The sequence below is a fragment of the Falco biarmicus genome, chromosome 2 (assembly GCF_023638135.1).
Source record: "Falco biarmicus isolate bFalBia1 chromosome 2, bFalBia1.pri, whole genome shotgun sequence".
Lineage (NCBI taxonomy): Eukaryota > Metazoa > Chordata > Aves > Falconiformes > Falconidae > Falco > Falco biarmicus.
The window spans coordinates 22,807,953-22,946,226 of NC_079289.1; the positions used below are offsets into that span (position 1 = coordinate 22,807,953).

Sequence of the window (138,274 nt, forward strand, 5' to 3'; positions counted from 1 at the left end):
CTGAAGGAGATTTTTGTATATACTGGACATAAGGAAGAAATTTTATATGATGAGGGCGGTGAGGCCCTGGCACAGGTTGCCCAGAGCAGCTGTGGCTGCCCCATCCCTGGCAGTGCTCAAGGCCAGGCTGGATGGGGCTGTGAGCAGCCTGGTCTGGTGGGAGGTGTCCCTGCCCATGGCCTGTCATGGAGTAGGTGATCTTCAAAGATCCCTTCTAATCCAAACCATTCCATGATTCTATGAACTTTCACTTGCATTTTCAGCCCAGGACCTGAGTGGATGCTATCCTGAACATTACAGATTGCACAAAAAAATACTGATATTGCTGAAGAGGGCTTTTCCTCACAGCTGTTCCAGTGCTGATGGCACTGACATACTGTCTTAGCTGGGAGCTAGAAAGCTGCCATGGTAGACACAGGACAGGGAAGGCAGCAAGCCCAGGGCACTTCAGTGCTTGGATCCCAGGTTCCTGTGACTCAGCCAACAGCATTAGGAATGGAAAAAACATGTTTAAGGACCTTTCTGTGAAATGTGTGACTCCTGGCTTCATTATTCTAATTGGAAAACTGTTAATTGAAATAAATAATACTGCTACTCTATTTATAGCTGCACTAATGCCATCCCAGCAGGCAGGTCAGGATCTCATGTGAGCTGATGGGAGGAAAGGGAGGCAGACAGGAGCACGTTGCTTTTCAGGTGGAGCAGGCACTGCTTCTTAGCAAGAGCCTTACGGCGAGAGGCTTCATGCTGACAGGGAGCTGGCAAAAGCTCTGGCTTGCCAGTGCCCCCACCCTCTCTGAAAGTCAGGGCATGAACGTTTTCCCACCCCTCTGGCATCCTGCAGGTCTTGACCCTTGGCCCTCCAGTAGATTTCTGTAGCAAGAGTTATCAGCCCACTCTTGCTGTGCTGTCCTATAATCCCCACGTGGAGATGGTAATGTCAGAGGGTTTCATAAAAGCCTTCACACTTACCTCCAGATTTTGAAGAAGCAAATACCCTGTTCTCTGAGACAGTCTCTCCAAAGTCATCCCCCTAGAGAGGTGGGGGATGCTGAGGTGGGCTGCAGAGAGCTAGCGTGAATACTGTCCTCCCACTGCTGTGCAATCAATCCTCTGGTTGAGATGTAGCAGGATATTCCACTTCTGTTGTCCCACTTTAAGGTGCTTCTCCTCTTTCCCATTGCTGTTTTTCCCAAGTAGAAGAGCTCCCAGGGCCTCTCCAGCCTCCCAAAAGCAAGAGCCTTTCTTGGAGGAGACACAAGTGGGGTGACTCAGGGAACGCCCAGAGACTGCTTGGACTGAGCTGACAGGCCCTAGTGTCTACATGTTGTTTCTACACGTTATTCTGCAGTCCCCACCAAAAATAACCACAGAGGCCCACAAGTACCTGTAGCCATCAGCTCTCATGGCACCCACACCAGCAGAGCCAGCTTCTCCTTCCCTTCACACCCCCCTTCCAAGCAGCCACACACAGAGGAGCACTCCTTCACCCTTCACATGCTGTAGCGTGTCAGAACAAGAAGAGCAGAGAACAGAGGACAACCTTGAAGCACTCTCTGAATCAGATGAACACTTTGCTCCATAGGGATCTCACATGACAACTGATTTCAGGGGCTTGCAGACCTACAGAGAAAAGGCTGTGTGTGATGTACCGGGGCTCTGATTCTTCAGCACACCAGGAGCTCCTGACCTTTGCTGAAGGCAGCAGGCGGTACAGGTAACAGGTACAGATTTGGAAATCAGATCTTTTACCATTCGACTGTATCTAAAGGGAAGTTGGCCTATATCTGAGGACAGCAGGCAGAAGAGGGACAAATGAAGTTACATTTGTACTCAATCTGACCTACTAAACAAAACAGCCCAATGTGAGCATTGCAATGTAATAACTTTGCCTGCTACAGATTTGGATTTTGAAAAAAAGGTTTTGAAAACCTTCCTGTTGGTCTTGCTGAATCTTTTACTTGTCTAAATAAATGCGCTGCTTTAGCTAACCTAGCCTTTGGGGAAATTCTGGCTGACACTCTGGAAGGGCATGTTACCTATGCCCTGTCTGCCAGGGGACGTGAACACTTCCATTCAGATGAGAGCCTGGCTACTGAGCCATGGGCAGCTGGGGCTCTGCAGAGCTGTAGGGAGATGCCTAACAGATGCCCACCCATGGCCAGCCCCAGCCTACCCAGCATCGAGCTCTTCAGGGCTCCCACGGCTGCAGGCAGCACCTTCTGCTATCCCCTGCAGGCAATCATCACCACGTCTGGGCACCTCGCGCTCTTTCATTACATCTCTCACATAATACATTTGAAACAAAGACGCTTTATGCGAGGTGGGAATAATTCACAGAAAGATCTTGTGAGTGAGGCACTGGCAGTGCAGCCCTTCAGCATCTGTCCTTATCTCTCTTTCCCCACTGGAACAAAATACAATCCACGGTAGCATAGACAGAGCAGACAAAAGATGCTCAGACCCAAAGTCCTGCCCTCCAAGCAGGGACATGCATCGAGCAAGCCAGCAGAAAATGCTGCAGAGAGCAAGTGACCCAAACCTGCCACCTCTTTTCCAGACTCCTGTCTCCAGCCTGCAAGGCGATGCCCATGGCCATGCCTGGCTTGGTGCTCACACTGAGGCGTGGCCAGGGGATGGGAGGCCAGCTGAGCATGTGGCCCCAGCACCCCTCCTGCTGAACCGGGGCATGGTGCAACAAATAACCCAGCTCACAGCTGGAAACCAAGAAAGGGGAAATATCATACCCAGCTGGTGGTGTCCTCTCAGCCATAGGCACAGGGATCCTGTTCCTGGTCTCTTTATATAGTTTATATGTTAAAGATCTGGGTAGAAACAAATCTGGAAGAAAGGCAATGGTTATCTTTAATACTGCTCCCTGCAAAAAAAAACCCTGGCAAGGCTGTGGGGCATGGGGTAGGAGCACTTTGAGGTGGAGTTCCTCTTCACGCCTATCCCCAGGGACTTGTCATGTCATTCCAAATCAAGCATATCTCTGCTCAAGTTTCAGTATCACTGTTAGAACTGCTTGCAAGCAGCTTTTAGCATTTTCAGTACAACCTGATTCTCACAGAGGCCTTAACTACCGCAGGAAAACATGGCTGGCAGCTGCTATGTGTTCCACACTGCCCGTGATACCCACATACCCACTGCTCATCATAGCCCAGAGGCCTTTTTTTGCTTTCTTTCTAGTAGTTCTACCTTGAATGACAGAATCATCTGTCTTTATATTCTAGCAATTTTTAAAACATCAATCAATTAACTAAGGGACTGGTTAACCACATGGACCTGAGCTATCATGATGCTAGCATGCCTGTCTACTAGGGAGACCATGATATTGTTGCCTGGAGAACTTCTCCTCCTCTCCCTGGCACTTCCCTGCAGTCATTTATTTTCTGGAATTTTTTGGCAGAAGAGCAGGTTACATTTTCCAGAGTTAAAGAAGTGGGGGCAGTCCATTTTGCTAACAACACCACTCAATCCTCAGCTGCTTGGGGAGGGATGCAGAGCCCTGGTCCCCAGCCTCTGCTGCACCGAGCCCCCTCCTCCCCACCGATAGCAGCGCACCCACAGACCGCTTGTCTTTCCCTTGCCTTTAGTCAGACATACTTGAGGGCTGACACAGGCCTGTCCCCAAGCTGGCCGGTGTAAACCATGCTGGAACCTCTGACACAGCGGGTGAGGATTTATGACTGGAAGTCCAAGTCACTGCCTACTCCAGACAAGCAAACTGTGGCAGAGTAGGTGAATAATTCATACTAAGTGGAAAGCTATTCATGGGCGCAGCCACAAACCCCTCTCCATGGATTTATCATCAGCTCTAAAAATAAGTCACTGCCTACTCAAGTTCTTTCTGCCTTTGATGATAGCTAAAGTATCTGGGGGACTTAGATACATACGTCTAGTCTCAAAGCAGGAAGCGCAATTTAAGCGTTTAGGGGAGCACCTAAAGAAATGCAAACAGTCGGCAGGTTCAGATGGCTGCTCAGCACAGCCGGGTGGGAAGTGGAGCCGGCTCTGGGCTTTGTGCAGAGTCACAGCACAAGGCAGGTGGGCTGGTCCCAGCCAAGGTACCGCACTTGCCTGTGAGTGCTGGCCTTAATTCCAACAACATCCACACAGAAGGCTCAGGGGTCAAGTCAACTGCAAACTCCTGGAGTATTTGCTTATACCAAGAGTATGCCCTAGTTTAGGATGTTCCTAAGACAGCTACACCCAGCCAAGCATTGCAAGGCAGATTGACCAGAACTAAGGCCCTAGCACTGGTATCAGGGTTAATATTTTCATATCATACCTGGAATCAAAACATCCTGCCATTATTTAACCCTGCCCCACCTCTGACCAGCCCCCCCTGTGCAGAGGTTTGAGGCTCCCTGATGGAAGTTTCTCAGAAAAGACACGGCATAAATGCAGTGAAGGACTATAAATAATCAGCAAAAATGAGCACTGATTTTTGATAGAACTTTGGAGGAAGAACTTTTTTTAATGAAAAATAAAAGCTGTGATGGAAATAAAATGAGATTCAGCCTAAAAAAATGCATAGTCCCCTCTGTACAGAGGAAGTGCTGTAATAAAAACCTGAACTGTTTGAAGAGCTTGGGAAGGGGGTGATGTTAAGCAGACATCCCTGAGGTTTGGGGCAAAGTCACTGACACTTGGCAGGGAGCTGGTTTTTCCATCTTCAGCTCTCAGAGGTGGTTTTCACTCCTCAACACCTCAAGAAAAATGAAAATTATGAAAACTTTAAAATAAACAGATAGTGGCAAAAGTATTTTGGGTCTTCTCCTTTACCTGTTCACCAGCAAACACGAAGCATGGAGAAACTTGATAACCTTTGAGACTCCTGTGCCTTGCCCAGGTTTGGTTCAAAAGTTGCTGGAGAAACAGCATGGAGGGAAGACCGCGGGTGAGGCAAAAAAATCAGGGAAAGCTTTTCCACTGGACAGTCTCTCAGGTGAGGAAAGCCACCCCGCAGAGAGGAGTCATTGCTGGGCACAGAGGGGGAGGAGAGGAACCCATGTAGCAGCAGCTGGCACCCCAACATGTCACCAGGGGCTGAGACCCCAAACCCTGGGCCTCTCAGAAGCAAAAGTAGCCCAAGTGCTTGGCTTGCCAAACTCTCAGGTCCAGCACCTCCTGCCAACCTCTCTGACATTGCTCATGTGGATTTTGTTCTTGCTTCCATTGTAAATGTCAGAGGAAGAGATAAACACCTTTATGTCTGGTTTCCCAGCCTTCAAAGCTTTGAGAAATGTACTTCTCCCCCAGGACATGGCTGGCAGCAGCAGGGAAGAGAGAAGGGGGGTCCTGAGCTCCCAGTAGCACACCAGGGAGCCACACACCAGGATGCTGAACAGCCACAGCCCCCTTAGACCTCCCAGTTAATCCAACCTGTTACCAAGAACAACAATGCCAACCATCAGAGTTTCCATCATTTAGAGATTCTTGATCCATTGGGGATCAAGGATGAATCCTGTCCCTATTGTTCATGGTTAGGTCTCCCCCAGGCTGGGACACTCAACTAGCTGGGCAGGCTGTCACTCCAGGCCCCTGGGGAGCTGCTGGCTGGCAGGAAGGGTCAGAGGACGAGAAGCCTCCTGAGCATCCCTGGTGCCTCAGAGACAGACCTCATGTGCTGGATGGCTTCAGTATTCATCCCTGCACAGCCTGGTATTTGGTGTGTGTACTTTCCCTTTGGAAACACAGAAGATGAGTGTGATCTAGAAAAAAGGAAATGCTAAACAGAAGCAGCTGCTTTCCCTTCCTTCAAGGTCTCAGCAATAAATATGGACTGTCTGCACCCTTTGCATTATGGCTTGTTAAAACCACAGCGTTCAGGTTTCCTCTTGAGCTGGAAGACAGGGATGGTGAGCAGAATGAAGCCCCCACAAGCCAAGGGGAAATGGTCAGTGTCCTGCTAGACCACTTAGACACACACAAGTCTATGGGGTTGGGTAGGATCCACCCAAGGGTGCTGAGGGAGCTGGTGGATGTGCTCACAGAGCCACTCTCCATCATCAATCAGCAGCCCCAGGTAACCAGGTAGGTCCCAGTTGACTGGAAATTAGCAAATGTGATGCCCACTTACAAGAAATGCAGGAAGGAGGATCCGGGGAACTACAGGCCTCTCAGCCTGACCTCAGTGCTGGGGAAGGTTATAGAGCAGATTATCTTCAATGCCATCATGTGGCATTACATGGACAACCAGGTGATCGGGCTCAGCCAACATGGATTTATGAAAGGCAGGTCCTGCTTGATGAACTTTACCTCCTTCTGTGACAAGGTAAGCCACTTAGTCAATGAAGGAAAGGCTGTGGCTGTTGTCTACCCAGACTTTAGCTAAGGCTTTGACTCCATCTCCCACAGCATTCTCCTGGAGAAATGGGCTGCTCATGGCTTGGATGGGCGTACTCTCCACCGGGTAAAACTGTCTGGATGGCCAAGCCCAGAGCATTGTGGTGGAGTTATATCCAGTTGGCAGCCGGTCACAAGTGGCATTCCCCATGACCTGGTGTTGGGATCAGTTCTGTTTAATATCTTTATCACTGATCTGGACGAGGGGATCGAGTGCACCCTCAGTGAGTTTGCAGATGACACCAAGCTGGGTGGGAGTGTTGGTCTGCTGGAGGGCAGGAGGCTCTGCAGAGGGGTCTGGGCAGGCTGGGCCGATGGGCCGAGGCCAGTGGTGTGAGGTTCAACCAGGCTCAGTGCCGGGCCCTGCCCGTGGGTCACACCAGCCCCAGGCAGCGCTACAGGCTGGGGCAGGGGGCTGGGAACTGCCCGGTGGGAAAGGGCCTGGGGGTGCTGGCTGACAGCCGGCTGGGCATGAGCCCCCAGTGTGCCCAGGTGGCCAAGGGGCCAGCAGCGTCCTGGCTGGTGTCAGAAACAGTGTGGCCAGCAGGGCCAGGGCAGTGACCGCCCCCTGTACCGGGCACTGGTGAGGCCGCACCTCGAACCCTGGGTTCAGTGTCGGGCCCCTCGCTGCAGGAGGGACGTCGAGGGGCTGGAGCGTGTCCAGGGAAGGGCAGCGGGGCTGGGGAAGGGGCTGGGGCACAAGTCTGATGAGGAGCAGCTGAGGGAGCTGGGGGTGTTCAGCCTGGAGAGGAGGAGGCTGAGGGGAGACCTTATCGCTCTCCGCAGCTGCCTGAAGGGAGGGGGTAGGCAGGTGGGCTCGGTCTCTTCTCCCAGGTAAAAAGGGACAGGACAAGAGGAAACAGCCTCAAGTTGTGCCACAGGCAGTTTTGATCGGATATCAGGAAAAATACCTCAATGGAAAGGGTTGTCAAGCATTGGAACAGGCTGCCCAGGGAGGTGGTTGAGGCACCATCCCTGGAAGTATTTAAAAGACGTGTAGAGGTGGTGCTTAAGGATATGGATTGGGAGTGACTTGGCAGTGCTGGGTTAATGGTTGGACTCAATACTCTTAAAGGTCTTTTCCAACTTAAATGATTCCATAAAGTATAAACGTGAATCCCCAAATAACATCCACTTCACAGGAAATTTTAAAATTAAAAATTGGTGTGTGGAGGCTTTCTGACTGGAAGGAAATTTCCATCATTTGGGTATTTGTTTTCAGCTGGGATAGAGAGGAAACAAAATCCAAATATCAAAATTAAGCTGGTAATATCCATTTTGACCAGCACAACCAAAGCAAACCAAAACACTGATAAAGGTTGGAGCAACGTCTAACATCTTCATCCTGCCTACAAATTAGAAACTGTGATGTGCTTGTCCCTGCTTGAATTAATACCAGGTAATTAGCACATCCCTACAGTAATGCTGTACAGGCACCAGCTGGAGGGATAAATTACAGCTCAGGAGCTGATTTCCCAAACAAGCCATGGCAGGCACACAGCACAGGCTGGGGCTGGAGCCCAGCCAAGCGAGGAAGCGGCGCTACTGCCATCGGCTGTGGGGAAATAAGTGCAATTTTCAGTAACTGTTTATAAAAAAAATAGCAATGTATTTTCATGTTTCAGTGTAATTGGAATGACTCCTCTTGACTTTGCCAGAGACTGTTCTTAGATGTGTGACAGCTTAAAGTGAATGGGTTTTGCTATAACTTTAGGTGGTTATAACCGAATGTCACTTTATTTATTCATCAAGGGGGATTTGTCAGGGGAGGAATACCACATTTTGAATTATCACTGAAGGGAGAGGTGCTGATGACTGTGCTCAGGCTTTTAGTACCTAATTAGCAGCATGCTGGAACTGCACCTCCTTTCATTACTCCTGATTGCAGCCTCATGCCTTTTTGTAAAGAATTAGTGCAATGTTTATAAAACCCTTCCTCAAGAGTTTCTTTCTGAGATCTTTTGTGTCGCTGCCAAGATGTTCACCTCTCTGGTGGGGGAAAAGAGCTGGTATTTTGACAAGGAAAAGGGAGGTGGGGGCTGCTGGGGAGACTGCCCCCCAGGTCAGTGGTTCGCCATCCCAGGAAGCACCGTAGCAGTGGTCTGGAGAAGCAACTGCTGCCTAAGGCAGGAACAGCAGCACCCCATGAGCAACCTCTGTTCAGCAAACGGCTGGGAAAACATCTCCCTTCATCGAGAAACAGTGGGTTGGACTGAAGTGTTGTTTAGATGGATCAGAAGCACAAAGGCATGACTTTTCGGGGGTCCATCCTGTATCTGCTCATTGCTTGTCAACAACAGAAATTCTCGGCGCTGGTTGCACTCCCCTCGGTAGGCAGAAAGCAGTCCTCTGGCAAGCTCCGTTTGTTATTGCGGCAGAGGTGAGACAGATCTGCTGTTAAACCCAGACGCGGTAAGACAGCTGTATACAGAAAAGCTGTCGTAACACACTGTGGTTTATTGCAGCTTTTCCTTCTGGCCTTACCTGGCATTTGCTGGGTTTCACAGGTGATGCTGTCTGGGCAAGCCACCCTACCCTGATACTGGGGGACACAGCAGGGTGGCTGGACTGCTGTGTCCCACCGCTGCCTCCCCGGGACCCTCCCCAATGCCCCCGGCCTCCACTGCTATGGTTTAATCACAGCAGCAGGAAACCCCAATGTGCCCACTATGCAGGACAGAACATTACAACGGGAATGCATTACATGGAGCCAAGAATGAGGAATCCCATGACAGATGAAAATCATCACCACCACCACCACAGGAGGAAAAAACCCTAAAGGAATTGGAAATAATACTGAAATCATTTAATCACAAAATAAAAAATGTAGTTTCCATCACAGCCACAGGGTATACAAGTATAAACCTGACCTCAACAGTAATTAATGCCTTCTATTTGAGTGTCTAATACCCTCCATAGATAATGATTGCTATGATTGACCTTCCACAGCATACAGGGCCCCAGCTCCACTGTAAACAGACTCATGCTGTATATGTCCCCCCTACAACTTCAGGATAATAGAGCAACTCACTAGGAGATATAAATGGATATGAGCAGCGCAAATTTAAAATTAGAAAATGAGAAAAATTATGCTGTTATTAGAAGCAGACATAGCACATCAGATGATTTTACAGGTGAGTTTCAAGGATAATTTTGCTTAGGAAGGAGATAATGAAGTGAAGTCATCTTGCCAATGCTTTCAGTTTGCAAATTACTAAATTTTAAGCACAGCACCCATACTACGCATAAATGGAGATGAAGGAAAAGGTATTGTGACTTTGTTCAGGAAAACTAAGCTGACACAGCTGTTCAAGCCAGAGTATAGATACAGATGAGGAGCAGGCCACTGACAGGTAGGAAGTATTGAAACTAAAGCTTGTAGCTTTTGTATAGCACAACAAAAACACTGTACAGGGAAGAGGGTTTCCAGGCTGAAAACAGACTAAGTGCTAATGTCCCCTCTGGCAGGCAGCACTGCTCAGGCCCTGGCGAAGGGTAACCCCGTGTTACATGGACTACCCTGCGTCTGTGAATCTGCAGCTGTCAAAGGTGGAACTCACGAGTCACAAGCCAAATGCTGGAGTTGGGGGTTAGACTTGAATCTGCAGCAGAAACATCCTGCTGCTGAGCCTGGGCAGAGAGAGGCCAAGTACTGCTGGCCTGAATGCAAGGGGAACAAGTCTCAGATCAACCCCACGGGAGGAGGGAGAGAGAGCAAAAGGAGAGCAGGACTGGAGTTGGTGGGATGAGTTGTGCTGCGAGTTGAGGCTGAGGAAGACAGAGAGAGGAACAGAGAGCAGAATCATGTGGGTGCCAACACCTGCCCTAAGGTACAGGAAGATTTTGGAGATGGAGAGCAGGTCATACAAAAAATGAGACTCACATGCATAGAGAAATTTGGGACAGAGTCAGGGAGAGCGAGGTCAAGGCAAACAAGAGGAAGGAGAGACTAGTCAGATGGGAAAGGAGGAAACTAGTGGTTCAGATTGACCATATAGGAGGTCACATGAGAAGTGTGAAGGCCACAGGAGAGAAAGGTCTTGAGTTCCAACAAGTAGCCTAGTTTAGAAACGCCAGCAAGAGGCACCCTAAATGAAGAGTCATGTGCCACTTAGGGATGTCCCACAGGAGCAGCTGGATGAAATTTATAGCTTTGTGATATACAAAAGGTCATGTTAAGTAATAATAGTTCTTTGGTTTTAAAACATGGAAAATGGAAGCCAGGCTATTCTCTGTGGTACATGGTGGGAGGATGAGAGAGAATCATCATAAATTGGAGAAAGAGAAGTTCAGACTCACAAGGAGAAACTTCCACAGCAAGGACAGTCAAGCAGTGGCGCAGGTTGCCCAGAGAGACTAAAATCTCTGCCTTGGGCATTTTCAAGACCCAGGTGGAGAAAGCCCTCAGCAACCTGGTTTGACCACAGGCAATGTCTGAACACAGCTTTTGGAAGGGAATAGTTCCTGCTCTTTCACTAACGCACTGTTTAATTCTCCAGAGTCAAAAGCAAACAAGAGGATAGCATGGGAAAGTAATTAAAAAAACTTGCCATGGGCAGACACGAGACAACAGAGGGTTAAATGGGTAACAATCTCCTCCAGCCTGGGGAGCCAGAAGCTCACTCCAAGATCACCTGTTTTCTCCAAAAATTCTCTGAGAAGCCTACTTGCTATCTCATATGACTCATTTCCTTTCATACCAAACTGTTCAGAAGACAACCACCCTATCTCTTGCTCTCTGAGCTCAAATGCCAAAACCCAAAGTTTCCAGTCCTTCTAGATACTGATAAATTATCAGCACAAAAATACACCTCTGCTTCTTCCTGTTGCCTTTCATTAAAATCCAGAAAGCTACAAACCAACCCTAGAGAGTATTATCAGGTTTGCAAAGACAAGCATGCAAAGGGCAGAAATGGGAGGAAGGCAACCTTAACCCAGCCTCCTAGTGCATACGCAGCAACACCCAAATCCTTAGGCTGAAGCCACTGTAGCTTGTAGGGAACTTCAACAATCACAGCAGCCTCGAGATATTTATGTTGTCTTCAGCCCTGATGACTACTCCATATCTCAGTGGGCTAAAGGCTCCACCAGATGCGGTCTCCTGCCACTGAAGGTTCACATAGCAAAGTTACACTTGGGTCCTAAAAACTGGGCTCCCCATAAACCTGTCTGATGAGCTGGCAGGCAAGCAACTGGATTGTTCTCTTCGCTCAGCAGCTGTTTCACCACAAACTGGTGAATTACATTCCCACAAAATGTTTCAGTTTTCACAAATCATTTATTTCTAACAAAATCATCTTTGCTGCAAAATTCCCACCTGGTTGTAGTTTTGAAGACACAATTGCACAAATACAATAGGGGCTGACCCTCTCCAGAAAGTGCCGTACCCCATTAGTGGATTTTACCCTGACCCTTGATGGTTTGGTGATTGTTCTGTCAACCCTAATCAGCAAGAGAAGGATGAGATTTGAGAAAGTCAAGGCGCATTCCGTTGGCACTCTGAAGACCAGGAGCAGCGCAATGGATCTGAGCCAGCATCTTACTGGATATTACTGAGGCAGCACCTCACTGAGCACAGGGCTCTGAGCACCAGGGTGTTTGTTATGTTTACTGTGATGAGTGCTGCTTGGTAGGTGGCCCACTGCATGCTCAAGCTGGAACTCCTTCAAAGCTCCCTCCTGCAATCCCATTGTTTGCCCAAGCAAATTGCTGGATTTCATTTTTGACATGTGAAGAAAAACATGTTTCAACAGAACTAGTTTCCCTTTTCTCACAAAGCTGCCCTTGCAGCCCTGCTTTTAAAAGTGTGTGTCACCAACACAAATGCAATTACATTTCCTCACAACGGCACTCTACAACGAAAAATCCCTAATACACCATTACTCATCAGTGAAATTCCCGATGACAATCAAGTAATTAGCACATACTGTATGTGGCCTTGCCTTGGGAGGACTGGTTTAACGAGTGTTTGAATTCTGTGGCAGAATGTAACGTTCCCCCTCCCCAAGGCAGCCAGAGCTGTGCCTGAAGCCCAGGTAAGAGGGCATCCCAGTCGGAATACTCGCTCGCTTCAGTCGGCATCACTTGGGAACCGCTGAAGGTTAATCCTAGGGTGAACCTTCAATTGCCTTTTCACGAAATCATGATTTTGGATAAATCTGTTCCACAGCCATAGGGTTTCAGTTTGCCTTGTTCTTCAGATAATCCAGTTTGTATGACACGGAGTACGTGCCTTATGTACGGTGGCGCTATTCTTCTTTGCATGCCAGTTCTCATCCAGCAACGAGAACAGCAGATTTAGGTTTTATTCTCAGGGCTCTTTGAAAAAAGCACAAGAGAGGCATTAGGGAAAGGCCAATATTTACACCTGGCAACCAAAGCATGATTTACAAACCCCCAAAACCAAACCCTTCAGTCAGCTGGCTGTTCCGCAGCTCAGAATTGCACTTCCATTCATCAACATCGTCGTCAATGTTTATTTCAGTATTTTATGAAAGACACACACAGTTTCACAGAATTACATGTATATATTTATATAACTTCGTAATTTAGTTTATTACATGTCATAGAAGGGGGCTTTTCTTCTCAAATAGCATGTATACTTATCAAAACCAAAAAACCTAAGGTCAACTATAAGAAAACAGAATAAGCACATTTCTAGAAGTATTATTAATTCAGTTTTGAAGATTTAAAATTCTATATGTAATAAGAGAGCTATTAGTGAACTGTGAATGAACTAATCATAATTTTGTCTGGCTGCATTCTTCAACTCAGTTTTAGTTTGAAACTCATTCATTAGAATTTATAAAAGCATCCAAATTTATTGTGAATGTTTTCTGCAGCCCCAAACAGCATCTGAAGGAGACTAGATTAAAGTCTGGTGAAAGATTTGTACAATTAACCGAGTATAATAAAGTTATGAGCAAAGACTGCTTTCAAAAGACTATTTAAAGACGACAGAACTTCTCTCTCACACCCAGTATGTGAAAAGCTCTTGCTGTCGATGTTAGTATTTTTGTATGAATAGCATTAATCATCCATAAACATAAATCTGTGCTCACACAGGTTTGAATATGCTATGCTGCTATGCCAAACTTAAGAACATTCCTAATGCTTTGACCATTTCTATTACTAGCTCCAGTGATTTGAAGAAAATTAGCATTTAATAATGCAAAAAATTCTTTTCAATTATATGGAACTGTAGATCTTCATCACCATCCATGAGACGAGTTCTTTGCCTTATGTGAAGCTACTGAAAACTTGTATTCATGTCAGGCCAAAACTGTCAAGCCTGTGTAAAAAGTTAGGCTTCCAACTCTGTATTATAATCTACATTATAACGACCTTTACAAAGATACTGAGATTATGTAGCTCCTTTTTATTTCAGGGGACTTCTACTGTTAACACTGAAAAAAATATTCAGAAGACAAGCAGAATTTTAAATCACGTTGAGATTATTGGCTTCAAGCACTGGCATTTCAAAAGTTTTTGTTTTTAAATTCATAGCCTGTTTTCCAGTATAAGTAGCAGTTTGAAAACATCCATATTTAGATACTGCAGTTTAAGCATTTGCATGTCTACACTCAGCTTACATTTGCACGAATATGTCAAAATGTTTTTTAATTCCTTCTCATGCTTTAGGAGAAACATTCAAGAACTGACAGATTTGTGGAAAAAACCCTCAAGTTGGCCATTAGCAAGAGTCAGTGATTTACATATAATTCTCTAGACATCCACAGCAGAGCAATCTGCCAAATAAATGGAATGCTAATGTGACAGCTGACTTCTAATCTCCACATCTTCCTTACTATAATTAAAAAAATAACAGCAACAATGGGAAACCAGCATTGATACAAGGAGACTTAGAATTTTAATTCACCCAACTTAAGAATCTATAAAAAGTATTCCAGTAAATTATTAATCACAAAGCATCAAACCAATTTTCAATTCAATACAGTCTCAAAATTCATGTAGACCTTGCTTACAGAATGGGAAAAATGCTTCATTACTTTTCATTTCACCAGAAAAGGTAAGTCAGCTGCAATGAATCAGCATCTCTAAGACAATGCTCGAGGACAGATGTTGCTTTTTGAGGGTCCATATGCTCTGACGAAACACTTGAAAGGTTTGTTCTCTCAGATACTCAAGACAACAAACTTTCAGCCCTCCTTCCTTCTGTAGGAATTACTATGGCTTTTGCACTACACTATCCGTGATCCTTATGAACAAAGGTATTTAAAATACATAAATCCTATTAAATTTAATGATTAATTGGAATTTTGTAATCTTCCTGCATGCTGGCACCTACAACCTTACCCAGCCCTTGAGCAAACTAAACAGAAAAGGCAGTGCTGCTCTTCATACTTGGGTAAATAGCCACAAAACATCAGGAAATTCTTTCTATCCATGCCCTGCCAGCAATGGAAATTGGAGTCAGACCGTGGTTTAATAAGATAATCTTCATGAACAGATGCTAAATGCCCCTCAGTTAGAAATCACGAAACAAAGCAAGTTAGAACAAGGATGACTTAATATAAAAACCACCAAGGATACACATTAAGTCCTATAAGCTACTGTACCTACCTATTGCACACAAGTGGAAGAGCAGGCAACTAGCCTGTGTAGCCTTCTACCCAGTCTTAACCTCTAATTTTGCAAGGAATGTTTTGTAAGAAAGGATATTTATGTGCACTTCATGTAGGTGGCTGCAACGCCAGACTACAGCGGAGTAAGTGGCAGGCAGGCCAGAGGCCTCCGGCGAAGATTCGTGGCAGCTCTTTGAAACACACAGATTTTTTTGAAGGGACACACTGAAGCAGGACTGGATTATTAAGGATTCTGGAGAAGGGCATTCAGAATCCCCATAAAGCAAAGATTTCTCTTTTTCTGCAACACGTCAGCTGTGTTTTCACATTACTCCTTCTCTATTGCCAAAACTGAAGTTGGTATTATTTGTGCACTTAAAGACAAATATCCATGTGCTGTAACTGTTACCAGGGGTACATTCTCTATGGAAGTCTTCCACTGAATGAACAGCTGTGTCTTCTGATGTATGCAGATGCACCTGACATACAACATAAACACCAGGAGATGCCACTTTTTGGGCATGCAGGCTCATAGTGCAAGCTGGTATCTGTATAACACAGACTGCCCCATCAGCCTGCACAAATAGCTTGGGTTGTTTTTTTTCCCTTTGTTCCTCCAGCCTGGTAAGATGGCCAAAGATTTCAAGGCTCTGGGGCTATTTTTCATCTCGCACTAATCCTTATGGATAAACTTGCAGTATGCTATTATTTTAAAAAGTTTCCAAATTTGGCCAAAAGCAGTGTTTCACTGTTTTATGTTCTTGTAACAATTACTATTACTCACTGAAGCACAAAATTATGATCTATTTTTTTAAATGCCCATGTTACTTTAAAAACATTTTTTCCCCCAAAACATCTATTATCTTGCACACAATTCCATAATGAAGACAGACAAAAGACAGCTTAGGAACAAAGTCACTTTTGTCTCATTTCTCCTCTGGTGAATTATGAATTTTTCTATACACTATATAGAAAAAGAGAGGCTAACCGGTATTGCAATATATGTGTGGAACATACTTCTTGATCTCAACCTGTAGTTCCTCCCCCTAATATTCTGCAATTAAGAAAAACTTACTAGAATTTTATTTAAAAAAGAGTGAGTGAATACATAGCCTATATATATATATATCAAAATTCTATCATCAGAATGGTCTCCATTTCATCAAAAAAAGGGAATGAAAAGGTGCAGGGGCCAATCTTGCAGCCTTGCACATACCCAGCAAGTACAGCCCTGCTGAATGCAGTTTTTCTCGATATTTACTGAAGGTTGCTGGTGGCTGCTCTGCAAAATCTGGTACCTGCTAGAATACATTAGGATTAGCAAACACAGCAATAACTCCTTGAAATCTAGCTGCCAGCAGGTCTTAACATCACCTGCTGCTCACTCCAATAGATCTGTGTGTAGTACCGCCATGGCTCCACACTGAACTCAAGCCAACTCAAAAATAATCTGAAGGGTTATCTTCTAAAGAACCAGATGCTTACTCTTTCAAATACGTTTCTGGTTCTGCAACAATGCTAGGGAGAAACACTGAATTGCCCTTCAGGGTCTCCTTAAAACAGGAAGAAAGGGGTACAACAAGCTTGTATTTGTTCAATCCCATGACTCCAAAAACATATTTTTGATACTGAAGAGTACTGTCACCAGAGAGGCATGAGGATCAGAAGACAATGAGCTCCAGATATTTTCAGTGCAAAAATCTTTAACATTGATCCCATCTTTGAAATACAACTCAGTAATTTAGCAAAGATTGCCTGTAGCTGCGTATCAGCAGTCTTCCTTGACATGAAAGATGCAGAAAGACGACTGACGTGACATAACATTAGGATAATCAGCTTCTAGAAACACAAATAAATGTGCACGCATGAAAGTATGTGACTGGCTGAATGTCGTTAGCACATCTCATGAGAGCTGATTAAAGCAGCCGTTACAGTAAGGCAACATTTAGTGAAACAGAGTTGAAATAACACAATGATCACAGCTCAAAGCAATTGATGTAGATGAACTTGCGTTACAATGTGATGACATTCAAATTCTGAACAGTCCATACTTGACAGTAGCGAGACTTTTAAGCATCCAAGGATATTGAATCACTTAATAATATGGCATGCTAATAAAATATTTAGGGATACTTTTTTTTTCTAAGATCAGTAACAGAAAATACAAGAATTAATCCTAGTGAATAGCTGAAAATGCTTTGAAGATCAGACTATAAAAAGATTATATTCCATTTGATTCCCATATATGCATAAATTGTTTCTGAAGGAGCAGTCATTGGTACAATCATATCAACCTAACAAATCTGTGTGCAGATGGAAATTTCAAATATAAGCTTAATTAAATACACACACAAAGGCATGACTCTTTAATAAGCAACAAAAGCCTGGAAGAGCAGGATGGTTTCAGCACTCTCTAAATTCTCCAAACACCAGCAATCTGCATTAAATGTATTATTTTATCTTCTTGGGAAATGCTGCTTTTGTATCTAGTGTGTTAGTAAATGATTGTAAAGCAACTTCTCCCTATTCTCTGACAGATCCTGCTGTGTTTTCTCTCCTGAATTACATAACCTATGCAGATCAAGGACACGACTGATGATCCTTCTGTAATTAAAGCTCCCTAATGCTGCCAACATGAGTTCTATACAAAGAGCTAGGTAGAAAGTACCTTGCTCTTTTCTGAGCCCTTACTCTTACACAGGCAGCAATCACAAGCCATTAGAGAGAAAGAAAGAACAGAATTTATTTCTAGTTTGGGGAAGAAACTGGAAGATATTACTCAGTTCACTTTGAAACTGCTGATGTCTGCAAACAATCCTCCTTATATATCCAACGCATTCTTACACAAGGTCCCCCAAAAGGATTCATCAACCATAACAGCAGATTTTTAGGTTAGCCTAAAAATTAACTCATATATATATATATATATAGCAAGAGGCAGACAATTTTGCAGACATGTTTGAATACAGACCAAAGAAAGTTTATTTCTGCCTCACCACACTCTTATCAATAAAACTGGAAACAACAGATTTCTGAGATCTCTGTATTTCAAAGACGAAGCTGGTGTTTGTTTGCATGGTAGTAGACTTGCATAGTTCATTTATAACAATCGCTAGGAAAGCTGCTGAATACAGATTATGTAGAATATTAATTTCAGTAACAATTGTGTACTTGCAGGCTCGCATGTAAAGAGACTAATGCATTATACATCCCACGTTGCACTGTGAGAGGTTAGAGGACTCTGAAGCCTCACAAGACAGAAACCATAAAATGTGCATACTGCATTATCAAGAGGGAACACGATGACTCAATTTCTAAAGACACAAACTTAAGATCAACCCAGACAAATGTGGGGGGAAAAGTGGACAGCTTACACTGTAAAGCCACCGTCTGAAAGCAAACAAACCGTATCTGGATTATTTAAACTTCTAGAAAAAAGTCACAAAAGTATCTGCAATGTAACACTGCAGCCCACAGATTATTAACATGTACTGAAATGAAATTTTCTCCTCTTACAGATAAAGGTAACCGTAGAGATACATGTACTACTGGTTTAATCTATGAACACTGTTTCAAATAAGTGCCTTCAGGCAACTTAAAACAAAACCACCACCACCCCACCCCTACCCCAAATCACAAAACCCCCCAAACAAACCTCAAAATGAAAACAAACCAATCAACCACCACCCAACCCTTCTTGGCATCTTCAGTTGTTGATGCATTTCCAACACTTTTAGGAAGTCCCCACTCTCAGTCTTTCAGCCCAAGCTGAATTCTGTTATTGAACAAAGTCAGCAGTAAACAGAAAAAAAGATGCCTCCTCTTCATGTGATAAACAGACAAAGTTTTGTGAGAGAATACATCCCCGTTCTTTTATAACCCATATTGTGGAGGCACAGTGTGCTAAGGGGTAAATACTAATTTTGAAATGAACAGTTATGAAGAAAGTTATGAGGATCTGTTTATGGTATTAACTGTACACAGTTAAGGTCTTTCTGGCAAGGGCAACTGGAGATTTCTGGAGAAAAAGGAAAGAAGAAACAAAGCTAAGTAAATTCTGGTAATTGAAGACTGAAGACTTCACATTTCAAAATTTTAGTTACAAGCATGAGCTCAATAATAAGACTGTATACAATCATCTCAAACCTACAGCTGAGAGACGAGACCAAATAGCACAAGGTTAAGTTCCTTTGATTTTAATAAGGGAATTATGAAAGTAACTAGAGGCCTGATACTTCAGGTTTTAAACTTCACAAACATCACCACAAAAAAGCAACCAAGCAATACAGACTTTTGTCCGTATATGATCGAAATAGTGCATATGCAATAGTGCTTGTAGAAAGACCAAGACAGAGACACAGGGAACAAGCCAGGATGTCCTGTCTGGCTTCAAGCTGCCGCTCCAGAAGGATGCGGATCTTCTGTGGATCTCGTGTTATACCCATGTTGAAGGGTATGGCAGAAGATCTGAAGTGGCATCAAATCCCTACATGCTAACATCTGAACATCACCCAGTGAGGTGCAATCTGATTGATGACTACCTTCTGAAAACACAATTTGATTTAACCATTCACACAAATACCTGAACACCTAAAAATCACTATCTCCACGCAATGAAAGGCTAAGGATGTGATTGTCACAACTACAAATATGGCAGGGTATGGCCTGTTTGTAAAACTGTTAAGTCCCTATATTCATTCATTACAAACGGTAGCATATACTGCAAGTGAAGAAGGACTTGATGCCAAATCATACATGGATATTGTAACCAGCTGCATCTTTTTCTTTTGATGCTGGACTCTCATTCTTTGGTCAGTCTCTCTCATATGTTACAGCTGTAGTCCTATTTTTCTTTATTTTTCTTTCCTTCCATTCTCCCTCCCATAAGGTAGCAATCCCAGAAATCCCTGAGGTAACTCAGATGCGTATTTTATAGCAAGGTACATATTTTTTTTGAGGAAAAGGAAGTCAAGAAAGAACAGTATTTCAAAACACTCCCTTCTCTACCTCAGAAACCAACAACTTAAAAACTAATTCTAGAGAAGTACATGACCAAAACCATGGCTGCCACCAAACTACAACGCATCTAGTAAGATATATAATGCAGTGTAGTTAAAACACTCTTCTCCCTCCAGGGTTCAGGGCAGTTAACACAGAAAATTCAAGATACTTTTTAGGTATCACTAAACACGGAAAAGCACAAAGGCAACTCACTGGCCATTTGGGCTCCACAAAGGATACAGTACTTACCTTTAGAGAACATACTTTATTTAATAGAAGTCTTTTGCTCCAATATACAAAATAAGGGACTGTAGTCCCAATTAACATTTACATAGTTACACAGCAAATAATTTCCACCATTTACAACAACTGACAACTTTCCCACAATCCCCACTGTATTACAGCCAAGAAAAGACCCCATAATGTTTTACATACCAATCAGTTATATTTTGTACTTCCCTGCCTCTTTTTATTTTTTTTTTAAGTTGCAGTTTCTGATATCAGTTTAATTAAGAACTACAATTATTTCAGCTGCACTAAAAGAGAAATGAAATATATAATTAGGAATACCATCTCAAAAACCCTATACAAAATAAAAGTCAGTATCTTATAAAAATACATAGCAGGAGTTAAACCAGTGAAACAACAAAAATGTTTTAGATTTTGTTAGGGTATAAAATACTTAGCAATTAGCCACAGCTTTTAAGTATGCCCCCAAAAAAAATTCCAAAATTTTCAATTAGCAAAAAGAGTACTGTGACAGTTCTTTTACAATACTGTACCTTTAGTATGCAAAGGACTTCATCCTTCAAAAATGCACCATCATCCACCTGATTAGCCCCTTAACCCTTTTCCCACTGAAAGCTGATAAAAGGTTTTAAAATTATTTGAATCCTTTAAGAAAAATCCAATCATATTTTCGGCACCTCCCACATTATTTAAGCTTTACTTTACAATGCTGGTAGTTTAATCATTATACATATTTTCTATAAAAGAATTCTAGCCAAACCAAGGTGTTAGAAACTTTGCATTTTACAAAAGCAATTTGTTACAGCATGACAGTTGCTAAATAGCCCAATTTATTTAGTGACCCTGTTAAAGATCTGTTTAACTGAGTGAATAGGTGAAGTCATTTCCTGAGCTAAAAGATACAGGTAAGTAAATAGTCAGTTGTAGCAGCAGACAGGAGACATTCTTTTTAAAAGTTTTAACAGTAATGGAAAAATCACTAGCTGAAGAGGGAGTGACAAGGACATCCAAGACCTCATTGCCATAATCTGGAATGCACATCCCATGACCTTCCAGAACTTACATTCAGCTACTGTCAGACAACGTACTGATAAGTGGAAGAATGTCAAATCACAATAGTTCACATTTCTTACAGATCAGGTGTTTTGTCAAGATTTAATTCTTAATGCTATTTCATAAACCTAAAGCAAGGTAAACTGCCTAGTTTCAGAAATTTTCACTCTACAAGACTTCAGTACTATTACTTTTAAAGGAATATGGTATCTTCAGTTTCATGAAATTCCAAACCTATTTCTTCTTAGTACTCAGACTTCATTTATACTTCAGACCTGGAGTGGTTTTTGAGATGGTCACCCACGCCACTGGGAACAGGAATGAATCCATTTTTAGGAGAGGGAATAATATTCAGCAAACGGTTTACTTTGATTCAAATTGTTCTAATTTCCGTAGTGTATGAACCATTAACAACTTAAAGAACTCTAAAACCCAGTATACCACCACTGCACCATCATTTTCTTATGATATGCATTCTTAAAGTCTTCTATGTAATAGTTTGATCACTTTTTTCACCCATGAATGGAAAAAGGATATTCTAATTTAATTAAGTACCTCACTTAGATACCAGTTCCTCAAGAAGGAAATCTCTCTTCTGTGTTATTAATTTTTTACAGATATTGTAGGCTTTGTTTTTAGAATTTATATTGGTTCTTCTTTAACATTTAAACATAATTAGTTTTAATTCAAACTAGTATATAAAATTTCCAATACTTGTTAGAATAAAGGACAATACACAAGATCCTAAGTTACAATAATTTATAAATAAAAATAAAACTATTACAAACCAAATCTTTCCCCATACGGAGATTAAAAGCCATAATCTTGACTGATTGTTCCCGATCATACATTATAAATAACGTAAGCTTCCTCAGAGAAGCAAAACATACTTGCCTCCCTGACATCAGTTATATCTTCAGTTAACTATTACCATCAAGAAGGCAATTGTGTTGGGCCCAGATAGATCTTCCTTCCATGTTAACCCTCCTAACCTCATTCTTTCAAACTTCAGCACAGGAAACTAAGATCACAAACAGTCCTTTACCTTTTATACACAATGTCTGTATAACATACAGATTTCTAATGCTCTTATTGCACCAATCTGGCAGTGCAGTTAGAACCTGATTCAAATTCCACTGAAGTCCATGAAAGGTTCTCCAGTGACCTTAATGGGCTTTGAATTAGGATCACAGATAGTATTACCTAATGGAAAGCTCCTGCAAGAGTGGCTGGTATCTCTTTTTGCTTATGGGATGCAGTGGAGATGTGTAGTCAGCATGATACCTGAGCAAATAAAATGAAAATGATACAAAGGTTTTAAGAATCCCAAACTCTTCGCTTAGTCGTGTGCAAACTGTGCTACTGCCCCTGGAGCTCCCTGCTTTCCTTTTTTTCAGTGCTTGCTCCACTCCAAGATAGAGAAGATGCGAGACGTAAAAATCTCTCTTCACTACAGTTCCGCCTCAATCCCGAGACTGATAGAAGAGGATGTAACCAGACTCAGAGTTCTTTGAGATATCTGATGTCAACCCGTAGAATTCTTCAATAGCTTGTGCATCAATTTTCTGTATGTAAAAAACCCAAAAATCTAAAGTAAGAATATCTTGTGTAACATATACATGACAATTAAATTCCACTCTAAAAACTACCCTCAAACAAAAGTAACTTTCACATATTACATAAAGCAAAAAAATCCAAATAATTCTTCAATTTACTATGTTTTGGTTTCTCCTCTGCCATCACCCACACAGAGAGTAGTAGCTCTATATATTTTTTATATAATTTTTTAGGTATTAAGTGAACCTACTGCGAGTGTGAACTTATGTGCCCTGCTTGTGCAAATTTCACACAGAGAAGTTTTAAAGACAACAATAACCCACGGAGACTTTATATCAGTACGAACAATGTAACTTCAAACTATCGTTTCTAACTCTAAGTTGCATAAGCTGACCACATCCAGAGAAGAAAAAGAAAGAGAATGAAGGCTAACTTTTTCTGTGTTTGTCACACATTTGCTTGTGATCCTCTCAGCTTAGAAAGCCTCCTATAACCAAGATTTCAGGGGAAAGAAACAAAAACTCTGTTGAGAAGGTGAAAAGAGTATTGTCTAATTTTCATTGTTATTTTTGGCTACAAAAGAAACTGAAAGCAAGCTCTTTTGCCACATTTTAAATCAAAGGCAATTAAGCTACAAACAACAAAAAGGTGGAAAGATAATTTTTCCTTTACTTAGGCAGATTTTATTTAATCTCAGTCCCATTATTTGGAATGAAACCTCTCTCAGGAAGGAGCCAGCCATTCCAAATTGAAGATCCATAGGCCTACACGTTAACGAGATGGTTTAGATTTAGGAATAAAAGGATTCTTTCCTTCCTCTTTAGAAGTGTTAAAAAAACCCGATACACACAACACATTACTGCCAGGTATTACTGCTTTGAAACTGGAAAGATTGTACCTGATGTTTGTGAAATTATGTGAAATCTACTACAGCTTGCTCTCTTTTCCTTGGAGGAAAGTAAACTTTTGACCCTATCAAGACATTTCAATTTACTGTGTATCTTGATTGAGGCAATCCTTTACTTTCCCAACAGCTCCATATATTTCCATGTTTGTAATTTCCTGTGTGAAAAAACATCCATAATGTGGCTTGCAGAGAAGAACCCTTCAATGCCCTTGACTCATCCTGCCAATTAACAATGTAAGTCCAATACTTGTCTCACTCATTTTTCTTCTTTTCAGTTAAGCAGTTCTTGTATATTGTAAGGAACATGTAAACTATTTATTTTATAAATTCAATTAATTCAAAGAAAGTCAAGGAAAGGACTTCAACAGAACAATCATACTTCTGTTCACACGTAAGCATAGACAAGGGGAAAAAGAAAGGAGATGACAGAACAAGCAAAAAATGCGAGATGATTTACTACAGGGACACCAGCAGTTTCTGATCTTTCAATAAGCAACAAAAGATAACTGATGAAACAGAAAGATGACCAAGTCAAAACTGGTAAAGGGAATTCTGCTGTTCCAAGAAATTAGTTAGAAACATTTTTATTTTTCAGTAAGAATAATTTCTGGAAGTAAGGCTAATATTAGCAAGAACACGACCAGAAGCAAATGGCTCCTGTTTCAGGGATTAACTTTTAAATTTTAGGGTGAAATCTCAAAAATCTGAAGTTTGTCTGTTTTGATATGTTATACCTTAATCTGAAACAATTCAGAATACTTAATAAAACAGACTACTAGACTGACCCACTCCATTAAATCATAAGCTCCTAGAAAATAGGAACAAATTGCCCTCAGAAAAGAACTGCAGTAAAATCAATTTATCTGTATCTTTATTTGCCATGTCTTCTGGCCGCAGGAATGGCTAATTTAACAAAGGTGAAAGACAGTGGCCATAAACAGAGAAGATTCTTTCCAGAAGTATAAAACCAAAATGCAATTCAAAGTATTGTACAGTCAAATTGTATGACACAGCTCTGCACTCACAGTTACTGCTTATTTAGACTGGAGTTGAGCCCTCTTTTCATTAGCATACCAGTCCTTTTACTTTTAAGTATTTATATATACAAAGGGGGTCCATGCACTGTGGTCAATATGAAAAAAAAAGTCCAGGGTTACATAAGGCTTACCTCAACAATATCATCATCAAAAAGCAACCAAAAATCATGACTCTTCACTATTGCAATATAATGTCCTCTGTTAGGGCCACTGTAAAATAAAATCAGAAAAGAACAGAGATAGTACACACATATGTGGAAATCTATGCCATTAATTTTTTTTTCTTGTAGAAAAGCAATACTTAACAGTAATTAAAATGGCTACTACTACAATTTTTGTTTGAATGTTTTTCTTTTTTCCCCCTCCACTTATATCAGCTTCATAATAGCGTCTTACTTATCTCTACATTTAATATTGTGCTAAAAAAAGGATTATAATTTCCAATGAGGAACAAGCAGCACAGGCACTGAAAATATAAATGAAATTTTTAAAAGAGAGAGACAGAGAAGTGAAGTCAAGAAAACATTCTGGTGTTTCATAGGGACAAAACAGATCCCAAACTATTTCTGATCTTCAGCAAGGAAAAGCTGTAGAACTGCTGTTCATCTATACAGTCTCAATCAGGAATCTATTTGGTCCACTGTGAATAAAAATGGAATTAAATTGACAATTTAGAAGTCTCAAGAATCCTCACAGCAATGAGAAGGGCTCCCAATTAAACTAAACCTGTTATAATGCACAGATCTTCAGTTTATGGCAGATGAGAAATTTCTCCACAATGACGACACAAAAAAACCCCCCCAACTTTAAAAACGTTGTATTTCTCAACAGATTTCAAGTAAGGAAATAACACACTTTCTGAAATAGCTGAACCTTAAAACCAAAAGCAGACAACTAGTTAAAGCAGTTCTGGAGGTGCCTTAACCAGCTAACAGCACTAGTACAATCTTTCTGTCTAGACCAGGGAAGGAAGGTTGCCACCTGCAAGGGACAGATCTGTGTACCACCCACATAACTCAATGAAAGCAGGGTTCCTCTCCTGCCGTGGCTCTCAGAGTGGTAAGTTCCCAAGGCTACAGCTTGAGTGAGGCTTATTTTCCAACCTGCCCAACTTGAGATCTAGTCATTAACTCTAATGCAATCCTAGGTCTATCTGGGGAAGAACGGGTGCGTGGGTGGGACAAAAGGCAAGTAAATGGCCAACTACAGGGCAGGTCTGCCATTTGGAGGGACATCAGAAAGCTGGAAGAAAAGGCTGATAAGAACCTCATGAAGTTTGAGTACAAAGGCAAAGTCTTGTGCCAGACTAACTCCACCCAACTGCACCAGCTGCAAACCAGCTGGCTGGGTGGCCCCAGCAGGTCCACCAGATCAGCTGTCAGCTAGCAGAGCATCATTTTGGTGACAGGGCTGGGAGCATGCTGGACCGGACTGTAAGAGGAAAGCCAGCAGTAAAGTGATAATCCCTGCCACTGTGCGTTCTGGGATCCATAACTGGACACGGGATTCCAGACATGACCTTGCCAGCTTAAGGGAGAGACTGATAAACTGGAGGAAGCCCAGTGGCAGGTCACTACATTTGTCAGAGGGCTACAGCACCAGATGGACGAAGAGAGGCTGAGGGAGCTGGCTTTATTCAGCCTGGAGAAGACTGAACAAGGAATCCCACTGCTGTCTTCCACTACCCAAAAAGAAGAGTTATAAAGAAATCAAAGCCATGCTATTCTCAGAAACGCACAGTGAAAGGACAAGAGGCAGTGGTCACGAAATTCTAACTGGATATAGGAAAAAAAAAATATCAATGTGAGAATGCTGATGGACTGGAACAAATTGCCCAAAGAGGCAGTGAAATCAGCATTCCTAGCCATGAAACCGAGCCTAGTACAACCTAATCTAATGTCCAAGTTAGCCCTGCCTTGAACTTCAAGTAGCTGACCTCACAAGGAAAATTATTCTGTGATTCCAGGTATTAAATCACCGTTTTCAACTTCTATCTACTCAATAAGCAGTTTGAGGAGCAGCCCTGATTTTAAGACCTGAAGCCACAAAAACACTTGCTGAATACAGCAAAATCAAACAAATCTAACAGTCATGTTTTGAAAACAAGGAAATGAAGTAATCAACAAAACTCATAATATATGTATATATTTCAGAAAACGTTGCTCAAGCCATAAAAAGAAACACCTTAAAGGAAATTCTTTATAGAGGAATCTGTTCTATAATGCTTTCATTCCTAAGGAACTTTTTTTAAAGTTTGTTTAAAAATACTCATTAAATCTTATTAGAATTGTATGATATTGCGTGTTCTGTCATTTTTTTTAAATATAGTTCATACAAAGATCTGTGATGTGAAATATACTGTAATCGCTCTTCACAATGAACTGTCACAGCAACAAAGCCTTGTGGTCTGTCAGGATTGGTAGCATCTCCCCACAACGCATTCTTTCCTAAGAAACTTTTAAGAGGTCTTTCATGCTATTAGAGTAATGTGATACTGAGTGCATTGCTTTGTTTTTTAAACATAGTTACACAAAAAAATCTGTTGTGTAAAATAAGAGTTATTACCTTCCACAATGAACTACCACAGCAACAAGGTCATACATTCTGTCAGGATTGGTGGCATCTCCTGAGGTGTTAAATAAACGAAGCTCTAAAGGAAAAACTACTCTATAAGAGAGTTTTGTGTATCGATGCAGCTGATCCATGTATTTAAATCTCTTCAAATGGAGAGCTAGAATCATTGGCAGCTTTTTTACTTTCATCCTGGGGGGGGAAAAGAAAACAAACCACAAACCCAACAGTATTTCCAACATCCATCCAAAACATTCAGTTGATACCAACAGATGGGAAACCTGTCTTATTGAAGTCTTTAAAATTTTTTGCAAGCATTAAAAGATCCGACAGTCAGCTGTTTAAAAAATATATCCTGCATAGCTAAACTAAAAGTGGGTTTTAACAATTGAGAGAACTGTGAATGTATTTAAAATAGAAAGCTATAATACATAATATGAACAGCCATTATGAACCCACATAATAGTTTAGACATAATGACTGCATAGCACAGAATTCAATTTTTAAACATACCTACCCATAAGCTTTCCTGAGGTCCCAAAAGCAAAATCTAGATCCCACTTGGTGTACAGTGGACATATTGCAACAAAGTTGTTCCAGGGATCCTGTTTCAGCTGAATTTCTCAGTAAAACCAGCCAAGCCAAACAAGCTTTTTAAAATAAGCTGTTACACCACTTTGTTACATATGTGTTACTCCAAGTTTTGGTATCAAGCCATTCCGTTAACATTACCAAGGGATACAAATAGCCCACCTTACCTCATCCTATCAAAACAAGATAATACTGTGCCCTAGCACAGTGACTTTATACAAATGTTGCCAGTGTTATTTTATGGCAGTCAAAGCCAGAAAGTTACAATCTAGTTTTACTAAGCGCTCGCTGGCACCTTTCCCTAGTTTCAGGTACTGAGACCTCACATCAGCACCTACAAATCCTCTCCCAGCCACCCACCGCTGGTCTGGCAGCAGGGAGACTTCCACTCTCCAGGTAATAAATTTGCCCATATGAACAGAGCAACCAAGCCAGAGCACTCTGCTTCTTGGCACAGCTAATTGCGTCAGATCAGCACTCTGCTGAATTTTTCAAACTGCCTTCAGCCCTGAAAGATATCTCAAAAGTTTCAACCATACAGCCCAGGTTTCAGACACGATCTACCAACCACCATGTCTTTGGAAGGTCAGGACATGTTTGTGCAAGACAATCCTTTTTCAAAAGATTGGGGGCTGGGGATAAAATCCTTGAAAATACTCATCTTCCTTCCCTTTTTCTCATTAAACTTTGATGGTAACCTGTAGGAAACCCAGCTAGACTCAAATTTTTTCCGTGGCCTGCAAGGGAGCTAGGAAATGAAAAAAGCAGAAGGGCAGAAAGATGACAGAAGCAACTATTTTTAGTGAGAGTTACATTTTTATTATATTTCTGAGATACGGATACAATTTCTGCTCTTTCTTTTTTCAAAATGAAGTCCTTTTCTTATAATGCAACTGTGTTTGATAATAGGAGCTCTTTCATTGGTGATGAACAGTACCCCACCTTTGCTAGTTGAGTAGACACTACGGCAGATAAGCTCCACGTTGTAGAGATGGAAGAAAATTATGACTAGTGAAACTGAACTTAAGCCCCACATGAAAAGCAAAACAGAAACAATAAAAGCCGTGTTTTGCCAGTATGGCAGTGCCTACAGCACAGGTTTATGTCAACACAGCTTATATTGGTCAGGGATCAATTACCTCCCACACAGAAAAAGAGCTAAGGCAACAGAGAACAACAGGACAGACCTGGCTTCACCACCCTCTAATACACACTGATTAGTAGGCTTAGGCAACGCGTGAAGGCAAATTTTGCAGATGAGATATGCCAAAAGCCATGCGCTGAACCTATGGTAAACCAAATCAGTGGTATAACCAGTAGAGCATGTGAGCGTTCCCATCCCTTCAACCAAATACTTTCTCGGATCATAAATAACACACAGTACACAAAAATCAGAGGTTTTTCAAAGAAGACTACAAGACTTATTAGGCAGACAAGAATTGTTTTTAAACAAAAAGAATTTCAGGATTGCACAGAGCTTCTGATGCTTTTCAGGAGCACTGTCAAGCAGAAGTTTAGCACAACTAAGTGTACATTTTTTAATAGATCTATTTTTTAATTTAGATTTAAATAAATTTAAATAAAAATTATAAAATTTTAAATAAAAAAAAAAACAGAAACTCAGTTAACAAAAAAGTTACAGGCCTCAGTCTGACTGAATCAGGAAAAAAGTGCAATCAAACTGATATATTACCAAGTCACAACAAAGTTTAAAGAGTCACATGAAATCAGTGACTTTTCAACATTGCCCATAATCTTTGGTTAGTCACTGGAAGTTTGGTTTAACTTGTCTTTTTAACTTAGTTTTGGTCTTAAGACAATTCTTTTTCTCATTCGTGAAACAAATAATGATCAAAGGAGTCCCAAAATGCTTTATATGGATTCTCATTACTCATGGAATTAGGCTCATTGAATTCAAGCTAGAGGAATGCCACCAAGTTACTCTCAAGTGGACGAAGAGTGAAAAAACTTAAGGGAAAAAGAACATTCTCCTCCTGCCTCATACACGCACGTACAAGGAAATACAACAGTAATTTCATTAAATACATGGGTTATTTTTTTCCCCCAAGTCTGATATACCTTTTATGTGCTTCCTGCTTACTGCGACATTCTTCACAGTAATATTTGTATTCACTGCACAGAGTTTCTGTATTGCTGAAACCCCTGAATAAAAAAAAAAAAAAGCTATAGATACTAGTTTCTTGTCTGAAATATAAACAGGTACAATATAAACATAATTTTATACTCTTAGGTCTACATAAGCTAGAATTTGCTAAGCCCGTGAGCTTTTAGTTTTGCTTCCTGCTTTCTAGGTAAAAGACAAAAGACAAATCATGAAAATTCAGATTTTTGTGTCCACCTTAAACAATGAGTAATTGAAGTATTCTGCTCCACATCAACTGAAAGGTCTAAGAAGTCTTCATCTTTGCTGCTTATCTGCATGAAAAAAACACAATAGATTATAGTTAAAAGAAGTTATACTAACTTAACTCTGTTCTTCAGTACCATTTTCCTACTGACAGAATGCATCTTGTACCTTATAACAGCTGTTTAAAATTGTTATAAGTGGCCTTTCTGTTTCAGAGATTTGCTAGATCTCTGTTTCTGATTTTGTTCAGGAAGAGGGAAGTATGTATGTGTCTGTGAGGGTATATAACGCCAGCTGTCATTATGCTGTCATTTCAGCTCAACAATATTAATACCAAGTTCCTTCTGCACCTCACTCTTTTCAGAAGAATACAATCACTGGGATTCTTCTTTTTAGTGCTCTCACCTCTGTTCTTCCCCTATGATTCCTTCCAATGGAAAGCTATGTATTTGCATATCATAGTGTCCCTAACAAAACAGCACAAATATTTTGAAGCCTCTTCCTGGCTAGATTCATACTTTCAATGAGCAGCAGATAGCAAATCTGCTGGTAAATGACAGCTTGCAACTTCTTTTGATAGAGGCAGAACAGTGCACAGCCATTCCTTACAAAGTAAAGAAGAAATTCCAAGAAGCAGAGAATACATTCCACCACAAATCCTGAAAAATGGTGATGGACAAAATCCACAGCTGCCCTGAAAATCAACTACATTATTAAAAGGTTTAGGAAACAGCAATCTGCAACTTTAACTTTTGTCTGCTAGTGTTTCTTCTCTGTATCTAAAGATACTCAATGCCACTCATGAGGATGTCCTCTGCCTTTTATGACTCCTAGGTACAAAAGTAAATGCTTTTAGAAAAGATGCCTGGTTGCAGTTTCTTGATTGAAAGCAGGCAGCTACAGGACAACTGATAAAAGTTGACCTTCAAAACATGAGATTTATGTTCCCTTTTCAATTCAGAATAAAAATAAATTTAGAAAGTTGTTCTCTGATTATCAAGAGATGAGAAACACACAGCTCCTAAAGGCAGCATAAATGGAGAATAAAAAGAAAAACATAGGTGGTCAAGACAACTATTTTTGAGAATTAATACCATAGGGCAAACCCCAAAACTAATGAAATTAACTTAAAAGCTTCTGTTAATACCTGTGAGAGGACTAGGCAAGGATTCCTCCCACCCTTCTGTACCTAAATCTTTCCAAGAATAAGTGTAATATACAAAAAAGTCAGCTATGCCAGTATACGTCACATCTCCTATATTATTTAGATACTGAAGCATAACATTTATACTTTTAAAGAGATCACAGAACATATATGGAAAACTTCCAATATATTTTTAGGGTGGGAAAATAAAAGCCACCTGCATCTTCAGTGGGCTGCACGTTTCCTGTCTTCAGGGATGCACTATGGTTTAGTTGTGTGGACTATTCTTCAAAATATCCCACTGCAAACCACTTTTGGAATTACCAAACTTGAGTTCATAACACTAAGAACGCTGGTGGAAATCATCTCACCCTAGGGATTAAGAATGGCTCAGGAAAAAAAAAAAATCAATTCTGGAAAATACTCTGCTGCTGTCTTCAGCTAGGACAGCTGGAATTAAGGGGTCATGTGATCAGTGTTACTCAGTCATGCAATTAGATAATTTTTCCTTTCTTGGTCTAATCAAAGAAAATTCCATGAAACAATAAAGATTTCACAGGCAGCTTTATCCCACGCGAAAGCTCCAAAGGTGGGGAGGAGATGAAGAAAAGGAAAGGATTATGTTGTGCTTGGTTCAAAAGACATTGGTACTGAACCCAAAAGTTCACAAAAGGAATTCTTCCATTCTTAGTGATAAAACTGATAATACTGCCCTAAAGAACCCCCCTCAGGTTAGCCAGTCCACTGTGTACTTAGGATCATCAGGAACCACTAAAGGCTGTACTGAAATAATAGCCAAGTGGATTTTTTCCATCCATGTTGATTATTTAGAAATTGCTGTTCTTCATTTTTAAGATTGGTTTGAACATCAATATTTGAGCAGTACTTTTTTCCCCCAACAAACTCACGCAGTTTTAATTAAAAAAAAAAAAAACAAACAATAAAAATGCCAGCCTCCACGCTAACCAGCCTGACCCTGCCCTTCTGTAGAGGTTCCATTTCAAATAAACATCACTAAGTTCATTAGACTAAAGTCAACAAAGCTATATATTTCAACCATCTATAAACTGAAAAGAAGGTGGACACAGTCAGAAAACCTCATCACTTGCAGAATCAAGCCACCTTGCATTCAAAAAGCCACCTGAGTGCTCCTAACAGGAGCATCTGAATAATAGTGAAGAATTTGGGTGTTTCAGTACTCTGGCTAAAGGGGATAGTATGTTGTTCTCACATCAAGGACGTAGTCTGCACTCAAAACAGCTCAGCTGTGCTCTGATGAGCAATGCCATGCAGGACAGAAAACTCAGAAGGCTAACACTCATGGAATCTGTATTTCTTCTTCAGTTTGGAATTTCACTAGCAATGTGAACCAGCTCACTGACAAAAGAGCTTTTGCAGCTGTAGGCTCCCATGCGTGCTAAGACAGAACCTAATTTTAAATGAAGCTGAAACAGAGGGCATAATTTATCTTGGTTTCCAAAAACAAACAAAAAAAAAAAAAAGAGAGAGAGAAAAACCCAACCAAACAACAGTAGGGTATATTTAATGCTTCTATAATAGTCCTGTAAAAAAGACCACTGAGATTTTCCTTATTGCCTTCTCCAGTCCACAGTAGAATTGACCCAAAGCATTTTATGTCTAGTAGAGGCATTTGAACACAAGAGCAAGACCACCAGCTGGAGAAAAACATTACAATTTCCTATTTTTCTCTGTAGAAGTACTGTCCACATTTAGCTGTTTCAAATTTAATCTTAATGAAGTCAATTACATTATTTTCTGGTTTACTGTTACTCTTTCCTTAAATTGTGAGAGAAACCTGTACAACCAATGAACTTCTAGATAATTGTTATCAATTAGCCACAAAACTACTGCCTCTATCAAGGATGGGGGAAAGCATCACAACAATAAATCACATTAAAAGCATGTAAAGACAACTTATAATCTGTTTTGATACTTATTTGGTTTATAGTGTGGTTTGATCCATGACACAAATCTTTGTTAAAGAATTAATATCTATGTTCCTTATATCCCATATATGCCCATACTTAAACTGAGCATAAAATTTTAGTCAGTTAATCTTTTATCTTAAATACATGGCTAATGTGACATGTGTCCTGGAAAGAAGCTCTTCTCTATAAGGACAAATGAAACTAGAATAAAATCTTGCCATGCTGATTTTAGGAACATTGAGTAGGTTTGGCCAGTTAGAAGATAATCATTCTCACTGAGACCAAAGATATATTATGCTTTACATTTAAGTATGTATTAAATTCCAAATTTTAATTAAAAATATACTAAGGTTATTGTCTTATCATTAAGAAGCACAAATCCATCCACTATTGCTGTCGTCTTCTACATGAGTTATATCAAAGTACTCCTGACATTTCAAGTTATATCTTTAAACACAGAAAGACTCCAAATGCCAACAGCTTGCAATAAACATTAAAACAATCATATATGCTGACTGCATTTGAAAGCAAGGCATTATTCACAGTAATATTACTTATTTAATGTGCCTAAATGTGTTTCTAAGTGCTTATTTTCAGAACACTGTGTTTTAATTAGACACAAGCTGATGTATCGGATAGACAGAAGCTGATAAAATAGTTTGCAGATTATTAGGACCTGGAAAACAAAAGGCCCTAATATACTAAAATCAATGTGTATTAGAAGACTGAATATAAAATTCAGCTCTCCAAGGAGGCATAGGGGCAAACAGACATGGTGTACCTTGTTCAGCAATGGCTAAAAGAAAAACAGAACTGAGCAATATTAGTGGAACTCTCAAGAATTGTGATAGGCCTGATAACTAATAAAATACGCTGTAAAGAGCATGTCAGCATTTTAAAATTGTATTAAGGACTGTACCTAGATCAAAATCCTGACAGCAGTAATTCACTAAGCCATAGTGAGGAAAGATAATGATGTCTGTCATGTTAAGAAACTAAGCTAAACTCATTTTCAAGAAGAAAAAAATATCACTTCAAGAACTAAAAGAGAAGCAATTGACAGTTTCCACAAAATACTTATTAGGGAGGGGAAATCTACCAGGAAAGAACATACCGTAGCTAGACATCAGCACCTAGATTACTCAAAATTCCATGATCTACTGATGCCTGCAGTTTACATACAACATTAGGAAGGTATTTTCTTTAAAATAAAAGACGGAGTATTTCTAGAAAATGGAGAAAATTACATGTGAATTACATAGATTTAATCTGATTAATTCCTCCTTTCCAATGCCATGCTGAAATATGTGCGTTACCTAATTAAGGAAAATAGGTATGAAGAGTTGAACAAAACCCAGTCATTTAGCTTTTTACAATATCTAAGGCATAGACCATGACAGAATTACTGTAATTTTCAAATTGTGCTGCTTTTTCTCTTTCTCAAGCTGGTAAAATCCGGCTGTAAGCTTTTTCTGAAATATATGCTTTCTCTTATTGTAGAGCTATTCTCAAAGAAAATTTTAGTATCATTTACTCAAAGAAGGAGTTTATTTCTTAGGGTCTAGTATTAGAAGAATTCCGGTGGACAGACTTTTAGGAAAGGATTACTTTTTCTGCACACTAAGATGTTCTTTGAGAACCCCAGTCTACGTCTCGATGCCAAGAGCCAACCACAGTACCTTGATTTCAGTGGCTTTAAATTTACAAACTAGAAATTGGTGGTAACTGATTCAGAATACTTATTCAAGGAACATATCACTAAGCATGACATTAAGTTATCAAGACATTAAATTTGAGAAGTCAACATCCCAAAGTAGCAGGCTTCATTGCTCTTAGGAATACATAAATTTAGAATTTTCCAACCCAAATTATGAAGTTGATTATGATCACACTGACAAAAATTCAGTTGGGCGTTTTTCTAATATTGACCAAAAGCCTTTCCCTACATTTCACGCATCAGCTGCTGAAATTTTCTAACTAACAACCACCACCAAAAAAAGCAAATGTTCATAGGAACATTAAAATTTCTAAAGAAAAACTGATCTAGCATGTTAGTTTGTTGAAAGAAATTAATCATGAAACAGAGGTTCTGAAACGTGGAAGAATTAGTTTTATGAAGTATATACAGACTTACAGTTTCACATGTAAGACATCTGGTTTCATTAGTTAATGTTCCCTGAAAGATTTCATGAACCCAGGTTGGGTCTGGTGGGCTGTTATTTTCATTGTCGATGTTGCCATTAGGTAAGCGACCATTTTGTTTCTCTTGTTTTCTTTCCTCTTGCAAGATATCCGCAATTGTATTTAAAAGATAGTTTAAGAACTCATGTGCATCCTGTTGCATGTAATTATCAAAAAGCTCTACAAGATAAAACAACAGAATTTCAATTAATTGGTTAGTGCTATACTACAAAAATGTTTTTAAAAGAAGTCAAATTTCAAAACCAGTCTTTATTTCACATCCTGAATCATTCCTGACAACATCAACTCAAAATGTGTACTTTATAAACTAAGCCAAAAACATAGGGGGGGGAAGGACAGGAGGGCATCAGCTTACGAAAAGCTCTCAGCTGATCAGAATCACAGGAGAAGATCAGGTTTGAGATCATCTAAGGAACCTGAAGGCACACAACTCCATGGGAACTGATGAGATGTATCCACAGGTCCCAAAAGAAGTGGCAGATGAAGTAGCTAAAACACTATCCCTCACATCTGAGAAGTTGTGACAGTCCGCTGAAGTTCCCATGGACTAGAAAAGGGGAAATATAACCCTCAATTTTAAAAAGGGGAAAAAAGACGACCCAGGGAACTACAAACCAGTCAGTCCCACCTTGGTGCCCAGCAAAATTATGGAGCAGGTCCTCCTGGAAACTGTGCTAAGGCACATGGAAAATAAGGAGGTGATTGGTGACAGCCATCACAGCTTCACCAAGGACAAATCATGCCTTGTTGTAGCCGGAGTCCAACTCAGTCAGCCTCACACGGGGCACCAAATGTTGCAGCACAATCAAACTAGTAGGCTGTAAGAAGGCTTTACCATTGGTCAGATTCTACTGTCCCTGCTGTATCTCCTTCAGAGGTCAGACCACACTGCTTCTCCTCTACCCAACCCCCCTTACCTCCCCTCCCCTCCCCTCAGTGCTATTTAACCACTTAGCAGAACGAGCTACAGGTGCACATCATCCATGTCAATCAACCCACTGCCTCTGCTGCAAGGCCACAGCTGCGTATTATCAATGCTAACCAACCCACTGCCTTCAGTCCTCTACAATGCCTGACAAATCTGGTGGCTTTTTAAGACAGATGTACAGCATTGGTGGGTAAGGGAAGAGCAAGTGACATCATCTACTCAGACTTGTGCAAAGCATCTGACAGTGTCTTGCCTGACATCCTTCTCTCTAAATTGAAGAGATGTGGATTTTATGGATGGACCACCCCATGGATAAGGAATTGGCTGGATGGTTGTGCTCAAAGAGTTGCAGCCGACAGCTCGATGTCCGAGTGGAGACCATTGATGATGAGTGGCGCTCCTCAGGGGTCGGCATTGGGACCCGCGCTGTTTAACATCTTTGCTGGCAACACGGACAGTGCGACTGAGCGCACCCTCAGCAACTTTGCCAGCGACACCAAGCTGTGTGGTGCAGCCAACACGCTGGAAGGAAGGGATGCCATCCAGAGTGACCTTGACAGGCCTGAGGGGTGGGCCAGTGTGAACCTCATGAAGTTCAACAAGGCCAGGTGCGAGGTCCTGCACATGGGTCAGGGCGATCCCAATCACCAGTACAGGCTGAGTGGGGAATGGACTGACGGCAGCCCTGAGGAGAAAGGCTTGGGAGTGTTGGTGGACAAGAAGGTCAACATGAGCCATCAATGTGCACTCACAGCCCAGAAAGCCAACCGCACCCTGGGCTGCATCAAAAGCAGCGTGGCCAGCAGGTCGAGCGAGGGGATTCTCCCCCACTGCTCCGCTCTCATGAGACCCAGCTGGAGCACTGTGTTCAGCTCTGGGGCCTCCAACAGAAGACAGACATGGACCTGTTGGAGTGGCTCCAGAGCAGGGCCACGAAGACGCTCAGAGGGCTGGAGCACCTCTCCTGTGAAGACAGGCTGAGAGAGTTGGGGTGGTTCAGCCTGGAGAAGAGAAGGCTCCAGGGACACCTTAGAGCAGCCTTCCAGCACCTAAAGGAGCCTACAGGAAAGCTGGAGAGGGACTTTTTGCAAGGGCATGTAGTGACAGGACAAGGGGGAATGGCTTTAAACTGAAAGAGGGCAGATTTAGGTTAGACATTAGGAAGAAATTCTTCCCTGTGAGGGCGGTGAGGCCCTGGCACAGGTTGCCCAGAGCAGCTGTGGCTGCCCCATCCCTGGCAGTGCTCAAGGCCAGGCTGGATGGGGCTGTGAGCAGCCTGGTCTGGTGGGAGGTGTCCCTGCCCATGGCAGGGGGGTGGGACTAGGTGATCTTTAAGGCCCCTTTGTCTTTCAAGAGCTGAAATATTGTTTCTGGAGATTGGTATATGTGGCACCTTTACAACTGGTGGACTTGTTGGCTAGACAGTAATGGATTCACTATCCTTTCTGCTTCATGTTCTCAGTTTGTCAACATTTCTAAGCATGATAATTTTAGGATTAATTCAGTGGAAGGGGAGTAAGTTTCACTGGCACATACTTGCATTGTATAGCAATGATACAAATTAAATCACGAAGTTGAACTCTTTCTTACAAGTTACTCTTTTTTATGTTTTTTTATGTTTATATGACCAGGAATTGTTACAAGGATATTTACCCGCCAATTTCCAAACCATCCTGTATCACTGGCTAACATTATACAAGTCTTCTAGTGTGCAATTACTTCAATTGATTATAACCTGCAATTTGCTTGCAGTTCAAGAATATACTACAAGACTGGCCTTCAGTGGAGGGATAGCTCCCAGGACTGAAAAGATGAATGAAAAAGATACTGAGTGAAGTTTAAGTTTTGAAGTGCATACAGAGACTAAATGGAAGCTTTACTATTATTCACTTGATGGCATCCAAGACTAAACTTCAAATAGAAAAAAAAAATCCATTCCTGAGTTAAGAGCAAAGTAGAGAAAAATTTATGCTCATTTAGATCACTGGGAGAGGTTAAGTATTTCAATAGGTCAGCCAAGAGTATGAACCAAGTATCATGAACTACACGCTAGTTTTGAGAAGAGTAAGTTCAGCTCTGAATCTAGCCAACTGTAATGTCTTTATTTAATCAGGTAAATCAAGGCAGAACAAGGGCTACAAGTCTCATGAGATAAAACACTTCAGAGGTTCTTCACAGCACTGCATCACAGCCCTCCCAGGGCTATGTGCCCAGTCAGTAAATTAGCGTTAAGTACAACAGAATGAAAGCTACACTTTGTTCATTTTATGATTACGATTTAAGCAAACATAATGGTATCCCTTCGGCTGATTTCAAGCCAGCAGCTGCTTCCCAGCCATCTATGCTTTAAGTTCATTAATACATATATGTTATATTAAGACACTGAAAATAAAGATGGAATAGCAGCACTGCAGCCTGGAATACATTAAGATTATGTTCTCAGTCATCACCGTGATATAGCTGGATAGTGACTGGAACAGAATCTAGATCAGTGTTGCATACCTACCTGATTCTTTAACTAACTCTTTGTTAAAGTTCAAAATTATACACCTTTACAGTAAGCGCTTAATAGCATATATTATGTCCATGTAATCACTGCCTGACAATTTGGCCATTTATTTGCAGAAAAGGTATGTATCACCATTAAGAGAGACCCAAAGGGCCAAGAAGAGCTGAACTTTCACACCTGATTTCTCTAATGAAGATTTTTCAATTGCCTTCTCCCACTTAGAATGTTAGAGTCATGACATATTTAAAGATTAAAAAGAACACTTTCTAGAAAGAACTTTATGGCGCCTGTGGTTTACTTTCTGCTTTCCATTTAAGCCATTCTCCACATTTTTCATAGCTAGTCAACATTCTTGGCATAATGAACTATTTCTGTAAATGCATCAAACATACAAGCATACTTACTCAAGTATACGTAAAGAATTGAATGACAGCCTTCTATTCTGCATAGGTAAGAGACTGTACATTACCTGAAAGCTTTTTTTAACAACAATATTACAACTCACGGTGTGCATTTGCTGGAGGGGTCACTTCAAATTAGGAATGTCATTATGAAATCTTATTTCTTGTTTTTACTACAGAGATGGTCATCACAACATTTAAGCACTTTTTTTTTAGTCTGCATATATAGTCTTGGAGAGATTACAACAGTATGAACATGTCTTGCAGCACTGTTAAAAATGGTATCTCATACTGTTTGTTTAAATCTAGCGGTTATTTTTAGAAAAAATGTATATATTTTTTTAATAATAGTGTATCCAAATTGAGTAGAAGACTGCAAGTTTTCATTTATATTTTAACATTGAATTATTTTCTAAAATAGTTTGACCAACTAGCCCTGCAGGTAAGAAACACAAAACGTTAAAAATGTCTGGAAAGCTTCTGATATTTAGGATATCAATTACACTAAAGAAACAAACAAAAAAACAGCCAAAACACTACTTACTGATTTTAAAATTCATCATTAATCCTTTAAAAAGTAAGTCAAGCTAAGTATTGCATAAATTCTAGATTAATTTAAAAATTTGTGAGGTTTTAAGCTAGATTCTTGCAGGGAAGTCTTAACATCCTTTCCACATACTCAGTTTGGGAGACTGATTCTGCATTCGAAAAGTAATGCTTTTTTAAACACAGAACGAAAGTCTTACAGTGACTTTTGATTATAAAAATACAATTCATAGAGAGGCAATATGAGCCAGCAATTTTATAAGCAGCCACTGACAATACTCTCGAGTTCTACAGGAAGAGAGAGACAAAGATTCTCTCTCAAAACGGATCCAGGGTTACCCTTATTCTAGGGTCACCTCTTCTTTATACTGCAGCACCAAGGACACTTTCCCATGCGTAACAAATATGTAGGTATTCCATTATGTCAGCTTCAAAAATAAATCATAATTGCTATCATTATTACATAACAAAAGACAAAAAATTACCGTTTTCTTTTCGTAATCTTGTTATAAATTTCTTGGGAGGTATTACTCCAACTTTTTTCTTCTGGGTGGCTATACTGTGGAAGAGATCAGCTAAGCATGTAAGGAGATTCTCTTTTTTTCTTGGTTGACTCTTGTATGCTAAGACTTTGTCTCGAAACGGTCGACAAAAATAAAGTGCCTGAAGAACTGAATTGCAGTAGCATGTATTCCCAAACTATAAAATAAGAGAGAGGTCTATTAGATTGCATTGTACTACTTTAGAGGGGTAAAATTAAATCCAAAGTATAAGAGAATGCATAAGCAGGGGCACATTTTCTGCAAGTCATTTTTTCTTGACTTTAAGGTGATAGTAAAGCATATTTCTGTTTCACAAAGGATTAACAAGTACACTCTACATAAATGCAAGAAAAACCCAGGTAAATTTGAACAACACTATATAATCGTCTCACTTGTAAATTTCATTTATTAGCCATATTTTGCATTTACTTACCTCAAAATGTTCAACAAATACTACCAATTTCACAGCTCCCAAAATATGCCCAGGTTAAAATACCCATCTACCACAAGTGAGCCACAGCAGTGAAGAACAGGCACAGCATGACCTTGTACTGTAAAGAAATTCAGCTGTAAATTCAGAGCTTCTCAGACACTTCAGAAATTGGATTCTGCAAATCTTACTAGTTGTGTGATCAAAGTCAGAAATAGCTGCTTTAACCTGTTACTACGTTCTCAGTTCTCATTTTAGGGTGACAGGATTGGCATGCAAGAGTTTTCTTAGAACACCGCAACATGGCTTGTTTAGAATTCAAACCTACAGCAACAGTTGGTAGTTTCAAATCAAGGCTGAAAGGAAAAGAATGCCCAGTTTGGACATGGGGATTCTGAAGGAGGATTGGCATGCCGGATTTTTCTTAAAACAATGCAACATGGCTTGTCTAGGATGCAAAGCTACAGCACAGTTGGTAGCTTCAAATCAAGACTGAAAGGAAAAGAACGCACAATTTGGACATGGGCGTTTTGAAGGAGGCAAGCCACTCAATGGAAAGGGGGCAAGCAGAGTCAGCAAGAAAAGCATCCACAACTCCCCTCATACCAGGATACTCCAGGTGTCCCTCTTCCCCAGACTCGTTTCCAGTTCTTAGGCACTTGAGTCCTGTGATCACTGACACTGTCTCCAGCTCACCCCAACACCTCAAACCTCCCTATCACCAGTGTGAAGGTACCATGAGCTGTTGGTGGATAGAGCCACTCTCACTTTATGCTGCCCTCCTCCAGTGAAATCTATTATCTAACATTGAAAGGGTGAGAAAAATCTTTACAAGGCACTCGGCAAGCAATCCACCCTTTCAGCTGCAGTCACTCAGCCTGTGGATTCAAGCAAATACCTACCACACGCGTTGTGTAAAATGTGAAAATAATGTTCATATTTACATTATATTTAAAGATGATAGTACATATGGGTAGCAAATCCTAAGCATATTGTGATGGGGAGACTGTTACATAGCAATATTTGGAGATATTTTAAGAGCAGGTTCTTTCAACAGAAAAAAAGAACTAAAAGCTTTTACTTCTTGGGAATAAAAGGGAAGTAACTGTTCTTTGCTCTCTCCCAATTGAGACAATGACAAACAAGAGCACCATGCAATTAAATCACTAAACTGAAAAATAAGTTGTTTTCCTTTGTTTTAAATTAATGAAATATGAAGAACTACTTTCTAAATACCTGCCACTCAAAAAATGAGTAAGAAGTCTATTTAAAAAAAAAGATATTAAGAAGTCTTAAGATCTCCATAATAAAAAGTGAGGAAATTAACACCCATTACTTTTATTTATTTAAGCTAGGGAAAATGCTTATATTAGCTTCTTTGTGGTCCAAATCTGCACTCAAGTAGGTCAATGAACTTAAGAGGAAAACCAGGGCTTTTTTCCTTAAAGGAAGAAGATGAAATCACACAGAAGTTTATGTCAAAACATTTAATACTGTAAGCTAACTATTTATGAGTTGATAATTAGAACTAGCCATGAAAAGAGAAGTACATTAAAATGTTAAGAAAGTTCTTAAAATTAAATCAAGTGGGAAAAGTGCTAAAATTTCTACAGCAAATGTCAGAAGATGAAAAGGCAGCAAGTTAGAAGTTTTGCAACATTCCAGTTTTAAAAAGGAACAGTCTGATGATAAATTAATTAGAATGGTAAACATCAGTGAGAGATGACCAAAATATGAAGCAATAGGGAATTCAGAAAGCTGCATAAAATTCAGATTAATTTAATATGCATGTTTGTTAACCTATACGCCAGTGGGCAAGAAATAAAAGCAAGCAGACTTAAGTTCATAAAAGGTCTTCTTCACCCAAATTCAGAAAGACAGTAGGCAACAGAAGACTGAATACAAACTCCTGAAGAAAATTCAGTTCACATTTGTTTTATGTCTAAAACATCAGTCTTCATCCCTTCAAAATTTTAAATAGTTTTAAAATAAAAGCTTCTAATCTTTAAAAAATTATAATCCTACCTGTACTGAACAAGGGGAGAAGGGAGGGAGGTTTCTAGACTGAGAAATAGGGAATTTGTTACAGAAATAAATGCTGGCCTTACCACCACCACTACTGTACTTCCCATCTTTGACTCCAATGCAAAAGCACACCCTTCATTTAGAAAACACCAAAGACCTTGCTTCAGTCCCCCCACCCTCCCACCAGGTACTGAACACCTATACTTCTTTCTACTCCCGCTCCTTGGATGCTCAGCCCTAGGCGCCTGCCTCCTCCCGCGCGGGTGGCACTGCCTCAGCACAGCACCCGTACGGTGCGCCAGCTCTGCACAGCGTAACGCAGCGCTTGGGAAGTCCGCCTCAGGACAATGGTAGAGAACTGTTAAGAAAGACCATCACGGTAAATTTGTATCTTAAACTGCCAGCCTGTATGGGTTACCAAAACTCCTCTGTCTCATTCAGGGGAAGGTAATAGAGGTTATATACAGCAGAGCTATTTTAACCCACGTTCTCAACTGGTTTCTTGCTTGCCTCCTTATTTCTGTGAGGACCATCTTAAGATGCATGTATCTAAGAAAAGTAAAAGACCGCATTTTCTCTTTTTTTTCAGTACATACTGTTCTTTTCTAAATTCTGAGAAATCAGATTATTTCCTTTCACAAAAATACTGCACACTTTGTTTCCCACACACACCCCTTTCTATTTTTTAATTCCTAAGTCAAAGTTACAACACCCAAACCAGTATGAAAATTACAAAAAAAAAAAGAAAAAAAAGAGACACAATCAGGAAAGTTGCAACAAAACCACCACATACTCACTAAGGCTTAGAGCCTTATAGTTTACTCTTCTGATGCAACATACAACTGGAAAGAAACTTGGCTGTTGAACCCCACAGATCTACAAACACAAACAAGAGATCTACAAGAACTTGGATCTACTTGGAACACTGTCTTTGTGCAGCTCTAGGGTTCCTCCCAACTCTGACGCACTGGCAGCACTGACAACCTTTTATTTGTTGCAGTGGGCCATACCAGTAAACAGGATTTCTCCAAACACGCATATCCATTGCAAGAGACTGAATAACCAGAATTTCTTCTCTAGAAGTCTAGGAAACTGCTGAAGAGCTACCAGAGTAGCTCTTACTAGACGACAAACATTCACTACTTCATACTCACTGGATAAAATCATTGATTTAACTTGCAAAGCACATGCATTTGAATAGTTCACATTACTGCACTGTAGAGGGAAAGAATGAATAATGACAGACAGACTTGATGTTCCCGACTGTCCATGAGCATGAGACAACATACTATTAACATTTCCACCCTATCATGTGTCCCAAGCATTTCCTGATTCTGTGATTTAGTGAATGGCATTGTCCTTTCAATGCCTAAGCTGAATTCTGCATTTAAAGCTTTCACTGACAGATTCAAACATCCCATCAAACATCTGGTCTCCCACGTGTGTCCCATAATTGCCCTTTCTTACTTCTCCTTTTACCTCTCAAATTGTTCTTTCAGCACATCCTCTGAATAAAACCTAGATCTTTCCACAAAGCTGGAACGGAGGTAAGACTGTGCTTCTACCTTCTCTTCTTTTACACTACATTTACCACAAACATCTCTGTATCAGAACTGTCATCTTTAAAATCCTGTCCTGCATTCCAGACATCTCAAATGGCTAGCTATCACACAGTTAGAAGAGAGCTATTGATTTCCACATTATCTCCATTTTTTCCATTTACTCTTGACAAAGTTAGGACAAACAAAATCTATAAACAAATTAGAAAAGTTTAGCAGTAAATGTGAATGAACCTCTAAGAAATTCATTTCTTGTGATTGCTATAAAACAATCTGAGAAATCAATGAAGGCAAAAATTGTGAATTCTATCACTTCTCAATCTAATAGTACTCAATTTATTATCTAATTATCTAACGTTTCTTTTAATTATCAGTAGCTGCCATTCTTTCTGAATGACCACTGGCCATAATTTGTTAATGAAGCAACCTTTCCTCTTCCTGATAATTTAAATCCTGTAATAATACACATTCATGGCATATATACTGTGTTAGTAAACACCATCTGTAGAACAGGTGTGAAAGCAGTCCAAGCAACAATGTGGCTGAATTTCCTTAACCAACCACTGTACCTGAAAAACGCAGCACCAGCGTGCCATAGATGTAATGGAAACCCATTACTATTTGTTACACATAAAACTTTCATTGTTTAAAGCTAAAATATGCAACATTCCTATATTGCACAGAAAGTTAAGAGCACTCTGAGGTATCTTAGCTGCCCGCCTCTTATGTGTATGGTTGAGGGCAATGACTTAAAGAAAGATCTCCCCTGAAATTTCCTACTCCCTCTGGACTACAGAAACAGAATTTCTTGATAATTCATTACATATTAGGAAGATTGCCCTTTACTGAACCTTTCCTCAAGTGTACAAAATATGTAAAATTTCAAGATGAGGCATATAATACAACTTTACTGTTAAGTCTTAAATCCTATCTGGACTTGGGCAAGACATTAGGAAGCCAGATTATCTATCAATAGAATAACAGATTTTAGAAAAGACAAGACTAGCATTGATGGAAAGCTTAAGCTCTGCTACCAAACTAACAAGGATTAACAGTTAAACTAGTGTATTTCCTCTTTTCAGAGAAACAACACCTCATTTTGAAGGTATTTCAATTTTCATGAGAAAGGAAAAAAATCACCAATTTAAGTCATGGCATTTGAGATGCAAGTAAATCAGCTTATCAGTAAGAGTGTTCACTGACTGCAGTGTGTACTTGGATTGCAGACTCTCACACCATGTCCCAGTGCTAAGACCCTAGAGGTAGAGACCTATGTTATCATAGCAGGACAGCATTAGAACTCATTTTCATTAAGAAAAGCGAGATGATAGCCCTTGTTAAATCAATTTAGTTTAAACACATACATTCTGAAGCCCCAGTTTAGTATTTCATTTCAGATTAATTCAATTTCTAACAAGACATACTTTTCACTGGTAATGCCAGAAATATAAATTTAAATTATTCCTTAAAACTAATGATTGAATCAAACAATTCAGTATGTTTTTTCCACCACTGCTTTCCCCTTTGGGTTCAGTATTTTTTTTAAATCTTAATACAAACAGCAGATGTGAACACTTCATGTCATCAACAGCCTCTCTCAGATTTTTTCCTTTTACTGTATTTACTCACTTAGATTGGCATATTATGAACTACAAGCTGTATATTTTAAACAGGTTTTTTTAAGACATACATTTTAATAGCAAGAGTGTAATTTTAAAAATACCCTACAATTAGAAAATGAAATAAAGTAGTAAGTACAGAGTCCAATTTAACAGTTATTTCAGTAGTATATTTCAACAAATACACTGAATATTGAAACACATTTCAATAACTGTGTATATTTGATGACTATATCTTTCCGTGTTCTAATTATTCACTCAGTCATTGTTCTGTAATTTAACAAATCCACTTGTGGCATTTCAAAGTAATGAAGTTAGGGACTGAAACTTACATTAACCAAACCAAAATAGTGCTCATTGACTGGAAATTGTTCCGGACCAATCTCTTTCTCCAAAGCTGAGGCATTGGCGCCCTAGAAAAATCAAAAGCAGTAAAAAAAATATTAGCATTGCAACTATGTACAGAGTGAATTTAACTAGTTGAGGGAAAAAAAAAAAAAAGGTGAAGTATTTTGCCAAAGATAAACGACCAAAAACCAACCAACCTACCAAAAAAAAAAAACCAACCCAGAAAAACTGGTCACAACTATATACCTTGCTAACACCAAACCAGCATCATCAGATCTCAAACCACAAAACTTCTGGTTTCCTAAACTTACTTACACTGAAGCTCTCTCAGTCACAAGAGATGAAAACAAAAATAACTAAACAGTTATTGACTAAATACTGAAAACAGATAAAACACCTTCCTGTGTGTACCCTGGGGTGGTGGTATAGAAAGTGGAGTTTGTGACGCAGCTCAACAATCATACATAGCAAATTAACCAAACTTGTTTAGTCAGTCTGTTGCTTAAAGCAAGGAGAAGTTTGTTGGCAGGATATTAGGTGTGAGTGTAGAAAAAAAAAAAATCAGTCCTTTGACCTCTCTGTCGATTTGTACTCTCAGGATGTTTAGGCTGTTCACAAAACCATTTCACACAGGTCTTAAAGGAGACAACAAGTCTTCTGTGCTATAACTTAATGCTTACATACCTATAATAAAGAATCTAACACTCTTCCACCACAAGAAAATGATTTCAGTATAATCCAAGATCCCTTAGAGATATGTTTCCAAATATGTTCTGTTCAAAAAACATCTTCAAGTTAGGTAATTTTAATGTATTTTCATGCAATTGTGCTGTTTTGCTGTTCTGTATTTCTTATTTTCAGAGTGGGCCTTCTTTAATAACAATTGTATTATTAATAAATGCATTAAATTGCCCATGGCAGGGGGGTTGGAACTAGATGATCTTTAAGAGCCCTGCCAACCCAAACCATTCTATGATTCTATGACAATATAGTATTGCAAAGCAAGTGATACAAGGCCAAATGGAGAGCTCCTCTTAAGAAGTGTAATTTTCATACTGTAGAGTACATTCCAGAAAAAGTTAAGAAATGCAGATTGCTCACAGGAAGCAAAAAGACTGGTCTGTTCTGCATACAATGAAAATGTAAAATGTTCAGAGTACTTTGCTAAATACCTTGAACTTTGTAAAATTTAAAGACAACATAGAACAGTTAGTTTTGTTGTGCATTACAAATGCTGCAGCCTTTGCCCAGCAGTATCTGTTGAGTCTGATCCTCAAAAAGCAAGTCAGAGAAGGAAACTTTGTTTACTGTGGTTCCAACCAGTGGCTGTTGACTGAGCTGGTGCAATAAGCACTGGCTTTCAAATGAAACGTGGATTTTTTTTATTTAGAGACAGAAAAAACTCTACTTTGGAAAACTGAGAGAACAAATAAAACCCACTTTCTAATGAGTTCTTACACTGCTTTTAGAGAAAAGCAAATGTATCCAACTCTAAATTCCTTTTGTTGCATACAACATCACTGATATTTATATATCCTCTATCAAACTAATACATGAGCATGAATATTCCAGTCTAAAGTCAGGTCAAAGTGAAGCTAAAATTGTATATAGTATACAGCAAAGAATCTTAAAAACAGATGCAACTCCTTCCCAACAAGTTAGTTCTTTACACTAAAGATGTAGCAAATAGCCCTGGATATTATAACAATAAAATTAATTCAAAATCACTACCTGCATTAAAAACAGCATGCAGGATTTCACAGATTAATTACAGATGGGGGAGGGGGGTACCAATTTAAAATTAGAACTGTATCAAAATGTATAAAATTAAAATGGAACTCTATTATGTGGTATCTGACATGACGTGATTGTGGTACTGCAAAACTTGAGTTAGTGAGAACTTGAGTGGTTACACAATCTAGCTTAGTAGTTCTGAAACTGGAAACACACGGTCAAAGGCCCATGAGGAGGTGACAACTTTAACTCGAATAGAGCAAAAGATACCGTAACTACACTTGAGACAGTACAGCTCTGTTCCACTCACAACACAGCCCAGCTGCTTTTTCATCAGTCATATCCCCTGCAACTATCCAGTATAAGGCCTCTCCTTTACTGGGGACTTGGCTGCAGGGCTTACTACTTTAGAAGCTGTTCTCAAATAGTGATGTTGGTGGTAAGGAAAAAAGGTATAAAACCTCGTTTAAGATTCAAGCACTCCACAACTTCTGAATATTTAGTTTAGCAGCCTTACTGAAATATGTCCACCAGCTCTGGAAAGGTGGATACTTACAAAAAAAAAACCCTAGGAAAAAAAAACCCAACAGAACTGTGGAGGCATTTTTATCCTGTTATTAAAATCTCTACTTCTTTAAAAATAAATTCAAGAGCAGGCTTCTAGGAAATTCTTTTCTCTTTTTAACGCTAGGGTTGAGTAGCTGCTCAGTGTCCTGTCTTTGGAAGGAAGAGTATTACGGTATGAACTTTGATGTTTCTGTTTTGTATGGATGTGAACACTGTATTTTGTTTTCTAGCACAACAAAGATCCTGACTTGGCAATAAGACAGACATGCTATGGATATTCCAGTATTGTTATTGTTTTCTGATTATTCAAGGCTGTTTCATTCAAGGTTTAGACTTCCACATGGTTTCAGAGCACAGCATTACCTATGTTTGAATGCAATTGTTTATGGATGTTTTAAAACAGCAAGGATGTTTTACACCAATATAAAAACCTTCAAGCTACTTAGACTTCCCTCTGCAGCAATCTTTTTTGTCTCTCATACAGGATGTTATTCCTCCCCACAAAGTAAACATTTATATTGTGCACAGCGAGTTGGTTGCAGAGGGAAAACACAGTACGCAGCAGGGGCACGAAAGAGTACCCTAAAATGCAAGTTCACATCTGACTCATAAAAGCTATTTCAAAACCTAACTATCCCTCACTGCAAAACATTTCCATTTGTTATGACAGTACACATTATCAGTCCCAGCTGACTCCTTCATTATACAAATACAGATGCAGATGGGAACACTGTGGCACCACCAACTAGTACGGTATCATATCAGCTTTTGGACAGGAGGACAGCAGAGGTTCAAGGCAGAAGTGGAGTCCACCTCTTTTCCATCAGCCAAGATGGACTTGGGAGATTTCAGCCTGTGATGCACACTGCAGAGTATAGAATTACTTCCTCTGCCACTTAACTGGGATGCGGGAAGACCCCCAGATGAACCCCTCTTTGGGGGGGCTCACTGCACAACCCATACAATAGGTGCTCAGCCCCCACGCAGCAACTCGGTTTTGACATTGTGCAGGGGAAAGGAACACTGTCAGCTTCAGTTAGTACACCCACTACCCTTCTGACTGGAAGCACGCAAGGTCATTACCCAGAAGTGGGAAGGAACAGAGACACAACAGAAGTCCAAAAAAGCCAATATTGCAACAGTACCAGCATTTACCAGTTGTTGCATCACATTAGTATAAAACCTCTACATCCCCAAACACTGCCTTACATTATCCTCCTTCCAGCACAGAGTACTTACACAGGTATACAGAACACGTATTTGTCATAGTTATACAAAGTGGGAAAGTCTGCAACTAAGGTGTATATACAGGAACACAACGTGAAAACAAGATTTGCCTAGCTTTTATTTGTTATAGAAATTGATCCTGGAAACAATGTTAAAGTATCAACTTACAAAGAGTGTTCTCACACACAGTGGAAGTTTGGTGTAAAGCTGAACTACTGTACACTTCACCCTGTGTTTAACTTCAAACTGATAGGAGAGAAATCATGAGTAAACTTAGTTTAACCATGTTCAAATCAGTGCAACATTTACTGCTTATCTCTCCCACCAAGTTAAAGGCTATACTATGGATTTATAAAAATCCCCTTAGATGCTAATTTCTTAATGAAGGGATAAGGATCTGTGTTTACCATGGAAGGCCCTTAATTAAATTTCTCAATTTTAATTTTCAAAAGAGCTTGAGGTTTCTATAAATTAACACATTTAACCTTAACAAAATGAGTGTTATTTCAGTTTATGGAATCAAAGCCCAGAAAACACAGCAGGGAAGTGTAGTATCTTTTAATTAAGTGCAGTTGAATTTTCTTGATTTAAGTTTTACAAATATACTCTCCCAAAGTTCTAAAATAAACTAAAAAAACCCTGATACTGTACATTTCAATAGAAAAGGTAAAAAACCCCACCAACATAAAGTGCAGACATTTGTTTGTTTAGTTTTTCACTTGCTAAAGCAATAATATTGTTAAATGTCATTTCCACTTCTATTATTGCCTTTTCTCACTGCCTTAGAGGTCACACTATCGTGGTGCTACACATTGAACTAGTACTCCTGAGACACACTAACAGCTAACATATGGATAAGCTAACTAAAGCCAATCTGTAAAGCATACTTGGTGCTTATGTTCTGGCACACACACGTTGGGTTTCAGACGGTTTTTGCCAGATTAGCTCTAGGCTGTCTCTGCGACTGAACACCCAGCTGCAGCTGGACCACGTTGTTTGATTTAGTTTCCTCCAAAAGGAATCTAATTTGTGCACTCTAAGACCATCCCAAGATGCAAACCAAAGGATGGTAAACTGGAATTCCTGGCAGAACTTCAGAATTCCACACACCTTACGTTGCCTAAAACACTAATGAAAATGCACCCAGCACTTGTCTAAAGGGCAAAAAAAAGCGCCCCCCTGTATTAAAAATACTGTCTAAAAACAAGGCAGCAAGCAGGCAAACAATTGCAGTTTAAGTGTCCTACCTGGTTATTATTCAGCCTAGGAGGCAGCATTTCTTTTGCAAAGACTTGATTCATAACCAGCCTAACGTGCTCTGAAGATTACACTGGTGCTTTACTGGGGTGGGACAGCGGGGTTGATCTACCCCTTTCTAGAATAAATAGCAGTTCATAACTTGGCAGGTCATCTTTTAAGTAGTTTATCAGCTTTATTGAATTGTAAATTTCCTGAGTAAATCCAAAAATTTCACCTTTAAAAGAAATTTCTTATCTCAAAACTTACATTTGTTGTCAAAATTCTGAAGATCCATTTCTCACAGACATTATACTAGATCCTCTCCTACAATGCCCTCCACCTCCCTCAAGAAGCAAGGAATAATAAAGCTAAAAGGTGACTCACATAACTAAACCCTGTTGCATAGGTATATGTAAGACCAATTTCTTCAAAATGACCTTAGCTATAGGTAAGTGAACAACAACAAAAAAAAACCCAACCCAAAACCCAGAACTTTTACTCTTCCTAAGTGACAGAAAAGCATTACAAGTAAAAGGGAAACTCAGTAACCAGGAATAGCAATGTTTTCCTAAACAAGAATAAAATATTAGAAATGTAAAATTGTAATTCAAAAAAATAAATCTCAGTATAGAGGCATTCATTTACTAGTGCTTTTTTTTTTGCACCATATATTAAAAGACTCTTTCTTGTTTGTGTCACTAGTGAAAGTATACAGATTTTCACAGCATACGCTAATTAATGCACCGTATTAACTAAAAAGACTGATGGAATCTTCTGTTAAAGAAGAATTACATAAAGTTACTCTTTCAGTTATGTTTTATCAGAATATGTGAATTCATACTTTCCTGTGTATTTATCTGAATCTGTATTAACAACAAACAGAATAGCTACATTAAATCAGTTTATATCTGTTGTTTCAACTGCAATCAAAATGGAAATGCAATTATTTTGATACTGTTTCTAGCCCAGGAAGCAGAAATGAAATATGCTGAGTGGGATTCAGTAATCCTCACTGTTCATTTATTTGCAAAAGAACACACGTTAGTAATACACTAACTATGAAATATTTGGGTAGTTTCAGTTCACGTTTTTAAAATATTTACAAATAAGTGTTATTTTCTTAATTAATTCATTTCAGACATAGTCCAGTATATTCTAATCATGTGGAGCTAAGACAAAAGAATTTTTATCAAGTACAAAAAAAACCATCTCTGCCTGGGCAAGGAAAATGATAGCATAGCACAAAATTATCTTCTCTTCACATTTGGTATGTCTACCAAACCCATCCTGCTGAGCCCCATGAAGCATACACAACGTATTTTCCTTCACAGCAATTAAATATAGTCTTACTTCCTTCTGTTTTGAATACTGGATTAAAAGATAAATTACTTTCACACATGAAGATGAGACTTGGAGAATTAGATCTCTGGGCTTGGCTCTTTCATGGAATAGACCTTTAAAACATGACAAGATGTAATGATGCTTCTACAGTTCTACCCCAATTGCTGCCAGACTTGAAATGGACTTTGTTTACTACCCCTAATACAGAATGAAATCATATTGTTTAAAACTATAATACCGCCAATAAGATCAGTTGTATTTATACTGTATAATTCCAGAAAACTCCTGGGGTAATACTGTTTATGATATCAGGTGCCTTTGTTTTAGTTTTCTCTGATCTGATGGATTTTCAATAGCGTTGGTGCAACACGTCTCATAATGATATTTATTAAGTGGGGTCCTAAAAGATAAAAACTATTACCTTCAAAGACTTTCAGTTAAAGGTCGAATTACACTAGCAGACAAGATAGGAAGTCTGTGACGTATTTAAAAGAGAATCTGATGGTGACCTTAGAAATCTTTCACTGCCTAACAAGTGCAGATAGATATAAGCATTATATATTATATGTATGACATTAATCACCCAAAATGTGGTGGGGGGGAAGAACACATTTGCTCAACTGCTTTGTTGATAAACTGTACACTGTGGTATGTTTCATATGCTTTTTTAACCCACATCATTCCCGTCCCATAAAAACAAGTATGCTGCTTTTACAATTTCCCATTTTAATGGAATTATAAAAAGTTTGTGTTTATGAAAAATGGTTAAAATGTTTTCCAGTTCTGGTCTACTTATGTTAATACACCACTCTGGTTCTACACTACCAAAAGATCTAGAGGGTTTTTTTTTTCCCCTCAGTTGCCAGATCAGCTAGACTTTATTGAAATAGACCATTTGCTAAAAGCATTTCACTTTAGCAAACTTCCTAAGCTATCAAAACAAATGTTACCTCCTATACAGGGCTTTTACACACCTCTTTCCTTCAATAAATTTGAAAAAGAAAGAAGTAGACTATACCAATTAATGGACAGACATACTTTCACCACATTTTTAAAGAATCATTCGTAGATGTTTTAATACAAATTAGTTGCTTCAGGAGATTAAAAAGTAAATACAAAGACTATAAAAATGACTAACCTAAATATTCAAGCTTTGTCTAGTAAAAGCTATTCTCACTGACACAGCTAAAAATTTCATCAGCCAGACTAGAGCCCAAGTTTGGATTTCATGGTGTCTTTGTGCTTACAACTTGCAAGGTGAATATATCTATACATACACGTAAAAGGAAAAAGGAACATTTATATAATTTAATTTATCCAACTAAGCAGTATTCCAACTAAATAATTCTCTGTGCTGGTATAAATATTGCTTTAAAGCTACACAACTTCAGAATTTTTTTCTTTGCGTCTCATATTTGAGATTTGTTTTAGATTAAGTCATGTTAATATTTTGATTTAAAACAAATTTGTCTAAATTCATTAGTATACTAAGTAGTGTCACAAACCCAGTATTTTAAAGAGCTAATGTACATACTCCTCTTTTTATTACCCTACTGCAGCATGTTACATCTATAAAAATGATGACGACAAATGCCATGATCATGCTTGAATCTTAGTGTCACGTTTATAATGAAATATTCTCCCGATAAGAGCTCCAACATTCTCCTGATAAGAGCTCCAACAGATGAGTGAACCTCCGTATTGTGGTTCAAGTTCTTACCCCAGCTGTCTAACAGATACTCCAAAATGCAATGCGCTTGCAACAGAATCACCACAACAGAACATGTGCCTGAACACTCCCGTCCACTGATCAAGGTGGACTCAGGTCATGACGCCAGTGTGAAATGCCATGGCTGAGACACAGCACATGTTCCTTCTTGCCAACCCTGCTACCCAAGCACGTCAGACAGCTGGATACAGCAATACCCTAACACTGCTATTTTCTCTGCGTTACATTAGTGCTCTCCTCCTCTGCCTTCCTTTCTATCACCTCCTCATGTTAAAGTTATGTTTTTCCACAACTTTTCTTTCCTTGCTGTAATTCTCAATTCTCACCTCCTCCGGCATGAGTCTTCTGTACACTTTCCTGTGGAATCTGTTAACCTGATCATCAATTAGTGTTTAAGTATTATAATTGGTGCTTCAGAGGAGACAGTGCAATTAGAAGGAACAGGCATGAGTACATCACAGCCATTTCTGGCTGTCGGCTGACTCTGGCAAACATCAATTTACATAAAGGGCAGATTTCACAATCAGGTTTGAAAACCCTGTTGTAAACAAATAATTCCTTAAGCAGTAATGAAGACCATATATCTACACCTAGCTCACAGTTTTACAAAATCTTCCTTTTGCAATTAAGTGTTTTTATAAAGCCTCTCTGCTATGACATCTGAGCGAGGTGCGCTGCAGCCTTCCCTCCGCTGGGCACTTCCAGGGTCTGTTTCCTCCAAGCTGCCTTTTTTCCCCACGTGCTTGTTTGAACTGAAGTACCCCTGAGACTTCTTCATCCTTGTCAAATGTGACTGAAATGAGCAAAAGGGTACTGGTGACGGTACCCTTAGACAGGAGACAGGCAGGAAAAGGACAACAGCCAGCCCTTCAGCGTAACTCCACAAGTCTTTCAAAAACAAAACAAAAATGTGGATTGTATGATATGAAGACTGCTCATGCAGAACACACTGTTAAATCATACAATCAACATCTAGCCTCAAAATACCATTTTTTGTGTCAGTCTGGGGGGTCTGAATCGATGACTGAAGACATTCAGTGACACTGACCCTGTATATAAAATTCTAAACTGGCAGATAAAGAACAGAACACGTAGACAAAACACCTGAAATGTGAAGGAAAGTTTTTCACATCTAATGCTACAACTTCTAGATTAGCATAATTTTTAAATTCCATTAAACTTTTTCAGGTTGTGCTAACATAATCAACCAGTTTCTAGAAGAAACACTGAAAAACAAGTACTACTACCATTACGACTTCCTTCTGTATGTCTGAGATCGACATCTTTGTAGTTTTTAAGCTTCAAAGGTAATGTCTATCTTTCTTGCTTCAGCTGCTCTAAGACTTGACACCTTTCAACTGCTGGCAAGTGTCTGCTGAATTCTAGACAAGAGAAGCAAAAGTCAGAAGTACCAGATTCAATCTCTTGTACGGTGAGTAGGCTGGGGCACATCTTCACTGCAGTTAGCATGGGTTACTTCACCACTGCTTAGCCACGCGTAAAACCCCCATATAATTCAGTCAGGTAAGACTCTGACTGCAGTTTAACACATGGATGAGGGTAAAAGGCCAAGTTCTACTTTTACTGCAAAGACATTAAAAAAAAAAAATCAATCACACTTTTAATCTCATCCACTTTGCAACAGGAACAGTGGCTAAACCACTCAAAGGCAAAGATGTTTGCCACTGCTTTTCCACAGTCTCCAGCCTTATAATTAAGAGTTACTACAGGCCAAGGAACCATGGGAGTGGTGATGTAGAGCAAAATAGTCCAAGGAAGCTCAAAGTGCGTACAATACTAGGAGACAATGCTACACGAAGAGCTCTGCCATCACTGGTATGAACACTGAAGTACAGATCAATTAACTAATGAAGCACACAAAAGAACCAACCCTTTGTAAAAAAAAAAAAAAAAAAAGTGCTCTTTCAAGATCATCTCAAAAGGCATGATGGCTAACAAACTAAAAATACTGGCTATCACTCGTCAATGTACCCACACAACCTGCAAGTACTGTAAAACATAATGTATTTCTGTCTAACATTCAGAGCTTGAACAACAAGGATAAGATACATAAAATGCAAGTCAGTAGAAGCGAAACTTTAATTTGGATACAAAAAAGTAAATCATGAAACACACAACTGCTATGGACGAGCGTCTTCAACACAGTTCCAGACCGCTCTGTTACAGACTGTAAGTGTACGTGCATGTTAGGTTTGTGTAGGCACAAGCTGTCTCTTGACAAAAACTGCCCGTAACTGGTTTTGTACTAACCACACACAAAAAGAGGTATTGTAAGAGGCACTGGGAAAGGCAAGAAAAACTTTTTAAGAATTTTTAGGAAGTTGTCTGGCAGTTTATCAAGCAATGGTTTGACACAAAGAAGAATTGCTAGGAAAAAAAAAAAACCAAAACAGTATTACTCAGCAATTATATTCCTTTTTGGTTTTGCAAATATATGCTTAAACGTTGAGTATATGACTCTTGTCAAAATTAAAAAGATCTGCCTGACCATAACTGCATTGTCCGAAACAACTCCACAGTAAATACCAAGTGCTTCTTTCACAGTATCTTTACTGAAATATTTTTAAGCACAATCTTATATATTAAGTGTGGAAAAAACTTCTACAGCAGGTATCCTATGCTAGCTGTCCCATTATTAAAGCTCATGTACCAGAAAGGCACAGGAAAAACCTTATCCCTGGAGTTTATCCACCTCAGTGCACATGATTATGATTGGACAGATAATACCTAATTGCCATTAGAATTTCAGCCTCATGGATATAGACACTTCAGTTAATCATAAGAAGATTTTTAGTTGAAAAAAATGTTTCAGGATTGACCTAAATATCAATGACATAAAGTCATTTCTAATAAACATACATACAGCATAATCTTAAACGAGCTGCTTGGACAGTCCAGACCTGCAACTTCTATGCTGTCCAGAAACAGAAAAGTGAGGTCCCATACTGGACCTCAATCAAGAGGCCAGCACTGAATTTATGTTGACACAAAGACTAGTGGTCAAGATGTTTGCTAGAATTGCAATAGAACAACATTGTCCTAGCTCAAGGATCAATCACACCGACTCCTCACCAGTATCACCTAAAATCTAACTACTCACAGAATGCAGGCTCCTGAAGTACATATGTCCTGCAACGCTTGGCCATATGAGGATGTCGGTACACAGCTCATGAATTCAAGAAGCCAGCCTCTCCAAGTCCAAAGGAAAAGATGTGATCTCCTGTATGGCAAAAACCAGTCCCTCCGCTGATGAACCATCACCCAAGCAATCTCACCCCATGGGCTGACAGACATGCACTCAAAATTCTCATGGGCCACCTCCGAAATGTCTGTTTGAGATGTTAAAGCATCTTTGCAGCAAGGTTTATGAAAATGATAAATCAGTTTCCAATAATGTAAAATGTAAGCATTTGCCAGTGTTTGGTGTTATGAGCCAGTATCATCCCAATTCAGCACAACAACAAACTAACGGACAGGGTGCATTTTCCCCCTTAAGCATCTCTTCTCTTTCCCTGTGGAAATACATTTGGGAACCAGAATATTCATTTGGCCATGGAATACGTAGAAAAGAGCACTGATGTGAGATCTTCAGCTATGAACCACCGACGCATCTCTTCCCCGACAAGTAGTAACTTCTACTGACCCAGGGTGATCTTCCTGAAATTCCGCGCCGCCCCCCACCACCAGTGACCCCACCGAGCTCCCCACCCCGCTTTAAAAAAAAAAACGGGAGAGCTTTATCACATCGGTGCATCTACTTATAGCTGTCACGTATCGGGACAGAGTAATGGAACAGCAATCGCTGGCGGAATCTCCCGTCGGGACCTGGATCGATGCGAACAAGTCGGACGCGCACGCCCGCGCGTGGCGCGCCCGGCGGAGCGGATCCCGCGGGATGCAAACACCTCCCCGGGTCACCGGGAGAGCACCCGGCCGCCGGCGAGCGACACAGCCACGGCCCCGCCGTCGGTGCACTCCTCGGAGAGCCGGGGGCACTCACAAACCGCACCGGGAGGAGGAGGGCGCTCCCCGAGACGCGACCCCGGGCACAGGGTGCCCGCTGTGAGCGGCCCCGACGGGCGGCAGCGCGCTCCAGCCGCCGGCCCGCAGCGACCCCGCGGCTCCCCCCCCGCTCACCGGGACCCCCCGCCCCCGGCCCAACCAAACCCGCCCGCGCCCGCACCGCGGAAAGCCTCCCAAAGCCGATTAACCCCGCTCCGCTTCCGATCCCCACCCACGGCAGCGCCCCCGCCGCGAGCCAGGGGCGCCTCCCCGCCGCCCCCCGCCGCGGCGCCGCGCACACCCGGCCTCCCCCGCAGCCCGCCCCTCGCACGCCTCCCCAGGGCCCCGGCCCCGCCGCCCGGCAGCCGGCAGAGGGCCGCCCCGGCCCGGCCCCGGCCCCTCGCTCACCATGGTACAGATGGAGGCGATTTTGGAGACTGTCATTAGGATTTCCATCCGCCCAGCGCCATCTTCCGCCCAATCACAGCGCCGAGCCGAGCGGAGCCGGGCTGGGCCGGGCGGGAGCAGGAGGGGAGGGGAGGGGAAGGGAAGGGAAGGCAGGAGACGGGGGCAGCGCCCGCCGCCCCCGCCCGCCGCGGGGCGCCCGCGGCCCCGACGGCCCCGACGGCCCCGACGGCCGGGCGCGCGGCTCACAGCCGGCACCGCAGACGCTCGCTGCCCTCGACCCCGCGCGCGCGGCCAGCACCCCGCGCGCCCGCCCCGGCCGCGCCCGGCCCCGCCTCCCGCCGGGCCCTAGCGCCGCCGGGTCACCGGCCGGCCCCCCCTCCCCCCGCCCCTCAGCCTCGGGGCCGCCTCGCGCCCCGCCCCCCGCCCGGCTCCTCTCCGCGCCTGGCTCCGCCCCCCCGCCCTCTCGCGCGGCGCCGGCGGCCGCCAAACGGGCATGCGCGGCGCGCGGGGGCGGGCCGGGAGCGCGCGCAGGGCCGTTGGAGGGGGCGGGGCTTCTCCCCCTTCCGCCGGGCCGTCGCGCCCCGGGATGGCGGGGGCCGCGCCTGGCCGCTGGGGCAGCCTGGTTTTTTTTTCTTCTCTGCGTGGTCCTAGAGCCGAAATCTGACGGGCGGGGCGCGGGGGGGTGGCGGCTGTTTCTTCAGTGCAAGTGCCGAGCCGCTCCCAGGGGAGGCGCGCCCTCGCGGCCTGGAGCCGGGCGGAGGGTGAGCAGGCCTGGCTCACAGCTAAACAGTAAAAGCAAGTTACAGAACGCAACCAAGAAAACTTTAACCTCCTATCAACTGAATCGCTGTAATGCCAGCCTAGCGTCAGTGTGACTGCTCACGGCGGAGCGGCCGTTGTGCCAAAGCTGTTCCTCGGGGTCCCTCCTGGGAAGTGGGGTGCGTGGAGAGGCGGCCGCCTGTGAATTCCTCTTTTTCTTGCTTTGTCACTGGGTGACCCAACTCCTCGGTTTCTGTGCGCCTGGGATTTGCATGCCCCAGCCTTAGGCATCATGGAAAATAAAGCTGATCTGTACAGTAGCTGTTGGTATCAACTACTTGAGGTGTTTGCTTGGGAATTAGGTGAATCATCCAGATGTGCTTGTGCATCTGCATGTGTATCAGAAATCTGGAGGACTCACTCAGGGTCCTGGTACCTTTTTATTTTTTTAAACAAGCATAAAACCAAAGAGGTTGTCTTTAGAAATTGAAGAGTAGGCAGGGTACAGGTATGTTTGTGCCTGTATCACCTACCTCTGACTACAGATGGTTTTGCCGAGTCTGCGGCACTCAGGGTTTTATTGTTTTTATGCTTGTTTAAAAAAATAAAATTTTTTAAACAAGCAAAAAAAAACTTAACAAGCATAAAGCTAACTTATGTCCCACCTTGTCTTTTCTTCATATATGGGAAACGGCTAGCACATCAAGATGCATTAAGAATAATGTCAATGCACATAAAGCCTTGACCATAAATGCATCCTTTCACTGTAAAAAAGATACTTTAATATCTATAACACTAAATGATGATACTTTCTATGATCTTAAGAAGTAAACATTCTTTAGCAACTAAATTAATAAACATAGTAAATTTGCCTTCAGCTGAAACATAAAGAGCATGACTTTAGAAAGTCTTATAACTGATCCCTATTGCAACCTGAAAAATCCTCAAACAATTTTTTAATGTAATCTCTGTGGTCTTAAAGTGTATATTTCAGAAGTATAGTACTGGAGAAAATGAATGCCTCTTGGATATCTACATTCAGAAAATGTTGCCACAGAAACCATGGGGGAGGACAGCATCGGGGGAATGAGAAAGAACAGAAACAAAAGAAGTGGATTGGCCATTTGTGCACAAAAAAGCAGGAATGGGTATTTGGCTGGCTAGAAGTGTCAAACCTTCAGATATCCAGCAGTTCATCTACTGAAATACAACCGCTGCAAGATACATCTGCAATGCAATTCCTTACAGGATTAATCAGACATGCCACAGAGATACTCCGGTGTAATCCAGAGTGGACAAAGTCTTCAAAAAACAATGTGAGGAAAATATGACAGCATCCTGTCTCCCCAAAGCAAAACCAAAAAGCATTTGCACTATTGCAGAAGCTTATAAGGTTATCTGGGAGACAATTCAGTTTGTAACCAATTAATGTGGCATCAAGTGGAACTGTACAGGCCATAGAAAACTGCAGGAATCTTGAAAAGCACTCAAATGGAAAGACAGAGATTGCCTTGGAACTTTCTTCCTGTCCATAAATTAGAGAAAGAAGGCAAAGGAAACTTGGTGTGAAGCGCTCTTTCAGTCTGTAGTTCCAAAGGAAAAATAGATACTGCGGAGTATTGGACCACATTTCAAAAGGTGTGGGGGGTGTATGGCTATGCTGGCCTGTATCTGACAGATGTGAGCTAATCATGGTGGAGACTAAGCAGAGCAGCTGGGAAGATGCTAAATTAGTAACATATAGAGGGACTGATCTGCCATGTAAACTGAGGTGCTGTGTCATGAGCAAACTGAGCTCATGCTGCATAGAATGAGGGGAAATACAGAAACACTTTCTATACTATTGACCATTAAAATGAGGTACATTATGAGGAAATGAGTAAGAGAATTGGAAATTAACACTTAATTGCCATCATGAAGCCCCTTGGGGTGATTGTAATTGGAATTATTTACAAATTAAGTATGCCAGGTATTTGACCAGCTAAGGAAAAACAGGGTGGGTAGAACAGGATTGTGTGTGTGTTTGTGTACATTTGAGGAGACAGAGCTCTGAAAACACTTACAGCTTGACTGTAATGCATACTTATAGATCAGTATGGTAACTAGCCCTGTCTAAGAAAAGATACTAGTCATATCTTGTATCTCTCTGGGGAGAGACAAGATTCACCTGACAAGGTGCAACAAGAGTGTCTTTGCCAACTGGCCAGCCAACCTGCTGCTGAGAATTTTTACTAGGAACAAGGAAGTCTCTTGATCACAGACCCTGAGTTTTGGGGGAATTTCAGCCTGCCTGATGTCTGCTACAAGCACAGCACATCAGAATGCAAGCAGTCAAGGAGATTTCTGGAAGGTATCAAGGATAACTTCTTGATACTGGCTGGGCCAACGGGGGTGATTCGCAGCTGGATCTGTTTTTCACTAACAAGGAAGAACTGGGGGATATAGTAATCCATGGCTTGGTTACCAAAACCTGGCCTGTAGCGACTGAGGAGTGGAGTTTGTGATCCTGTGGGGGCTGAGGAAGGAGAGCAGCAGGCTACAGACCCGGGCTTTAGGGGAACAGACCAGTTTATTCAGGAAACCTGTAGGTGGGATCCACTGAATGGCAGCTCTGAAGGGTGAAGTTGCTCAGGAAAGCTGGCAGGAGAGGGTAAAGGATCCTAATATAGAGGAAAAAACAAACAGATGTATTAGTATTTTCAGCAATGAAAAAGCAAAACTTATGCGCTATAAAGAGAGAAAGAGTGGCTAAATGAGGAATTAGCTTCAGGCTGGGGTTGTCATAAGACTTATATTATTTGGTAAATTCATCCCATTCAGCTACAGTGTGTTTTAATACAGGCATTAGTAGAGTTACAAATACAGTGAGCAGGTCGCATCTGCAGAGATGGGGGGTTGTGTTGTAGAAAGCAGTGACTGAAAAGAAATTAAGAGTTAACAGTGGCCTGGACAGCAAAAATTAATTTCCAGTCTAATTCTATTGTGTAAGCAAATAATGGAATCCTTGACTATATAACCAGGGATGTGGCAAGTAGGAAGAGACATTATTTTCTTTCTACATGTGGCATTGGGGAGATTTTTATGGTAATGCTGTGCTAGCCTCTGGTGTCCTTGTCAAAGGAACACTGGGGAATTATTTGAGGCTGGAGAAGGTTATTTGCGTGGAGAGACTCGAAGAGCATAATCTGGTTTATCAAAAAGAAGACTGGAAGGTACTTACAGTGATCTTTAACCTTGCACAGTAAGAGGTGTAATGAGAAAAATACTCATAAACTGAAATAAAACAAATTTTAATTAGAAATTATGCACATTTTGTAACAGTGGAAGGCATTAATTGTTGGAATATGCTGCCAATAGAAGTGGCCCATCCAGTATCTTCTAAGAGCTTCAGTTAAAGGATACTTCTCTCACAGAAGTACATTCATTGAACAGAGAGAATTAATTCCCTGCCCTGAAAGTCTCTCAGAGCACTCACTTATTGTTACATGGTATTTGGATTACCATAACACCAAGTCAGAGGCCAGGGCACTTCGCCTCTTTAGTCACTACGTACAACTTGAAGAGCAAACCACATTCTATCTTCTGGAGAACTTGTACTCCAAACGTACAGAGGCACCAACAGACACAGAGGAACAGAGAAAATATAACAAGTGTAAACTGCTGCTGCTCATCCTTTGCCTCTCCTTGTTTCATAATCTTGTGGTTTGGCAGGCACCCAGCTTACTTTAGGGTGTGTGGGGAGGTTGTCTTTAGAAACTGAAGAGTAGGCAGGGCACAGGTATGTTTGTGTCTGTATCATCTACCTGTGACTACAGATGGTTTTGCTGAGTCTGCGGCACTCAGGGTTTTAATGTTGCTTGACAACAGAATTGGTCCCATGAATCTGTTTACCTCTCCCCTAACCAGTCAAACCACCAGCTGGTCAGACTATTGTTTCAGTATCTGAATGCAGACATATCCTATCTGTTGTTGGACTAGTGTATGGTATGACTGCAAGATCATAGCATAATGGGACCATAGGATAATCCAGGTTGGACAGGACCTCTGGAGGTCCCTCATCCAACCTTCTGCTCATAGCAGAGTCAGATCTGAGATCAGAACAGGTTGCTTTTTGTCTATATATACCTCTTTAGTTGTTCTGGAAACTATTAAATTTGGATCCAGACATAACAGCAGGCGGTTTTGGTCCTTGCAAGAAAACCCATCTGAATTCACAGTCTGTATTGTTACTGACATATAGCCCAGTGAAGATCATCTGCCTTTCTCATGATAGATTAACCACACTTGCTATGGAAATGCACCTGGCTTTGTGGGCAATGGGTGTTGCAGGATCTGTGCTATGAGGTAATAGAGAGTAAGACATAAAAGAAATTTTCCCCAACCTGTATTTCATAATTCCAAGAAAAGCTGAAGCTGCATCAAATTATACAGAACTAGAATCTTAACACATTATGTGAGTGAAATTGGATCCGTCTGGGGAACAGAAGAGACAAACAGGAAATCTATTTGGAAAGTCATATTATATCATACCATCAAGTACTGACTGACAGATAGTTAAACATTTATATCAGTAGACTGATATTTGTAAATTATGTACATTATACATTTTCAGAAAATACAAATATATTTTAACAGTTGTACATGATCTCTTGGAGCCATGACAGGGGGGTGATGTTAGACTAACTGGATATGGGAGGATCTGAGCAAGTAGTTAAAGAAGTGATATGTTTTATTCATAGGTTCAAAAGAATAAATTCAGTCTTAGTTGTAATCATAAGCAAGACATTAATGAATTATCACAGAAAGCTATAAAAACTATAAAAATTATGATACTATAATTGTACGATAGATAAATACTATTTTATTCCGTAGCACTTTTCTTCAGTAAATCTCAGAATATTTTATCTCATATTATTATAATCTCACAAAGAGGTATGAGAGGTAATCATTATTAGACCAAATCTGTAAACAGAATAAATTAGGTGAGAGTTCTCTGGCAGGGTAAAATTTCCTCATGATTTTTCCTTTAATTTAGTTATTTTGGAAGACCAAAGCTTTCCTCACTAAGGGGGGTGGGGGGTGTTCTTGGTTTGTGGGGTTTTTTTTAAGCAGAGGGTAATATTTGTTTCTTGTAGAGTTCACACATGGGGATATTTTGATACTATCGTTTTCACAGCTCAGCTGATACTAGGTGTCTTGCCATATATATATATATATGGCTGGCAAACAGTTAACCTGTTATTACACAAAGGTTTACCAGCACCTGAAAAGTTAAAAGAGAAAATTAGAAAAATCTATGCTACTAAACTGAATACAAATTTCTAGCAACAGTACTTAAAATATACATCAGTTAAGAGAGATGTCTATTAAGATTGCAAAATACAAAAATTTAGTTGTGTCGAAAATAACAGTAGATTTCTAAACTGTTACCACTGTTTGAGTCTTTAGACTCCTAAAAGCAGGTGGAATTCTAACTGAAAATGAAGTTACAGTTCTTAGAAAAAGAATCATGGTATTCTACAAGAGAAATGTGTAGAGTTTGGGTCCCAGTGATCTCGATATGAAAGGATATGAACAAGGCACAAACCCAATACTGTGCTTTTTGACATTGTTCTGAACAGAATCTTTTGGAGAAATAGGGCCTCAAGTATATATAGAGATAAGGTTTCTAATATTGTAATGAAATACTTTAAAGAATAGAGATATTTCTTAAAAAAATTAAAGGCTTTGATCCTTGACACAAGCACTAGGGAAACCATTGTCTCAGTAATTCCACTTTCTCCTTAGTGTGAAAACCTCAGGAGTCAGTGACAGTGCTCTAACACTGACCTGGAAAATCCATTAGCAGAGGTGAGAAATGCATGATCACTTCTTCAGTCTCTGTGTTCTGTACCAGAATACCAAGCAAAGCTTCCCGCTGCAGTCAGCAAGATAGCGTTTTTGTGGTCTGCGCAGCAGTTCTCCAAAATAAGATTAGCTGTCATGTCATAACAACAGTGCCACACAATATGACAAGAGGCAGCTTCCAGGTGAAGAGTCTTTGTATCATTACAGTCTCCCCCACGAATCAGTTCTTTACAGTACCAAGATACAAAGGAAGCTGAGGAGGAATATTTAAAACAGCATGCAGATATCTATGCAGTGGAAAAAAATGATCAATAAGAACTAGAAAAAATGCTGGAAACAGCTATGTGGAGATAACAAAATTGCTAAAGAGCATTTACTGTTAATAGTCTGTGTTTTTCATGACACTAATGGGTGGTTAATTGTTTTTGTTTTAATTGAAATGTATGTCACAGTTAGCAATATTTTGTGCTTCTGCTGATCTAAAGCTATTATTCAAGTCCGTGTTGCAATCAGTACTCAAATAATGCTCTCTTTGTCAGCAGTACAGAAGTAGAATGATTTTGATTTCTCTTTTTGGAAGATTTATACCCTGGAAAACCCACAGTTCCCCTCTGTACTTGCAGATGGCCAGTTAAATACTCACATCTGGTTATAGCTGTTTTTCTCTGGTTATACTTAAGTTTTTTTCTTTAAAAAAAAAAAGAAAAAAACCACAAAAATCCAAAACAAATGAACAACCACAGGTTATTGCACGAGTATCGGAACTAATAAAGCTCAATTTCATATAGATTTGTGCCCTGTGACTTTATACTGCAGTGACGCAAGCACCACCTTTTTGTCCTGTACGGCCTCATTTCCTCCTTCGATTTCCCCTGCGATTTCATTTCCTCTTCTACCCCTGCAGCACTTCTTGCCGTTTGCCCTGTCTGTTTCTCCTGGTTTTGCCCCTTCACCTGCACTGCCTCTCTCCCTTGGATAAGCTGCAGCTGCCTTGGAGCAGCACATGTGCTAATTAGCTCACAGTACTATTTTGCATATTCCATGAAGGGCTCCACAGCATTTCACAAATATTAACGAACTGATCCTTAACAATAACGCTGCTCCATAAATATGTGCTGTTATTCCTATTACACATATGGAAAAGTTGGTCTAGTTTATCCTTGGTTGGTCATAGCTTTGTCAAGTTTATCCTTTGAAAATTCTCCATTTCACCTCTCCTTGACTGACCACTAATTTGTTCTTTTCTGGCTGGAATGTCTGCTCAGAGCAGCTGTTGTTGTCTCATTGACAGGACTTGTCAGAGCATAGCTAACTCTCATTATTTTATCGCAAACCTTGTGATATTTGATAGTTCCCTTGCAGCCGCAGTTCCTGGGTTCAGGTAATGAGGATTACTTGAGAAACTCACGTTTTGCTTTATCATAATAAGTTTATGGCTCAGTAAGCCAGAAAACTGGAAAACGTGATGGCAGGACTGAAAATGTTCAAAACAGGGTGAAAATAAAAGCAGATGTAGTTTTAAAAAGATACAACTATTTTAAAGCATCTGTACCATGCGACATTATGGAGTCTGTCCCAGGTTTGTCATTTAAGGTACTGGTATGTGTAAGACTGGAGAAGCTACTGACCATTTCCCATTTTGGAAAGGAGGCTGGCATGCCAAGTAAATCACTGTGCAAAGGCTGACATTTTCTAACCACAAGTTCAAACTCTGCTAAAGCACCCTGGAAAGAATATATAATTGGAGTTACAATCACACGTGAAGTGCTTTAAAGCAGAGAACCGTGCTTTTTACTCCTGTAGTTTCCCTATGTGATTCTTCCTTCCTTTTCTTTCAAGAAGAGGCTATGAAGGCAGGATAAGATTTTCTTCTGGCATCCAGAAGATATGTAGAACTAGAGTAAGACAATAATGTTTACTGAAAGATTGTTACAATTTGCTCAATATTTAAGTCTGCAATAACTCTGGTTACTTCATGCATTATTAAAGAGTGCATTTTGTAGCACTATTAAAATCACAAACATTCTACTTTGTCTTTATGTATTCATACAGAAAACCAAATTCAATTTGGCACAGTTTGAAGATAAATTTAAATTTGTGCTTACTGGAATTCAGCTAATACTAAGTAGAAAACATTTTACTCGAAATAATACTAGCAATACTTTATATAGCCCTTTCTTTCCAGTAAGATTCTTTGCCATTTCATAAGCAATTAAAAATAGTCATGTTAATGGCTCTGATTAGAACAATTAATGAGAAATGCAAATGGCTACCTCAGACACCAATATGCTAATTCAATGCCATAGAGTATTTATAGAATAGAGAATGATTCCACCCCCATTTGTACTTCATGCTGTTGCATCCATCAGGCATGCTGCCTTTTAAACTACAGCACCTGGTGTTAAGAAGTTGGAATCGTCACAGACTCAAAACAATCCCTGGCACCTATGGAGGTCTTTAGTCCAGTCCCTTGCTCAAAGCAGGTCCAGCTAATTCAGGTTGCTCAGGGCTGTGTTGAGTTTTAAATAGCTCCAAGGATATAAATTCCATCATCTCTCTGAGCATCCTGGTTGAGTTTTTGACCAACTTTACATTAAAAATGTTTTCATTACCCTGAGTCACAAATTTCCCATGTTCTAACTTCTATCCATTGCCTCTTGTCCTTCTACTGTGCACCACTGAGAGGTGTCTGTCTCCATCTTCTCTACACCTTCCCATGAGACAGCGGAAGAGAGATACTAGGTTTTCTTCACCTCTGCCAGTTGAGGAAGCCCAGCTCTTTCAGCTTCTTCTCCTGTGTCCCTGTACTTCAGCCCCATGGCCATCTTGGTGGCCCTCCACTGGGCTTGCTCCAGTATGTCCACGTGTTTTGTGTTCTGGGAAGCCCAGAACTGGAGGCATACTCCAGATATGGTCTCGTAAGTGCCAAAGGGAGAGGAAGAATCCTTTGCCCTGCTGGCTAACCTCTTGCTAATACAGTCCTGGATGTAGTTGACTTTGCAGCAAGGGCATATTGCTGTTGTCCACCAGGACCCTCACATTCTTTTCAGCAAAGCCTCTTCCCATACAGTCAGCTCTCGGCCTGTCCTGTTGCATGGAGTTATTCCAACCCAAATGCAGGACTGTCCTGAATGTCAAGGCTTCTGTCAGCCCATTTCTCCAGCCTGGCTCAGTCCCTCTCAAGAGCAGCCCTGCCCTCCAGTGCTTTGGCCACTCCCAAAAATTACGTATCATCTGCAAATTCACCTGCGAATTAGCACCCCAAAAATGTTTTGTAATATAGTTTCAGTAAGATGTCATCAATTCAAACTCAGTGTGCCGCTACAATAAACTGCTCATATATGATATTTTTACATCAGGTATTATATTTCAGCAGCAAAGCTTATATTCAGATCTACTTAAAGTTAAATCTCTTTGCCCTCCAAAGCTAAGCCTGTCTTGAAAAACCAATTGGCATAGGTTGAGCTTCTGTTAAAATTACACTTTATAGTGCATAAAATAGTCACATGCTAGAAATCAGATAAGGAAAAGGTCAACTAAGTCTGGCCCTTGCCGGTCTGCAGTTTTTCCTAGAGTGTATTTGTTTTGTTTTGGCCAATCTATTTTAAAGTGATTAAAGGTCAATTCTGTCCTGTTTATTCCTTATAGACAAAAATTCTTTGAAGACACTGAAAGTTCTGCCTGAGCAAAATCGTCAATGTATGAGAACCAACTTTGTGCCACTGAAATCACTGAGAGGCCTGCTATTGCCCGAATTGTCTCCTAGTTCCTGGCTAGCAGGTTAAGGACAAGCACTGAAACATTCACAGACAGAAAAAAAAAAAACCCAACATTCAGCCCCAGGAGGTTCATGTTTCATGAATTGTGATCATCTTCAGTAATAACAGGAAGGATCTCAGAAATAATCGGTGCACAGTAAGTAAGCTAACTGGGACTATTGTGTACAAATCTGATCCCTGATACTCAAGAGAGATGTTTGGGAATGGGAGCAAATGCCCAGAGCCTGCTATGTTTCCGGAGGCTGCCAGAGCCTGGATTATTTAGCTTAGTAAAATGAAGGTGTAAAGGGGATATTCTTCTGTGTAAATAATTACAGAAAAAGGGCAAACATTGTTGTTATTCTAGCTAGAAATACAAATAAGATCAGACATAAACAAATGAAGATAAAATAGCAGTATGTTCCTAATCATTAAGCCAGTTATTGCTTAAGCTGTAGTTAATAGCTCCCAAGAGGGCTTGCAAAGCGCTTAAGGGGAATTGTGAAAGATCAGATTTAAAAAAAATGTATTTTAATATTAATTCTATACTTTTATTCAATACGGTATCAGAAGAAAATCCCCACATTATGCAGATTTACTGCTGGCAGCCTCTCAGTTCCTCCATGATAAAGGGGCAAAAAATATCTGTAATTACTAGCGCTGTCAGCCAACAAGTGGCTAATCACCTTTAAGCAAAACAACTAAATATACATTGTCAGCTGATGCTGACAATATGAGGAGCTGCTTGTTCCTGGCTAGATGGTTTGGACTCAAACGATGTTATAGAGACAAGTGACCTCAAAAAAGTAGTAACATTTACAAGAAGTTTGAGAAAACACTGTATTAATGAAACCAGTTTCCTGAGAAGCTACTCCATTAGTAAGGGAGGAAAGGAACATTAATTGCTTTTGAAATGAAGTTCGACAAATGGATTATGTTATTTGGTACCCATGAGAAGCTGGTCATAGTTACACAACAGCTTCCTTGGAATGTTCCTGATGATTTCTGTATGGTCAGTAATGCAGTATTCACTGCAGACATATACAAGTAGAGTGCCATGTCATTCAAATAAGCAGTTGAATTACAGAAGTTGTTCAGTATTTCAGATTTTACGCGGCAGTCAAGATAATGATGAAAGAAGGGCCATTTTTTTTTGCTTCAGTATCAGCCTACCTGCATGAAGTAACATTTTGAATTAGCAGTTAGTGTATAAGTCACCTTAGCGTAACGATGTTTCACGTGTGTGACATGCTGGGCCCCATCAGTTTTTGGTCTATACAGTTTTTGCCTTTTCATTTCTCTCAAAGGCAAGCAGTCATTGTTTTCCATTCCTCTCTCCATGAAACACCTCACTGGCAATGCAGCTCAGTGCAGCCACCTGTACTGGCACTTCTGCGGTACCAGTGTGCCCATTTAAGGAGTTTGTCTGCACAGTCATTTTTGGAAGGTGATTGGTTGCTTAGACGCAAATTTTACTCATTTTAACTCCCATGAACCTAGGCTCAGGCTTATATTTACAAAATGGATTTTGTGGATGAGGAGTTGAACAGACTACCAGAAATAACTGACTACTAGAGCTAGGATCATCAGGAAGCTAAAGAGAGCGTGAAAGGGGACATGTGCATGTCTCAGAGCATGACTCTGAGATGCCACATAGCACGATCCTTTTGGAAGGAGTGAACAATGGAACAACAGGATCAGCTTAAGAGGTGACACATAATACCTTTGGTCAGTAACTTTTTGATCAAAAGCACAGGGTAGATGCTGCACTTCTATGGACGGGTTAACCAATTCACTTCACAATCCTGATTTTCAGTTTAGACTCTTGCTTTTGCAGTTTTATCACAAGAAGAACTGCATTCAATCCTCTTTATTTAACCTCTATTCTCAGTGATTTGTTAAAATTTTGCTCTAGTCCTAATCAGGCTTTTTTTTTTTTCATGTAATGAATGCATTATGTGAGACACAGGAGACCTACACCCTACTGAAAGGGAACATTTTTCATTTTTCACCTCAAAGCCCTTTACAAGCTCTTATTAATTTGAATTCCTTCCACACCCCTGCTGAATAACCTAACACAAATGGAATGTCACACTTGAGATCTGTGTGTATCACTTGGTCCTCTGAGCATAGGAGCAAGCCAGATCCCACTGTGCATTAAAATTTCAGTGAAGGACTGCTGACAACCCCATGTGCAGAATTGTCATAGCACATTTATTTAGAGAGCTGTTGTCCAGACAGATGCTGCAGAGAAGGGTCAGAAACAAAATGGGGTTCTCCCAGAAAAGATACCAGAATTCTGACTGTGGGAGCTTGAGTACTGGAAATGTGGGGGGGGATTTGGCATGCTACTTTCCATCTGAAAAGCAAGGTGATGTTTTTCTAGTGCTCACTCTTCTGATGAGCCCTGTCTTTCAAGCTCCTTTCCCCAGCAACTTTTGAATTGGCTCCCATTGAAGCTGCTTTCCCTGTCTTGCTCTACCTCCAAGCCAGCAAGAGTAGCAGCGAAACATGGTCTACCATGGTGTAGCAAGACTTCTAGAGTATATCAATGGGTGGAGCACCAGCCTGGGACCTTCACAGGGTTTTAGATCTTCACATTAAACTGAGCACTGCCACTGGCATTCACCCCAGTCTTGAGGATGTGGTGTTTCTGAAGCAGAAACAGATGTGTCTGCTCTACAGCTTGGGAGAAATTGGAATCTGTATCCTACAACTGCAGTTTGATCAAGCAAGAGCAGTTTAGGCTAGCTTTCGGAGGGGATGAAGCAGGGCAGTAAGGGGAGCTATCTGCAGTCTGGAATGTAGAGCTGCAGTTCTCCCCAGTATCTGCTGGACTGCTAGCTCCAATTTCCAGACCAGAAGTCACTTCACAACTTGTGCACCTTTATCTGCTCGAGACAGCCATTATTAAGAAATCTTTTTATGAGCAACATACAAAGGCTCTGCAGTCTTTAAGTGGTCAGTAGGCCACAGTTTTGGGAAACCATGTATCAAATGTTGGTAGATAGGATGGACTGACGGACTTCTGGATCAGACCCAGACAGCATGCCCAGTGAATGATTCAATGGAGACAAACTGTGAAACATGACTGTTTCTTTCAAATGTGGATCTCAAGAAGAAACATGCTGATCGAGGTGAATGCTATGAATAAACACATACTGAAAATTTTGAATAAACCTATTGTGCAGTTTATTCAGGGAAAAAATGTAGCAAATCCTGAATGTCTTACTGGGCCCCAAATAAAGCAGAGTTCAATTAAGTTCACAGTTACTGCTCCCTTATGAATTACACTTACATGCTGTATACGCAGACATGAGTTTCAACACGTGGAGTTTCTTCCCCATTCCATCCTGACTGATGTGGAGATTTGCTGTCTATGTAAATCACCGGCAAAAGTAAGGCATTCACCTCACTGAAAACGCCCATCTTCCTTTATTCAATAAGGCATTTTAGGATTTGGCTTCCTGTCTTTACTTTGCCTGATATCCTCCCTGAAATCTGTTTTCAGTATGCTTCCCCACCTAAGAGCTGTTCAGGCTCTTATCTTCACACTTGGAAAAGTTTCATGGTAGGCTGAATGCATATTAAGTGATAGAAATTTTCTTTGCATAAACATCAGATGCTGTAAATTCTAGATTTTTAATAGTACAGGGCTGAAATACACTTTTTTTAAGTATAACATTTTACTCCAAGAGATTTTCTGTGTGGAGACAGGGCCTCTTCTGTTATAACATGCCCTACCAGCTAGCTTTACAGGCAGAACCTGATAGTGTATTTAATCCTCCATATCCATCCTTGTGATCCATAAATATTAAGCTAGCTTTAAAAGGATGATAGAGCTTAAGTTTTGCAAGACTACATTAGAGTAACTGTGAAGTTAATCTGAGGATCAAATATGTTTTTATATGCCACTTTAACTAATCATCCCTCCCCTAAATTAAGTAAGTGCTTCTCTTCATTCAAAACAAAAATTCCAGCAGTAGGGCAACTTCTCGCTGAGGCAAGTGTTGAACTGTCCCTGCCTGCTGAGCTCAGGGGAAGGAGGCCCTCTTTTGACTCACTCCTGCCTGCCATCAGCTTCCCGTGATGATTCCTATCTGCTCTAATACTGACGATGCACAACCACGATGAGTCACACTGTCAGCTCTGGAAGCTGCTCACCGGTCCACCTCATTTTCAGGCACCGCACTGCTGATGCAACCTGTGGCTGTATAAAGGCTCTGCGTTGAGAATCCATACTTATCTTTGTGGAAACATCTGCCACACAAATTGGAAATTACGGCATTATAGTAATAAGAAACCCCAAACCTGAGCAGCCTCTTTATTTCTGCTGTTGGTTTGCTTCTCCCACCACGCTTTTCTGCCCAGGACTACGTGGATCTCCAGCCAGGCAGCAGTGACTGTCACAGTGTAGTGGAAAGCTCACAACACTGCAACTGTAAATGTCAGTGTGCTTCTTTAATGTCATACAAAAACTTTTGCGTCGTTTATATCTTACGGTAAGTACAAACACAATTTCCTGGGGACAGCGGACCCGCCACTCCACCACAGAACTCGCCCCTCAGGATCCCGAGCAGACACCTGCCTCGTTCTCCCGCTTCCCCGCCGCCCCCGCTGTCAGACCTCCATCACGGCACAGCCATGGAAACACCGGCATTCATCCCTGATTTAGCGAAAGGGCGGGTTAGTTCGTGGTTGTTTATCAGGATCGCCCGCACCAGGGCTTCCTTCAGCAGATTTACCGCAGGCAGGCAGGCAGGCAGGCAGGCAGGCGCCTCCCCGGGACTTTCTCTCAGGCACGGCGCGGGCAGCCGCACGAAGGCCCCGCTGTTAAGCGCGGCCGCGGCGCCGCCTCTTTCTTTTTCTGCCGAGGCGCCATTTTGTAGGTACCCACGGCGAGGTGTGCCGGGCCCTGCTCGCCGGCCTCAGGTGCCTCCCTGACTCCGGGTGGCGGCGGGCAGGCCGGGCTGGCGGCGGGGGTCCTGAAGCTCCGTCTGGGGGTGGCATGGCCTAGCTGGGGCGGGAGGTTGGGGGAGCGAGGAGGCCGCGGCCTGGAGGTCGCGGCGGGCGGCCGGATGCTGAGGGAAGGAGGGAGGGAGCGAGCGAGGGCACCGCCGAGGCAAGCGGCGGGTGCAGGTGCGGAGGAGGGGAGCTCCGCCGAGTCGGTGGTACCTGGCTGCGGGCCCGGTGAGCCCTGCGGCCGCTGGCGGGATGTCGGGGGCTGGGGAGCGGCCCGGTCCGGCCCTGGCAGCGCGGCTGAGGCGGCGCCCTGGCGTGGGGACCGCCGGCTGCGGCGGGGCTGGGGCTTCGCCGCCGTGCCTGGTGGCAGGCGTCCCTGTCGGGCCGCGGGGCGTGTGCGCCTGGTATCGGATGTAACAGTGGCTGATAATTCTGGTACTGAAGCTCTTGCCTTCTGAGTGCCTGCTGAGAAGAGGTTGAGGGAACTGGACTTAGACGACCCGGAGCAGAGGTGTCTTTGGTGGGCACCTAACAGTGCCATGATCCAGACGATGGATCCTCCTGCTTGGCAGGGGCACGTGGCTGGAGTGTGAGACAGCTGGCTTAAGTCAAAATGCGAATCTCTGGCAGCATATAAGGGAAAATTTTTTCTTCATGATAACAGCCAGGCCTCCATACCAGCTGCGCAGGGAGGCTGTGCAGTAATCTCTCTCCATCCTTAAAGGATTTCAAGACCCGACTGGATAAAGCCCTGAGCAACCTGGGTTTATCTCATAGTAGGCCTTGTTTTCAGCAGGAGCTTGAGCTAGGTGACTTGCTAGCATCCATTCTAACCTGAGTTAACCTGTTACCTTACTATATAAATACTGTTTTTTATGAGTGTCCAAGCTAATAATGTTGCTTGAATTGACCCTACAATTTCAGAGTGGTGTCATTGTGACTAGGCTTCAAGACTTGATTTTTCTGAAACGTCTGAAAGTGTCATCAGTCAAACTTTTAGTGAATGAACTAGTACTGAATAATTTGCATTCATTTTTACAGTAATCAGCCAAAATGACGAACACAAAAGGAAAGAGGAGGGGGACACGTTATATGTTCTCAAGGCCATTTCGCAAGCATGGTGAGTATACCTTGTAGTAAGAACATGGTGTGAAGTTACTGACCTGTGGGATGTCAACAGTCCCTAAGTAGCATTTGTAAAACGATGGCTTCTGTCTAAAGGATTCTGACAACTTGGGCTAAAAACTGTAGAATGATGTGCAAGTAAACTCTCAGGTCTTAGAGCTTGTGCATTGGTATTGTGATTGCTTGACAGTAGTAACAATGCTAATTTCATCAGTGTTTGAAAACTAATTTGAAGGTGAACAAAGTATTTCCACAGTTACACTTAAGTAAATGTACAGTTTTTTGCCTCTTAGCAATGAGCAGTGATAACAGCTGTATCCACAATGAAGTAGTGAATAGTTTAGGAATGAGATTAAAACTAATTTTTCCGGAGTTGGTTGGATTTTTTTTTTTAAATTGGGAGTTTGTGAAGAATTAGTTGCCTTTTTAAAAAAAAAGATGGGTTTGATTTCTCAAGTTTATGCCTTTGCAATGGAATTTAAATTTGAGGGTTTTAAGAAAACTTGGATCAAATGCATGAACTGTGTCCCCCACCCCATTTTGTGTGTGTGTGAAATTGTGGGCTTCATAAGTATCCAAATTTCTATTTTTTAACAGGAGTTGTCCCCCTGGCTACCTATATGCGCATCTACAAGAAGGGTGATATAGTTGATATCAAGGTACTTTCTACAATGCCATATAATTAAAAGCTAAAGCGGTGTAATCCTTTTCAGTCTCCAGTTTCTTGAGGTAGTCTTTTTTTTTTTTTTTTTTTTTTTTTTTTTGTTACTTGGGTCATGTGTGTCAACACAAGTATCTGCTGCTCACTTCTGAAGCAATACTGGAATGACTGTGCTACTGAACCAATAGTAATACTTCAGCATCACATGCTGTTCTGTGTGGGGTTTTATATATACATACATACATATATAAAAATTGGCTGTGCTTCGTTACTCTGTGTTCAGCTGAAAAAGTGAGTGAAAAGATGCCGTGTCTAATACTCAAGTTGCTGTGTAATGCTTACTAGCACTACTTCCATAGGAACCCTGGCTGTCATTTTAATAGATGTTCTGTTTTGCGTGACTTGCACCTGCTGTTCAGAAGAGCCATAGTTCATGATGGTGTAGCTAATAGTTACGTCTGTGTCTGTATCATTGTAGGACTGTACTTAAGTATGTACAGGGATGGTGATGGCAAAGTCACATTAAAACTAGAAACCAAGAAATGAATGTAAGAATACATCATATTTATAAATATAGGGGGGAAAAGTGGAGCATTAAGATCAACTGTACTTTCAAAATTAATTTGTAGTGTATCTGAAAGCCTTTCACCAAGGATTCCTACTTTGTTGAATCCTTCAGTTTCATTTCACATGCAGCATTCTCTTAACAATCACACAGAAGATGGTCTGTAATATGCTTGTTTGTTGATTGACTCTTGGAGAACTGCAGTGTTCAAAATTAATGCTTCTTGATGCACTGGAGCTTAATGATGATTGTCTCCCGTGATTGCTTGCTGAAAGCAAAGTGATCCGTCATTTCACCGACACTGAAAGCGACCAGAGTTGTCATAGCAAAATTTGGTAGTCTTCAGATACAAAATGCATGGTTATAAATTCTAATGTACTAGTGAAATAGGAGTATTTTTAAATCAGTCTCAAATAATTGGAGATGTATACTTTAAATAACTTCTGAAAGAAAAGTCCTTGATGTTGCTTTTTTTTGCCCCCAAGTTAAAGTTTACACTTTATTCTTGTTTTACCTCTTAACAGGGTATGGGCACTGTTCAAAAAGGTATGCCCCACAAGTGTTACCATGGCAAGACTGGAAGGGTATATAATGTTACTCAGCACGCTGTGGGCATTATTGTTAACAAGCAGGTTAAGTAAGTAATAAAATTCCTTGTATTGAAACTTTGGGAAAGTTGATCTGTAATTGCACCCTCCTTTCACTTTGCCAGTTAGACAGTTATTGTCTTGATTGGTCATTCAAGGTGGGTAAAGTGTATATCCTTTTTATAACCCAAGCAAATGATGCTTATTTGACTTGGATCCTGTCAAAGGAAACAGTTTTTATTTTTCTGAGGAATACTTTAAGTGATGTTAGCTAATGGAGATTTTCAGACAACTTTCACATTGGTACAGAAATCCTTTCTAAATACTAATTTATATTTGTAGCTGTATTCAACTGGATTTTGTACAGTTTAGTCAGAAGAGGACAAGTGTGGGGTTTTTTCCCCAGGAGTTGGACTGTAGTACAGTGGAAATAAAATCATTTGTTTGTATGCTATAAGGGTAAAAATATGTATTTCCCATAATCTTAACCCAAAATTGTCAGCATGTTGTTAGATATTAATAAGCTTTCAGTTATGCAAGTTATATCTGATTTGTATCTGCAGCAGTGTATTTTGAGTGATTGCCTGTTAAAGAAAAATTAACTGTAATTGAGCTTATGGAGTTAACTCATGTAAGGGCTGTAAAACTAGCTTGGAAGTAGCCTTTTTTCCAAGTGCAGTAGATTAAAAACTGATTCCCTTTCCTAGGGGCAAGATTCTTGCCAAGAGAATTAATGTGCGTATTGAGCATATTAAACATTCCAAGAGCAGAGACAGCTTTCTGCAGCGTGTGAAAGAGAATGAAAAGAAGAAAAAGGAAGCAAAAGAAAAAGGCATTTGGGTTCAACTGAAACGTCAGGTAATATTTTTATGGTAGTTGACACGTTGATTCAGCTCACCAAATAAAAACCAGCTAGAACTAAAACCATTTGAGTAAGATGTTGTTTTCTTCCAAAACAACGGTATTATGCCGTAAACGGAGCTCTTTCTGTCTGGTTTTGAAAAGCAAAACAAAACCAAATCCCCACCACACTTGAATTAAGCTGCTTACAGCATTCTGAAAAATCCAGGTCTGTGGCAGATTGTGTTGGAGGTGTCTGCTGCTGCCACCCTCACTTTGATTCGCAGTCGTTTTGAGGGAGGTTATTCTTTGAGTAGAGCGGCAGCATGCCGTGTATCTGCATCGGAGCTGTCAGATATGTTTGGTGCCTGAACAGAGAACTGCAATGTTCCTGGATGGAAATTGTTGCCTTGGCTGTGACGAAGGGACAGATGCTTCCTGTCCTGTTGCTGATCTGCAGCAGGAGTTCTGGCTGGTTTCTAGCATCAGTGTTGTCTTTAGTTTAGTTGAATTTAGCTGCAACAGTTTCTGTTGTAACCCTTTAAGAAAAGAATGAATAAGTAGACTTCGGAGAGGAGATAATGGCTGTTCCTTCTGGAACCTCCGGGTACATTACTTCATGTTAATGTGGTTAGTAAATTGCAGAAGGTAAATTGTAGGGTTTTTTCATTCAGCAATGAAAGTCAAGCGCACTTCTAGCAGATCATTTTCTTACTGCTATTCTTTGGAGCAAATTTTAAAGAGACTAGGAATGGTAAAATTGCTGTAAATGTTTATATAATAGTATGTTAAATGGTTGTCAAAATGAATTTTCAGTAAGGTTGCTTTTGAGTTTGTGCCATGAGTTTTCTTTTCTTTCTTTTTCCTGTTTACAGCCTGCTCCACCGAGAGAAGCACACTTTGTGAGAACGAATGGCAAGGATCCAGAGCTGCTGGAGCCAATTCCCTATGAATTCATGGCATAATACATATTTTAAAAAAAATAAATTAAAGATCTGGTTTTGGACAAGTGTATGTGATTGTGGCTGTTTCCTTTACTTTTTTGGAACAGATCTTTAGAAACCTTTTCTTCCATTGAAGTTTATTTAACTTGTCTTGCATGGTGCTTGTTTATTTAAATCATCTGCAGCTCTTGCTGATCAGTTTAGTCATTTTTATAGACCATAAATTCTGGGAACACTGAAATTTGCTAATGCTTAGTGATGATCATGAGGTAATCGTGGCATATTTCACCAGCAAACTAAGAGCATATACCAAAAATTGTATAGTATCACTTGAAGGTTTAATCTTTTTAGTGGGAAATGAGGTAACAGGCTTCACACTTCATTCATACAAACTTCTGGCTAAGGGGCCTCAGATTAATACCAAAGAATTGTGGAAACTTTTTGAAAGCAACCTTGAAATGGCCGTGAGTGGATTTTGGTGTTACACCATTGTAACCTGTAAAAGAAGGGGGTTTAGAACATCCCCAGGCCAATAAGCATCCTTATGAAATAGTAGCTTAGAAAAGGCCTTAATTCCAAACTGCCAGCCTTTGTAATTTGATTTTTGTATTGTTATTTTAATTGGCTGGTATAGGTGAACACTTGCATTTTGTATGTTTATTGCATGACTGTTGAACCTAAACACCTACCTGGATGTTCTAATGCATTCCTTCCATCCCAGTGATTTATTGATGCTTCACAAAAACCCGGTGCTACCTGATCAGTGTTTTTTAAATGGAAGAACATCTTCAGCCAACTACTGAACTAACCAGTGCTGGTTTTGTGAGCTTTGTTTGAAATGGTGTGAAGCTTGCTAAAGAAACTGCTGACGGTAACCTTCATGGTTAGATTTGAAAATGTATAAACTCAAGCTTAACTGTGTTACAGCTGCGGATAAATCATATTTTACCTTTGTAAGTGTAACGTAAGGCATTGCTTAGCTACCACAAGTAAGTGATATAAAGGTGATCTCTTTTGCATGTAAAGAGAGTAAAATACTAGAGAAGCTAATGACCTCAAGCAATTTTGTAGGTATTGACTGTTGAAAATTATGGAATGGTCAATTGCAGGACAGCTAATAAGTTTGGGAGTAAGAAATGGAGAGATGTTAAGATTTGCTTTTTTCCTTCATTTTGAGGTGCCTTAAGCAGAAGAGTCAAGCTGTACAGATTACTTATAAATTAAAGGGTTAATGCATGTTTGCGTTTACCTAACATTCAATTGTGGGCGATTCCATTCTCATGGAATGTAGTTGTAGGATGTTGGATTGATTGTCTGGCTTGGCCTTAAGGGTGGCAGGCTTTTTAGGCACAAGAGATTCAAAATCCCAGTGAGCAGATGCTGTGTCTGAGGTTTCTCCAAGCCCCTGTCTCGGAAGATGAAGCAGGCTGTATAGTTGGAATGACTTTGGAAATGCCTTGAAGATGATGGAGCAAAGCCTACCCGTTAACAGACAGATACAGTACCTAGTATTGTGTATTTTGACACTGCATGGATTGGACATGGAGTGCACCACCGTCTCCTGAAGTGAGGTTGATGTGTTCACTGTAGCAGCTTATGCGTGTAGTTTTTATGATTAAGTGGGATTTTCTGGGAGCAGTTAGATTTGCATACTAAGCCTTAGACCTTTATCAGCTGTTTTGGCTTGTCAGTTTCCACAACAAATTAAAAATCTGTGTTTGGCTCACAAGCATTGTTTTCCATTAGGGTTTGCATCTGAAGGAATTAAGTGGGAGGCTTTCTTGGGTACAAGCTGTGGTGATGGTATGTTAGATTTATTTTTTTTTCTCATGCACGCTTGTGTAAGTTGTTTAGGTCTGTGTTTGGTTTGTACTTCTCAGTATTGCAGTGAATTATCAGTAGCAACATGATGAAATGGTTAACCTTCAGTGGTGGGTAGTTCTAAATTTCTGAACTTGCTTCCAACAATTTGGAATAGTAAGACTAGACAGCATATAGTCTCACTTAAGAGCTGTGCTTCAAGAGACACCGTGCATTACAGCGGTTTCCAATTTATTTGGTTTCAGTGTTTTTAAGGTCACTATGCCAACAGTAGATGCTCATGTATTTGGAAGCTGTGTGTGGGCTGGGAGGAGAAGGAGAGGATGCTTCCCTTGGTCAGGATTCCCAGAAATGACTGAAAATGAAATTGTTTGTACCGGAAGAGAATAGCCTTTTTTGGGGTTTTTACTGTTTGAAAACAGAACAAGTTAACTAAGGTTTGGTTGGCCTGTCTTGGGTGTGTAGATACTACCTGTTAGTTGCTGTCAGTGCAGTGGTGGTTTTCCTGGTAGTCTCAGGTTTGCAGAAGCACAGCCCGGATATTTACAGGTCTTGGTATCTGCTGTTGAAGTTTGCTTCCCTCGTGTTCAGCTGCCCTGTTTTTGCACAGTCCTGACGAAAGAGGGAGATCTGTGAATTGAGAAAAGTTGAATAACTGCCTGTCAGGACACCTTCAGTCATGAAACTAGAGTCTAACTTGAAACGTGTCCTTCTTGATGGGATAGTTTTAAGTGCATGTGGGACTTGCCAAAGGTGTGGGAAGAAAGGGAAGTGATGTTGGCAGTTGAGCCTCTCCACCCAGAGGGGTGGAGAAAGTGTGCTTGCTTGTGGTGGTTGGGTTGCAAGTTCTCCCCTTCGGCTTGCTCTGGAAGGGGTTTTGCACACTCGACCCATAAGCTGTAACCAGTTCTCTGTGGTCCTGTTCTGAGGCTGTGCTTAGCATGCAAAACCTCGCCATGAGCATGCCAGCTACAAGCTAGCTACAAGCTCTTCATACCATGACAGCCAAACTTTGTTTCATTCCGTGATACTTTGAATTGTGGAGAGCTGTTGTGAAATCTGGAAAGCTATAGGTTTCCCATACAATTGGACACACTGTGAGCTAGCAGAATTCAGGAATCCCTAGTTCAAAAGCCAGTTTTGCAGAAGTTTGGTGTATGTTAACCTGTCATCCAGTCCCCTTCTAGCACAGAGGCTTTGTTACCCCAGAGCTGGTGGACAGGCGGTTCCTGTCCAACGCGTGGAGAGTGAAGTGGCTGTGGATTAGCACAAGCCAGTACACTTCAGTGTGGTGCTTTGTCGCTGTTTCGTAGAGCCTAATTAGGAGGTGGGGGCCGAGCTGTCTCCTTACCAGGTTCTACTGCCTCGAACCTTTGCAGCTGGTGCCCTGCCAGGATGTCATGCGGTCTTTAGACAGGCAGGGAAGCCACCTGAGCTGTTGGCTTTGTCCTTTTTTAGTGTATCCGTGACACCAAGACCTCAGGTTTCCCGAGGGCTGTGTAGGCAGTGTTCATGCTAACACTGTGTGTGGCCAGGAAGGTCAGTGAAAGGACCGGGGAGGAGGAACCATGCCCATGCAAAGGGGCTGTGGGCTGAGGGCCCTAGGAGGGAGCAGGTGAAGTGTGCGTGCCTGAGGGGAGCAAGGGATGTATGGACACCTCCATCCCCATTCCTGGTGGGGGGCAGGTAAGCAGCTGCCGTGGGGATATGCTAACAATCCATGCTTATGTAATCTTCCTGTTGGGTGTATCAGATGGGGGAAAACGGTCTTGACCTTCACTCAGTTGTCCTCAGCGCAGTCCTGGACTTGGCAGGTTCATGGCCCTCATGATGAAAGGGGCGTCTAGCATCCCAGACACAGATCCTGTGCGGGGGTGTCCTGGCTGGTCCAGAGGGTGCCAAGAGCAGCCTGTACACCTGCCAGAGGAGGTGACGCTCCCTGTCCCACCAGGCAGGACAGGCTCGCCCTGTCCTTGCAGACTGCAAGGCACCATGGATTCCTGTAGTTCAGGTGTGTGGTGAAAAGACAAGGTTCAACTGAGCTCGTCATTGTCTGGGTAGCCCCTCATGACTTGGGGGGTGTGTGTGCGTGCGCACGCGCATGTGTGGGTAGTGTCTCCCACAGTGCAGGGGGCACCTTCTGCTGCACACAGTCTTCTCCTTGCATGGGAAGAAGGTACCAGCTGTCCCTGCAATCCACAGGGCAGTGGTATGGAAGACGCAGATTACGAGCTCTTCCTGTCCATGCATCTCCCTTGGTGGACGTACTATGAAGGTCTACATAAGAATCAACTTGTAGCTGCTGGGATTTATGTTGTCATAACCATCCTTGTTGAAGCGTGGGGTAGGGACATCACTCCCATCACCACCCATACAGCTCAGGAACCCAGAAAAATAGAAAGCTCTGGCTAAGGTTGCTGATTTAAGTTTCCACTATTTGGGTGCTGGCCCTTGGGCCCTCAGTCACCTTTTTGTCCATGCCCACTCCAAACTCCTTGGCTGTTGATCAGCAGGCATTGGGGAGTCTAAGGAATACCTGCGGTCTTGCCTTGTGCTCCTGAAAGTTCCTAGGAGAGTGGTGAAGCCATGCCAGCTCACAGCAAAGGTTCTTGCCAGTGCTTCTCCACGTGGAAAAGCTTTGTGCTTGCTGCTGGTTATCTCACATGGTCCTACCATTCTTAAGCCCAGAACTTCTAGCTGACTCCACCACAGCAGCAGAGACTCCCAGGAAAACACTGTATTCTGTTTCTTAGAGAAGAGCTCCAGAGGCTCTCGGGACAGCCTTCCTGCTGCAGCCACAGCAGTAAGTCACCTACTCCCTCCCCCCAAAGTACCGGCTGTTGATTGTTGCCAGGGCTCGGAACAGGGAGGTGGGTCAGGCAGGTTGTGGTGTCCCTGGGTCATCGTGTGAACAGGAGTGAGTGGTGTTGCTGTGGGAAAGGGGATAGTGATAGGCCATAGGGATGGTGGCATGGGCCACCTGCATGGGATGGATGGAAGTGCAGCGTGGCACTTCCAAATACAATCTCCAGCTGAGAAAGGAAAGGCTCCTTGGGATAGCTTTGAGGTTCATACATCCCAGGGATTGCTTAGCATGGGGACAGCTAATCTGAGCCCCCCTATGTGAGGAATCTGAGCCCCAGCTGCTTCGGCCTGCTGAACTGCTCCTGTTGCACCAGAGTAGGTGCTGATGGAGAGACAGCTCATCACCCCCCTGGAAATTAATTCCTTTGCAGGCTTTCCTACCTGGGTTTCTGCACTGTCATCTCCGTGCCTGACCATCACCGTCTGCCCTTTCAGGGTGCTCTCAGCAGCAGGCGAGGCAGCATGAGCTCTACAGCTGCCCAGGAAAAGAGTAGCTCCTCAAGTTTTGGGAACGGTGTTATGTTAATACTACTGCTTTCACAGCTCGGCACCTGGGAATCATCTGCCTGGAGTGGACTCTGTTCAGCAGCCTTCCAAGGGCATGCTGCACTGAGTCTGATAGCTCTTTTGTAAAGAAACGTGTAAGAATAGCCTGGCTGGCACTGCGAGCGAGGCCAAAGACAAGTGGTCCCATGACAATGAGAGCAGATTACAGTAGCATGAACCTCTGGAAACCAAAAGCTTTTAGTGGTACAAGAGAAATCTTGTTTATAAAATGAAAGGGCTCACTGGCGTGGTGGGGAGTGTAGAAATTTTAGAGGCAATCAGTTTTTGAAGGTGAAAAGTGCCCTTGATGTTAGGGGTTCTTAGGCACTAGAGTAACGCAAATAATCAACAGCACTTCTTTCACCGTGCTCTTGTGCAGGCACTGCTTCAACAGGTTAATTAGCATGGCCTTAACTTCTGTGAAGTGTGTGCAACCCTTCAGCAAAGAGCAGCATGGAATCACCACCAGGTAGAACATTTCTGGGGTGCCAGGGGAGGATCTTTAAATAGGGCAGAATGTTGTTGTGGGGGGTGGCTGGTCCTTTGGCTGCTGTGGGGTGCAGAGCCTGAGCTATGCCTCTGCTCCCTGCACAAACTCCGTGCCCATGGGCAGCAGGGTCCCCACCCTTGTCCCCACAGTGCCAAGCGTTTACTTTCCTCAGTGACATCTTTGCTCCGGCAGAGCAGAGCTGGCAGCATTGTTCTGGTGTTGTCATGTTGCTGGAGGGACTGGGGCTGAGGATGCCCAGAGAAGTGCGGAGCAGGTTGGGTACCTGGGCCCTTGCAGGGATGTAGGGAGAAAGCAAGAGGGAGGACAAGAGGAAAGCAAGGAAAAACATGACTTGTGTGCATCTCCAGAGAGCTGTATTGAAGGGAGCGCAGCAGCAGCACACAGCCCCACTACTGCTGAGGTTCAGCTCTGTTGCCTGCATGCAGGTGACCAGGGGTGCCTGGGCTGCCCGCAGCAGTGCCGTCACCCCATGGTGCTGGGCTGTGAGACAGCGGTGAGACTGCTCCTTTTGAGTACCAGCCTGCTGGCCGCCTCCATCTCGTTTCCTTTGTGTGTATCTCCCAGATGAAAATGAAACAGCCCTTGAACGGATTATTCATCTTGTGAACGCTTACACGCTTGCAAAGCAGCGTGCTGCAGCAGTGGTTTTACAGGAGCCAGGGCAACCATTGGCAGAGGCTGGAGCATCTGTGCAGCTGTTCGTGGCTTTGAGACTCCTTTAATGGCAGCCTGTGGTGGAGCACCTTCTTGTTTGGAACTTTCTTCCCCTTCAAAAAACCAAAGGGCCTCGTCCAGACCTTAAGGCCCCCGTGGACTGCTTTGGTTTCGGGGCTGGCTCTTGCTTGATCCACAAAGCTGGGGTTTTGGGGCTGGCTGGGGAGGGATGTGTCCAGGTGTGGGAAACAAGTTAGCCTGAGAGAAAAGAATAAACCGCTCCCTTCTTTTCGTGTGGGGAGGGTGCAGGAAGCAGGAGCCCCTTGCCGCGGTTGGGGCCGGTGCGGGGGAGCACCCCGTTACTGCCCGGCGGGGGTGATGCAGGCGGGGTGCCGCTGTGTCCGGGTTGCCCGGGCTGTCCCCTGCCCCGCTGGTGCCCGCGGCCAGGGCGGAGGGATGGGGATGGGGGCGCCCCACGGCCCGGGAACGGGGCAGGGGGTGGTGGGGAAGGGGCCGGGTACAAGCGCGGGGGGGCGGGAGCTGCGGGGCGGTACCGCCGGGGGCGGTGGCCGGGCTGGGGGCGGTGCAGCCGGCGGGGCGGCCCCGCCACGGCGCTGCTGGCGGAGCCTTGAAAAGCCGCTGCCGGGGGAGCCGAGCCGAGCTGAGCCGGGCCGGGCCGGGCCGCGCCTCCCATGCGCCTGCCCAGCATGTCCCAGCCCTTCCTGCTGGCGCCCATCGCCGAGTGCGCCCCGGGGCCGCCCGGCGCCCAGCTCCGCCTGGCCGTGCTGGGCGCCCGCGGGGTGGGCAAGAGCGGTGAGTGCGGGGGGGGGGCGGGGGGCGCGGGCTGCCCCTCTCCCCGCGTCCCCCCGCCTGACGCGGCCGCTCTGTCTTGCAGCGATGATCGTGCGGTTCTTGACGAAGCGGTTCATCGGCGACTACGAGCCCAACACAGGTGAGGCAGGGGGCGGCGGGGCGCGGCGGGGCCCCCGCGGCCGGGCTGGTGCCTGACGGCTCTCTGCTCCCCAGGCAACCTCTACTCCAGGCTGGTCCAGCTGGAGGGGGACCCCGTCGCCGTGCAAATCCAAGACACGCCGGGGTGCATCCAGGTACGGAGGTGCTTCAGATCGATCGGTTCTTCTCCGCCACCTGAAGGCTCAGCTTCTGAGCCTCGCTTTCCCAGGGCCAGGGTGGGCAGCTCTGTCTCCCGAGACTGAGCTCAGCCTTCCCCTTGGAGCCGGTGCTGTCTATAGTACAAGCTCTATGCTTTCACGGCACGACACCAAATCTGGGCTCTCTGTTGTACCGCAGGTGCAGGAGGACTGTGTGCAGGTGCTAGACTCCCTGTCCAGGTGTGTGAAGTGGGCAGAGGGCTTCCTTCTGGTCTACTCCATCACAGACTACAGCAGCTACCAGTCAGTCCGACCTCTCTACCAGCACATACGCAAGGTCCACCCAGATGCCAGGACTCCCGTCATAATTGTGGGGAACAAGGCAGACCTCCTCCATGCCAGGCAAGTACAGGCGAAAGAGGGACTACAGCTGGCAAACGAACTGGGCAGCCTGTTCTTGGAAATCTCCACGAGCGATGACTCCCAAGGTGTCGGTGATGTTTTCCAGTATCTTTGCAAGGAGGTCAGCAAACTACAGCATGCCGGCAGCACGGACAGGAGGCGGTCATCCATCATCCCTCGGCCCAAATCTCCCAACATGCAAGATCTAAAGAGACGTTTCAAACAGGCTTTGTCTTCCAAAGTCAAATAAGCCCCCTGATGAGATCCTGTGTGATTCGATAGACTTTATTTTTGTAAACTTGTTAATAAAAATCTTTATTTTTGTACTAAAGCCAGCGGTATGGAAGTAAGTATGTTGAAGCTTGTCATTTTCTTGCCATTCTCTCTTGTTTGACTGGTTGAGTTATTTAAAAATAATAAATAAAAAAAGCTGCATTGCAACTAAATAGAGGGAGTTGGAGAAGGTTGGGTTTTTTTGCCAGGAGGTTTTGATTCCATTTCTGTTTTGGGCTGGGATATGCTGTTTTTATCCCGCTCAGATACTTTTTTGGGGCCTCTGTTTCCTGTTTGTAAAATAGGAGCGATAATGATGTAACACTCGCCTGCTGTTATAAAACGCTTGGAAAGCCTTTGATGGAAAGCTTTATATGGAGAGAAAAAAAGCTCTATTAAAACGTGAAAATGTAAAACTGTCTGTAACAATTCTGGTTATAGTAGGATCACTTTCCTCCCTCAAAACTGCTGTTTTGCTTGCACCTGTAATTGCCTGGATGATGATAAGCTGTTAGGAATGAATTTCGGTTTCTGATGTTCTTTAGAGATGTATCCCACAGAATTAATCTTTTGAGCCCCAAGCATTTAACAGGAGGGTTGAGTTTCTCCTAGTGATTACCATGGAAGAAAGTGCTGAGCAATCCGCAGCAGAGGAGTGTGTGGGATGGCTCTTGCTTTCTCTGGAGATGTGTGATAGGAAGGACTGATGCGTAGGTTCCCTTAACAGAAAATAGCTACATTTAAAAGGAATTGCATCTTTTATGTTCCCCAGGGCAATTTTGTCGCCATTGGAAACAGGTCAGACTCTACTCTTCCTTCACATAAGCTCTAAACCATACTAGAATGGGTTTTATTAACTGCTTGCTGGGTGTCTGAGCTTGGAATGTGGGGTTTTGCACTTCAAATATGCCTTTGAAGCATGTGCATGGTGTTGGTAAAAAATAAAGCTCTACTCCACGCTCAGTAAGTGTGGAAGTGGAGTCATCTGTACAGGGCAAAACTTGCTGTCCCCACTCAAGCTCAACTCCAGTAAGAGATATGTGGATTTGATTTGATTTGATTATTTTAACCTCATAGATTAAGTCCAAAGACTGTTTTCTTCTGCCCTTTTCTTAGGAAAGGTGGCAGGTAGCTGCTGTGTAACTCCTTGTACTGCAGGGACGTGGCTGTACCTTGCAGTTAGCAGGCAGCCTCTGTTGTTTCTGACCCCTGGGACTTGAAGCTTTCTGGGACATCTCCGCTGCTGATCTGCAGGTGAAAGTCTTCTTGATGGTGGTAATTGAGGGAAGGGTGACTGAGCAAGTTAAGGATGATGCTCTAGAAGGAAGCATCGGAGGCCCCTGTTAGTGCTGGTTAGGGGTGTGGGATGCCAGCAGCTCTATTCCCCATCCAGGGCCACGTGGACATCAGTCCAGGCATGTTACCTGTATTATCTCCTCTATGAAGGCCCTGTGCTGCCCTACCAAAGGGAACGGGAGAGCTCCAGACCTTCAAGAACAGACTGAAACTGGGACTGCAAACTGGGTCCAAAAGTCTTGAGTTAATTCAATGAAGTGCAAAAGCATGGTGGCAGCCTGGACAAGTCAGAATATTGTTTTAAACACACTTTAAATATTTCTTTGCTGTGAGAGTTGCTCTGCCAGGCCCAGAACATTGGGCTGGGGGCTCAAGGGGAGCAGGGCTGCAGGGTTGATGAGAATGACCACATCCCTAGCAGGCTTGAACTCACCACAGGGGCCACACATTCACAGGGAAATTTGAAGGGGAGCTGAAAAATCACAAGTGAGATATTTATGCAGCATTTCACCATCCTGAAACAAGTGATAACAAATTGTTTCCAAGAGAACTCACCACTGTGATACAGTTTTGGTTGTTTTTTAAACTGTAGCTTTTGCCTTTGGAAATGCCAAAGCTTGATTTCCTACTCATGGATCCAGTACAGAGTTTCACCAAGAAGCTGCTAAAGGTATCCAGCTCCTGTATTGGCACAAAATATGCTAAAAGGGTAATGTACTGGACCTGTCCACATCTCACTGTGGTCCTCAAAGGCCAGGTTATAAAGAGTGTTTTGCACCAACATCTGGCACCTCCCATTGTCCCTGGTGAAGCAGGAGCTCGGGGCCCTGCTGTGGTACGGGGGCAGTTTGTGCAGGAGCTGGTGGGCACACGGAGGGATGAGCAAGAGCAGGAAGGTAAATACAGTCATTTGCCCCATCTTTGCTATAGGAAGAACCTAAAGAGATGCCCCTCGTTACATAGGCACCCATGTTCAGGTGGAGGTGCAAACCCTCCCGTCCCTTCCCTGCACTTGCCATGCTGTTGGGCTGGTTCACCTGCATGTCAGGGGCAGGATGAGGGGCATATCCTCCGGGATATAACAGGGAATCCTGCCAGCTAATGTATGCCCACGGCAGGGAGGGAGAGCTGCTCTGACCTGGCTCCAGTCTAAGACAGCAGCTGAGCTGGGGCATTCAGGATAATGCTTTTGGGTACAGGTACAAAAATCGGGCATTTAGGCTATTTGTCAGAATTTGCCCTGGCTGGCACAGATTTAGCTTCACCCAGGAATTTTCAGTCCGTGTGACCCTGAGCTGATAGGCAAAGCTCAGGAGGAGCCCACTAGCTCCCAGGTCATTTTGCCCTGGCATTTTTTTCAGTCCAGGGCAAACGGGCAAAGAGGGGCACGTCAGGGCAGGGAGGGAAAAGCATTTCTCAAGTGCTAGCAGAGGAGCTCCAAAGCCTTGTTTCTCTTGGGCCACGGCTACTCATGCTCTCCCTACCAAATACTCGCTGTCACCAGTTTCTAAGCCCTTCACCCAGAGGCCAGGACAGCTTCAGGAGGGTAAGTGGGGCATGGCCCAGCCTTTCTCCTTGATCAGAGGAAAATAAGTGTCTGCCTCCTTCCTCCCACCACCTCTGCTGTGAAACAGAATCACAGCAATTTCCCCTGACAAGAAGGATGAGTGGGTTTTCAGGAGGGAAGTGTGCGGCATCACGCATTATTATGGCTGCTACTACATCAGCATCTCCCCCGTTGGGCTATTTTGTCTAGTTATCTCCAAGCACTGAAATCATCCAGTAACGGTTTAAGACTTCATGAATTTTAAAACACTAGCTGCCATCAACCTGCTCTGCATGCTTCAGTTCTGGAGCCACAGATCCCCAGACAGACATAGGGATGTTTTCTTCAGAAGGCTTTACGGATGTCCCCTCGCTTTCTGCCCTGTTTGAGCAGCCTGGACCCAGGCTGCTTCCTTGCTGTGTCTTGGCAGGGACTTGGCTATCAGCACACGCGGTGCTCAGTACTGCAGGTCCATCCTGTATTTCTGTGGTTTGTTGAGATGAAGGACTGTGAACAAGATGGATTGTGAGCAAGGGTTGCATTCACACTGTAGGCAAGAGCTGGGTTCCAGCTTTGGTCAAGGAGCAAAAGCGGTTGAGGCTTGGGTGGACAGACAACTGGAAACAAATGTGCATCCCATGCCTGGACCTCCTATAAAACAATTTTAGTCCTGTGGGACTTCAACAGCTTTTGGTGAAGCTGCTGTTTATTTAAGAAGGTCTGAATAGGTTCAGAATAAAGTCCTTTAGGGAAAGTTGACCTTTAGCAGCAGTTGTTGCACTTGGCTCATGACCACTAGTGATTCACACCAGCAAGACAGCAAGATCTCTTCAGTTGCTCCTAAAGTCAGGATCTGAAGCCAGTTGTCCTTCTAGGAGCAATATCTCCAGGGGTGATGCTGTCACCGCATCACTGCACCAAGGTACATGCAATCCTCCAAAGAGCTTTCTTCCTGAGGTACCTTCAGAGTGATGTCCCTGAAAAACTTATTCTGAGTTAAAGCACGGCTCACAAAGCAGCAGCTCAGCTTCAATTTTGCATTATTAGTGATAACTCAGACTTCCAGAAAACCCCATTGATTCTCAAATTTGCTCTTCCACCACTCTCCTCTTTCCACCTATCCAAAAAGAAGGAGAAAACGTTGCCTTTTTGTTGAAACTGGTTTTGAGATAATTGGTTTATGAAGTTTTCTTACTTCATTGTTTGGTGGTCTTGACTGAAAGAAATATAAATACATATTGTGGCTTCTTATGCCAGTGTATATTGTGGAGCATAACCAGTTATACGATGTCATCCCACACTACTAAAAGAACAACTAGGCTATAGAAATTGTGTAACATTTCATTGGCCTGTAATACTTGATTTACAACTGGGAAGCTATGTAGTAAACTTTGCATGATGATTATAGAGCTCCACAGATGCTGCAGCTGCTGTTTCTAAAAATGCATTTGGTTGTTTGCTATCCATGTTTTGCTTTCATTTTGCTTTCTTGACTGGAAATAACCATCCAGAGGAGAAATCCTCACCCAGAGGCCCTCATGGAGTGAGCTGCTGTGTATAGGTGGCTGCTTTAGCCCCATGCCTTATCCTCCGGGCTTTGCTGGGTAAGTGCTTGGACAAAAGCATCTGCCCATGTGTGGGGCTTGTGGGGTTATGGTTCAGTGGACTGAATATTTTGCTCTTATCTGTGCATGACATTGACATTAAAGTGTATCTGTCCAGGAAATTGCGCAAGGTTATTTGTCAACCTGCATTACTGGGAAGTAGTAATTAATTCTTAAAGCTGGAATATTTCTCTTCTAAGGCATTTGGCTCTTTTCCCATTACTCAAAAAGACTTCTCAGGTTTCAGATGGGCCTTGTAAACATTTCATAGTAATTTCCCCTCTTGGGATGGTAAGCCAGTGTCAGCAAATATTGTTTCTGGGAGCAGCTCTGAGAAGAGGGGACTAAAGCCTCTCCCAGTTGGGGCAGCAAGGTGAATTACTAACTCCAGTCCCACACCCGGTATTTCCTTCCCCTCCTGCAAACAAATCCCAGCACAGGCAGAGACATGCCTGTTGTCTGGGGCTCACAGCCCTGAACCCTCCCAGGAGCCTTCAGGAGCACAGTTTGAACTGAACCACGCTTAGCAAGCAGACTTTGCACTGATCCCATTTCTTTTGATATTAAGAAGTCTGAAGATCTCTCTAACCCTGCGAGATAGAACTGGCAGAAGCCTGAGGAATGCAGAGATCACAGAGAAATCACAGCAACAGCAGCGTGGTATTGGCAGCCCCTTAGGGCCTGAAGCAGCTAAGGAGGTGTTGCCTACCTGTAACGCAAGAGCAGGCCATAAATTTGGATACGGTTAGGCTGATTTGGATGAAAATAGATGGGTTGCACTCAGCTGCTGGGAAGGAGAAGGTCTGGTGGTCACCCCACCAAGCCCAGCACCAGTGACAGGGGCAGCTGCCCCCCCAGCCCCCAGGAGTTAGCCCTGGGTCCTGCCAGCAGCTGGGGGGGGACTCCCCTCACCTGAACTGAGACATCTACAAGAAAGACATTGGGGTGCTGGAGCGTGTCCAGGGAAGGGCAGCGGGGCTGGGGAAGGGGCTGGGGCACAAGTCTGATGAGGAGCAGCTGAGGGAGCTGGGGGTGTTCAGCCTGGAGAGGAGGAGGCTGAGGGGAGACCTTATCGCTCTCCGCAGCTGCCTGAAGGGAGGGGGTAGGCAGGTGGGGTCGGTCGGGCTCTTCTCCCAGATAATAAGTGATAAGACAAGAGGAAATGGCCTCAAGTTGCGCCACAGGCAGTTTAGATTGGATATTAGGAAAAATGTCTTCATGGAAAAGGTGGTTAAGCATTGGAACAGGCTGCCCAGGGAGCTGGTTGAGTCACCATCCCTGGAGGCGTTTAAAAGACGTGCAGATGTGGTGCTTAGTGACATGGCTTAGTGGTGGACTTGGCAGTGCTGGGTTAACAGTTGGACTTGAAAATCTTAAAGGTCTTTTTCAACCTAAGTGATTTTATGTTTCTACGATCTCAGCAGCTTCTGAGCAAAGCATCCTCTACAGCCCATGAAGAGAAGGAGGCACATGTGACCATTTTGCTCCTCCACAGGGAGGAACCACTCTGCGTGAAGTCCACATCTTGGGCAGCCCCCCCAGTCTGTGCACCCCAGCCATGAGGAGACAAGTCCATGGTCCAGATTTCCAGTATTTCATCATTCTTCACCGTCGTTTAGCAGCCACGTTTCCTCCACCTGCCTCTAAACTGAGTTGGGAAAAAACTGGCCCTGGCTTTAGACATGAAGTAACCACTCCATCAGTACAGGCAGGAGGGACATTTGAGGATTTTTTATCAGAACTATGATTTTTTTTTTTTTAACCCTTTCTCTTACCCCTTCATGTCTCAGACAGCCTATAGAGGCTAAATCAGAGAGCTTTGTTTGGGTTTATTGCATTCTTCAAGGTGCCCGGTATCCCATTCAAGTGGCAATGTCCCTGCAGATTAAGGGTGCTTAAAACACAGCACTGGTCAAGAGGGAATTTTTCCATCTGTCCAAGTGCTGCTCACATATGGCTTATTAAAAGACCTCCTGATGGACTGTTTTGTGGCTGTTGCACAACAAGGCTTTGGCTGTTATTTAGAATGTGCAGATGAGCTACAGCACCTGCTCTGTACTAGGAGCCCCAATCCCTCAGCCACCCAATGGAGGGAAAGATGCTGTATCATTTTAAGGGTGGCCTCAAAAAAGCACTGGTGCTTTTGGAGTGAGCACAAGCAGGTGAAATTCTGCAGGTAGATTTGACTCGGTTTTCCCTTAAACACGTACCAGCAAGTGTTTAACTGCATAAACCTCGAGACAGGACATTTTATATACCTTTTTAATAGCATGGTATATATAAAAAGTATATAAAATGTCCTGTCTCAAGGTTTATGCAGTTTTTTGGCACCTAGCAATTAGATGAAGATGGAGTGTGACTTCTGCAGTTCCTCTAGTATTTAAATAGGAAGATACAAACCTAAAAGATAGTCTGAGTCTCACGTGCCTATCTCATGCCAATGATCTTGGTGTAGAAGAACCTAACTAGCACTAAGGGCTGTTAATACGAGGCAGAGGTCTGTGCTAATTCAGGCTCATACCTTGAAGATAAAATATGCATCTGATTGTTAAGGTGACTGCTAATTTTAGCTCTGGTTTTGAATAATGGAATAGCATTATTATTCTGATGTAAAACTGTCCACGTTTCTTATGCAAAATTGCTACCTCAGTAGTGAAGCAGCCTACTTTGATTTTGCCTAGATACTAAAGAACAGCACACGATAGATATGCATGCAATTAGGCTAATAGAGTGAACAATGAGGTATTGCCTAATATAGCTAAAATTCCAAGAACTGATGCATCAGATGCAATGAATTGTTTTCCCTGGCTTTTGATTGTTTCAGGGGTTTCTGAGCAAGCTTGCTTAGAAGACGTTATAGTCAATTTGCCTTTGTTAATGAAATGTTCAGGTATGAAGCTCGTAAAATGTAAGCAAGATCTGAAGCAGAACTGCGTTATTTTAATCTGGGCAATGAGCTATCTTGCTGCCTGCATCATCCTCTTGCACAGTAAGGGGAAAACACAGGAGGAAACTGTTGCTTCCATGGGTCCACCTCCACATGGACACAGCAGAGAAGGAGAGATACGGAAAGGTCACTTCAGCTCCTCACCATGCTGCACAGACACATGCCTCTGAGCTGTACAAAGGGAACTGGTAATTATAAACGTTTCTTACTTAGATGGAGGTAACCTGGTGGGCTCCACCTTTCACTGCTTGTGCCCTCCCTCACCTTCAACATCCTCCTAGTAGGGAGCTGAGCTGGGGGAAGTGACTTACAGCCACGGGGGAGACTTCTCCTGGCAACTGACCACAAGTCTCCATGGTTGTGCCTATGCTGGCAGCTGAAGGAGGGCTGGTGACTTAACCCCAGGCCCAGGGCCCAGTGGACTGGCCCATATCCACTCTGCTTAAAGCTAATTGTCCTGCGATCAGCCAGATCTACATGAAATAGCATTCCAGTCCTGGGTCTTTTCTGAGCCCTCTGGGATACTCAGGTCCCTAATGACAATTTCTTCCCTTTTTTTGTCCCCTACAGTTCAAAATATCCTAAATTACTTGAGAGCTGGGTTTGAGCCCATGAGGGTGGTAATTTCATAATGCAAAACAGTTTTTTTGTTGTCTTGCACGAGGCTTGTCGGAGGCATTTTAGGATGCAGTGCCCCGTACGGTGCTGTTAAAGGTCGTGTGGGAGGAACCTGGCACCACCCTGTCCGTGCTGTCTTTTGGGGACAACTTGTGGGAATGAGCTGTTCCTAGAGCAATGCCTGGGCACTGGCTCGGAGGGAGCTGCCTGGGCCACCCAAGGCAGAACTAGGCACTGAGCTGTCTGCTGGATTGAGTGGTCAAAGGTCCACCACAGATGTCCACTGCATGACCCTCCTTCAGGCCCCTGAAGAGACAAGTGTGGTCACTCCAGTGAAGACCGGGGTTCTTCTGTATAGCTCACCACTAATGTGTAGAGTTTGGCTCCATTGTCTTTGTCATTGCCCTTCATGTAGGTGCAGGCTGGGTTTAGACCACTCCTAAGCCACCTCTTTGCCAGACTACCAAAACACATGCCCCTCAGCATCTCTTTGCAGATCATGTGCTCTAGGCCACCATCCATCTTGCCAGCATTCTGGTGGACTTCCTCCATTTTCTCAGTGATGTCTTGAACTGGGGGTCCCAACACAGGACGACATTTCTGGGGCAGCCTCACCAACACTGAGTAGAAAGGGAATAATAACTACCCTCCGACTGCCAGTCACATTGCTCCTAACGCATCTCCAGTATACAGTTTGCCTGATTTGCATTAAATGCTCACTGAAGACTCACAGTAAAGCCCAGGTCTTTTCCTGCATGGCAGTTACGTAGGCAATAGGATGCCATCCTATACCAAATTGTGGGGTTTGCGCTGCTCCTGTTGAATGCTATGGGGTTTCTATTGACACAGGTCCCAAATTTCTCAAGGTCCCAAATTTCTCAAGGTCCCTCTGGACTGAAACTCTACCAGCTCTGCCAAATGGAGATGGATGTCATTGCTTCCAAGCTATTACCATCTGTAAATGCGCTGAAAGTGCCCTCTGTGTTATCAGCCTGGTGACTTGATGAAAATATTGAACAGTATCAGCTCCTGTGTCATTCCCTGGGGTCCTCTGTTCATTACTGGCTGCCAGATGGCCTGTCACAACATTGATTACCATTCTTTGACCTAATGGTCCATCTAATTTTCAGTCCCTCTAACAGTTTGTTCATCCAACTCATGTTTGCTCAGGTTGACATGAAAATGCTGCAGGAGACTTTCCACTGGTCAGAGCTGTACCTGATCATGGAGTTTCTGATGATGGACAGCAGCCATGAAGTCACCATCAGGTGAATCCCATCTGCTCACCTGGATCTGAATACTTACTTCTCTAGGTAGACCTTCATTTGTTGCTCCACCCATTGGTTGTTCCCCTCCTTCCCAAATTGTGCTGGACATGTGAAGGTGTGGGATTAAACTTTGCCAATGAAAATGTTTGCAAAAAAGGCATTAAATGTTTTGGTCTTTTGCTTATCATCTGTCAGTAGGTTGTCTCCCCCATTTGTTGGTGGACCCACAATTTCTCCACAGTTTCCTTTTGCTGCTAACATATGTTTAGTACCCCTTCGTGTTTCTCTTTGTCCCTAGCCAGCCTAAGCTCCAGTTGGGCTTGGTCCTTTCTGATTTCATCCCAGAGTGAACGAACAGTGCTTGCATGCTCCTTTTGGTCGCTCACTCATTTCCCCAGCTGTTATCTCTTATTTGGCATGTCAGTTAATTGAGAAGATACCTGCTTAGACAAACTCCTGGTTTTCTGCACAAGGGGATGGTTTGCTCCTGAGCTGTCATTTTCATACTCATTGGGCCACAGTTACTTGTCTCTGACCTCCCAGGCCTTCAGCTGGGCTTGGGATAACAGGCCACAAGCATTCCTAACTTGGCATCCCACCTCCAGACTGCAATCCCCCCTCTGTTTACACCCTGGGGCCACTGCACCAGCTCCCGCCTCATCTCATTTCTGAATACCGCAGGATTAGTGCTGAGGAGCCCTCCTGTCCTCAGGCATTTCCAGCAGCTCAGCTCCCTCTCACCAGGGCTTGTCTTCTCTCCTCCATGTCAGCTGTTGAGAAGACAGCAAATAATGGATGTAAGCTGCGGCACCAGGATTTAGGCCAGAAATTTGGAAATAATTTCTAAGGGTCTGGACAGTTGGCTTTAGAAAAGGAGCACGGTAATCCCATAAAATCTCACCCTTCAGAATTTTTAAGAATAGTCTAGAGATAAATACAAAAAAAAAAAAAAAGAAAGAAGAAAGAAGAGCACAGTGGGGTTAGATGTTCCTGCTCTGGGGCTGGCCAAGCTGGATGAGTTCCTGAGCCCTGCTCAGCCCCAGCTTTCTGCCACCTCTTCAGTGCACCATCTGTTTTGTTTAGCTGTGAGCCTCTGCCCATTTCAACTACTTTCTCCACATGACCTCAAGGACCCTCCCCGACCCTCATATTTTCTGGGCTAGAGACATGCGTTTCATTCCTTCACCAGGAGCTCCATCTCTTCAAGACTTGATAGAGCCATGCTAGCGGGTGCCTGTGAGAGCACGAGCTCCTGGGAGAAATGGCCTGTCACCTTCCTCCGGGGAGGTGAAGGTTGCCCACCAACACGTCACCTGGCATTCCTGGAGCACCTAGCGAAGCACTGGGTGGGTGTGCTGCTGAGCATGAAAAGGATCTGGAAAAGTAAACCAGAACAAACCTCCCACCAGCACAGCTGCCTCCGCTAGCACTGGGATTATCACTGGTGGGGATGGATCTGGCACCCTCCCTCTGGCTGCTGGAGCAGCTCCCATCTAGGGGGGAATCCATGCCCTCAAGCATGACCATTAGCTGTGGCTTGGACACTGCCAAGGGGCATTTTTAGGTTACTTAATTTAGAGAATCACTCAGCAAATACCAGCAGAAGTCTGGTATAGCTGTCGTAATTTCTGTTCTCAATAGTAACTCTTTTTGGTCTCCCCATGCTGAAAAGCAACAGAGCTGTGGCCTGTGGGCCTGTGCTCAGGACACTTTCTCCATCTCCAGTTCAGCAATGTATTATGGAAACATTGAACCACCTCATGTCATTATCAAATGCAGGACGCAGGGCTCTGCAGGCGCTGGAGAGGAAAACCCCGGGGCTCAGGGTGCAGCTCAGGTCCCCAGGGGATGCTCCAAGGGCTGCCACCCACGTGAGGGCAGGAGCTGCCCCCACCTGCGCTGCCCACCCTCTTCTTCCCCAAAGCTTCAGGCAAGCCTGGGCTGAAGCTCTTGACTTCAGTATGTGCATCTCCAGGAAAAACAGTGACACCTAATCACATTCACCCTTCCCCAGCCCTCCTGCAGGTCAGTTTTACCACACGAGAGTCATTGTTAAGGACACTCACTGCCATCCAAGTCACAAGTCAGTGTCTCTGCCCCAGCTAGCTAAAGCCAGGTGTGATGAAACAAAAACCAACCCCAAACCTCCACTTTTCCTCATGAAATCAACATATTCCTTGGTATCTTGTGCAACCTGCAGTTTCACAGCTCTTCAAGTGGTTTAGAAAAATATTAACCCATGGGTGTTCATTGCTTTGTTTTAGTTCTCAGTGAATGCTTGGGACTTGCTGCAAAACTGTAAGCAAGGTGGGATGTAGTTTTGGGATGGTATTTTGCACAATGCAACAGGTGAGGGAAAGGAAGATCATGTTTCTTTTCTGGATCAAGTATTGTAACTTGTAACAGCGTGCACTCAATGAAATTATGGACCCTACAACACAAGTGCTGTAATAGTTTATAGTATTTAAATAACACTTTAAATGTGGAAACCTCAGGAGACCTCCTGCAGTTTGTCAATACCAATTTGTATCCTGAGGACATTTTAGAGCAGCAAAATCCTTAATAAAAGATCTCCCAAAGCAAATGGAAACTTGGAACACTTACATTTCTTATATTTTTTTTCTGCTTCTGACCATAAACTCTGTATAATATCACAAGCAGGTAGATCGAGAGAAGATAGTACTACCGGCAAACACTGACAGTGTTTCTCCTGCCTCCATAATAAAGACAGATTCACAGAGACATTGCTGCTGCTCTCAAGAAAATGCAGCTTTCCTCACCAGAAATCAAAGGCAAGCCAGACTTCTTTTCTTATTAATTTTTCTATATTATTTCTGATGTTATATATTTTTGCATTCACAGTATAAGTCCCGTGATGTGACTTACTTAAAAACCCGCTGCTTCTGGAGATGAATGTCTCCTGTCATTCAAGGCAGATTTATAGCCTTCACACACGAAAAGAAAAGTGATGGGCTATGATGTAATGTGACCCAAAGGCTCAGAAAATGAGAGGGCATCCTGAGCTCCAATGCTTATTTTTCAAATGCTGTGGCTTTGAAATCAAGCTACTGATGTGGAGTCAGAAGTAGGAAGGAGGGAGGATGGCTTGCAGTGATTTTTCTCCCTCCTCCAGCTTTTCTGTACTGTAAGGGAATGGCCATGCAATCCATGGGAGTCATCTGGGGGAGCTGCGGCTCTTGAGAGGACCCTCCTGGGAGCACCAGACAGGGGCCAGCTGTGTGTTGGGAAAGGAAGCAGTGGTTACTGTACAACATCTGCTTGCTTTCCTGTTGCCCTTTTCTTCCTCCAGGATTGTTGAGCCCCTTGATTCATCCCTTATGCTTGGAGAAAACGTTGCTCGCTAGGGACTTGGACAGCTTTGTTTAATCTTCCTGGGGCTGTGCTTGGAGGCTTGAGCAAGTTGTTACTAGCAACAGCTCAACTTGAACCAGGACCTTGTGGCTATCAATCAGCACCAGGCAGAGGGTCACGCTGGGAGAGCTGAAGCAGGCGGCCAATGAAGGAAACCTGCAGGAAGCAGAAACCTTGTGGGTACGAGCCTCAGCGGGGGCTGCTGCCTGGGGGAGGCTGCGCAGAGAAGGATGGGAGCTACTGACAGTGCCTTAGCCCTGGCTCAGAGAAATAAGCCTCTGAAGAGGGTGGGATGTGGGCATTGGTCTTGTCTCCTAAAATGAGCTCAATTAGCACCACAGGGATCAATGACATGAACAACCATGGGAGGCGTTTGTGCCAAGGCTAGTAGGGTCCATCCCCACCAGAAATTTATAACGCTCAGATAAGTCTTTCCGAGTCTTATTTGCCTCCACACACAGGCTGACACTGAGCCCAGGAATAACAATGCACCTGAGCAAGATGTATTGCTGCAGCAAGGAGTACCCTTGACTGGGTTTTATTTTCCTGGAGAAGGGGGTGAATGGAGGAGCTGATGGGTCATCAGGTAATTTGGTTTGTCTCTGCTGCAGTGACCTAAGTGAGTGATGGATGGTCCAGCCAGGCAGGAAGGATGTGCTGTCATCCCCTGCTAACACACCTCCCATGCTCTCTCAGAGTGAAGGGGTCTGGAGAGGGTAGCCTTTGGGAGCCTTCTGGAAGGGAGAAGCATTTGCGCACATCCATGGGGACATCCTTTACACCTGCTCAGTCAGGACACTAAGGCTTGGAAAGTGTCAGGTTTACTTGGACTTGCCTGCTCTGGCCCTACACACCTCCCAGTACAGTCTCAATGTGCTGGCTGACATTTATTTTTTTCTTCAGAAGCCTCAGTTGCAATCTCAAACACCAAGTTTCCAACTCCCGTATGCTGGAGCCCTTCTGCAGAGCCACCTCTGGCATGCAGCTGCTGCCTGGCTTTAACAGGGCTGGGCTCAATGCCCGTGGAGCCCGGACTTGCCTCCTTCGGTCAGCAGGACACAGTGGCCCACGTGCCTGGGCTATTTCGCTTTGCCCTCCAGAAATTTCTGCTGGTCATTTGAGGAAAGAATTGCTGGTTTAACTTCCAACAGATTACTCTGAAGACACCAGTCATGTTGCAGCTGGTTTGTGGCTTTTAAGGAAAGTGCTAGGAGGTTTCTGCAGTGTGGCTGCTGAGCCAGAGAAGCTGAGAGAGAGCGAGATACACTGGGAAATGCTGCGGTGGGCTATTTCACCACCCCTTCCTTGCAGGGGCAAACAGCACATACCCTTCCACCCTCATTTCCTACTTGATCTGCCCACCGCAAATGCCCTGCAAGGACATCAGGTTTGATGAGTGGCACTGGAAGAAATTTTTTCTGTTCTCAAGCGCCGCTCTGCTGTCCCTCACTGACTAAGCTGCTGCCAAGAGCAAGTCGTGATGATGGCACCAGTGACCGCAAGTGTAGGGGGGTGTGTGTCCATGTCAGCTCCTGGCGCTCTCCACCCGCCAGGCTGTGTCCTTTCACAAGCATTGGGGAAGATGTTTGACACAAACATTTTCCACTTAAAGCAATGAAACAGGGTCTTGATGACAACATTTGCCAAGCAGCTGCAGATAAACAGAACTTTAAAAAAAAAAATAATTTAAAATGGGGTTACAAGTTGTTTTCCTCCTACCAGACCCAAGTGTACCCCACGCCAACACCGCTCAGTCCCGGGGGACCCAAGGGTGCTGGAGGCATGGAGGGTGTGCTCAGTGCCACGATGGCTGTGCCGTGCACCCTGTCTGCTTGGTCATGTCGGTAATGACACTGCTGATGTACCGATACACCCACACGTGGCAGGAGGACTCGGCTGCTTCCCTTCCCTTTCACAAGGGCAAGCAACTGGTTGAACTGGACCATCAAACCTGCTTCGGTCTGCTGCTGTTGGCAAAGCAAAACCTCCCAAACCTCCGCACAACACAGGGGAAGAATAATTAAATGAGAGGAGTGGGTCAAGGGGCCCTTTTCACAGCTTTTACCTTCTACCTGTTGAAACTCTGATGTTCCAACATCGAGGCAACTTTGGTATTTGAGCCACTAAAATCTGAGCCAAATATTTTTAAATTTACTTTATATATACTTTACAAAATGGTAGTGAAGTGCTTTGGCTGCCCTGGATTGCTCAGCTTCCCCACCTGCTTTGCTGAGCAGCCAGCCCATGAGCTGTGATGCCAAACCTTTCTGGGTGTGACACCTTTAATCCCCAAGGCCCCTGCTACGCTTTGCAGAGAGGTGTTCTGATGGTGTTGCATCAGTCCTGAAAATCGTTCTCTGTAATAAGAGCAGAATTACATCTTAGAGCGTGAAATCTTACCGCTTCTGAAGGCAGCTGAAGGGGTGCGGTATTACTGACTGTGGTATCTGACCTTTAGAAAGCACAGAAGGTTGTAGTGGAGGCAAAAGCCACTGTGAAGACCCAAGTGCTGAAATGAAGGTTTTATTACATCTTCTGTAAAGATTTATTTTTGTATAGACATAGATAAGTTTTGGGTTGCATTTAATGTGCTTTCTCATTTTTTATTATTTTCAGATTACTCCCACGTACAGTCTGATAGCTCTGCTGTGTCTTCTTGCAGTCACTGGCTGACTGCATCATGAGCATCTGTGTTGAGTTCACAGCCGTGCGTAGAAGTGAACTGAAGAATCAGGGTTTGACACAAAAAGAATGTCAGAGGATGGATACATAGGTCAACTCCTTTTTTTTTTTTGTGTGTGTGTGTGTGTGTATGAAAACTATCTTTATTATTCAGGAACAGCAAAGTGGTAGTATTTCTTTTATGAGAGTACAAGTAAAACCAATTTCACTGATTATGGTTAAGAATGAGACCCAAGAAAAAACAACCTTTAAGTATAAACCTGTTTTTATGCTACTGCTCATTTCACAAAAGCTTGCCGAGTTGGGCAGCCTGAGGGGGAGAAGGATTACATATTCCACACTAAGATGACAGAAAATGCTTTAAATGTTTAGCTTGGGGTTTTTTTTGAGAACAACTCAATCTTCATTGATTTTTCTAGATATCAAAGCTGAACATACGTAACTGGAAAGAATAGCCCCAGGGAGAGCAGAAAAAAAAGAAATACATGACACTTTACATTGATTTAGCCATTATGTTCTACCGGACAAATGGAATATAACAAGAAGAGCCATTACACACAGTTGTTCCCAAAGGTGGCCTTGATATTTGCAAGTACTTACACACAATTACAGCTTTAAGTACAGTAGCAAGTGGTAGAGCTTTGCCCTTCCCTCTTTATGTCATAAAATTATACACAGTGTTTCTTAGTCATCCAAAGGATGCCACAGAGGTGGGCAAAGAATCACTGTTCCTTTTTATAGGGGAGGTACTAAAAAGATGGATGGAAAAAACCCTAAGCAGATACAAAGAAGGAGGAAGGCTTTTTCCATGCAGGACAGATGCTCCACTGGGTCTAACTGGCTGCTGGCAGCTGAATTTTTCAAAACCCTTTAACTCACAGTTACTGTGGAACACATCCAAGGTACTGCCTGAGGCACCAAAGAAGTCAGAGTTCGAGCTGGGGTTTGCAATTTGCAGCTTCACATGTTGGGCAGCGGAGCATGCCCAAATCCACCAGCTGCTTAAAAATCTCTCCTGAACAGAAGGAAGTGTTGTATGAGAACTACTTCAGACCCATCCAGTGATTTTAGAGAAAGAGTTGCCACCAACAGGTTTGCATTTCACATTTTGGTCCCCGTGGAGAAGGGATGAACTCAAGTTGCCTTTGACTTGACAAAAATATATTCAGGGGTCAGGGATGGGAAACACTGCACACATCTCCTTAAAGAGCAATAAAATCTGCTTCCAGCCCAGGAAACCTGGTAAGTCTTATTTGGGACTGAATCACTCCTCAAACTTTTATGTACATAACCTCATCTCTATGCCTTGATTCATTTGCGGGCTTTCAACCCTATTCTATTTCCAGTATCGTGAGCAACTTCATAACCTACCTCATGTGATCGTGAACCCCTTTTTGGATCTGGAACTCTAAGAATATGCTTATGGCTTGAGGATAGACCAGCTGTCCACGTACTGAATACCCAAAGTGTGCATGGTTTTGTCCATATTGCTGAATACAGAGGAGACTAGACTGAGAGATCTGGAGACTAAATACTGCTGGAAATGGACGGCCAGCCTCACTGCCACGCTGCTCTGCGTGTTCACACTGCCCAGGGCTAGTCCTTCTGTAGGAGATTTCTCTTGGAAAGAGCTAGTTGAAGACCTCCAAACTGGAGCCAGGGAGTGAGCTCAGAGTGTGGATGACCACGTGAGTGATCCAGTGCTTGAGCTCTCTCCCTGTCTCTGTTTTACTCAGTAAGGTAGGTGCATCCTTTTAGACTCCTTGTTCTTACACTTTCAGTCCTCTTGTTTATGTGTTTTTCACATAAGCAAGTGTGGGCCTTGACCAGCAAAGACTGGTTTCTTAGAGAAAAGGTAGCAAGTTCTTACTTTAGCTCCCTTGTACAGGGTCCTGGATGTGGACAGCCTGTGCCAAGCGTAGCCTTGTAGAAGTCACTTGTGCTTGAGTAAAAGTGCCACTGGGGTTCAACTTCTGCCTGGCATGACAAGGAAAGGGGCGGAGGTCAGAGGACAAGGGAGTCACAGATGACCACCTGCCCCGTCTCCTGGTTGACCCTTCAACCATGCCCCTCTGTAGACCATATCTGAGAAGGAAGGAAGGGATGGATGGATGGGTGGATAGATGGATAGATAGACAGACAATCTGTTTGACATGCTAATTGCCTGAACTGCTTTGTTCCCTGGTTGCTTTCTGTCCTTCTTAACAAATCTTTAGAACAGAGCAGCAGAAAAACTGAGCTAGAGCTTGTCAGAAACATAGAAGAAAATGGGGAGGGTGAAGAAAATGTCAAGTCGTGGTCACATATTTGTCGGTCACAGTTGCCTTTGAGGTTGAAAAGGATACCACCAAATACACAGTGTGAGTACAGTAATGCCTGGATCTAGCCTCCAGGACTTTCTGTCTTGTGGGGAAGTCCCACAAAATTCCATCTGACCCAGTAAGATCAGTAGCTGCTGCCCGCAGCATCATCTCACGCATTCACTGTTTGGCCACCAGTACTTCTGCAGTTATTTCCCTGTAACCTGCCTGCACTGCACGCTTGCCCCCTCTCCTTTCCAGACACCCTCTCTCTATAAGCAAGGTGTGAGGACCTTACCTTTGCTAAAAGAGTATCTGCTTCATTCTGGGGACATCTGCAGGTTAAGCATCGGGAGCCTGCGTATCACCTCGCACTGCTCAAGGACTGTGTTGAAGTTCAGGCCCTCGCCTGCGGTCCCTGCACGAGCTCCCACCTGTGCCTGGCCATGTCCTCCGCTGAGCTCTCACTCTTGCTGCTCCCTGACGAGGAGTGCACACACCCAGGACACAAAACCAAGCAGAGGCCAGGATCTTTTGACCTGTGTGCTGATGCAAAGTATGTGCAGATCTGTGGAACAAAGAGTCATCCTACGCTTTGTCTCCATAATGGTCCCCTGCAATTAACTGCGCTGGATCCTGTGACATTTTAGCTTATGTAATTGCCTGAAGGTATAGCTGTAGGGCTGCACGCTGCCGAGCTGCTGCTCCTCTGCCACAGTCGTGGAATCCTGGTTTTGTTGGATGGCTATGCGATAAAGGCTTCATTCACTCTGTAGTGCTGTTGTTCCCTTCCAAGTGGCTCTTATGTTTCCTCTCCCTTATTGTGCTGCTGCAAGATCTTTGTTATGGGGAACTAAAATAGAACTAATTAATTGTTTGCTAACAACTCCAGCATTTGTGAGGCAGCTGCACGCTTACTCTCCATAAAATAAAGAATTCCCATCATCGTGGGCCTGGCTTGGCCCTCTCTGGAGCCAGTATGACTTTGTTTTGATATGAATTAAGCCTCAGATGCTGAGGCTGATATCAGTAAGTACAAAAAGAACAAGCCCAGCTCCCAGAAGTATTGTATAGGATAGGCAGAAGCACAGCTGCTTCAGAGTTGGGTACTGTGCTTTCTGATCAGTGGGGCTGACCTTGATGTTCACAGCCATGGGCTGCCCTCCCAGAAATGATGCTGTTACTTAGCATGGATTTTGCCTGCTGGAAGCCAGTCTCTGCTGTAGAAGAGCTACAATGAGGTTCATGAGCAAGCAATTGTACCTGATGTTTTATGAAACTGTAGTAAATGTATCTTCACAGCTCTGCTGGAAGGAGTATTGGGCAGGCAAATACAAAACCAGAGCAACTGCCTGGTCTAATTCTGCAATCCAAAGTGCATGGCATAACTGTAACTGCAACTGATGGTTTTGGGGTTGGTTCCCTCTCCTGACACTGTCACCAGCTGCAATGTTCCTATGCCAAGCTATCAATCCCTGTTGATTTGGTTGGCCACTGCTTGGGGCAGTGATCTGAGTTTCCAGACTGGCTTCCCAGGCTCCTCAGTGTCCATCAATTCCAGATTAATGGCCTTTGTGGGTATATAGTGGATCCGCTGCTTCCCTGACATTGGAGAGCAATTCTGCCAGTGTTGGTATATTGAATTGTCTGAGAAGAGACCCTGGCAATCTTGTCTGCAATTATGTTGAATAATATAGTAAAGCTGACCAAGTTTTGGAAAGGGCGTCTAGATTTCCATGATGTTTTCAATTATTCCATCAGACTTACGCTTACTTTACTGATTGCAAAGCAAGCCTGTTCATTGTTTTGACTAATGTGGTATGGTTCATCGACAGCATGTGGTTTTGGAGGAGCCTCTAGTTTTTCAGGAATGCTCTGCGTTTCATAGTTTCTTCTCCTGGGCTGTCTCCTCCAGCCACTGTTACTAGACCTGCACCGGTTCACTCACAGCACCTATGGAAATGACCCAGTGACTCTTGGACAAGGAATCTAGCAATGTTTTGTTCTCAGCTTCCCTAGTGCATTTCTGCCCACATGATTTTTTTTTTTTTTTTTTTTTTTGCTGTAACTAAGTGTAATCACAATAAATATCCACTCAGGTATAAAACAATCACCTACCTCATAAAGGCCTCTGGTTAAATTGCCCATGTTTGTGTGGGAGTGTTTTCTTTTCCACTGGCAAAAAGTCCTTATAAGGAGTAATAACACTGAAGAATCTGTTAAAGAAAAATGTGTATTGAAGGTTTACTATTTCACAGGTTTTACTGTAGAATCACTTACGCAAAGCCATGAGTCACAAGCTGAAGTTCAGTGTCTGAAATTGCTGGCAGAGTGAATGAATTTTGTGCATGACAGATCAATAATCTGCATGCATTACAGTCAATTCATAATTGCTTTAAAATCACATGGTAAATGATTATAATTAGGACAGGAGCTGTTAAAATCAAGAACAAAAGAAGGCCGGAACCTGAAGCTATTTACTGCTGTGTTTCTCCTCCTTGAAGGTTTGTGAAAGACATCCTAACTGGAAAGCACAATAAAAAACATCAGTGCCCCTTCCAGCTGCTGCGGTGTCAGTAAGTTTGGCAGAAACGCCTGCAAAATGCCACATTTGCTCATGGTACATGTCACAGGAACCTAGGCATAAAGACCCAAAATAGTCAAGTCTTGACAGCAATAACTTCATTGTCCTGCCCGGATGGCCAAGCCTACCCAGCAAATTGAAATGACCTCTGTCTGGGGCTCTTCTGTCTCCTCTGCATCCGGGGCGTGCGATACCTATTAATACAGACCTGCCTCTAAGGGGTTCTCTCTCTAGCAGCAAGGAGGAGAGCTGTCTGCGTGTAAAGGGAATATCTCCAGAAGTGAAAGATGCCTTGGGAAAGTACATGTCATTCTTGAAAGAGGTGACTATCCATCAGCCCCACAGACTGGAGAAGGGCTGAAACTACAGCTAAGTGACTAGGAAAAAACAGAACAGAATGAAATTCTGAAAAGAGGTATTTTGGTGATAGAGGCTATAAACCAACCACCACCACCTGATAGTGCAGATAGTGATCGATTACTAGTCAATAGGTTAATGCGGTGCTGATGAATGAACCCAGCCTACACAAGCCCCAACTGCCTGGCTGTGAGATCTTGCCATGGCCCCTGTCTCATCAGTGGTGCGGAGACACAGTATCTTCCTGCAAGGTGCTCAGTACCTCTGGACGTGGTGGGAGATAGCAAGTCTCTTGGCAAGCTGAGGTGCTGAGGGAGACACTGGGACAACCTCAAACACATGCAAGGTGGTGATGCAGCACATCAGCAGTGGAGATATTGCCCAGACTTAGAAGCCATCAGAGCAAAGACAGGATTTTAAGGGGGACTTCATTGTAAGCTACGGCTGTTGCTTCTGGGTATTTGTGTTTTATCCGTGCATGACAGGCAGGGTGGGAGGCAGTGCCCACGTGAACGGTGGGCTGTGGGGCAGAACAGCCCCACCGCTTCCAGCAGGCAAGCTCCCCCAGCCCCATGAGGGTGAGAAATTTTCTGAAGATAGCTCTGTGCAGAAGGATGCTGACTCCAAAGTGTGTAGGCACAACCGAATCAGAGAAGTGAACTCGCTCAGTTTACAGCAGCTGGTACAGATCATTATTTAACTGAATCAGAGCAGAGCAAATGCTTCCTACCCCAGAAATCTAGATGAACATGATTAATTCCTGGGAGATGTTATTATCAAGAGATTATATTTACTCTTCATATAAGAATTTGGTTGAGGGTCTTTTTTGGCAAGGTCAGCTGTTGTGCCAAACCTGCTTTCTCACCTGTCTAGCTGTCCCCAACACAGCACTTCGTCATGGACACATGCCACAGAGCTGCCCTTTAGGTGATGTCAGCCCAGGGAGCGAAGCCATGGGCTAACCCCTGCCCAGGAAGGGGACCGTTGCCCACCCCACTCCTGGTGTATGCAGCAGTGGAAGACCCGTTGCTCTGCATCCGAGAGATGCCAAGACTCCCGCACCCCAGCTTTGGTTCTGTTCTTTACTGCAGCTTCCATCAATATGCCCAAGAGAGGGCTAATATTTTCTCTTCACAGATGAGACAGAAGTCATATCAGCAGGCAGTTGCTGCTGCCAGGGGAACATGAGTCTCCAAGCTGGGAGGCCGCCGAGTCCTTCAAACAAGGAAGTTTTCTCTCTTCTAATGACTCCTTGGATGACGCAGCAACCCCTATTACCTGCTAGCCTGCAGTTTATGTAAGAATTGCTTTAGGGCCCCTCTAATGTGTGCTAAAATAAGGTTAATCTGAGCAAGGACCCTTGCTGAGGCTCTGATCAAGAGGACTTTCTCTAGGTGAAAATACTCTGAATCAGACCATCTTTTTGCTCTCAGCAAGCCCAGGCAGGTAATGCTCCTGCCAGGTTTTCCCTTCTTTCTGCCATGGCCTCCGTAGGAAGGGAAAGGAATGGGTAATTCTTGCCTGCATGAGGCTGACCCCCTTCTTCTCCTAGAATTAAGAATACTGTCGGATGTTTTGGTGGGTAATTTAGTAACCTTCTGGAACAGCACAAGGAGCTCCAGAGCCTGGAGGAATTATATTTAATACTAACAATCAAGCATGCTGCCATGGCCAGATGTAGCCTCCGTCAGCCACACAAGAACTAGAGAAAAGAAACTTCAGTACGATCAGTGCATTTTCAAACCCAGACAACACAGGATCCAGACCGATGCTCTTTCAAGAGGCATGTGCAAGTCACTGCAGGTGCTCCCAGGATATGAAGCGTTTGGAGCGATGCCCAGAGGTCAAGGTGCCTACGCTCTGCAGCAGTTCAGCAGCAGTGAGGCCATGCAATCTGCACCATCTCAGCAGATACAGCTGGTATGATGACTATGGAAACAGTACTAGTTAGGAAGAAACATATGTGCTGTCTATCACCTGTGTGAAACCAAATGTTGTGAGCGTACATTTGTGGCTAGCTGGCTGATCAGGTGAAAAATCCTTCATCTGCAGAAACAGGAGACTTTGGCATACGGCTGTTTCTTTTGACATGTCAAGGAAGAAGCGGGATGCATATCAGTTAATTGCAGGTTAAGTGCAGGATAAGGTGAAGGGAGCAACAGACCTGAGACCAAAACCACTAAGTACAAAGAGGCGGTTTAGATTCCAGGTGCTTTGAATTTGTGCACTTGTAAATAATTAAGGTGATCCTTAAGGGGTTGTGATAGTGTTTTTTATTTCACCAGCTAAATATAAAACAAACTGCCTATCAGGTTCACCTTTGCACACATGTCATGCTCTGCAAAACCTTCAAGTACAGAGCTAGAAGGGTCCTACACAAAGGCTCCAGAAAGTAAGTCCTCTCTGACAACTCACGAGCCAAGTGGTGGGCACGAATGTGAGCAGCTGGTTACCAACTTGCTCTTCTGCCATGATCTGTGGGCTCTAAAGGTAGTTTAAAGTCGTGTGTCCTGAGGAATCACTATCAGGGTAGTTGTTCATTGCTGGGATCACATGGTTATCATTTAAGACCAGAAAGGCTTTTTCCATCATGGTCATATCACAGTCCTTATATATGTTTCTCAAGCCTTTCTTGCAAGCCAGGCTTGATGCATAACATTCTGTCAAAGCACTTATGCTTGTTTCTTCTCTTCTTTTCTCCAGATCTAGAACAAGATTAGTCTCCAGTGAGGTGTGGTAGTTCTGTAAGAGGGAAATAGTAGTCTAGGGCAGCTTTAATCCAAAACTCACAAGCTTATACGGTCTCTGTTCATCCATTGGAGAGACCAGCAATTAGCAAAACAGACACAGGCAATGAGTTTTATCATGCTATCCGTAACAGGCAGGTGCTTGTGAAGTCTAGCCATGTTTCCTGCATACACTTGAGGCCACTGGGCTTTTGTTTCCTTTTAGAAAAGATCAGTAATAGGCACTATAAATAAATGGGATGGGATATCTACATCCTGCATGACAGTAGTGTAGCAAAGGTTCAGAGAGGCTTCTTACCATCTCGGCTGCATCCCTCAAGTCAGTTCAGTGTGGCACAAGCAAACTGAGTCAGGGTATGCCATTATTCAGAGGGACGTCAAGGCTGTGATGGGCTGAGCAACAGGGAAGGAAGGAAGCAGCAATAAATGCTAAGGAACACTCTTCAGGAGCACTCCTCAGCAGCTGAACCTTGAAGACTGAATCTGACTTTATTCCCTGACTTCCTTTCAAGTGTGGAGAAGATGACAACCAAAATGAAAGCCGGAAAGAAGCCAGACTGGAAGAGATCTAACACTGTCCATAGGATCACTGGATGTCAGAGTGCAGTGGGACTCTTATTGCCAGAGAGGGGTAAGACATCAAACACAAGGATCACATCTCATGGGAAAATTGTCCTGCAGATGTTCCAAGCACTTTTTCATACTTGGCATGTAGAAGATTCCCTAAGGATATCAATTATTAACCATCTAAAGGGACAGACGCTCAAAAGGAAATTCCTGTCCAGAGCATCTTCAGTGTTGGAGGAAGATGTGCATCCAGTTGTTTATTCAATAGGCACGTTATTAGAAAAAGCACACGGCTGAAAATGGCTGGGTTTCTTTATGCAACATCATGCACTACTGGTCTGAGTTATACAGGCTTACAGTCAACTTCTCTGTCTCCTGCCAGCAAGCTTTCCAATCTCACATACCAACACAGTTCATGTTCAGGGTAGATTTATTGAATTTCTCTCAGCTAGTGGCTACCCAGCCTCATCTGGTTTAGTCTTAGGTTTTTCTCGGGTAGTAAAGGCACAGATTTCTACATTTTTGAAGAATGTTTAAGCAATTTCCAGGAAATAGATGCATATCTGGATGTGCTCTAGCATTACCTAAATGGTCCTTAAGAAATAGGCAGCAGATGTTTTAAGACAGAAAACCCCAGCATTTCACAAACAGTCTCAAGTTCTGTTTATTTAAGAAATGTACTTAATAAGTCCATTGTGAGCATAATCATAAATAAACTGGATGCATTTACTGTGACACTTTTAGCTGGAACTCTTCTGCATTTTGTTTTCTTTGGAGTTCAGTGAGAGCTGAAGACTGAAAAGGTGACCTTCATAATTCATTAATCATCACAAAACACTTCCCTGAGGGAAAGAAATATGAAAGGTATGTGCAGCACTGGAAGAGGGCGCCTTGCTTCACAGCAGATTTGAGAGCCCAGGCTCCAAGCCAGAGGATGTTTTTTCTTGAACAAATGGCCCATCCAGCCTTCATGTGCTCGGTGGGTCCATCCAGCCTGGTGTGCAGTTGTTCCCCCTCTGCCCTGCCTGCTCCTTCCATCCTGACACCTCCCGCTCACTCTGCAGGGGTCAGGGCTCACTTCTCTTGGCAGCTCAACTGAAATGGGTGGGATGGTGGCCTGGCTTGTTACTCCAGCTACATCTTAACTCCCTCTGCCAGAGACCATCCTTGCCCTGCTGTTCCTCAGCCAGTTTCCAGCACAGCCCATCTTCTCCTGGGCTTCCTTTTGGTCTCTGGTTGCATCTGTGCACATAAACTAGAAAGGGACGGGTCATGGGCTTTCACCACTGGCCTGTGGCTGTCCTGGCATGCTCCCTGGCAGGGCTTTGGGCCCTGGCGCTACCCCTCTGCGCAGCAAATGCCTGGGCACAGTTCAGCTCCAAATAAACCAAATGAACTGTGTGGATCTGTACCTTAGCTGCAGGTGAAGGCACGTTAGCCAAGCGAATGCAAGCTGTGCTCTTGCCACTTACCCTCTGAGGCTGGAGAAGAGGCCATGGACACGTTCACTTCACATGTACAGCTCCAGTCAATGGAGTCCATCCTTCTGCACTGCCCTCACGCTTGGTTGCTCTTAAGACAAGCAGAAACAATCTCTCCTGGTACGGAGGAGTCAAAAGAAGCAGTCAAGCATCCCAGAAGAAAATTTCTTTGGCATTTTGGGCTCAGTAACACAAGACTTGTGAGTTCTCATCTTGGCATGCTCTTCCTCAGCCAGTTTCCAGCACAGCCCATCTTCTCCTGGGCTTCCTTTTGGTCTCTGGTTGCATCTGTGCACATAAACTAGAAAGGGACAGGTCATGCTAAAAATAAGCCTGACAGATGTAAGCACCCAGATCTAGCATCACTTTGGAGGTTAGGCTGCCCTTGGGTGTTTCAAGGATCCCAGGAAACTCTTTCACCATTGCTGCCAGCAGCAAGCCCGGGCCTCCTCACCGTGAGCAGAGCTATGGCTGCTCTGGTTCGGTGAGTCCATGTGCCATCTGCAGCTGGGGCAGGAGGGCAGCTCCTTTAGCACACACCATTTTCCACCGTGGGACCACTGGGTGTCCACTCTTCCCCCACTCATCTTCCTGCTCTCTCAGCTGTGCTTGTGGCCACTTCACTATCTGACCAGTGCAGATGAAGCCTCTGGTGAGTGTTGCGACTGCTCACGTGGTCTCCTGGAGTTCAAACATACTGATTTCTTCAAGCTTGTGCTATTTGAAGCAGTCACCAATATCTGTCTGCCTTACCAGTTCTGTACAAACAGACGTGAAGAGCCTCAGCTCTTTCTTCCAGGCCATGTTTCATCAGAAAGCACAGCCCAAGTACAGATTTGTAGAATTAGCATTACACTCCTCAGTCTATACTTGGACATCTAAATAAAGTAGATCAGTCTTTCAAGGCACTCAACATTGAAGTTCCCCCTGATTTTGTCAGTTGTTCATTTAAAAGGAATGAGAACTGATTAGCACTGAAGAGTAAAACTCTTTATAACCCATCTGGGATAACTCTTTGTTTCCTCAAGCAAGTCTCCTTTTAGCCTCATTTGCTACAGAAGGGAAGCTCGTATGACACCATGGTTTAGAAGAGCATGCGTGCAGGTGTTCCTCTTTATTACCGTACCATCAAACTGTGATTGACATGAGCCAATGTGCCCCAGAGCTCAGTTTTTACAAGTTCCACCAAACTAAATGGCTAAGTAGAAGAGAAAAAAAAGACCCTGTGAATGTCTCCATGGGGAAGCAGGAGAGAAGGACCAACATCTTTGCAGACACCAGGGAAGCTCTACAGGAGAGGTACTTTAAGGATTACTTCAGCCATCGGAAAAAGTCTGGGAGCTGGCACAAAACAATCCAGTGAACCAGCAGAACACACACACCCAGGAAACAAGTCCTACAGTGCCTGCTACCCACTTCACCTACATTCCCACCATAAGTCATATTTTCTCAGAGTAAACTCATGGCCAAAGCTATCTTCATGCCCCCACTTGTCCAAGTGCTCTTTTTAAGCTAGACAGAAGATAACAAGAATGTGACCTGGCTTGGAGGACCATGAGCTTGTTACATATGCCCCAAATGCATGTAGGGAGGAGAATCATAGAATCACTTAGGTTAGAAAAGACCTTTAAGATCATCAGGTCCCACCGTTAACCTAATACTGCCAAGTCCACCACTAAACCGTGTCCCTAAGCACCACATTTAAGTATTTTTTAAACACTTCCAGGGAGAGAGCAGGTACAAGAACACATCTGGAGTCCCTGAGTGACAGTGGGCAGTAAATCAGACAAACACATGCAATAAAGCACACCCTGAACACTGTTCACACACATGCATTTTGTCATGGCAAAATGGGTGAAATTTATTTTTTTTTTTAACGGGCTTGATGCAGAGTAGGCAGAGCCCTCTGGTCCCACTCCAGCACAGCAGCTGAGCAAGGTTTTATTTTAAGGGCATGTGTAATCTCAGCAAAGCAAGTAGGATTACTTGTGTGCTTAAAGTTAAGCACAGGTCGGAAATTGCTTCTCTGGCTGTGGGCCAGGGTGCTTACCATGCAGGTCATCCTTGCTGCCTTCACAGCTTCTGGGAGTGCACACTGGACCACCATCCTGGTGGGATGACAGAGTCCAGAGTCCAAGCCACAATGTCAGGAGACCAGAGCGATCAATTTAGAAGGGAAAATCACAAAGCTAAATAGGGTTTGTCTAAAATGTAACACAGTGTGTGGGCAGATGTTAAAATAGTCTGTAGATATCTGAGGAGAGTAAACACCGTTGATAGAGAAAAATTGCTTAGGCAAACACGCTGGCAGTGTAATTAGGGTAAATGAGAGGAAATTAAGAAAAGGAAAATTCAAATTAAACACTACAAACGTATTATTGATGAGAGTTTATACTGTGAAACTGCTGTCTACAGTTCTGTTAACTTCTGCAGTTCTGCTCCTCATAAAGTCATCAGGCTGGAGTTGAACAAATTAGCATTAATACTGTGGATTTTTAATTTGCTTTTCATTGTAATTAAAATGTCCTTGCATGGCTCAACGTATTTCTGTTACACACCAGACCACTTAATGACACCTCTACAAGAAGGGAGATAATGAGCCAAATTATGCTCTGAATGACACCAGTATCATTCTTCTTCACCTTCACTGATGTTGGGGAAGTGATGTCAGAGCAATGGAGATCAGATGCTGCTCCAGGCTGTTCAGGTTTAGGTGATGTAACACATCTTGGATGTGTACTTTTTTCTATTATTTTTTTTTTTAATCTTTCAGTGTCAAAGAGCTTATTATACCTTCACATAATTACTTCTATCATCTAAAAATAGTTGACATTTTACAAAACTATTCACACAGCTCTGTCGCGTGGCGAAGCAAACCACATGCTGGGATTTTAATATGAGCAATCTGTCTAAATCTCGTGATCGAAGGAGAATCAAAGGCTGGACCCGATGCCACCTCCTGCAGTGAAGGTAGGCCTGCTGTGATCCGTGGGTTTGAGTTTCAGATAGCTGATGGCTTTGCTTTCACAGAGGACATGTTGCGGGTTGACAAGCCTCTGGATCCAGATCCACGGGATAATTTGGCCCCAGTGGGAGGACTCCAAATGCCTGTGTTGAGCTAGGCAATAGCATACAGAAGAGTTTGTGATGAAGTCATCACCCCTTGGCAGCATTGCATCCTGGTTTGAGGCAGAGCATATCCTGCTTCTGCTCCCATCCCTGCCTTTTAATTCTGCTTCTGTTTCTGCACAGGAGTAGCCTGTGCTGTAGGATGATGGGAAGCCCAAACAAACATCACCCAGAGCCCAGACCCATGGGCACACGTGGCCAGCAGAGCAAGCTCCTGCAGCAGCTGCAGAGGAATTGTTCCCACTGGCAACATCAGCTCCTGTTTGCCTACAGCCCGCTCCCCACCATGGATCCCTTGGGGATGTTGCACCAGAGCTGGGCAAAAGGGACTGCTGCAAGGACATAGCGCCTGCTCCAGTCACAGACCACGCCATCCCTACCTGGGAACCGGTGTGCAAGGGCAAGGAGGGGTCCCAGCCCAGCCCAGCCCATGTGTGCAGCCCCCTCTAGCATCCCCAGCCTGCTGCAAAGGCAGAGAGACAGCAGGTCCCGCTCTGCCAGCGAGGCTGCAGGGCAACCAGGTCACCCCAGAGCTCTGCAGATGCTCCTCTACCCCCAGTGGGGGTTAAAATGTTAAAAGCACAAAGTGTGTTTTAGGGCTTGATTCATTGCTGTGAGTAACTTTCTCTGCTATTTGCCTCCTTGGGGTTGCTAGAAGAAGCTGCCATGAGAGCAAGGTCAGAGGCTTTGTTTTTCTTCCCTGCTAATCCTTTTCTTGGCAAAAGCGCCTCCCGTCTACATAAGCAGCTGGTGGCTGAGCAAATAATTTCAGGGGAGCTCAGTTTCTGAGGAAGCATGTGCCCCTTACTGTAACACTCCATAAACACTGGTGTCACTGTGAGATCGGACGGCAGTTATCGCTGTGTTTCATGATAAACACAGATGGTGTTTATGTTTAAATATGCCAAATGTGGTAATGAGAGCAAACTGAAAGGATTTATTTTTATGTTGTTTCCATTCTGGCCTCTGATAATTAAGGCTGCTGTGACCTGCCTTTTGGAGGAGGGAAATACATTTATGCAGTGCTATTCAGGTTTCTAAAATAAGTCAGGGAGGTTTTGTTTGGTTTTTGCTGAAGGACACTGAGCTCCTCTTTCCCAGAAGGTTTTATTGCCTTGTATTGAAAACTGTAGACCAAGGTTTACAGAGATAATCTGGCCGTTGGTTTATGAACATCTTAACTGCTTCTAAAGCATTATTTTTTAAAGGTGTTTGGGTTTTTTTTCCTCTAGAAAATGAGATTAATGTAAGAGTTGGAAAAGTTTTACTTTATTCTGTGTAGGTTCTTCCACCATGCTCACACAGTAGCATTGACCACCAGTGAGGAGGGTGTTCAGCTGTGTATCTGTCTTCTGGGGCACATCTCTCATCTCCTCTGGAGGCGAACGTTGTTGGGAAACCCTGTTTCAGACAAGCGTTGACACATGCAAGTACGCATACAAGTGTTTATGCTAGAGGCAAGTTCTAAGAAACAAGTTCTACACTCTGTGAAGAAGGTGACGGTATTTCCCAGAGGTGTCTCCAGAGTTACGAGCATCCCCGCTCTCCTTGTCCCTATGGAAAGAAGCTCCTCTGTTCTCCTGCAGGGTCGAGCCCGGGTTGCTTCACGCACATATTGCTGCCAGCTCTCTCAGAGGAGCTCCTGCTTCTCAGCAACACAAGCACAAAACTTCCCTAGATTGTGGTGTTGAAAGCCTGGAATAAATCCATGTGAGGCTGCTCTGAAAGGGCAATCTGACTGCCTGAGCTGGAGCAGACAGCACTCGGATTTGTCTTCTGTCCTCAGGACAATGCACAGGCTAATGCCACTTTGTGCCACTAGCATTGGCATTGGATGCTTGGACTGAAAGAAACGGGCTGTGACATTTCAGTGGGGTCAGTGTGGAAGAGATGCTAATGTGGCATATCAAGCAAGCTATGACAGACAGCTCCAGAGATGCCTTTCCTCCAAGGGCCCAGCACCAGCCATGCTGGTTGTGGGTCCTCAGGATTTAAATTTTGATCCTTGTTATCCCACTATTTTATTGCACTAAAGGTCACAGACTCCCAGGCACCTCTTCTGTTATCAAATATAACCTGTAGCAGAGCCTCTTACACTGAGTTCTTAAATAGCTGTGCCTAAATGTCACTGTTCTGGGAGGAGACTGCATGCTCTGTTGGTACAGAGCTACTGCAGACACAGCAAACTAAGCAGAATAAAAGAAAAAAGTATAATTTCTTCATATTGTTTTAAAATTTTGAAATCATCTTGAGGTGACTATGTAATGCAAACAGCTTTCTAACCATTTGAACTTCCCAGAATACTGGCTTCTTTAAGGAAAGCTAAAGTCTCACTGCATAATTTGTGTCTTTGAGAAAAATAACTTTAAAATCTGCATTCTCCCTTCCCATGGCTTGCAGATACAGTGAGAAGGGCACTGGGATGTTTTTTTCTTACCATTTAAATTGTGGCCAGCAAGAGCTGTGTGTAATGGTACTTAGGAGTCTATACGACAGCAGCTATGTTAGAGACAGCTGTATCTGTTTTCATCTTTACTTCAGCTTGGCATTTATAGCTGCATTTATAGATTTGCACAAGAGGCCTCATTTCCTTTACTGCCAAGCATCTTCAGCTTGGATTAGAGCTTGGATTAGGGGTCTGAACACTGGAAGTGGGAAATACTGACTTCCATGGGTGCCTCGGCATCACAGCATCAATCAGCAAGACACTCAAAGGCAGACACAGAGCAGGAGCGGCTGATCACACCCATTTCTCTTTCTTACACATAAGTCTATAGGATGCTACTGGTCTACAGAGTCTGTTTCCTGTAAAACCTGACCCAGCTGAGGACATTAACTTATTCTTTAGGGCCAATGCAAAAGTTACTGTTGAAACGACTGGATCACTTGAAAGAAGGTGGTGTAGATACGGGGGTGTTACATGCATTGAGCAAGCAACCTATGATGAAAGCTTGGGTAAAGGTTAACTTTTGCATGTGTGGAAACCCATGAAAAAGGCCTGGCAAACTGGTCACTCACAGAGGCAAGCTTAAAATCAGGTCCAAGTGAGTTCCTACAGTAGCTGCTAAACACTCAAGAAACTTAGACTTTCAGTCCTGGTTGTCCAGATCCCCTATGACCTTCAGCGATCCGCCTCCTACTAGATTTGTATCACCTAACTTTAGGTATTTAGGCACCCTCTGTTATCTATGGAGAGAGAAAGGCACTTCAGAGACAATTCGTCCTACTCACCTCCAGGAATAGGTGACCTCTTGGTGTCCTTTCCTGAGGTTGCCCCAGCTGGTCAATGTCTGTCCTGTGTTGGGGCACCCAAACCTGGATGCAGTATGAAGGTGTCTAGTATGTAAATGGTCTATGAGTGCTGATTAGGGGGGATTAATCCTTTCCCTCAATCCACTGCAATGCTCCTGTTATTTCAACCCATATGAGCGAAGGCTGAAGAATGGTCCACGTGCCTCATCCTTTTGCCCAGCTTGCATGAAGTGATGGGGCCACAGGGTCTTTCCCTGGCGCCGTCTCCAACCCATGGCAAGGGCAACTTACAGCTCCACTCTGCATGGACCTCCAGGCTTCCCCACAAAAATACAGATGAGTTTTAACATTTAAATTCAAGCAGGACTTAATTTTACAACCAGCCTCAAAGATGGGAAATGTCTGGACAGCAGTTTACTAGGATGTGAGCAATACCAGTGCAGCAGAAAAACTCTGGTCCACCTTGTCAGGAAGGTCCTGGCATTTTCCCTCAAGAAGCCCATCGTGATAATGCAGAACTCAGAATAACTGATTTCTTAAAATAAACACTGGAATTTGGTTTGATTTTGCAATGACTAAGTTACAAAAATAGTCACAGCCAAACATTAATCCAAAAGAAACGAGGCATGAAGGATTAAGACATAGACATCACTAGATTTTCCATGTCACTTGATTTTAAACAGTTGTTAGGAACTAAAGGAAACAACAGAAGAGCTTGTCTTTTTATAAAAACCAAGTTTTTGAGGGAATGCCAACTGCCCTCCAGCATCCTGAGCTGAATCCTAAAATAGGCTATTAAAGTGTGACACAGAAACATGAAAAATATTTTAAAGAGCAGTTGGAAAAGACTGGGCTTGAAGTCCTTTCCTAGAAACGGGGAGCAGAGGTCCCGGGAGCCGTGTTTAACCAAGTCTCCCAGCCCCAGCCGCGGCCGGTTTCCCTGGGTCCGTCCTGCCCCCTTCCCCTGGCTGCTGGCACCACCTTGTGGCATCCCAAACGATGCGATTGATAGAGAAGCGATTTCTTCCAAATCAAACCCAGAGCACGCTTCATTCCACCGCTCAGAGCATGATTATTAGGAACGATCAATCAAAGAAACTTGCTCTAATCTCTTTCTTATCCAAACCAGTCACGTTCCGAGCATATCCAAATTCCTGGCAGCATCATAGCTGAGCAGATTTCCAAGGTTTTCACATAACTGGTATTTTACAGAATACCACTGACATTTATACAGCTGTAAATTCCAAAGGACTTCAAAAGCAATAATTATAAGGCGCCATTAATTTTTTTCTGGGCTGGAAGAATTTTTTTCTGTCAGCTGGGGTAGGTGAGCAGAGCATCTAATGGGAAATGCAAGAATTTTGCCAAAGGTCACCTGAGCTAGCTCATGTTGTAAAAACCAACCAACCAACCAACAACAAAAAAAGTACAGGACCTTAAAATGCAGGAGCTTTCCTTATGGGATCTTACCCGAATGGGCACCACAAAATAAGCTTCATTAAATTTCAGGCAGTCTAACATCTGAGATCAGACATTAAAGCTGCTGAACGCTCTTCTTCTACATGGTTGACAATCTGAACAGATAATTTTCTGCATGACTTCCACTCTTGTATCTCCAGAAGGAGTTTATTTTATAATTCACGAGATGAAGCATAACATTACTCATTTGTCTCACATGTAAAATACACAGCGCATGCTTGTAGTGTCCCAGTCTCTAGCACTGACTGCTGACTAGGGGGAGCAGTGACTAATGGATGAGCTAGCACCCTGCTTTGGAGCATAAGGAAGCTTTCTTGGTGATCAGATGGAGGTAATCTGGAGAGATTTAGATTAGAAAAAAAATAAAAGAAGTAATAAAAGCAATTTAACTGGGCTTAGCAGCAGCAGTTGAGACCTATAAATCCGCAGAAGATACATAATCAAGGAGGACTGAGCTGAGGTTACTCAGAAGGAGTACAGGAGACTGGGGAAGCTATGGGCCCATTAGTCTGCATATCCATGAAGGGCTGAATCATGAAAGCCAAGGAAGTGGACATGAAAGAGTAATAAAAAAGAGCATGGATATACAAAAGATAGGTCACACCAGAAAAACTTGCACCTTTTTTCATAGGGTAAAAGCAGTATTTAGTCTCTGTGGGTATCTGAAAAGCATCTCATTGGATGTCCTAGGAGAAATTATTAGGCAGGTTATAGAAAATGGGATCCAGCACACCACGTATGTAAGGCTTCAGAGCAACAGCAGATAACCTGCAGCATTCTTCAAGGACTGGTCTTGGAAAGAATTTTCTCAGTGCTCAAGGCAGATAGCAAATAGCTCTCCCCTCTCCAGCTCACTTGTCAGCCCACATCACAACTGGGCATTTATTCTTGCTGGTCCTCCAGCAGGACCCCTCCTGTCCCAGTCTTGTGCTTTAGGAGTTGACTATAGGTGTGATGAGATAACAACATAGGAAAAGAGGATGAGCTGGGTTAACATTTATGGCATTGCAGATATTGCAGTGGCTGCGAGTGCTATTATACCATGTGAACGCCAAAGTACTGCTTGTACAGTTGCTACAGCAGCCTCACCTTGCCTAAACATTCACAAATTACATGCCAGGTGCCAAAATAATAGAAGACTTAAAAATCACAATATTTGAAAGAACAAGTGCTGTTTACTTCCTATTTGCCTTTGAATTCAAGTCTTTAAGTACTGTAGAAGAATTTGCAAGTAACCAGAGCAAGCTTCAGTCTCATGCAAGAATCAAGATGCGAAGCAATACTGCTGCAGTTACAGCCTTCTGGCCAGGCACTTGTACCCAGCTGTATCCAGCCAGAGCAGTTTGTGAGGATGGATCCAACTGTTATTACCTGAAGCTTAACTATAATATTGCATCACACCAGCTGGCACCAGTTTGGAACTACTTTTTTTAAAAGGAGCAGGTACTTCCTTTTTGCAAATATTTGTTGGATTAATAATTATTACGGGTTTTGGAGGCAGTTAGGCAGTTGATTTTTGGTATACCTTCTACTCTTCAAAAGGTAAAAAAACATTAGAGAAATGACCGTTGGTTTGCCATTTTAGAATAAAACCTAGGACCAGTGGCAGCATTTTTCTGTAAAGAAAACTTCACTGGTTTTACTTCTCGTGTTTAGTTTTGGTCTGGATGGTTTGTGAATTTTCAGTGAAAGAAACAGATCCAAGATCTAATCTTAATTAAAGGAGAATAAATCTCAGGGTTATAGATTACAGGGGAACAACCTCCATTCATGTTTAAAGATTTCCTACAGCTTTGCATGACTCCATTTGAAAACCAAGTCTTGGCTTTTTGTCAAAACCTAGAGAAGGGCCCTGACGTGGGGCCTTCAGGCAGTTATAGAAATAACTATTGGCTTTTACTGGGATAGTTAAACTATCAGTTATGACAGCAGACAATCTCAAGTTTCTCTTACACAGTTCTGTTTAGAGTCATAAAAGCATAAAAGGAAACTGAAGGCACAATCGGTAGATGTCACCCATGCACCAGGCAGCAGGGACGCAAGCCTTAGCCCATCCCGCCCATAAAAGCCATCTCCCTGCTGCAAGCAGGAGCCAAGGCCAGGCGGTGAGGCTGGAGAGGAAGGTTTACTTCAAAAGCAGCCCACGGATGGTGGAGGGATGTTCAGAGGGCGGCCAGCCGCGGTGGCCATGCATATTGGCCCTGGCAGCCCCTGTGCATCCTCCGACCACGCGCCCGGGCGAGCTGTGGGCATTGAGTGGTGTCAGCTCCCATGACGCACGTGGACATGGGGAGAGTTCCCAAACTTTTGCCTCCGCTGCCTGCACCTGTGCCAGGGGTGAGCCCACAAGGGAGGAGGTGTTGCTGTCAGCTCCACCAGGCACAGGGGGACCAGCCCTGAGCATTGCACCAACTCCCAGGGGACTATCATTACGATTTCCATCCCTGCTGCCAATGGGGGTAGCAGGGATGGGGCTAGGGATGTCCCCAGCAGTGTCACCCCCCTGCAGCCCTGTGCGCTGCAGGACTCATGATCCTCAGTGTGACAGCTGAGGCTGCTAGCCCCTGTTGCTCCTCTTTACATGTGTCTCACGGAAATGAAACTTCCAGCTTGTTTTTTCCCCTCTAAAAATCAATTGAAAGCAGCTCGGTGCTATCCAGCTTAATTATTATTAAGCACTGAGTTGTCTAATAGCGTTTGTTCAGGCTTGCCATAAAACATTTAAGAATAAAACCCTGCAATACACCCCAAAACCTGTTCCCAAGAGTCTCATTAATCCCAGACGTAAACATGCTGCTCAGCCCCTGCATTTTTTATTGCAAGAGATTTAGCAACAGTCAGGCTTACAGCCTGCTCCACTTATCACAGGGTCGTTAGGGCTTGGCCCAGGGTTTTGCCGCTGCTCGGGTCTGGCAGAAGACAGCTGCTTTGGCTGAGCAGCTCCTGCATCGCACCAGTGTCTGGCGCTGGTGGGGAGCTTGGCTGTCTAACCAGCCCTCACATTTTACCAGCTGATAGTGATTCCTGAGCAAAACATTGGGAACTTCCAGCCTAAAGAAATGGAAACAACCTCAGTTGGATATAGCAGTGGCTTTGGCTGTCACTTTGGGTTTTGTGTGTTGAGCAAGAGCCTGGAGAGTAGGAGCTCCCATCAACCTCTGTGGAGCTCTGTGCTCTGGTGTGCAAAAACACACACTTTCTGAGCCACCTCTGTGGTTTACAGAAATTTAGGCATTGAAACATAGGACAGAAAAACCAGAATTTAAGAAAGCAAATCGGCCAAGCAGTGTGAGATGTGGACAACCTTGATTATATCACATTGACCAAAGAATATCATTGATGTTTCTAGGGTTTTTTGCATGTCAACAAAATGGAAAGGAAATTTTCTACCACACTGATTCTAGCTAAACAATCCCTCCAGGATCCCTGATCACACACATTGAGAGTAGCAGCCACAGTTACACATTGCCTGCAACAGGCTGCTAAACATAATTTTTTCTAGACATAGTAAGAGGGTTTGGAAAAAAAACACGTATTGCTTTTCTGACTTGCAGACCTAGACTTCATTTCCCAAATCAGCTTTGGAAGGGGACAAGTCCACTTTGTTTTCCTGACAGGAACAAGAAACTGTCAACAGAAATCAAATGAATCTGATGGAGCAGATTCAGTCCTGCATTCCCTCGCATGTGAGCAGGAGCTCCTGACCAGTAGTGCTTTCTGTGGGTGCCACTGGATAACGATTTCAAAGCAGCTTGCTCTTCTGCTCTGGCATTGCCCAGCTCAGTTCAGTGCCACAGGACCTTCCCCTGGGGGATTCCAGAAAGAGGAGAATGGTCTGTTGTTACCATCCTGTTTTATGTATGAAGAAAATGGGTAGAAGCCATCTCCCCTGGGTACAGGTGGGACAAAGAGAGGGCCATTTCTACATACGGAAACGCCACAAATACCTAGGTTCAAAGAGCTGCTGACTTGCACCCTCTCCTGGGCCATATCCCTTTTGCTTGCTGAGCACCTGCCCCCCGCCAGTGCTCCCATTTGGCTGACCCAGCTGTGGGTAAGCCCTTGGTCCCCAGGTCTGCTCTGTCTGATGCCTTCCTATTGCCGCCCGCTCTGACCGCATAAAAGGTCGTTTAACTGCCCTTTGCCTCAATGAAAGATGCTTGTCCTGGCCTTCAACCAGCTCTCTGACTGTCAGTAAAACAGAAATAAGCTGTAACAAATAAAACCTTTTTTCTTTTCAATAGTAACACAAATATTACCACCATTCACACGTGCTGTACAGGTTATCTTGAGCTGCGGGCAAAGAGCCAGGCACCACCCCACGCCTGTGCTGTGTGCCCGCAGGGGTGACACTCTGCTGTGACTGACGCTGAGATAAAAGCTTTCATTAGACCAGTTGGACCAATGCGGCAGCAGGTATGATGTGGGGCACAAGGTCGTGCTGGGGTTCACAAGCCACCCCACAAAGGCCTCGGGCAAGCTTCCACGAGGTGGGGCTCTGTCCCCAAATTTTGCAGCTCTTCCTGCTCTCCTGAAGGCATCTCCAGCTTCTCCCTCTGGGGCACTGAAGGTGGTGGCAGTGGTCCTGGGGAGAAATATGGCATGAAATTTTGGCTGGCCTGTGATATGGGTTGCTCAGCGTCGGGGACGCTTAGTGTCAGCCTCCTGAAAGGAGTCAACTCCCTGCAAGTGCTCAGCACCATCCCCACCCCCTACCCCACACCCCAGCCTCTGCAGCCCAGCCCTGGGGGGCAACCCAAAACAGCACCCAAAGTCCAAAACACCTTTTTTGCAAATAAAAACACTGAGCTGTTGCTTGGAGGGACCCTGCAGAGGCTAAATCCTGACACATACTAAACACCTTTCCACCTCAGGTACTGAGGATGTTGGATCCAGGGAAGGTGCTTCCCACAAAAGGGTTTTCTTGGCAGCAATGATTTGCTTCAGGTGGTGGTCACACAGACACGGGCATTTTCTCCATTTCCCTGCACTTGATAGGAGTCATGTTAACATCCCAGTAAACTTGTTTTCTTTTCAGCTACACTGCTTGTAACAGTATTTGCCCGAATTACAGTGAGTTTGCTCTGCAAACTGCATTTACCTTTCCCAGATACAGAGCAGCTGTTCCCTGTACGTTCTCGCAAGGTCCTTGTTTGCACAGACCTTTGTCAGCAAATACACCCCCCTGAACAAGCCACTCACTTCGACTTTCCAGCACTGATAGGGGAGTTGTGGGCCCTGCAAGACACCTTCATCCTTGTCTTCTTGTTTCATTAACAGGCACCTGCCTTCGAGACGGCGCCAACAAGGCTTTGCTCATGCCATCAATCATGACACCAGGGTTGACAGAGTCCTGCAGAAGTGTGAAAGAAAGAAGCAAACATTATTAATCCCTTCTTCAGTGAAAGCTCTTCCATCACACAATGCTGACACTTGCTACATACCCCCACCAGCACAAACATGAAGGTCGCCAGCTCCCAAGTCAGTACCCAACGGAAAACACCTCCCCCGTGCCTCCCCACGTGCATGACAGCATTTGCTGCGACTCAGGTGGAATCACGGTCTGTGGAAAGATCCAAAGCAGTGGTGCCTGCCGTGATGGTGGAGGCAGAGGGGGCTGCCCTGATCCCCAGTGAGCAGAGCCAAGGGCAGAGCGAGGGCTGGCTGTGAGCCCTGCAGTGACAGAGGTTTCCAGGCTTGAACATGAATCTGCCGGAGTCAGAACATTCTGCAAAATACACTCATTTCAATGATGCGTGGACACACATCCACCAGGTGTGGGTGTGAGAAGCTGCCAGCTTGTCTTGCAGGCAGTGAGGTAGCCTGGACTCCTGGGCTCTGCTGAGCCAGGGCTACCCATGACACGCTGGGGACCTGGTGGCTTTCAGGGCTTGTGGATGTCTATTGCAGAGCTGTAAGATGGAGCCCAGGCTCTGAGGGAGCCAGAGCTCTGATGTCCAGGAGAAACCATCATGAGCATGGATCCTTCTTGCGGTGGTGTCAGTGTGACCATGGGAAGTATGGAAATGCTGGCATGTTGGTGTGTGCTGGGGTCCTCATTGCTCCCACCCTTCTTGTTGTGCATGCAGGAGACTGTGCTTCTGGTTCCAAAATTGGCATTCCAGTCTCTTCGTGTCTGCCAGACTTCAGCCTGACATTCAACCTCTGAGAAATGTAACGATCACTTGGATCTGATGGCAAGAGAAGCCATGAGTCACCAAAGGGTGTTCTGGGTCCAGACAAGCGTTGTCGTCTTTATACAGCTCCTGAAGGGAAAAGATTTTCACGGATATATGTGAGGGGAGGAAGATACAGGAAAAGTGGAGAGGGAAAAGACAACCACCAGGGGCTTTTCTCTCCATCTTTCACTATCTGGCATATGTCCCCAAGATACACGCTGGGGCCCCCAGAGAAGGCCACCTTCTCCCTTCAACCCCAAGTTCAAGAACTGTCCCGGACACCTGTGGGAAGAACCACTTCGAGTTTGTTGACAAGTAAAGTGTCCAACCACTGGCTTCCTCCATTTCTCAATCCACCTCTCAATTCTGCCACAGAATATTTCAGTTTTGAGGTGTACTAAGCTGGAGTACCAAGTGGGCCTTCATGTCATCTGCTGTGAGCATCCCATTAAACTGGAATTCAGAGCATCTGTTGGAACCTCTTTCTTACAAAGCCTGGGGAAGAGGTGGCTCTGAGAGGAGTTAATAAGAGCATTGATCACCATCTAGGGCAAGAAATTAAGGTTTCTTCAGACTGCTTACTAAAGATGCCATTACATCTTTGTCCCTACACTGATTGTAAGGAGTTTTGTAGCTGCAGAGTAGGTGGTCTTGCTCAACCACCACTCTCCCACCACATATACATGAGAGTAATCAGCAAATGCAGCTATAAAGGACCTGTCCAAAGCGCCAGAGAGAATCTGCAGTAGAGCCAGCAACCGCACTTTCATCTATTAAGTCCCCACTCCATGCCTTAACCTGGAAACTCTCATTCCTCACAAACAATTGTGTCTGATGACTGAGTGATGTGAATGAAACGACCGGAGAGAGAGGAGATGAGACACTGACGGACAAGACACACACAGTGCCATTGCACAGCTTCACTATAGCGCTGCTCTGGCATCTGAGGGGTCCAGGTGCCTGAGGGGGGTGTGCTGTGCCTGCCTGCCTGAGCAGCGCAAGACAGGGTTTAACTGGAGGCCCCACCACAGCACGCTGCTCTTGAAAGACCCTGGTTTGACAGTGCCGAGGAGACACACCTTCATCATGTATTGAGATCAAGTGAAGCTGCTGGCTGTGGCCAGCCTACCCCAGCTGCCCACAGCTGGGCATCTGGCTCTTATCTTCCTAGTCCTGAGGAGGTCCACACTTACTCTTTCTTCTGCTCTCAGGGTCAGGTACACCTACCAGCATACACAGCTGTGGTCTTCTGACCCCAGCTAGAGCTGCCAGATCCTCAGGCCAGCTCGCAATGGTTCTTTGAAATTTATTTAAACACTTAGTCTTCATCCAAGTCAAGTTGTTGCCTAAAATAAGAATGCAGTTTATTACAGCATCCATGGTTTCATGCCTGTTGCAACCAATTCAGCTGGCCCCAGGGCCCTCAGAGAGCAAAACCAGATGCCCTGGCAGATGTGTGCTCAGGGACATCTTCAAGGGCAGGTCCAGCTTTCAGGCAGATGTGGGAGGTCCACCATCCCATACAGTCAGTACCCAGCGAATCTTCCCAGAACATGTTATTTTCCTTGCTCTGAATTTCCTGTCACAGGAGATCGCCGCCGCCTTTTAGCTTGAGAGGGCTGGCTGTAGCTGCCTTTAAACTTCAGAGGGGATGAAGGCAAGACATGGTTCTCTTCCTGGAAAGTGCCTGCAGCAACCCCACCCTGTGAGCTGGCTTGATACTATCTGCAGTCATTTAAGCAGACATTGCATGAGTAAAGAATGTTATACATCAGCCACACACTAAAAGACAGTGCACTAATGGTATTTTACTTCATCCCCAGTGGCTTGAGCAGTTGTTCTTGGCTTATCCTAGTCAGGGGACACATTCCCACCTCCTTGATAGCAGTCAGGCACAAAGCTGTTACATTAGTGATTCATGCCCTCAGCGAACTCTACAGTCACGTTCAGGCCCAAGACTATTAATCCAGACTGTTTTTAACTGACCAAAGTTATTTTAGAGGCCTCCTCTGACCATGATCCATTGAGAGATGAGGATGTGGTGCTTGTTACAGATGTGGATGCAGGCAGCTCTCAGATACGGGCTGTGGTGCTGTGTTACCAGTCTGGCTGAGCTCAAGACTATGAGTGCTGAGGGCAGAATGACAAAGGCTTTTTTCCGCACTGATCATCCAGTGCCAGGAAGAAACCACAGCGACTTTCCCCCTTTTAAATAGAGTAGCTGAGCCAGGTAGGTTGGATGGAGCTAGAGCTGCAATCCAGAGCCATTTCTCACTGGACACTCACGGTTCAAAGCAACTGGAGTCAACAGAGAGGGATAATTTTTGCTATCTGATGAAAGGTTAGTAACTTCAGTCCAGTTCCCTTTGGGCAAGCGTCTACCACCACAGCTAACATCTGCAGGTGACCCAGATGGCTCTCGGCGTAGGTTGATTACATGTAGAGGCTTGCAGCTTGTAGCTCAAACCCATCTGGGAGCCCCTCAGGGCTGGAGCATTTTAGCAAGGACTTACTCTGGTTCATATATCTAAACCTGTCGACAAAGGATGTTTTAGCAGCAGCAAAGTGAGATTGCATAAAGGTCATGCGGCACCTCTTGCTCTACTGAAAGGTTATCTCAGCTGGAAATCTCTGACTTGCTGCATTTCCATTAATATACCTCTGTGCAATAGATATAATGTTCCACTAGATTTAGTCTTATTTTCAACACATGTTGGTGCCTTTTCAAAGAAGTTTGACGTTAAAAGAGGTCGCTTTCTGTCTGTATTACCGCTGCCTTCTGACTATACAGGCCTGTGAAGTTGACAGAGCACCAGAGAGACTTTATAACCAAATGATCATGCCAGGGAAACAGAGCCAATGATAATTTAAGGCTGTATCAGCCTTAATCAAGCAATCTATGAAAAAGGCACAAAAACCGCCTACCGTGTTATCGCTTTTTATCAGGCTGGGATTTGCTTTGATGAAACATCTCAGTTCATCATATTAATCAATGGTGAAGAAATCTGGGGGAATGTGAGGACAGTCACATTAGCCTAGAAAGGTGTTAAAATGAACCGATGAATCCAGAAAAGGAGAATGAAGAACTAGGGAAGTGTAACATGGAACATGAACCATTTGCATAGTCTTTAGATTACATTTACTGAGTAATTTTGGTCGTGTAATGCATAAGGGCAGGGCACGTCCCTTATTATATGTCCAAACAGCAGCTGGCTAAACGGCAGATAAATGTCATTGATGATAATTTTATATTAATAAAGACAAGCATAAATGCAATGGAAGGTGAGGTCTTCATGCAAGAAATCCTTCACAACAGCAACTGGCAGGGTTTTAAGCTTGCTGTTCACAAGGACGTAGACAGTGTTCAAAAGAATATACAGAAACTGTTCAACACTGGAGTTAACTTAGACCATAACTGCTAAAAAATTAAAATGTGTACCACAAAATTTTAGTGTAAAAAGGAGTAGGATCCATCTCTATAATGGAAAGGAAGGGAATCTTTTTCACTCATTTTTGAAAAAGAAAGATTTCTTCTTTTCTAATACAGGGAAATTTGTTAGTTCTGGATTGTGAATGTTAACACAGAATAATTTAATCCCAGTAAAACACTTTGATGACTACAGAGATGCCAGCTAATTTTTATTACATAAGTGTAAAGACAGAAAGTATCAGAAATATTACTATTTTTGATTATTTTCTTGGTTTTGTACAAGTAATGTCATTTTAAGACAGTGGCTATCAAAGGATGTTTCAGAAACATCACAAGGGCAATACGTAAGCTCATCTGTTGGTCTGTCCAACCACAGTGAACAAATGTGGTTACATATTTACTATGTAGCTTTCTGAAAGTGGGAGAAGGTTTCCTGATAATTAAGTTATTAAACAGAACTGGCCCCAGTACTGAGCCTTGGGGAACACAGGTTGATTGGTGCTGGGGGGCAGTGAAACAACAGACCAGTGCTCCTGTATCAATGGCACTGATTTCCCTCCAGGGACATCCATCCATTAGGCAGTCTGGAATCAAGCACATCACCCTCCTGTACCATTTAAAAATCCAGCTCAGGTGACACACAAGGCATTTAGCAGTGTCTGTGTACCTGTTCCCAGGCATGTGGCAATCTAGCCATCCGTGGGAGCTGTAGGAAAAGTCCCTTCTCCGGCCCTGCATGCCCCGCAGGGCAGAGAGGGTTTCATCTGGTGGCACAAGCAGAGCTGCTTCACCCAGGCCATGAGCTACAAGCAGGGTTGAGAAGGTCACATTGCAGGGGTCGGCCACTGATAGGCAGCGTGTCTTCCCTCCCTGCTTGCATGCCTGGGTTTCCTTTGAGGGCAAGCTGGAGTGTGCTGGGAGCCCACCTTTGGTCCTGACAGTCGGGACATCCCCCGTGTAAAACCAGCCCCACAACATGGGAAAGGAAGTTTTGACACACGATAGGTGGCAGCTGGAGCCGGCCACAAAGCATGAAGAGGGGGTTGTGCACTGGGATTTTCACAGGAGACAGCTTCAGGTCAAGGAATAAACCCCAAACTCACAGGGAAGGATCTTGAATGACTGCAGTTATGCTTCCACATGGCTGTACCTTAGTCACCATGAACAGTTCCGCAAGTGATGGCTTTTCCCTGGTGTAGGTATAGATGACAACCAAAGGTAATGCATATTTGCATTATAACCATGCTGCACAGGAGGTGCTGGACAGAACACCCCTCTCCTGGACTGAGGACTGCTACAGTCTCAGCTGCACACCGTATGATGATATGCACAGATCACTGTGTTAACTGGAGCTGAAAAGATAGGAAAGAGTCCTTTTTCCTCATCATGACTTTGCTTGATTTAAAACACATCAAATATCTTTTTACGCTTCTCATATTTTGCTTATTCCAGGTTTTCTCGCCCGTACCTGAGTCCTGAAAGTGATGTGCTCAGGTTTTTCAAATTTTTACTAGCTAGTAACTGGCAGCCCATGGATTTACACTTAAATTTGAAATTAGGCTCTTACTTCTAGATGCTGCAGAAACGGGACCTCCTGACAAGGTCCAAGTGTCTTTCACAGAGCATCAAACAGCTTCTCTGGGAAGTGAAGGCACATGGCAGCCCAAGGAACTGGGTCCATAGTGAGCTTTGCCTCTGATATGCAATGCCTTTGCTCCCTGTTCGCTGTGTCAGATGCTTGATCCATTGAGGGATCATAAAAGAGGTAAGTCACTCGCCCAAGGCACATCAGGGTCTGAAAGGTATGTGTCTTTCATGCAATTAAGTTGCTTTCAGGCAACTAATAAACAGTGGTAACTACTGGCTCAAAGAACACAATAAACTAAACATCATTAATTAAACTTGATTTTTGACTACTGTAAGACCGCAGGAGGATCACAGTCCAAACCATTCATCAGCTAACATGCCACGGCCAATTTGAGAAGCACCATATGATTCAGTGTGGAACCGTCTCTCAAAATGTATCAATCCTTCCTTTCTCTTCCTCTCAAAAGCATTTTTGTAGCAACTCCACAAGCAGCTCATCATGCATCATGCAACATGCAACATAGGCATGGCCTGCCTGATTCACCGCCCCTTTTCACTGCAGTGTTGCTTTCACTGTGTAACACTGGCATCGCTCTGGGATAATGTAGTGAGTGAGTCAGACCCACAGGGATAATACAGATACACTTCATTTGAAGATTGCAGTGGTACGTTACATGAGCTCTACTCTTTCGTGCATGCTGAGTCTCTGGGTTGAACAGAATACAGCCAACAGCCTTGTGGTTTGCTCCGTCCCTCCTGCACGCCCACCTCCTGGCTGCAAGCAGAGGCTCTACTGATGCAGGAATCTGGGTTGCATCCCGCCAGCTGCCAAATTAACCCCAAAAGTTTCCTGGGTTGCAGCAATAGAGAGAAGCCTTCATATTGCAAGGCAATTGTGCTCATGAGCCTGGAGGTTAAAGACCTTCACTGTACCCCATCCTTTCCCACTGACTTTCTCAGTGCTGGGATACAGCACGGCACGCCTAGTGTCTCGTGGTGTCAGCCCACCAGCTCCCCTGGCCCAGCCAAACTGCCCTGGCTCTCACCAGTCTTAGCTATAAGGGCTCTAAACATAAAGCCATTTCCTTGCAATCAGCAACTGAAACAATTTAGTGGTAAAATCAGCAAACATCTGCAACGTCAGGCTTCTAGAGACCAGAGCAGAGCCCAGGAGAGCTGAAACCAGCAAACCACAGGCCACTCTCTCTAGCCACGGAGCAGACCGTGCGGACACGCATCATTGTCCCAGAACAGGTTACAGCAGTACAGGGGGAAACACAGTTGCCTCAAAGAAGCACCCAGCCCCAAACCTTGAAGAACCATTCGAGCCAAAAGGCCAGCAGTGTTTCAGACTGGAACAGGACACTTGGAGTATATTGTTCTGCTCAGTGAAGCAGAATAAAATGGAGGCTTGTTGAAGCTGGCCAGTGTGGCAGTGGCCTTCTCACGCTACGTGGTAGATGTAGGTCAGCTTCTGTTTAAGAGAGCTCAAACAGGAGCAAAGTCTGAAAAGACATAAATTAGGAAGCTGCTCAGGAACCCAGCTCTGTAAACAGAGGATTTTTATTAGCTCTGAATGCAAATACAAGGGAGAAATTGTTATTTTGATGGAGGTGTGTGTACAGATACAGCAAGGAACACCAAATAAGAGAGAAATCCCAGAAGTGCTAGAAAAGCATGAACTGGGGAGAAAAGTGTAGATTGCAAGCTGGAGAAAGTGCCTGACATAAAGGAACACCGACACTGGTCCCATTCCTCCATTCCCACAGGCACCCCAGTGTCTGTGTTGGTCATCGGTTTTCTTTTTTTTTTTTTTCCCCCTTCTTTTTTTTAAAATTAGTCAAGAGAATTGTATTGCAGAATTGCCTGACTCTTCCCTGTCCTGCTGACTGGCTGCTCAGGCCAGAAGTGGCAGCCTGTTTCAACCTGAGAAGTTATGGACAAGCAAAATCCTTGAAGTGATGTATGCTCAGGGACATCATTTTATTAGGGACCACAAAGCTTTGGAGTTAGTGTACTTTGATTTGTTGATCAAATGATACCCCATCACTAATATCCACCTTAATTCTGATCTGGATAGGTCCCCATATCAGCCAGAGCATCACCCTTACCACTCCGCACTCGGCCCAGTAACAGTGCTCCTGTGCTTTTCATTATCAGGGTGACAAAAAAACCCAAAAGCTGGAGGTTGCTCTGGGGTACACCAAGTCAACTTGGACCCACCAAGCCACTTTTTAAGCTGCTCTGGCCTTTCCTTGGGATAAGTCACAACTGTCTTTCACAGACTTTCCCACCAAGGGCAACACCTTAGAAAACAGGTTTCCTCTGATACAGACCACTATAGAAAACACAGTTGTTACTGTACATAAAAAGAGATATATATAAACCACACAGAACTAGGATGAAAGAAAGACTCCTACAAATCCAACTTCTATAGATGAATTTTATTCTTTGCAGAAGAGACAGTCAGTCAGATGATCCTGTCCAGAACAACCAGCAAGCAAACAGCCCTCGAGTCACTGCAGTGGACCTCGTCCAGGTCAGCAGCTTCATGGCCAGCCCTGCCAGCCCACCTGTGGCAGCTGCCTGCCGCTTGAGTGCCTGTGCTGATTAAGACCTGGAGAGTAAATAGTTGTCCACAGCTGCTGGAAATGGAGTCCTCACTTAATGATGCTTGAAGCTACCCTCACTTAGAGTGGCTGAAACATGAGTTTCGTAGGTTGGGGTGTTTTTTTGTACTTAGTGTTTGCCAGTTTACAGGTTTATACTGTTCTGGCAGGTTCAGCTGTTTGCAAGGGGATTGAAGCCACTGCCTAAGATCAGTGGGGTGCACTGTGGGTCCTTCCTCTGAGCACAGCACGGATGGAGTTATGATCCCACACACCTTGGGGAAGGGCAGGCAAATGACTCATGCCAGGAATCAGGCACCACCACGCTACCATGCTGAGCACAGTGGTGCCTGAAGATTAAATATTCCCCTTCCATTGCAGAGGGAAGATAGGCACTATCATCTCACCCGTGGTTGAGTTTAGACCACTCTGCAGAAGAAAAAGTGACATGTCAGGAGGATAAGGTGGGCTCCTGGGTAGGAGCCTGACATCGTAGTCCAGGGGTGAAGTCATTTCCCCGAGAGGAGTGAAGGGTTGCTGGTATGACTCATGTGGATCCATAATCCTCTGAACATGGTCTGCAGGTCCAGAGAACAAGGAAGAGGGACTGGGCTTGCAAGTAATAAATTTAATATAACCTTTATGTACCCTATCTATGGTTAAAAAATGGAGAGGATACAGCATGTCGCCAAGGAGAGGTCATTTGTCCTGAGTAGCCCTTGCAAAGCTGTAGGCAACCCTGACAGAAGTCTTGACAAACACTGCAAAAACTCTTGTTCCACTTTCAGACAGTGAAGGTAGAGCTAAGGTTAAGAGGCTCTGGGCTGTACCATGCAGGTCAGGCTGGGTGGTCTGCATCGTTTGTCTGGCCTTCAAAACCTATGAGTGTGTCTAAGGAGAAAGGTGGAATTGTAGAGTTTGTCCAATTCATTGCACCGGTATAGTAACACCCCAGTTTGCACTTAGTGAGTGATGCTTAGAGCTGCTCAGCGTTGCTCATTGTGACAACCCAGTTAATGCTGAACTGACCCTCAGCCAGCTTACGTGATGGCAGAGAGACTGTGGATGGCCTCGTGCCCCAGGTTTCCTCATGACGTCTTTCCTTGTATCCGCTGGATCAATTTTATCTGAAATGTTTGCTGCCCCTGAGCAGTGGTAAGGAGGCAGGAATGCTAAAGATAACTCAGTAAACAGGGAAGGCATGGAGAGGTCAGAGCCTAGGGGAAGGATCAATATGTTGGCTTAACTGAGGAGATGAACAAATTGTATCCGAGGGCTACGTAGACCTCCTGAAGAGAAAAAGCAAGGGGCTTTCTGTCTTTAAGAGAAACCACAGATGATTTTTTTGGCTGTTTAAGGCGAAGGTCCAGATTCATGGGAAAATTGGGAAATAATAGTAATAATATTAATAACAGTACTACAACTACAACCAGTAATAATGGTAATACTAATAACAGTAATAATAGTAATCCAGACTGTGCACCTACAGAAGAGGCAAGCAGGGTGAAGACTCGGGCTGCCTGTTGCCTTTAGAATTGAAATGCAGCATGAGTCTGGGGACCTGCACACCGGGGATGTCCCCTACAGCCTTTGAAGGGCTTGCACAGGTACAAAGGCTGACTTCCTCCAGTAGCCAAATCATCGTTCCTTCCTCTGTTACCTTCTCATCAGAGGCATCATTGTTGAGAAAACAGGGTCTTCCATCAGCTGTTTCTGGCTTTTCTCTCTCCTCCCTTCAGGCCCCCCTTTGCCCTGTTCCCCAGCATCTGTAGCCCCCTCCCCTTTATCCCCTTCGCTGCCTTTCCTCCCCCTTGCAGCTCCCAGCTCCCTGCCCTGGGTGGGTCCCAGGCCCTCCCCCAACAGCCACTAAAACTGTCCATCATTAAATGGTCAATACCAATCTCACTTGAGGCTGTGGGGGCCAGGGAATGTATCCCTGAGACCACCCAGTTTGGGGTGCAGGGTTGTTCCTGCAGGGAGAGAAGGGAGCAAAAAGAAGAGTGGAGCAACAGGGTCGGAGGGTCCTGGTCACATCGATCAACTCCTTGGACTGGGAAACAAAACATCCATTGCTTGGGAGAGCAAGAGATTAATTTCAGGTTCGACTCTCAGTTAGCTGACCACCAAGCAGATCTCCTGTCCCGTTCTCAGAAACATTGGGTCCACCTGGGCTGCTCTTCATTGCTGGGATCTCTGCCTCGAACAGGGTCTGCCCCCCAGCATGGTGTCCTCAGCCCAATGGACTTTCCCAAACATCACTGAAAGTATCCCTAAGAGCTTTTCCTTCATAGCCTTTCCTCTTCCTGCAGCCAGTCCCTCTGCTCCCCAGGGGCTCCACTCATACCCAGCGCTGCAGCACCGGCCAGAAAGCCCCAGCCCTGATGGCAAGGGGACACTAACAAAGGCCACTTCCAAGCTCATTTAACTACCACCAATCCATACTGAAATCATAGTTTTAATGCCAAGAGGGTCCAGTGTTTGCATTTTGTGTTTAAGAACTTGATGAAATATCAAGACAAGTGATCCTGACAATATCCTCGCCATCTGGTTGGGCATGGATTCTCAGCTATAAAGCCATCACCACTGTCCTTGCTCCAAGATTTCCAGCTGCTTCTTCATTTTCTACCCCTGGCCACAGCCCTGGCAACCCATGCAACAACAAGAGAGGTTTTCCACCATGGATTTCCCCTGCCCATTCGCTGGGTCCTCCCTCCCCTGCCCCGTTTGATTAATTGGTGAGCCACCGGCGCACGCAGCGGCAGACACCCCATCCACTGACGCAAGTGCTTTGTTTTTCCATCCTCAGCACTGCAATATGATGCTGACTAAACAGTCGTGGGTATAAAACCAGGTTAAGGCTCCTTTCAGGTAACAAGATGCTGTTTGCCCTTCCAACATGAAGCCCTGTGGGAAGGGGTCCCACTAACACAGCTCTCTGGGAGGCTGGCAGCAATAGGTGGCAGCAGGAGGGACCATCTTGCTATCAAGGTGGTGGGCAAGTACTCAGAAAGGTTGTGTCCATCAGCTGTCCAGCACTGGCTTGGAGGGTCACCCTGGGCACGTGGTGCTGCCTCTCCAGGCTCTGGTTCCCCAAAAGCAGAAAGTTTTCCCCAAATCCATGTCTTGCCTAGTTGAACTGGGAGCTCACTGGTTTGGGTACTGCCTGCCCCAGGCTCCCAGCTGCCTGGAGAGCCTCAGCACTGCATCACAGCATCCCGTGTGCAGAACTGCGGGTGTGGGTTAGTGCACATGTTGGTGCCTATGCTTCAGTGAGTGTCTGGTCAGGAGCACCTCTCCTCCTGCACCCCTTTCCCTTGCCCCATCTCCACCAAACGTGGGAGCAGGGAGTGGGCAGAGGAGACCTCAGTCCTGGGGCAACACCTCTGCAGCTTAGCAAGGCCATGCACTCTGGATAGGGGATGAAACCCTACCGTAGGGACTGCCAGAGGCTGCACAGCGACTGCTTGGCTAATCCTTAGGTCCCAGCTTGGGGGGTGCTTTGGGTGTCCCCAAGAAAAGCGTGTCACAGCCAAATGGCTGGGATCTGTGCATCATCCTCACGCAGACGGAGAGCAAAAGACTTCATTCAGGAAGGAGGTGCTTTCAAACATCTGACATGGCCTCCCCAGGGGAGAATGATGGAACAGGGATATTTTAGATCAGGCACTTGTTTCATCTTTGAAAACTGTGGATCTTTCTCTGGTAGAAAAGGAACACATGAAGGGATTAAAAACAGTCCTACTGCTTTTAAAGTCATCTGGAGGCCAGTAAACCTCTAGTTCAGGAAGGATTTGAGGTTGCCTTGTAGAAACCAAGAGAACATGGATGGCAAAGAGCCATAACAAAAACCAGCCCTGAACAAACACAAGTGAGATGCAGGGCTCTTTGCTTCGACAACGACAGCAGCCGCGCTGCTCAGAGAGCATCCAGGTGATTCCAGCCCTGGGAAAATGGGGACGTTATAAGCTTCTGTGTAAAAGTAGCGTCTATCTTTGCTTCCCTTTTAACAAGATTAGTCTTGCTTTTCTCTCCCTCTTTCTTTTGCTGTCTGCCGGCCACCTCCGTGCTCTCCCACTAATGTGATTAGCGGTGCATGGGGACCATACTGGCAGCAACTGTCACAAAGATCTGTGCTTACTTGAGTGCACCTCTTTCCTCAATGAAACATCTTGTGTTTATGGTCACAGGGGGTATTGTTAACTCCTGGATTCGAATAGAAAGGGATATTTACGACCCTCCCATAAAAGTTGATTCAGGGAGACATTTAG

The 138,274-nt window shown here is 43.7% G+C and overlaps 3 protein-coding genes and 2 non-coding genes across 9 annotated transcripts; 4 read left to right on the forward strand and 1 right to left on the reverse strand.

Moving 5' to 3' along the window:
• Window positions 1-20,185: 20,185 nt before the first annotated feature.
• USP12 (ubiquitin specific peptidase 12) lies at window positions 20,186-59,066 on the reverse strand. Of its 2 annotated transcripts, none has more exons than XM_056328061.1 (9): window positions 58,744-59,066; window positions 46,460-46,540; window positions 40,438-40,651; window positions 35,501-35,727; window positions 30,265-30,341; window positions 29,985-30,068; window positions 27,309-27,506; window positions 24,875-24,953; window positions 20,186-22,807 (listed from the first exon to the last, which is right to left on the reverse strand). In XM_056328061.1, the coding sequence occupies exons 1-9, from the start codon at window positions 58,789-58,791 to the stop codon at window positions 22,706-22,708; spliced, it is 1,110 nt and encodes a 369-aa protein (XP_056184036.1). In that variant the 5' UTR covers window positions 58,792-59,066; the 3' UTR covers window positions 20,186-22,705. The 2 variants fall into 2 exon arrangements, with proteins under 2 accessions (XP_056184036.1, XP_056184037.1); XM_056328062.1 differs by lacking the exon at window positions 58,744-59,066 and adding an exon at window positions 57,434-57,955.
• Window positions 59,067-73,900: 14,834 nt separating this feature from the next.
• On the forward strand, window positions 73,901-78,861 carry RPL21 (ribosomal protein L21). 4 transcript variants are annotated; one of them, XM_056329011.1, is made up of 6 exons: window positions 73,901-74,039; window positions 75,111-75,189; window positions 75,792-75,853; window positions 76,945-77,057; window positions 77,715-77,865; window positions 78,723-78,861. In XM_056329011.1, exons 2-6 carry the CDS (start codon window positions 75,123-75,125, stop codon window positions 78,810-78,812), a joined length of 483 nt encoding a protein of 160 aa, XP_056184986.1. In that variant the 5' UTR covers window positions 73,901-74,039; window positions 75,111-75,122; the 3' UTR covers window positions 78,813-78,861. The 4 variants fall into 4 exon arrangements, with proteins under 4 accessions (XP_056184986.1, XP_056184987.1, XP_056184990.1 ...); XM_056329012.1 differs by having other exon boundaries at window positions 73,920-73,992; XM_056329015.1 differs by having other exon boundaries at window positions 73,978-73,996.
• Window positions 76,656-76,730, forward strand: LOC130145329 (small nucleolar RNA SNORD102). Its single transcript, XR_008820480.1, has one exon. It is a non-coding gene; the product is annotated as a small nucleolar RNA SNORD102 (small nucleolar RNA).
• LOC130145343 (small nucleolar RNA SNORA27) lies at window positions 77,111-77,243 on the forward strand. The gene has a single exon (XR_008820493.1). It is a non-coding gene; the product is annotated as a small nucleolar RNA SNORA27 (small nucleolar RNA).
• Window positions 78,862-85,842: 6,981 nt separating the features above from the next.
• Window positions 85,843-87,149, forward strand: RASL11A (RAS like family 11 member A). The gene is made up of 4 exons (XM_056329760.1): window positions 85,843-86,001; window positions 86,084-86,140; window positions 86,215-86,294; window positions 86,497-87,149. The coding sequence occupies exons 1-4, from the start codon at window positions 85,881-85,883 to the stop codon at window positions 86,947-86,949; spliced, it is 711 nt and encodes a 236-aa protein (XP_056185735.1). The 5' UTR covers window positions 85,843-85,880; the 3' UTR covers window positions 86,950-87,149.
• Window positions 87,150-138,274: the final 51,125 nt, after the last annotated feature.

What these genes read in the sequence shown, in the direction of transcription:
- USP12 (XM_056328061.1), bottom strand. Translation starts at nt 58,791, where the DNA reads ATGGAAATCCTAATGACAGTCTCCAAAATCGCCTCCATCTGTACCATG. An exon ending in TCGCCTCCATCTGTACCATG is followed by an intron (nt 46,541 to 58,743) that starts GTGAGCGAGGGG and finishes TGATTTTTCTAG; the next exon opens with GGCGCCAATGCCTCAGCTTT. An exon ending in ACTATTTTGGTTTGGTTAAT is followed by an intron (nt 40,652 to 46,459) that starts GTAAGTTTCAGT and finishes CTTATTTTATAG; the next exon opens with TTTGGGAATACATGCTACTG.
- RPL21 (XM_056329011.1), top strand. Translation starts at nt 75,123, where the DNA reads ATGACGAACACAAAAGGAAAGAGGAGGGGGACACGTTATATGTTCTCA. An exon ending in GTGATATAGTTGATATCAAG is followed by an intron (nt 75,854 to 76,944) that starts GTACTTTCTACA and finishes ACCTCTTAACAG; the next exon opens with GGTATGGGCACTGTTCAAAA. An exon ending in ATTGTTAACAAGCAGGTTAA is followed by an intron (nt 77,058 to 77,714) that starts GTAAGTAATAAA and finishes TCCCTTTCCTAG; the next exon opens with GGGCAAGATTCTTGCCAAGA.
- RASL11A (XM_056329760.1), top strand. Translation starts at nt 85,881, where the DNA reads ATGCGCCTGCCCAGCATGTCCCAGCCCTTCCTGCTGGCGCCCATCGCC. An exon ending in CGACTACGAGCCCAACACAG is followed by an intron (nt 86,141 to 86,214) that starts GTGAGGCAGGGG and finishes TCTGCTCCCCAG; the next exon opens with GCAACCTCTACTCCAGGCTG. An exon ending in ACACGCCGGGGTGCATCCAG is followed by an intron (nt 86,295 to 86,496) that starts GTACGGAGGTGC and finishes GTTGTACCGCAG; the next exon opens with GTGCAGGAGGACTGTGTGCA.